This window comes from Coregonus clupeaformis, chromosome 34 (genome assembly GCF_020615455.1).
Source record: "Coregonus clupeaformis isolate EN_2021a chromosome 34, ASM2061545v1, whole genome shotgun sequence".
Classification (NCBI taxonomy): domain Eukaryota; kingdom Metazoa; phylum Chordata; class Actinopteri; order Salmoniformes; family Salmonidae; genus Coregonus; species Coregonus clupeaformis.
Genome location: NC_059225.1, coordinates 7,745,574 through 7,889,752, shown reverse-complemented (window position 1 = coordinate 7,889,752; position 144,179 = coordinate 7,745,574). Strand labels below are relative to the sequence as shown.

The 144,179-nt window shown below is 45.0% G+C and overlaps 1 protein-coding gene across 2 annotated transcripts; it reads left to right on the top strand.

Moving 5' to 3' along the window:
- The first annotated feature begins 23,193 nt into the window (after window positions 1–23,193).
- LOC121549724 (TGF-beta receptor type-1) lies at window positions 23,194–92,407 on the top strand. 2 transcript variants are annotated; one of them, XM_041861569.2, is made up of 9 exons: window positions 23,194–23,283; window positions 43,519–43,767; window positions 55,311–55,547; window positions 58,011–58,241; window positions 59,641–59,808; window positions 69,514–69,670; window positions 74,320–74,444; window positions 75,390–75,508; window positions 92,272–92,407. In XM_041861569.2, exons 1-9 carry the CDS (start codon window positions 23,214–23,216, stop codon window positions 92,395–92,397), a joined length of 1,482 nt encoding a protein of 493 aa, XP_041717503.2. In that variant the 5' UTR covers window positions 23,194–23,213; the 3' UTR covers window positions 92,398–92,407. The 2 variants fall into 2 exon arrangements, with proteins under 2 accessions (XP_041717503.2, XP_041717502.2); XM_041861568.2 differs by having other exon boundaries at window positions 75,378–75,508.
- The last annotated feature ends 51,772 nt before the right edge of the window (window positions 92,408–144,179 follow it).

Sequence of the window (144,179 nt, the reverse complement as noted above, 5' to 3'; positions counted from 1 at the left end):
CTTTTAACAAGGCACACCTGTTAATTGAAATCTGGTTGAGAGAATGCCAAAGATGTGCAAAGCTGTCATCAAGACAAAGGGTGGCTATTTGAAGAATCTCCAATATAAAATATATTTTGATTTGTTTAACACTTTTTTGGTTACGTCATGATTCCATATGTGTTATTTCATAGTTTTGATGTCTTCACTATTATTCTACAATGTAGAAAATAGTAAAAATAAAGAAAAACCCTTGAATGAGTAGGTGTGTCCAAACGTTTGACTGGTAGTGTGTATCCTAGATTCTGAAAGGAGATGGTGATGGTTTGTCTGATTAATGGAGAGGACATTTGTATGATGTGACAGCATGTAGACTAGCATACTGATGGCTCTCTAACGAACATGACCTAATGGTTCAGTCAGAGAGATGCCCCTGGGGTGTGTATTCAGTACGGTGAAATGTTTTGAATAGAGATACACGACTCCCTATTCTACATCACAGGGAATCCTATCTGTTCTACAACAATACAGCCATTGCTGTCTTAAGGTCCTGTAACGTTGAGCCCTCGTGAACAGGCCCAGGTGGGTCTTTATCGGGAAGGGCACAGGAGACATGGGGTGAAGTTCTGGACGGGTCAGTTTTTTTTGGAGCTGCACCCACCCACGCCAGACACATCAATTCCGAGCCCCACCCGATATCCGACATCAGGACCGATTTTTCTCGCCAACCTGACCCACCCGCATAGAATTGCTCTGATCCGTGACCCGCCAAATAACATCTATTTATTTAATTGTTTTTATGACTCCAGAATAGTAGGCTATTATGCCCTTCCCTGCATGAATTAATGTCTATTCAACATTTGGATAAAAGGAAACCCTGCCGTGAATGATAGGACCTTCTGACTAGCCTTCTTACCTAATGAAAGCATATACCCGACATTCGATATTGTTTAGATAATTAAATTAATTAATTAATTAAATCGTTTAACTGAAACTTAAATAAACAATTCCCAGAATCAAATATAGGCTGCAAAAAGACATTTATTTAGCCTCTTAGTTTCTCAAACTTTTACCAGCGCACCAGTTTTAAACTTGATATGGCCTGCGTATGGTCTAAATGAACGAAAGCCTGAATTAACATGAAAATGAACTGAAATAGCATATTGTAAACCAATACCTGCTTCCACTTTTTGCAGGCTGTGTATCCATCTACCGGGTTGTTGCCTTGCTCAAGGGCACATCGGCAGATTTTTCACCTAGTCGGCTCGGGGATTAGAACCAGCGACCTTTCAGTTATTGGCACAACGTTCTTAACCACTAAGCTAATTCTCCAGTTAGACCTACGTTAGCCGTTTTCACATGAGCTAGACTAGCCAGGGAAAGTACGCTTGGCAACGTATTCTCAAGTGGGGGTATGTACCGCAAGCCGATCTGCGGGTTGAAATAATGTTTTCATTCCACCCGCCAGGTGATTCTTTTGCGGGTCAACAGCGGGGAACCGTGGGTATCCAACCCGATGCAGGACTCTAGTCTAAGGTGGTGACTCCTATCAGAATCTAGATCCAGTCAATATTTACCTGTTATTTGTTCAACTGCCATCTCCAGTTTTCTCTAGAAAAATAGATTTCATCGAAATAGGACTAACCTGGATGAACAAAGGTTAAACTAAACACAAAGATTTTCAAAATGCCTCATGACACCAGAGACTCAGATTATGAGCGAGAGACTAATCTAACTCCTCTCAGAATCTCTCTCACTCCACTGGGACTAATAATCAGACTTTTCATCTCTGCCACCAGTTCTATCGCTTCGAAACTCCCAATTAAAGTTGTTGTTCACACCCTTTCCATGTCTTTTATTGCTATTTCTGCAAAAACAGAAAAAGCCCTGAGCGATAATGATCGATGCAAACAGGTGAAATGAAGGTTACAGCCGGCCTCCTGTCATTCTCTCAACGACTAGGAACTATTAGTCAACAATGTGTGCTTTTAGGTGGTTTCATACACAAACAAAGAGCCTGGTTTGTTACGTGGTTATACCAAAATAACACGTTTGGAACTGCTATTTCAGAAGGGAATAAAGACACACAAAAAACAATGCGTAACATCATGCATGTATGTGTGTGTGTGTGTGTGTGTGTGTGTGTGTGTGTGTGTGTGTATCCCATCTCAGATTGAAGCCTGCAGTATGGAGGCGGAAAAGATAGACTCGCTCATCAACTACGGCAGCCCCACACTGGTCTCCCATGTGCCCCTGTCTGCCTTCCTCACCTCCGAGGTCTTCATCTCCACCATCAGGTCCACGGGACACGCCAGCTCCATGCCCTCCTCCCTGCCCATCTTCCTCTGCCTCGCCTTGGGCCTCCTCCTCACTCTAGCCCCAGGCCTAGCCGAGGCCTAGCTAGTCTCCAATAGCCAGCCAGGCCCTGCTAGCACGAAGCCGGGTGTGTTGTGGAGTATTCTAAGTGACCCTCTCCCAGGTCATTGCATGACAGGAAGCATCAGCCTGTAAAAGCCTTTGACAATCAATCCTATTAACTCTACTGCACAAGCGTCAATCATGGACGAGAAGCTATGAGATTAATCCTAATCGATGATGAGATGAATCCTAATCAGACGACAGCGGAGACACAACCACATTCCAGCTTTGGTTCCACAGAATTCTATATATCGTTAGATTAGTTTTTATCACACAGTGTTTTGTATCCATTTCATTCTGCAACAGCAGCTCTCTCCTCTAAAGCTGTGGAGGGGTGTGTGTCTGTGTGTGTGTGTGTGTGTGTGTGTGTGTGTGTGTGTGTGTGTGTGTGTGTGTGTGTGTGTGTGTGTGTGTGTCGTGTGTGTGTGTGTGTGTGTGTTTGCGTGTAACACAGAGAGAGGAGCCAGGTGGTTGAGTCTCGGAGGGGTCAGGTCTAGATGTCAGGCAGGTGCGCTTCCAAACATTGACATTTGTCCCAGATAGTCTCAGAGGTCTAATTACCTACCCTGTCCTCCTTACCGTTTCCCTCCTCCGTCTCCTCCCCCGTCTCCTCGCCCGTCTCCTCGCCCACTCCCGTATCCAGGTTTTGCATTTTTACTATTGTAAATAGAGAGTGAGTTGGGAGGTGCAGACTGAGACATTCATCCTGGAACGTCAAACAGGTCGAAGACAAGCAAGCATCCCCGCTCTATAAACTAAAGCAACACAGAAAAAGGGATTCTTGTTGTTCCTTTAGTGTAGATAAGATTTAAAACAACAGGAACAACAGCCATGTTTTTAATGAAAATGACAATCATCACTTTACCCATGATGCACGTGGGTAAAAATTTTTTGGGACAATATGCCTTCCATATCGTTTCTATATGAAGTAAATGCAATGACTTTATTATGTTGATAAGAATTATTCTGGAAATATTATATATTTGATATGCATAAGACATGTATTGAGACTTGATTCACTATGTGCCATTTAAAAAAAAAAAATTTTTATTCTTGCATGATGACAATAATGAAGTGTTTTTTTTTCTCCAGAATGTATTGTACTATGTTTGTCCTGTCCGTTTGATTTGATGTTGTCTCTATGGCTACGCAACACGAAGTGTCCCTGTTGTTTTACAGTATTATCATACTAGGCAGCTTTGTAGCAGCAAAACCTTTTCAAGGGTCTTAGTAGGATTACACCTTCTCGGTTGTTTTATTCCGTGTTTTGTTTTTTTTATGATATCAAATGTGTTCATATTGCCAAGGTTTAGAAAGAGTAGAGATGTAAGCACTTAAGCATTACTTTAATCATCACTGTATTGCATCATTGTCTCCGTGGAGATGGCAGTACTTGCAATGTGTGTGTAAAATGCCAACAGAATGCATATTTTATGGAATATAAAATCCTCAGATCAAACAGAAGGTTGCTTTTTGTTGTACATTTCATCGTAACTCCTTAAGAATAACATTTTTTCTAGATTTCACAGGGAAGCAGAGTGCCATATGAATTATTACCAATCAGAAATATTGTATCAATCTAATCAAATATAATTTCACGTTACAATGCCATGCTCAAGAGAGAATGAGAACTGAAAGGTCACTCATAATGTTCAACTTTTCATCTTTTCATTATCTTCAGACTCTTTCACCTCATCCTCCTCTCAAATCTTCTCCTCCAATGGAGAGACGGCGAGGAATCAAAGGAAAGACCAAAGCCTTCACCTCCCATAGTCTCCTCTAACATGTAATGACAGACTATTACCACAAGGTGGTGTCTGGCTCTGGGAATGTAATGATGTGGTCCCCTCCCACGGGGCTGTTCGGGAGTAAAGGAGATGAGAGTGTCTGCTTCCTCAACACTTCCTAGGGCCCCTTGTCTGTAGTGCTCCAGAGAGGGGATGAGGAAGTGGAAGGCCCTGGTGTCTGATAAAGGCCTCGGCGGCTCCCCTTAACTATGATTTACATGATCCACTGTGTAATTAATTACCATGACAAGCACTGCCTCCATCGGTCCTCCTATCGCTCTCTCTCTCTCTCTCTCTCTCTCTCTCGACAGACAGATAGATAGATAGATAGATAGATAGATAGATAGATAGATAGATAGATAGATAGATAGATAGATAGATAGATAGATAGATAGATAGATAGATAGATAGATAGATAGATAGATAGATAGATAGATAGATAGATAGATAGATAGATAGATAGATAGATAGATAGATAGATAGATAGAGAGAGAGAGAGAGAGAGAGAGAATGTGTGTGTGACCTTGGGGATCTGGGCTGGTGTGTCTGTGTCTGCTTGAAATGTGTTAACCTTTTATTTATTGGGATGAACCCTCTCAGCTCTCCCCAAGAGCAGTAATGTATCCAGATGTATAATTGGTTCCTAGAACTGAACAGCAGTTTTTTTTTTCTGATCCACTGCTGACCTACCTCACCTCAACACTTGTAGGTAACAGCCAGTGCCCAATATAACCTACTGACCATACAGTAATGTACTAATGCCCATGTGCTGTGATGGGGTGTAATCATTAGTCCAAAACATTTTGCAACGAAAACCGTTTGCTCCAAACGGAAAGCATTTTCCAATGAAAACAATGGAAGAATTCAGGTAGGTCCCTCCCCATTTCGTTCCGTTTGGTTCCGTTTGGTTCCTAGTGAAGACACCCTTGGCTTGGGCAGTCATGTGATGGAGATTCCAGGGAGATTCTAGGGAGGAGCGGAGATTAATTGGCCTTTTCCAGGAATTTACAGTAATGTGAAATCCTATTGAAGAAGCCGGAGCACCGCCGCCTGAGAATGCCTTTGGTTAATCCCTCAACGTGAAAGAGCATGTGAACGTCTAACTAGCCAGCGCCCAAGACGCCAAAGGTCACATCTGGAGCCGCCTGGCTCTCTAACTTTAGGAACTGATCCGTAAGTCAGGTTCTGTAAAGCAGTGCGGCATGTTGTCCTGTAGTGCATGCTATTAGATTACAACTTCACAGTCACTTTTCTTTCCTTCGCGCTTCTGATCAATGAATGTACAGTATCTGCTTTCATTTACAGCTCTCCAAAGCTCTTTACATGGTGAGCTGAGTTATTTAGTGTAGATCACTCGTCACTGATATATCATTACCTATATTAACGCATGGCAGCCATTTTGTGCCAGATGGCTCCTTGTACATTAGCAGTAGCCGTGGAGAGATGAGAGATGACTATAGTCAATGCTGAGCTTCCTGACAGTGAACTCTATCGCTGAGCTCTTTGTCACAATCTCTTCAGAGTGGCTTATACAAGCGCTTGCTTGTCAATTTACTTACATTACAGTTTCTGCACAAAATCATCGCTCTTGAATACAAAACTGGTATCTCATTCTTCCTCAGCGCTGACCCGAAATATAATGGCAAATAGCATTGCTCAGTCTACCATAATAGATCCAAACAAAAGGTTGTAGGATTACATGAGGTCATAACTCTCCAAATAAGTAAATTACACAAACACATTCAATTTCATGGCAGAAATTCTCATTGTTCGAAGTTGAGAAAGAGAGCGAGAGAGAGAGAGCGAGAGAGAGAGAGAGAGAGAGAGAGAGAGAGAGAGAGCGAGAGAGAGAGAGCGAGAGAGAGAGCGAGAGAGAGAGAGCGAGAGAGAGAGAGAGAGTTTACGAGTGTTCTTTTAAAGGGCTCCTGTGATGTTCTTTTTCTCCAAATCAAATTGTATCGCCAACTGTCACGTACATAGTTTACAGCAGGTATAAAAGCTGCAGTGAAATGCTTACGCGCTAACTCCCTCAACATTACAGTACAATAACCAACATTAATAATAATCAAAAGTCAAATAAAAAATAACAGGTCATTGTGTGTAAGGGTTGAACGTGTAAGTCAGTGTGAATATTATCTACGGTGCAGATCTGTGCAGGGTAGCTTAGTGGGTAAGAGCGTTGTCTGTGCAAGGTTAGCTGTTCAGCAGTCTGATTGCCTGGTCGTAGAAGCTGTATTGGAGCCTGTTGGTCCGAGGCCCCGTGCTCTAATACCGCTTGCTAGTTGCCAGATGGTAACAGAGTGAACAGTCCGTGGCTCTGGTGACTGGAGTCCTTGACGATCTTCCGGGCCTTCCTCCGACACCGCCTGACGTAAATGGCGTCCCGGAGGGCAGGGAGCTCGCCCCCTGTGATGTATTGGGCCGTCCGCACCACCCTCTGTGGAGCCTTGCGGTTGAGGGCGGTGCAGTTGCCATACCAGGCGGTGATACAGCTGGTCAAGATGCTCTCGATGGTGCAAGTGTAGAACTTCTTGAGGGTCCGATGATTCCCATGCCAGATTTCTTCAGTCGCCTGAGGTTGTCAGTGTGATTGGACCACATTGTCGGTGTGATTGGACCATGTCAAGTCCTCTGTGATGTACACACCAAGGAACTTGGTAGTCCACGATCAGCTCCTTGGTTATGCTGATGTTGAGGGAGAGGCTTTTTTCCTGGCACCACTCTGCCAGGGCTCTAACCTCCTTTATCCACCCCGCAGAATCCCATAGTGTCTTTGGTTTACAGGTGACAGGTTGGGGACACGACACGGTGTTGGTGGCAGACCCCTCTTTATGTGGTAAATGGGACATCACCAGCTGTCCAGGCTGGTACATCCAGGATCCTGCTTGGGAGCCATCTGTGCGTGTAACCCGCATCATTAGTGGGGGAGAGAGAGAGGGCAACCCCATGAATATTCACACCTGTCACTCACTCCTGAAAGAAGCCCCCCCCACCCCCACCCCCACCACTACCACCACCACCTGGCCCCGTTTCTGCCTCTCCCTCTCTCTCACTCAAAAGTACGCCCCTTTTAGAAAATGTTGCATATTATCTGCACACATTACTACAGAAAGACACAGGCGCAGGCCATGTTTCCTTCCTTCCTTCTTTCCTTTCCTTCCTTCCTTTCCTTCCTTCCTTCCTTCCTTCCTTCCTTTCTTTCTTTCTTTCTTTCTTTTTCTTTCTTTCTTTCTTTCTTTCTTTCCTTCTTTCTTTCTTTCTTTCTTTGTTTCCTTCCTTCCTTCCTTCCTTCCTTCCTTCCTTCCTTCCTTCCTTCCTTCCTTCCTTCCTTCCTTCCGTCCGTCCGTCCGTCCGTCCATCCTTCCTTCCTTATTTCCTTCCTTCTTTCCTTCCTTCCTTCCTTCCGTCCTGCCTTCCTTCCTTCCTTCCTTCCTTCCTTCCTTCCTTCCTTATTTCCTTCCTTCCTTCCTTCTTTCCTTCTTTCCTTCTTTCCTTCCTTCCTTCCTTCCATCCTTCCTTCCTTCCTTCCTTCCTTCCTTCCTTTCTTCCTTCCTTTTGCCTTCCCTCGCTCAATGCCAGACCTAGTAAGACTGAACAAAGATATGTGTAGTATATCCCCACGTTACTGAGGAAATACAGAGGAAAGGGGATGACATCCCTGCCCAAGGCTAAGCTAACAGAACATAGCCTGATTATGATACGGTTCACAGTTCAACCTACAGTATGAGCGAGAGCAGAGGCGACGTGCCCCCTCTTGTTCTGTTTAAAATATATACAGCACCAGTCAAATGTTTGGACACACCAACTATTTCAAGTTTTTATTTTAATTTTAACTATTTTCTACATTGTAGAATAATAGTGAAGACATCACAACTATGAAATAACACAGAGCGCAACACATATGGAATCATGTAGTAAACAAAAAGTGTTAAACAAATCAAGATATATTTTATATTTGAGATTCTTCAAACTAGCCACCCTTTGCCTTGATGACAGCTTTGCGCACTCTTGGAATTCTCTCAACCAGCTTCATGAGGAATGCTTTTCCAACAGTCTTGAAGGAGTTCCCACATATGCTGAGAACTTGTTGGCTGCTTTTCCTTCACTCTGCGGTCCAACTCATCCCAAACCATCTCAATTGGGTTGAGGTCGGGTGATTGTGGAGGCCAGGTCATCTGATGCAGCACTCCATCACTCTCCTTCTTGGTCAAATAGCCCTTACACAGCCTGGAGGTGTGTTGGGTCATTGTCCTGTTGAAAAACAAATGATAGTCCCACTAAGCCCAAACCAGATGGGATGGCGAATCACTGCAGAATGCTGTGGTAGCCATGCTGGTTAAGTGTGCCTTGAATTCTAAATAGATCACAGAAAGTGTCACCAGCACAGCACCCCCACACCATCACACCTCTTCCTCCATGCTTCACGGTGGGAACTACACATGCGGAGATAATCCGTTCACCTACTCTGCGTCTCACTAAAACACGGCGGATGAAACTCCAGACCATAGGACAGATTTCCACCGGTCTAATGTCCATTGCTCATGTTTCTTGGCCCAAGCAAGTCTCTTCTTCTTATTGGTGTCCTTTAGTAGTGGTTTATTTGCAGTAATTCGACCATGAAGGCCTGATTCATGCAGTCTCCTCTGAACAGTTGATGTTGAGATGTGTCTGTTACTTGAACTGAAGCACTTATTTGGGCTGCAATTTCTGAGGCTGGTAACTCTAATGAACTTATCATTCTTGCCATAACATGGACTTGGTCTTTTACCAAATAGGGCTATCTTCTGTGAAATCCTTTAGTCATTATTCTTAAAATACAAATTCATCTATCACACATGCTTCGTAAAACAACAGGTGTAGACTAACAGTGAAATACTTACTTACGGGCCCTTCCCAACAATGCAGAGAGAAATTGAAAAATTATAGAAAAATAATAACACGAGGAATAAATACACAACGAGTAATGATAACTTGGCTATTTACACGGGGAACCAGTACTGAGTCTATGTGCAGGAGTACGAGATGTGCTGGAGTCCTTGACAATTTTTGGAGCCTTCCTCTGACACCGCCTGGATTGCAGGGAGCTCGGCCCCAGTGATGTACTGGGCCGTACGCATTACCCTCTGTAGCACCTTGCGGTCGGATGCCGAGCAGTTGCCATACCAGGCGGTGATGCAGCCAGTCAAGATGCTCTCAATGGTGCAGCTGTAGAACGTTTTGAGGATTATGGCTCTAGATTGCAGGAAAATGCTGTTTCAGGTGTTTGAAAAATACTAAATTCTCCAACCGACCCCCAGTCATCCTCATGTACCTTGTGCCCACTCAGACATTTGGGGTGTATGACACCCTGAGAGAGAGAGACTGTTATGGTGAGTCATGGTTTCAGTGCTCCACCAGCTGGACTCAGCACATGGCTAATTTGCCCCTCCACCTATCTGTTCCTCCCATTTGCATGGCCATGTGGTGCAGTTGGTTTCCTTTCAAAGAGGAGAGGCCACTTCAAACTGAACCAGATGCTAGATTCCCGAGACTATGGTGGAGGCCAGTGCACTTCTAATCAACCGTTACAAGGTTTCTTCTAATCAACTGTTACATGGTTTCTCAAGAGAAGCCAAAACAAAAGCATACCGTGGGAGCTGCTCAATGATAAGGGAGATGTTATCTACTCGGCTTAATTGCCATTGTGAGTCAAAAGTGTTGATGCAACCGTTTCCTGTGTCCTCGATAGAGAAGTAGACACAACAGAATGCTGCTGCCTTTGGTTACTTCCTCTGATAAAACATATTTATTTATTTCACCTTTATTTAACTAGGTGAAATACGAGTCAATTAAGAACAAATTCTTATTTACAATGACGGCCTACCAAAAGGAAAAAGGCCTCCTGTGGGGACGGGGGCTGTGGCTAAAAATAAAAATGTAGGACAAAACAAAACACAAAACACACATCACGACAAGAGAGACACCACAACACTACATAAAGAGAGACCTAAGACAACAACACAGCATGACAGCAACACAACATCACAACACAACATGGTAGCAGCACAACATGACAACACAACATGGTAGCAACACAACATGGCAGCAACACAACATCACAACACAACATGGTAGCAGCACAACATGACAACACAACATGGAAGAAACACAATATGACAACAACACAAAATGACAACACAACATGGCAGCAACACAACATGACACACAACATGATAGCAACACAACATGACAACAACACAACATGACAACAACACAGCATGGTAGCAACCCAACATGGTAGTAGCACAACATGACAACAACACAACATAGTAGCAACACAACATGGTAGCAGCACAACATGGTAGCAACACAGCATGGTAGCAACACAACATGGTAGCAACACAACATGGTAGCAACACAACATGGTAGCAGCACAACATGGTAGCAGCACAACATGGTAGCAACACAACATAGTAGCAACACAACATGGTAGCAACACAACATGGTAGCAACACAACATGGTAGCAACACAACATGGTAGCAACACAACACAATATGACAACAACACGACATGGTAGCAACACAACATGGTAGCAGCACAACATGGTAGCAACACAACATAGTAGCAACACAACATGGTAGCAACACAACACAATATGACAACAACACAACATGGTAGCAACACAACATGGTAGCAACACAACATGGTAGCAACACAACATAGTAGCAACACAACATGGTAGCAACACAACACAATATGACAACAACACAACATGGTAGCAACACAACATGGTAGCAACACAACATGGTAGCAACACAACATAGTAGCAACACAACATGGTAGCAACACAACATAGTAGCAACACAACATGGTAGCAACACAACATGGTAGCAACACAACATGGTAGCAACACAACATGGTAGCAACACAACACAATATGACAACAACACAATATGACAACAACACAACATAGTAGCAACACAACATGGCAGCAACACAACATGACAACAACACAACATGGCAGCAACACAACATGACAACAACACAACATGGAAGCAACACAACATGACAACAACACAACATAGTAGCAACACAACATGGTAGCAACACAACATGGCAGCAGCACAACATGACAACAACACAACATGGTAGCAGCACAACATGGCAGCAGCACAACATGACAACAACACAACATGGCAGCAGCACAACATGACAACAACACAACATGGCAGCAGCACAACATGGTAGCAACACAACATGGCAGCAGCACAACATGACAACAACACAACATGGTAGCAGCACAACATGGCAGCAGCACAACATGACAACAACACAACATGGCAGCAGCACAACATGGTAGGAGCACAATATGGTAGCAACACAACATGGCAGCAGCACAACATGACAACAACACAACATGGCAGCAGCACAACATGGTAGGAGCACAACATGGTAGCAACACAACATGGCAGCAGCACAACATGACAACAACACAACATGGCAGCAGCACAACATGGTAGGAGCACAACATGGTAGCAACACAACATGGCAGCAGCACAACATGGTAGCAGCACAACATGGCAGCAGCACACACGGTACAAACATTGTTAGGCACAGAGTTCAACTGATTCTAAACACGGGAGAAAAAGCCCGTCTGTCACTCTCGGCTGCAAAGGAATTGGAGGAGGAATATGCAAATTGGAAGAAGCAATCATTGTGGTGTGTAAAATAAGAATACTGAAATATACACCTCCAGAGCTTGTACTATAAGGCCTCACAACAAACGCTGTGTCATGAATAATACCAAAGTGTTTGTATTGATGTATCTGCGTTAGGGTTGGATGTTACATTTTACATTTTTTGTCATTTAGCAGACGCTCTTATCCAGAGCGACTTACAGTTAGTGAGTGCATAACATTTCAATACTGTCAGCAGATAAGCAAGGAACGTGGTTCCTCCTGAGGCGGACAACGAATGCACAACACTTTTCATCAAAGGCGAACATTTAATGATAAAGTATAAATCATTTTAGTGCCCCCTGTGCTCTTTCCAAAATGAATTCTGGAGAAAGTTGTAGTGTTCAACAATGTTCAACATGGACAACAAGACTTGGAGATATTCATGAGCTTCGACTTTTGTCGTGTTTTTTTGAATTAGTGCAGAAATGCTGTTATCTTTGCAGTACTGTGTAATTCACTGAACAAATGCACTCAAGAGCAAAGGCACTCCCTGAAGACAACACATTTATCACTTATACACTTTACATTTAAACAGAAACAGCCTGTTTTTGGAGTTGAACACACATTATGGAAATGACTACGGTTCAGTGGAGCTGACTGATTGTTGCTGCCATCGTTGCAGCCGCTAAAAGAGGTGTTTAGCATAATATACCATCTTCCCTTTGACGTAACATCAACGTTTTCGTCTGCAAGCTTTACTCATCCAGTTTTTCAAAGCCAAACCGGTTGGCTGAATATAAGTTACTGTAATACGATAGTCGAGCTCATTTTCCTGGCAAATAAGTTGTACCCTAAAAAGGTGCAAACTGTATTGGAAGGGAGCTGTTTCAGAACAATAAGAACTGAAACGTATAAGGTGACGGAATATACATAATTTGGCCATAAGTCCTGATCTAAGGTCAGATTGACTTTTTAAGCTCAGCCTTGCAGACAAGACAAGGTGGGAGGGGTAAACTGATTCAGGACCATCGGAAAGGGCCACACCCTCCAGAGTGAAACGACACAATTGTCAAAAGTCAACATTTTGTCTGGGGGGGCTGTCAAGGTAGTCAGACACGTAGCATAGCATCTGTAGACTCTCCTCAGCCTTCTGCTCTGTCCCGAAGGGGACAACAAGCCGCAGTGGCCAAGATCCAAATGGTGTTGTATGGGGGGCGGGGGGGATTTTTTTGGGACCAGGTCACCCCACCAAAAATAGGAATGGCAGATAAAGGACACCCAACCATTCCCGGCCTGCACTGGCACCCATCCATCGCCACCACCAGAGCCTGGGCTGTTTCAGAGTAGATGACTCCAGGAGGGGCATAGTCCACTCTACTCTCTCTCTGTTGGGCAAACACTGGCCTGCCGGCTGTCGCAATATCCAAAGCACAGCGTTTTTCACGTTGATTTCCCCCCTTTTTTTTAGGAGGTGATAAATGTCTGTGGGGGATGGGTGGCACTGCAGAGTGTGCAAACTGAATATTCAAGAAATTACACAGACGGAGATCAAACAATGGACCATCATCAATCTCTGTCACCAACCACAGGTATGGGAGGGGAGGTCAGGGGCTTTGTCCTGTTGAGGGTAGCAGAAGGGCAGAGTGTGTGTGTGTGTGTGTATGTGTGTGTGTGTGTGTGTGTGTGTGTGTGTGTGTGTGTGTGTGTGTGTGTGTGTGTGTGTGTGTGTGTGTGTGTGTGTGAAGGGTGTCCAGCCAGACCCAAAAACAGCCACTCACATCTGAGGCCAAAGCAAATGTCATTGTCTTTGAGGACAGCACCCTCAACATTGTCCCATTGTTCATGGCATAGGATAGCATATGTTTCCAGTGATGGTGTAACATGGTTTCTGAAATCACAAGGCTTATTTTCAGCATCCTCTTTCCATCTGTCCCAAGGAAGACAAATAAAGCCACAAAGTAACTGGTCTGTTCTGCATTTTTTCTTTTAGTATTTACTATTTTAGTATTTTATGCCAAGGCAGCATCCACTCTTCCCGGAGTCCAAACAGAAATAAAACATTGCATCATAAAGAAACATTGTACATCATACAAACGTAGATTGCTACATTATTACATCGACATTGCCCCATTATTACATGACAATTTCACAATACTACATTACTAAGAATAATGTGTGGGGGTGTGTGTCTCTTCACTATCCGTGTCTGTTTTTTAAATCTGATTTTATTGCTAGCTTGAGTTATCTGAGGTGGGAGAGAGTTCTATGTAGCCACGGCTCTGTATAGCACTGTGTGTTTCTTAGCCTCTGTTCTGAACTTAGGGACTGCGAAGAGACCCCTGGTGGCATGTCTTGTGGGGTATGTATGGGTGTCTGAGCTGTGTGATTGAACAGACAGTTTGGTGCTTTCAATATCTCTCACAAAGAACAGTGGCGATGCAGTCAGTCTCTCCTCTACTTTGAGCCAGGAGAGATTGACATGCATGTTGTTGATGTTAGCCCTCTGTGTACTTTTAAGGGCCAGACATGCTGCTCTGTTCTTTAACTGTAATTTGCCAATGTACTTCTTTACAGCACTTAACCAAATAACTGGGCAGTAGTCTAGGTGTGCAGACTGGTCTCATAGACTAGACGTCTAGCAACCCAAAGATTGCGAGTTCAAATCTCATCACCGACAACTTTAGCATTTTAGCACCTTTTCAACTACTTACTACTTTTTAGCTACTTTGCAACTACTTAGCATGTTAGTTAATCCTTCCCCTAAACCTAAACGTAACCATTTTAATTAACCCTTCCCCTAACCCTAACCTTAATCCTTTAATCTAACTCCTAACCTTAACCCTAACCTTATTAACCCCTAAACATAACCTCTAGACTAGCTAACATTAGCGTTAGCCACCTAGCTAAAGTTAGCCAAAACAAATTGGAATTCGTAACATTTCAAAGGTTTGCAAATTCGTAACATATTGTACGTTATGCAAATTCGTAACATATCATTCGAAATGGATGATGGACATCCACAAATTAATAGATATCATACGAAACGTAACATATCATACTAAATGGAGTCTCTCGGATTTACATACAGAATAATACAAAATGCTCTGAGACCAGGTTGCAGCAGGTGTGATAAAACTAAGGCCTATAGGACTTGTTTGGTCGATTGTGATGTCAAGAAAGCAGAGCAGCGCTTTTTTTCCTGGGCCCGGTTTCCTGATAGCGATGGAACTTAAGCTTATGAGTGTTTTAACAATGCACCAAGCAGTGCACTTCTTACAAAGTGAAACTGAACTGTGTCGTTACAGGAGCAGTCCCGTGCTGAAGATGATTCCTGAATATAGGATGAAGAGCTCGCTGTAGCTCTTAAATGATTTATGGCTATTCAAAGTCATATTTTTTACACAATACAGTTTTCCCATCAAGAGAAGTTCTGTAGTCTATTATGTATTTAAGTGTTTGTATTATGTTGGCCATGTGTTCTGTATTCTAAGTGTTTGTATTATGTTGGCCATGTGTTCTGTATTCTAAGTGTTTGTATTATGTTGGCCATGTGTTCTGTATTCTAAGTGTTTGTATTATGTTGGCCATGTGTTCTGTATTCTAAGTGTTTGTATTATGTTGGCCATGTGTTCTGTATTCTAAGTGTTTGTATTATGTTGGCCATGTGTTCTGTATTCTAAGTGTTTGTATTATGTTGGCCATGTGTTCTGTATTCTAAGTGTTTGTATTATGTTGGCCATGTGTTCTGTATTCTAAGTGTTTGTATTATGTTGGCCATGTGTTCTGTATTCTAAGTGTTTGTATTATGTTGGCCATGTGTTCTGTATTCTAAGTGTTTGTATTATGTTGGCCATGTGTTCTGTATTCTAAGTGTTTGTATTATGTTGGCCATGTGTTCTGTATTCTAAGTGTTTGTATTATGTTGGCCATGTGTTCTGTATTCTAAGTGTTTGTATTATGTTGGCCATGTGTTCTGTATTCTAAGTGTTTGTATTATGTTGGCCATGTGTTCTGTATTCTAAGTGTTTGTATTATGTTGGCCATGTGTTCTGTATTCTAAGTGTTTGTATTATGTTGGCCATGTGTTCTGTATTCTAAGTGTTTGTATTATGTTAGCCATGTGTTCTGTATTCTAAGTGTTTGTATTATGTTGGCCATGTGTTCTGTATTCTAAGTGTTTGTATTATGTTAACCATGTGTTCTGTATTCTAAGTGTTTGTATTATGTTGGCCATGTGTTCTGTATTTAAGTGTTTGTATTATGTTGGCCATGTGTTCTGTATTCTAAGTGTTTGTATTATGTTGGCCATGTGTTCTGTATTCTAAGTGTTTGTATTATGTTGGCCATGTGTTCTGTATTTAAGTGTTTGTATTATGTTAACCATGTGTTCTGTATTCTAAGTGTTTGTATGATGTTGGCCATGTGTTCTGTATTCTAAGTGTTTGTATTATGTTGGCCATGTGTTCTGTATTCTAAGTGTTTGTATTATGTTGGCCATGTGTTCTGTATTCTAAGTGTTTGTATTATGTTGGCCATGTGTTCTGTATTCTAAGTGTTTGTATGATGTTGGCCATGTGTTCTGTATTCTAAGTGTTTGTATTATGTTGGCCATGTGTTCTGTATTCTAAGTGTTTGTATTATGTTGGCCATGTGTTCTGTATTCTAAGTGTTTGTATTATGTTGGCCATGTGTTCTGTATTCTAAGTGTTTGTATTATGTTGGCCATGTGTTCTGTACTCTAAGTGTTTGTATGATGTTGGCCATGTGTTCTGTATTCTAAGTGTTTGTATTATGTTGGCCATGTGTTCTGTATTCTAAGTGTTTGTATTATGTTAGCCATGTGTTCTGTATTCTAAGTTTTTGTATTATGTTGGCCATGTGTTCTGTATTCTAAGTGTTTGTATTATGTTGGCCATGTGTTCTGTATTCTAAGTGTTTGTATGATGTTGGCCATGTGTTCTGTATTCTAAGTGTTTGTATTATGTTGGCCATGTGTTCTGTATTCTAAGTGTTTGTATGATGTTGGCCATGTGTTCTGTATTCTAAGTGTTTGTATTATGTTGGCCATGTGTTCTGTATTCTAAGTGTTTGTATTATGTTGGCCATGTGTTCTGTATTCTAAGTGTTTGTATTATGTTGGCCATGTGTTCTGTATTCTAAGTGTTTGTATTATGTTAGCCATGTGTTCTGTATTCTAAGTGTTTGTATTATGTTGGCCATGTGTTCTGTATTCTAAGTGTTTGTATTATGTTGGCCATGTGTTCTGTATTCTAAGTGTTTGTATTATGTTGGCCATGTGTTCTGTATTCTAAGTGTTTGTATTATGTTGGCCATGTGTTCTGTATTCTAAGTGTTTGTATTATGTTAACCATGTGTTCTGTATTCTAAGTGTTTGTATTATGTTAGCCATGTGTTCTGTATTCTAAGTGTTTGTATTATGTTGGCCATGTGTTCTGTATTCTAAGTGTTTGTATTATGTTGGCCATGTGTTCTGTATTCTAAGTGTTTGTATGATGTTGGCCATGTGTTCTGTATTCTAAGTGTTTGTATTATGTTGGCCATGTGTTCTGTATTCTAAGTGTTTGTATGATGTTGGCCATGTGTTCTGTATTCTAAGTGTTTGTATTATGTTGGCCATGTGTTCTGTATTCTAAGTGTTTGTATGATGTTGGCCATGTGTTCTGTATTCTAAGTGTTTGTATTATGTTGGCCATGTGTTCTGTATTCTAAGTGTTTGTATTATGTTGGCCATGTGTTCTGTATTCTAAGTGTTTGTATTATGTTGGCCATGTGTTCTGTATTCTAAGTGTTTGTATTATGTTGGCCATGTGTTCTGTACTCTAAGTGTTTGTATGATGTTGGCCATGTGTTCTGTATTCTAAGTGTTTGTATTATGTTGGCCATGTGTTCTGTATTCTAAGTGTTTGTATTATGTTAGCCATGTGTTCTGTATTCTAAGTTTTTGTATTATGTTGGCCATGTGTTCTGTATTCTAAGTGTTTGTATTATGTTGGCCATGTGTTCTGTATTCTAAGTGTTTGTATGATGTTGGCCATGTGTTCTGTATTCTAAGTGTTTGTATTATGTTGGCCATGTGTTCTGTATTCTAAGTGTTTGTATGATGTTGGCCATGTGTTCTGTATTCTAAGTGTTTGTATTATGTTGGCCATGTGTTCTGTATTCTAAGTGTTTGTATTATGTTGGCCATGTGTTCTGTATTCTAAGTGTTTGTATTATGTTGGCCATGTGTTCTGTATTCTAAGTGTTTGTATTATGTTAGCCATGTGTTCTGTATTCTAAGTGTTTGTATTATGTTGGCCATGTGTTCTGTATTCTAAGTGTTTGTATTATGTTGGCCATGTGTTCTGTATTCTAAGTGTTTGTATTATGTTGGCCATGTGTTCTGTATTCTAAGTGTTTGTATTATGTTGGCCATGTGTTCTGTATTCTAAGTGTTTGTATTATGTTAACCATGTGTTCTGTATTCTAAGTGTTTGTATTATGTTAGCCATGTGTTCTGTATTCTAAGTGTTTGTATTATGTTGGCCATGTGTTCTGTATTCTAAGTGTTTGTATTATGTTGGCCATGTGTTCTGTATTCTAAGTGTTTGTATGATGTTGGCCATGTGTTCTGTATTCTAAGTGTTTGTATTATGTTGGCCATGTGTTCTGTATTCTAAGTGTTTGTATGATGTTGGCCATGTGTTCTGTATTCTAAGTGTTTGTATTATGTTGGCCATGTGTTCTGTATTCTAAGTGTTTGTATTATGTTGGCCATGTGTTCTGTATTCTAAGTGTTTTCTTTTGCTATTTTTTATGCAATGTTTGACTATGTAAATTCTGCATTTCTTCAGTTTGGGTAAACTGTGAGCAAGAATAAATAAAGCCAAAGTCAAAGTTGCTCGTTCCTTCATTTGCTATAGAAAATATCAATGTGACCTAAAAATAGGATATAATGACAACGGTTTAATACATGTCCAAAAAAAATAACAAATGTTTCCTGATCTTTCTTATATCTCTCAGATATAGGACAGACACTTCAGAACAAATTCCTTTAGATTTTTGGGGGGGACTATCTGTTGTTCCATGTAGTGAATCTGTTATTCAATGTGTTTGTATGGGCTAATAGCAGTTAGGCCAAAAATATGTTTTTATCAAATATGTTTTTTTATATTTTTTTGATACTTCAAGGGGTCTTAAAATTCTAAATCAAATACCAAAATGATCCTTGGTATGACCTTCTTAAAACAATTCCATATACACTACATGACAAAAAGTATGTGGACACCTGCTCGTTGAACATCTCATTCCAAAATAATGGGCATTAATATTGAGTTGGTCCCCCACTTGCTGCTACAACAGCCTCCACTCTTCTGGGAAGGCTTTCCACTAGATGTTGGAACATTGCTGCGGGGACTTGCTTCCATTCAGCCACAAGAGCATTAGTGAGGTCGGGCACTGATGTTGGGCAATTAGGCCTGGCTCACAGTCGACGTTCCAATTCATCCCAATGGTGTTCGAGGGGGTTGAGGTCAGGGCTCTGTGCAGTCCAGTCAAGTTCTTCCACACTGATCTCGACAAACCATTTCTGTATGGATCTCGCTTTGTGCACGGGGGCATTGTAATCCTGATACAAACTATTGCCACAAAGTTGGAAGCACAGAATCGTCTAGAATGTAATTGTATTCTGTAGCGTTAAGATTTCCCTTCACTGGAACTAAGGGGCCTGGCCCGAACCATGAAAAACGATTTTATTCCTCCTCCATCAAACTTTACAGTTGGCACTATGCATTGGGGCAGGTAGCGTTCTCCTGGCATCCGCCAAACCAATTCATGAATATCCCGACGAACAGTTCTTGTGCTGAAGTTGCTTCCAGAGGCAGTTTGGAACTCGGTATTGCAACCGAGGACAGACAATTTTTATGCACTACGCGCTTCAGCACTCTGCAGTCCCGTTCTGTGAGCTTGTGTGGCCTACCACCTTGCGGCTGAGCCATTGTCGCTCCTAAACGTTTCCACTTCACAATAACAGCACTTACAGTGGACCGGGTTAGCTCTAGCAGGGCAAAATTTGGACGAACTGACTTGTTGGAAAGGTGGCATCCTATGACGGTGCAACGTTGAAAGTCACTGAGCGCTTCAGTAAGGCCATTCTCCTGCCAATATTTGTCTATGGAGATTGCATGGCTGTGCTCAATTTGATACACCTGTCAGCAACGGGTGTGGCTGAAATAGCCAAATCCACTAATTTGAAGGGGTGTCCACATACTTATGTGTATATAGTGTATTTGATATGGGGATGGTTCAATGCAATGTGTTGTGTGAGTTAAGCTACTCCAGCAGTAAGTTTATGTTTGTCCTGTTTCAGGTGATCAGTAGTGTGTGAGTTCTCACATGGCTTGTCCTGAGAACATATTTTTTTATTTATGTCAGGTGAGTCTCCCCCCCCCCCAAGCTTAGACAGGGCTTAGACTCTTATGGGATAATGTGAGTTATAATCTTTTCTCCGAAATCTGTCCCAATAGTTATTGTGTATCCTCACGACTAATTGGCCTCAAACTCATGGTTATAATGAGTGGATTGCAAGTGTTTTAGTTCTTCAAGTCAGTGTTTCAGATCTATATTTGGTTTATTCGACGAAGTCTTGGTCACATAACCCAGTTTATTAATGGCATGTTCATGCATACTCAAACGGACACAACAACCCTACAGCCTCATTGGCTGCATTTAGACAGGCAGCGCAATTCTGATATTTTTTCCGCTAATTAGTCTTTTGACCAATCAGATCAGCTCTGAAAAAGATCTCCCGCCAAGCACAATAAGTATGAATGCCCTGACTTCTGCAGAGGCCACATCACAGTAAATGCTGCACGGCCAATGCAGACGTCAGATTGACCATGCAGCGCCTTTTAGTAGAGGATGGCGCTTGCAACGCTAGGGTTGTGGGTTCGATACCCACGGGGGACCAGTACAAAAATGTATGCACTCACTACTGTAAGTTGTTCTGGATAAGAGCATCTGCTAAATGACTCAAATGTAAGTGTGTTTTGCCTATAAAGACAAGCAAGCTATAAAACTTAATTCAATAGGCTTGTAAAAGCTTAGTGGCGATTTTAGCATGCCAATCTTGGTGGGGCAAACTAAAAATACATGTTTTAGATGCATGCCAGAAAAGCCACTACACAACACAACACTAAACAATACATTAATTGCACTATAACGGTGACAAACGGTGCCCACAAACTGTTAGGGCCTACATAAAGCTGTCCCAACAGCAGTCCCAACACCTTACCACTGCTACACCTGGCTATCAGCAGAGCCTTGTCTGGCAGCGAAACAGTTCATTCAGCCTAATTTACTGTCTTAAAAAAAAAACATAGCTGATATGGCTGACTTGCTTAAACAAATGTGGTTTCTACTGACAATTGAGATGTACAAACTATGGCATAAGGGGACGACGAGCGGATAAGAGGCAATCCGTAATTTCTATTAAGGCATTAATGAGCGAGCTAGGACGGACGTAGTCAATATAACTATTTGTTCAGCACTTTTGAAATGTACAGCGACAGAATTCAGAACATGGGCCGTTCTTACAGTATTCTCCCTGTACACCAAGTCAGAACCGTAGGATAAATAAAGTGGGAAAGGGACCAAATTATTAGGTTGAGGCACATGGGCTACTAACAGCTTACTACACAACATACACTTAGTATTACTTTCTTAGCTACAGTATACATATCTCCCTGGCATATTACTTCATTTATGCGGCAGCGTACAATACATTCTTGGACTCACCTTGTTGTGCTCACTTGAACTGGAAGGTGGTGCGGCAGTCCTTCTTGTGGGCAAATTTTTAATCAAGGTTGAATCATGACGTCAGTGATCTTCAGGTCGGCGCTCTAGATAGAGGCCCGAGTTCCCGACTTGGAATTCCGAGTTGGATGACCGTTCAAAACGTATTTTCCCTTTTTTTTCCAGAGTTCCCAGTTGTCTTGAACTCAATGAAGTCTGAAATGTCCCAATTCCGAGTTTCCAGTTGTTTTGAACGCGGCAGCAGTCATGCTGGATTGACAGCATGGTCAATGTATTCAACCTTTTCTGGCCCATGGTGTTACATGTGAATGTTTATCATTCACATGTATGTGGTCCTCTGTAGCTCAGCTGGTAGAGCATGGCGCTTGTAACGCCAAGGTAGTGGGTTCGATCCCCGCGACCACCCATGAACAAAAATGTATGCACGCATGACTGTAAGTCGCTTTGGATAAAAGCGTCTGCTAAATGGCATATTATCATCATTTTAAGCAACCCTTAAACCCAGACTTGGACCACACACCCACTCCACTGAATAGCAGGCTAGTGATTGCTTTGCAACGTTTGCAGTTAGCCACTGATTCCTTCCAAATCCCTCATTGTTGAATTTGCAATTTCTAACTTGTTGTGTAATGTTTATGTCCAATGGCCGATGAACACTGATACGTTTTATCTATAATTTCTCTTCTTATGACAAAAATTGAAAAGGATTTGCCAGTAGATTGTCGACGTGATTCATGATGATGACTGCTTGTCTCGCTTGCTAGCTAGGATTTTGAAAGTATGACGTTGACATGATCAGTCCAATCAAAGCTACGGTAGATATAACGTGATTTTACGTAATTTTATCTGTGGCCAGTGACCTTGAGCCTTCTTGGATGGGCACTTCTAATGTAACTCTATGGCAGCACCCAAGGGGCTTGAATTTTCGAGCTCTCCCAGTAGATTTTGCAGTGATGTAGTGTCCCCACGAGTGACAGAACACTGAGCCAATCACAGCGCAACTAGAGAACATTACCAACCCCTACACTCCATATTTTCCGCTGGCTGCCCCATCACCACATAAAGTGCTGAGCTAGGCTGAAACACCTGCATTTTGGAGCTGCCTTACTCAAGAAATAAAAAAATAGGCTTTATTAACTCAATGAATTGTATTTTTTTTTTTTATTGTTTGCAAACTGATATGTGACACGTATTAATGCCAAAATAAAATGCAAAACAGGCAACATGTTTTATTAAATGTTTTTGCTAAACAGGTGGGGCTCAAAACTGGTGAGGCACTGCCCCACCTGCCCTGAATGACAGGTCGCCACTGTAAAAGCTACACCATATCGGTGCATTTAGTTAGTTTGAAACGATTCAATAAAACTCAGTTTAAAAAAAAGGTATCAAATTGGATAATTATGTGAACTGTCATTAAACGTTTCCCACTGCACGAGAAGGCTTGCTTGGTCTGGGCGGGGTGTGGTACCGGTCCCAGCCAATCAGAAGGTTTTTTTTCTCATCCACGGACTAGCGAGAGAAGTTGAGACATGCAGTCTGGAGTAAGTCTGAAACACGATGGATGCAGTACCCCGTTGTCTCGTGTTAATAGCCCTGTTTTTTGGGACTAGGATTCAAGAAAATGATGGTAAGTGAGCGAGGCTATGTCTGGGCAGTTTTTCTTTATTTCAATATGTTGTGGCCACGAAGTTTGATTTCGGGGCGTCCGTTGTTGCTCCTTGTTTCAAGAAGCGGCAGCCTAAATACTTTTCAAAGATGGCGCAGGTCAGACTTGGAGCAAGCCGCGCTGTCAGGGGGATGTTTATTGTTGAGGGAATGTCTTCGCGAAAAAAAAAAGAGCGAGAGAAAAGAGCTAAAAGTCACATGCACCTTTGAGGGTTTCGGCTTTAGTCCAGGATCAAAGCGCAATCCACTCTTGTCAAGTCATTTGCAACATGCTGTGCTCAGACTGATTAACTAGTATTCCTCAGTTGAGAAAAGATTAGTTGGCATCCCGCACAGCTGATGTTTGTTTTTATCCGCCTTAATCGTTCATTTCTCGTGTTGGACGCTGACGGAGTAGTGGACTGGGCGCTAAAGAAAGCCGTTGCCTGGACATTCCTGCCATGAGGCAAATGTTTTGCATTTGTGTCCGTGTAGTTAAATAGTCACTACTAATAAGATAGCTGTCTATTTTTTGAGGGAGGATTCCCGTTAGTTATCTAGCAAATACTTATTCAATCAAAAGAGATGGGTTTGGTTGAATTTGACACCGTAATAGTTATACTAGTATAGCTATACAGTTATAATTAATATTCTATTTCGCTAGTCTTTTGTTGTTGTTGCTACAGTATACATTTGCTAGTCGCTCGTGCTTTTCTTGTAAAACAGAAGGTTTCAACGCTGACAAAAGTTAAACGGCAAACTAACGTTAGCTAGCGATTGCTGGTAACATTGTGGCTCAATGGTTACTCGGACACAACCCCTAGATAGTGTAATGTAAACTAACCTGAGTTAGCTAATTGTCAGCCATTGACCAAGTAAGTCTATGCAACTAGCTACTCGTTTACTAGTTTGATGAATTTTGCTCGACATTGAGTGGAGCTACAACTAAAGGGAGCTGGGCAGCTAAAGTTATCTTGCAACATTTGTCAACCATGCAGCCAATTGAACATCGTGAGACAACCCCCAACAAAGACTTGGACCCTCCCTTTCTATGCTTTCTAATATACTAATGTCGATTATTGTACATTCCATGACAGCTATGTGGCTAACGATGTGCATTCATTCACACTTGACACGTTTCACGAGACTTGATTTCCTTCATCCGAAATGCCATTTTGTTTCATTTTCGTTTCTTTGTGTGAATGCGGTTAGCCTGTGATTTAGAACAAACCAACATGGTCATTAAAATGAGTAATTACTAGAATATAGAATCACTCTGCTGGTTTGGGACCTCACGACGATATTCCGTTGCGACGTTCCTTTGTGTGGACGGAAAGAGGGAGAGTCGATGGAAACATGATGAATACAGTCCCAGCTCACAGCGCTTGTATTTTGAAGACGTAAAGGGAAACGTTGATGTAATAATAGGTTCCCGTACGTTTAACCATTATCATTTTAAAGAATGTTATTAAAACTAAATTGTTACGTTGACCAGCAGAGGATTTTTTGTTGTTGTCTCTTTTTGAAATATGATTGACATGCTTCGGTGACGTGGGAGCTGAAACGAGGCTGGAGGATTTGTATCAGAATGTAAAGAAATCAATAACCTTGATGCGTATAATCCTACTGCTAAAGGAGCTGACCACTTACTCAGATTGAAGGCGCTGGACTTCAGTTTTTTTTACTTCTTCTACATCAATAAGAAGCTTACCATCTATGCTATCTGTCCATTTCTGGGAAGCTTTTGTGTGTAAGATGGGGGGGGATAAATCTGTACATCCTCAGTTTCCCCCACCCTAGAATATTTGATGCTATAACCGCTGTCATCAATAATGCACAGCTTCAAAATAGACCAGATATGAAATAGGTAATGTTCACACACACACACACACACACTTTATATGTCCTTATTTTAGCACGTTGGCGATTAGTAGTGCTCACCATGCAGTCGTTAACATGGATGACACTCTTCACTCTGAAATCGGTTAAATAATCAATCATCAGTTAGATTGGTCCTCCTACCCATTCTGTTTAGTCTACATCATGGCACCTCTCTAAACGTACTCGGTACAATTCCATCACCTTTAGCTGCATTGGATGGGACAATAGAAGTTAATTTCACATCATCTGTGGAGACAGCTGGTGTTTGACCTTTGCATCCTCCAGTGACCTTTTGCAAACCTCATTACTGTCCAGCACAGAGCTCCCATGGTGTTCAACAATCCTGTGTGGGATCTGCCTAAAACTTGCATCGCTTGCTCCCTGCAGACTGCAAGAAAACTGCGCATTTTCATCAGGGGGAAATTAAAAGATGTGCAGCTTAGTTTAATAGCTATCTCCATGTCACCAATAAGACCACATCAAAAGCTCTAAGTGCCTGTGCTGCCATGTCGACTTGGCATCAGAATATCAAAAGGGGGATCAACTCCAGGCCGCAGCGGCGCAGAGCAAGACTTTTGAACTCAGTCAAATCCATAACCCATCTCCACCTGGAGCGACCGCCAACTAGTCAAAATGGGGGTGTTTGCTATAGTCAATACAGTAACTCTGCCTTTGGGGTCAGAGGAATCCGAAAAACATCAGTGACCCCAAAACTGCCTGTTGTCCTGGAGTAAAGGACCACAACTAATTTGAGAAGTTGTATTTGTGCCAGCTGTGATTGGATTCAGGGGCAGTGATGCGTTCAAACGGCCCCGGCTTTTCGCCGGGATCGAGATTTCTGCTGCGGTTGTAGCTTTTTAAAGAAAGGAGAGACAGAACTTGATTCAACGACAAGGCCTATTCTCTGCCTGGCTTTTTTCTATCCCTCCAATTGCCTGTGTTTTTAGGTTTACAGGTTTTGAATCAATGCAGCGAGAGGGAGAGCTGTGAGAGCCGTTCTTTATCAGTTAAAAGTACGTCGAGCGTTCTCCTCTTCTATTCCATTGGAGATAGTCTAGGTCTACCTGTTTTTTGAAATCTGTTTTTTAATCAGTCGCTGCTTTTCTCTCCCTCTACAGACACTGGTATTAAGCGACTGCATGAATTGCTTTTGTCATTATCCATTTTTATCCGGAGAATATTTCCAGAAGCAATTTTGGCTACTTGCCTTTCTCAAGGGCAAAAAAAAAACCTGGACCTCTGCTCCTCTCCTTCTTCTATTAGCATGAACCTTATCGGTGACCTTATCTAGCCCATAAAACTCCTGCCCATCATGAAGGAATGTCGTGCTGTGTGCACATGCATACATACATCCATCCAGCCTGAACTACTTATCTGCCTGGAGGAGAAGTGAATGAGTGTGTGTTGGATCTCCCACTGAGATGACTGGAGGGAGAGGGGGGGGGGGTCAGTTTGAGTAACCGTATACAGCCCCCATTGAGTTGGTGCTTTTGAACACTCCCTGACAACAGTGCAATTTTGGTAACCGTCAACTGTTTGCGTAACCACAGGAGGCAGTAGCTCCACTGCACCGAGTAGTTCAATGCATATTGCATTTATCTGCCTCTGCGCTGATGAGAAAAAGCCCTATGACAAATAAATGTGCCGGTTATTGTCCCCCCCCCCCCACACCTAACAGTGTTGTAGCAGAAATTATTTAGTCTCAGGGTTTCTTCAACTTTCATCAGTCTTTCTGTTTATTTTATTTTTTTCCCCTGCAGTGACCTCTGTGTGAATGGTCCAGCTCCACTGGGGGAATGTTAGTCCAGTTCAGTGTTTTGTCAACATCTATTTGGTTAATGACCGAATGTGGATGCTAGGTTTGTTAGTTTTTTTACTGCTGCAGTCCACTCTCTTTGAGCGGGCTGCGTCAAACAGAAAATGTGCCCTCTCAGGGCTCACTCCAGCAGCAGAAAGGGAAGGTTTACGACTCGGTGTGCCTCTTGAGGCAGCTTGGTGCGCTGGGTATTTATAAAGAACACTCAGTCATGTGCTCTGACACGCCAGCAATTAGTAAGGCCTCTGCAAAGAGCGGGGCGAAAAAGTTGCACTTAAAGGGGCCATCTGCGATTGCTACATCCATTTTTTTTGGACTTTTTAAATGAATGATTCATAGCCATTGATTATTTTAACATAAATGCCTCATGAGCTTTAGTTCAACTGTCTAACCTAATCAGAACTCAAAATATATAAGCTTTTAAACAAACACTGTATAGCCTCAACATGGTTAACTGTAACGTTGATATCATGGATGGTCAGTCCTTGGATCCATAACCCTGTCTGTGAATTTGAGAGTGGTTACATTTCTCCAGCCCTATCCCTCAGCTGTTTACCAGAAACAGTAGCATGGTGGCCACTTTCCGCATTGACTGGTACTCGCCGTGCGATTTACTGCTCTCTCAAGTGTTATTAGCAGTTCAGGATAGTATGGCAAAAATCAGTAGACATGCCATGTGCAGGCCAGGCCATACACGGCTTATTCAAATGGCTGTGAAGTCTCCTTGCATATCTTGGAACACTGTAGTAGGCTGTTGTACAAAGATATGGTCTCCCACAAACCTATTGCAGTATTGATTAGTTGAAAGGTCGGCCCTGTTTTGACATTTTCTTCGGGTGAAATAATTGTTCAACCATTTTGGCAGGAGCTTTTTGTTATTTAAACACACGAAAGACATCGGCCAATTTTATGTTGATGAGACTAGATGGTGTTTTTCTGTACAATGTTATGGCTGCGATAGAGCCTTTTTAAGCTCCATGCTCAACAATTTCAGGTGGCAGGCAGGAGCAACAAACCCATCTAAACCTGAGCTCATTTTTAATAAAAGGCATTGTGTGTATGTATGTATTATTTATATATATATATATATATATATATATATATATATATATATCTTACTACCTTAAGCTATTTTGTGGGCTCTTTTGCGAAAACATCTGTTGCTAACCGACTGTCACATCCCAGTGAGTCAGTGGCGCATCTGCTCTGGTGGAGCTGAAGGTCTCAGCTGAACAGCTGGCATCAACGGGAGACTTTCTCTTAAATCAACCTGATGCATATTCATTAGAGGGCTCGTTCAGCCATCACCATGTTTATATTGAATGTCTGCTCGCTGGGAATTGGCCGTCAACAGTAGGGATGTACCTATATGGAATTTTGGGCCGATACAATATCCAATATTTTCCTTGCTTAAAAAAAAACCCGATAACCGATATTTAAAATTAAGCATTCTAGTACAGTTACAGTTGAAGTCGGAAGTTTACATACACCTTAGCCAAAATACATTTAAACTCAGTTTTTCACAATTCCTGACATTTAATCCTAGTAAAAAATTCCCTGTCTTAGGTCAGTTAGGATCACCACTTTTATTTTAAGAATGTGAAATGTCAGAGTAATAGTGGATTTATTTAAGCTTTTATTTATTTCATCACATTCCCAGTGGGTCAGAAGTTTACATACACTCAATTAGTATTTGGTAGCATTGCCTTTAAATTGTTTAACTTGGGTCAAACGTTTCGGGTATCCTTCCACAAGCTTCCCACAATAAGTTGGGTGAATTTTGGCCCATTCCTCCTGACAGAGTGAGTCAGGTTTGTAGGCCTCCTTGCTCGCACACACTTTTCAGTTCTGCCCACACATTTTCTATAGGATTGAGGTCAGGGCTTTGTGATGGCCACTCCAATACCTTGACTTTGTTGTCCTTAAGCCATTTTGCCACAACTTTGGAAGTATGCTTGGGGTCATTGTCCATTTGGAAAAATTTCATTTGCGACCAAGCTTTAACTTCCTGACTGATGTCTTGAGATGTTGCTTCAATATATCCACATAATTTTCCTTCCTCATGATGCCATCTATTTTGTGAAGTGCACCTGTCCCTCCTGCAGCAAAGCACCCCCACAGCATGAGGCTACCACCTCCGTGCTTCACGGTTGGGATGGTGTTCTTCGGCTTGCAAGCCTTCCCCCTTTTTCCTCCAAACATAACGATGGTCATTATGGCTAAACAGTTCTATTTTTGTTTCATCAGACCAGAGGACATTTCTCCAAAAAGTACAATCTTTGTCCCCATGTGCAGTTGCAAACCATAGTCTGGCTTTTTTATGGCGGTTTTGGAGCAGTGGCTTCTTCCTTGCTGAGCGGCCTTTCAGGTTATGTCGATATAGGACTCGTTTTACTGTGGATATAGATACTTTTGTACCTGTTTCCTCCAGCATCTTCACAAGGTCCTTTGCAGCTGTTCTGGGATTGATTTGCACTTTTCACACCAAAGTACGTTCATCTCTAGGAGACAGAACGCGTCTCCTTCCTGAGCGGTATGACAGCTGCGTGGTCCCATGGTGTTTATACTTGCGTACTATTGGTTGTACAGATGAACGTGGTACCTTCAGGAATTTGGAAATTGCTCCCAAGGATGAACCAGACTTGTGGAGGTCTACAATTCTTTTTCTGAGGTCTTGGCTGATTTCTTTTGATTTTCCCATGATGTCAAGCAAAGAGGCACTGAGTTTGAAGGTAGGCCTTGAAATACATCCACAGGTACACCTCCAATTGACTCAGATGATGTCAATTAGCCTATCAGAAGCTTCTAAAGCCATGACATCATTTTCTGGAATTTTCCAAGCTGTTTATAGGCACAGTCAACTTAGTTATACAGGTATGCACGTAAGCTTTGACATCGGTTTTGCACATCGGCGTTAAACTATACATAGAGCCGATGCCGATGTTGGCATTTTTGCTAATATCGTCCGATTTCGATATGCTTACCGATATATCGTGCATCCCTAGTCAACAGTATTTAAACTCACTGCTCCCTCAATGCACCTGTGAAGAACGACATTGGCCGCTTTTTATTTTGACTTTCCGTTTAAACCTACTAAGAATAGTATTCGTAATTTATCATAGCCAGTTAGTTGTGACACGTAGGCCAAATTGAGAGAGCTAACTGATGTGCTAAAATGCTTCCTTTTGCCACCAATTCCTTTTTGAGTCCTAAACTCTGAGCTTGCGCTTAGTTTCTGCTTGAGGTGCCAGACAGAGCAGTGTTTTGGCCGTGAGGTTCTGGTCTGAGAGGACGGTCCTCCTCGCCCGTCCCCACATCTGGAGTGGGCAAAAGCACTGCCATATTGGAGGGAATGGGGAGGGCCGGGGAGTGGGGCAGGCCCTGCCATAATGGAGGGGAGTGGGACAGGTCCTGCCATAATGGAGGGGAGTGGGACAGGTCCTGCCATAATGGAGGGGAGTGGGACAGGTCCTGCCATAATGGAGGGGAGTGGGACAGGTCCTGCCATAATGGAGGGGAGTGGGACAGGTCCTGCCATAATGGAGGGGGGAGGTCGTAACTAGGGATGTTAACGGTTAACCGTTAATCGGTTAGCAGCCAAAAATACATTTGACCCGTCATGCTTATCGGTCTATAGGGTAATATGCATAATTTTGTGGAATTAAATTGGCGTGTGTATTTTCGTTAGTCGTCATGCATCTTATTTATCACATGCACAGCATACAGAGCCTAGATTGAGGAGTGGGATGGCCTGCCACCTGTCAGACAGCATACAGAGCCTAGATTGAGGAGCGGGATAGCCTGCCGCCTGTCAGACAGCATACAGAGCCTAGATTGAGGAGCGGGATGGCCTGCCACCTGTCCGACAGCATACAGAGCCTAGATTGAGGAGCGGCATAGCCTGCCACCTGTCAGACAGCATACAGATAGCGCGAGAGTAGCTCCTCAAAAAGTCTGTAGGTGGCTGGAGTGAAACCTGCTTTTGTAAGCCCAGTCATTGCGCAACAAATGACAATTTCTAAATGCAATCACGTGTTAACTTTGGTGGCCATGATTTAAAACAAGCTATTTTTATTTCTCAATCTCAACTCATAATTAAAATGCGCCTCCCATGTGCCATTCGGGCCTATAGACTATAGCCTGCCTACTGTTGACTATCTGCGCATCACCCACCTCTTTGAAATGTGATCTTGAGGCAGTATAATGTAATGTGATCTTGAGACAGTATAATGTAATGTGATCTTGAGGCAGTATAATGTAATGTGAGCTTGAGGCAGTATAATTGTTTGAAACCTGAACGTTTTACTTTACTTCAAATAATGAGGCATGCCTTACCTTGCTTCAAAGTAGCCTAGCCACAATCCATCCGTAGAAACGTGAATGCAATTATTTTTATTAAGACTTCATGCCATTAACCAGCATTTCTCTCCTGTTCTATTGGTTTTCATATCAACTTTATTTCGTTGTCCAAAAGCCAAAGGCACAATCCTAGTCATATTAGCAACCCATCATAGTTGTTGATATTAGATTCCCCATCTTTCTACATTTTTAACAGAGATTTTAGTCTCTCTCACAACTGCTTGCATTAGTTTTAGAACTGTGTTTTCTGCTAATTGCATTTTGGCAAATGTTTGAAAATGACGTTTTTATTACCTGCTTCATTACAGGAGTTGCATGTTCAATAATAGGCTTTAGCCTCTTGAACTGTAAGACAATAGGCTTGCTATTGTTGCATGTTTCAATTAAGCTCTAAATAAAAAATGTCCGGTCCTTGCATGAATGCATGGTATCAGAGAGGAAGAGGCAAAGGTTTCAATCTGTCCAAAACAAGTAACAGACACATCTCAACATCAACTGTTCAGAAGAGACTGTGTGAATCAGGCCTTCATGGTCAAATTGCTGCAAAGAAACCACTACTAAGACGATGATGCTTGCTTGGGCCAAGAAACACGAGCAATTGACATTAGATCGGTGGAAATGTTTCCTTTGGTCTGGAGTCCAGATTTTAGATTTTTGGTTCCAACCGCCGTGTCTTTGTGAGACACGGTGTGGGTGAACGGATGATCTCTGCATGTGTATTTCCCACTGTAAAGCATGGAGGAGGAGGTGTTATGGTGTGGGGGTGCTTTGCTGGTGACACTGTCTGTGATTTATTTAGAATTCAAGGCACACTTAACCAGCATGGCTACCACAGCATTCTGCAGCGATATGCCATCCCATCTGGTTTGGGCTTAGTGGGACTATCATTTGTTTTTCAACAGGACAATGACCCAACACACCTCCAGGCTGTGTAGGGGCTATTTGACCAAGAAGGAGAGTGATGGAGTGCTGCATCAGATGACCTGGTCTCCACAATCCCCCGACCTCAACCCAGTTAAGATGGTTTGGGATGAGTCGGACGGCAGAGTGAAGGAAAAGCAGCCAACAAGTGCTCGGCATATGTGGGAACTCCTTCAAGATGGTTGGAAAAACATTCCAGGTGAAGCTAGTTGAGGGAATGCCAAGTGTGTGCAAAGCTGTCATCAAGGCAAAGGGTGGCTATTTGAAGAATCTCAACAATAAGATATATTTTGATTTGTTTAACACTTTTTTGGTTACTGCATGATTCCATATGTGTTATTTCATAGTTGTGATGTCTTCACTATTATTATACAATGGTGTTCTAAAACTTTTGACCGGTAGTGTATGTGATGGGGAATTGATAACAAATAAACCGTCAAGGGCAAACAATTCACACAATGAAACAATGAATGCACAAGAATTGGTGGGAGACAAAAATGTAGCCAATTACGACATGTTCACATTCCAATAGCACTTGCTTTACATGATATACTTAGTCAGTCAAGGAATCCTATTCCACGAGAACAAGGTGACTTTTTTTTCTAGAGGAAAGTCTATACTTTCTATACTTCTATAATTCGTTTTAGTCTCATGCCTGTAAAGATACAATTTAATGCAAGGACTCCTTTCTCTGCTCTCCGCTGTTGCTTAGCAATTGAACGGGCCGCTCTGCTATTGATAATTCAATTACCTCATTAGAGGTTGCAGCCACAGGCTCCAAAGATGTGAAATCCAATTGCCATTGATTTTCTGAAATCTGAGGCTGTTGTATTTTGCTTCTCTTTTTCGCAGTGAACCAGATTAAATTAAACGTTCTATTGTCCTTTTCATTTGCAGCCTCTCTGGGGGCTCGTCGTTGCAGCAGGCACTTGAAGCTTGGTCTTGGCAAACTCCCCTTCTCCTCTCCCCCTCTCCTCTCCCCCTCTCCTCTCCCCTTCTCCTCTCCCCCTCTCCTCTCCCCCTCTCCTCTCCCCCTCTCCTCTCCCCCTAACGCTGTTAGAAAATGGCTTATTTAGTCATAATCAGATTGTGCTCTATGGAATGAAGTTAATTGGAGGCATTAGAGGACTTGGCTCCAGGTGATATGGCTCCAGAATGCCAGTGTAAATCACAAAGGCCCTTTTGTTGCTGAAATTGATTATTGACGACCGCATGTTTCATTCGGATAAATGTGGCGTCGCCCCTCCGAAAACAAGTTAACCCTGTGAGGCTCGCTGCTTACAAGCATGGGACCCTTATCAGTGTGAAATCAGGTTGCCACATTCTCGGCTTTATATGGCATAATGTTTTGTCCGTTGTGTTGCATAGGGACAAATAGAGGAGAAATGTCTTGATTTGGTTCTGACCGTGAACTGAATGGACCTAGGCCAGCCCATCATCTAAACAGCCTTGCTGTCTGTCAGTCTCCTTTTGTACCTGGAGAGACCAGACTTTTCCTAAGTTCCTCCTAGTAGCAGTTTCCACCAGTATGAAAATGTATGCACTCACTAACTGTAAGTCGCTCTGGATAAGAGCGTCTACTAAATGACTAAAATGTAGATTGCCAAGCTGCTAAGTCAAATTCGGAAAGTATTCAGACCCCTTGACTTTTTCTGAATTTTGATACATTACAGCCTTATTCTAAAATTGATTAAAGTTTTTTTTTTTTCCCTCATCAATCTACACAGAATTACCCCATAATGTCAAAGCAAAAACAGGTTTTTGCAACAACATTATTTAAAAACGGAAATATCACATTTACATAAGTATTCAGACCCTTTACTCAGTACTTTGTTGAAGCACCTTTTGACAGCGATTACAGCCTCGAGTCTTCTTGGGTATGACACTACAAGCTTGGCACACCTGTATTTGGGGAGTTTCTCGCATTCTTCTTTGCAGATCTTCTCAAGCTCTGTCAGGTTAGATGGGGAGCGTCGCTCGCAGCTATTTTCACGTCTCTCCAGAGATGTTAGATCGGGCTCAAGTCCGGGCTCTGGCTGGGCCACTCAAGGACATTCAGAGACTTATCCCGAAGCCACTCCTGTGTTGTATTGTCTCTGTGCTTAGGGTCGTTGTCCTGTTGGAAAGTGAACCTTCGCCCCAGTCTGAGGTCCTGAGCGCTCTGGAGCAGGTTTTCATCAAGGATCTCTCTGTACTTTGCTCCGTTCATCTTTGCCTCGATCCTGACTAGTCTCTCAGTCCCTGCCGCTGAAAAACATCCCCACAGCATGATGATGCCACTACCATGCATCACTTTAGGGAGCGTGCCAGGTTTCCTCCAGACGTGACTCTTGGCATTCAGGCCAAAGAGTTCAATCATGTTCTTGGTCACCTCCCTGACCAAGGCGCTTCTCCCCCGATTGCTCAGTTTGGCCAGGCGGCCAACTCAGGGAAGAGTCTTTGGTTCCAAACTTCTTCCATTTAATAATGATGGAGGCCACTGTGTTCTTGGGGACTTTCAATGCAGCAGAAATGTTTTGGTACCCTTCCCCAGATCTGTGCCTCGACACAATCCTGTCTCGGAGCTCTACGGACAATTCCTTCGACCTCATGGCTTGGTTTTTGCTCTGACATGCACTGTCAACTGTGGGACCTTTTATATAGACAGGTGTTTGCCTTTCCAAATCATGTCCAATCAATTGAATTTACCACAGGTGGACTCCAATCTAGTTTTAGAAACATCTCAAGGATGATTAATGGAAGGAGGTTGCACCTGAGCTCAATTTCGAGTCTCTTTAGCAAAGGGTCTGAATACTTATGTAAATAAGGTATTTCTGTTTTTAAGATTTAATACATTTGCAAACATTTCTAAAAACCTGTTTTTGCTTTGTCATTATGGGGTCTTGTGTGTAGATTGAGAATTGTTTTATTTAATCCATTTTAGAATAAGGCTGTAACGTAACAATGTGGAAGAAGTCAAGGGGTCTGAATACGTTCCGAATTCACTGTGTTTGTTTATTCAGACCCCTTGACTTTTTCTATATTTTGTTATGTTACAGCCTTATTCTAAAATGGATTTAAGAGAGAGAGAGATCCTTGATGGAAACCTGCTCCAGAGCTCTCACATTAAAAAAAAATTATCTTGCTCTTTTGTTCATAATCTCATGTAGGCTATACTTGTTGTTTCTTTCCAATTAATGCTTTGGCCACATTCGAGTATAGGACGAGTCAACAACATTTTATTTGGGTATGAGTTAACAGGATATGAACTTTTTTAAAAGTGAGATTTTTCACTGGACAGCTACATTCATCTACTTTTAGTAGATGCTCTTTTTTTATTTCACTCTGTTTTTCATGTTTGCCATTTGTCAGTCGCTGTCTACCTATCCAGCCGACTGCTATTCCTTGCCTGTGGACCACTGTGCCCTTTTGAATGTTAATGTCATCTGTCCACTCCATTTGAGTGGCGGCACTCGGCAGTCTTCTCAGTCCAAAAAAAATGTGTTTTGGTCTTCTGGGCAGGCAGCAGTCCTACCCGAAACCAATTCGGCAATGCCCTCTGCACTGTGCTGTGACCATGCCAGCCTCCCCAAATAAATCCCCCGACACTCATTTATCGACTCTCTCGCTCGCCCCCCGCGTCTCCCTAATGTCCCAGGCAGCCTGCAGCCAGCCACTGGCTCTCTCTGGGTCAAGGCCAGCATTCTTTTTAGCCTCAAGTCTCTTACAGAGTCCACCTGCCTATGGTCTGGCCTAGTCGCCTTAGCAGCTTAGCGGGTTTAAGGCATGGTGAATGACAGTTATTCCCTCTACCTAGTAGTTACAGAGCTGAGACCGTGAGCTGTCCCCTGTGTGCCAGCAGCCTCTCTCTTAAGTGTTAGTGTTAGGTATGCTGCTGATAGATTCACTTTTTTTTTTCTCCACCGAGGACCAGAGTCTGTCTCCCTCTCTTGGGATGGAGGATGTGAGCCCCCCGCTGCCTTATTGGAATGCAAAACTACATTTCCGCTAGACAAAATATCCTCCGCTGGAGCCATCAATGAGAGATTAAGGTGTTATTTGCCTGGGCTGGTACACAGTGTCCCTGATCTGGAGGGCAGGCGGTGGGATGAATCGTAAAGCAACGCACCACCACGCCCCAATGCTACTACTCTAGCCTAGCGTACCTAGCGAATCCTTAACGATCAAGGTTGTGTAATGCCCCCCAGTGCTTCTGAGCACATTATTTTGTTGTATCCACAGTAATGGAATTACGCTTTGACTCAGATTTTGTATGACAAACAAAAAACACCATGGGAATTACACCATGGGTCCCTGATGGATAGGGCGACAGGAAGCCTAGCGGTTAGAGCGTCGGGCCAGTAACCGAAAGGTTCCCGGTTCGAATACCCGAGCCGACAAGGTGATAATCTATCAGTGCCCTTGAGCAAGGCACTTAACACTGATTTGCTCCAGGGGTGCTGTACTACTATGGATGACCCTGTAAAACAAATTTCACTGCACCTATCTGGTGTATGTCACAATATGTTTGTATTTTATTAAATTTTTTAAAATCTGTACTATACAGAAATGCATAATTATGGATATATCATTCTCCATGGTAATGTATCCTCAATAGGTACACGAAGGTAAAAAATATGCAGTATCCTTCTTTTGCATATTTTGATATTATTCTACACATTGGCTATCATTGTAATGAGCTCTGCCCCCAAACAAGACCACATTTGGTTGGACCGGACCAAATCTGAAATAATCATTAATCTATGTTTCACAAGTTTGGAGATCACAGTACAGTACAGTAAAGTAGACATGTTCAGTAGGGTTGGGCAGTATCCAGATTTTCATACCGTCATATCGTTTCGGTACCATACCGGGGTATACAGTATTACATGAAGTGCACACACAAGTGCCGCTATTTTTTGATGCACAAAACAATTTGGGAAACGGCGATCTTTTATCCAGGAAGGGGATTGAATGTCTCTGCTGTAAACCAAGAAGCTTCCTCTACCTTATTTCTCAGAATGAGAACGAGTTGCCAGTTCCTTTATATAAGTGTGTTTTTATGCTTATTGCACATTTTATAAAAGACTGTACTGCTAGTATAACAGGCTAAAATGCTAAAATGCTGCTAGCGGTACGTGGTGTGCTACGGCAAACTGCATGAATGTTCCGGAATCAATGTTCATTTGATACTCCAGTTTTAGTAGTGTCTGCTCCGCGCACATTTTTGAGGAGTTGAGACATAAAAAGGGTATCGTTAGAAAAGGTAAGTTCTCCTCTAGTACAGTAAAATAATGTCTCAATGTGTTTCGGGGTCCATATGACCGATTTTATTTCTGTTGGAATAAACCTCAAATGCAAATAGTGAGTTGAAAACGCTTGTCAGAGAGTAAGAAGTGATCTCATCTTTGTTATGAGTGGCAGGGGAAGGGGGCTTGGTGTCTTGTGTAATGGGAAGGTGCAGAAGGTGTTGTGAGGGGCTTGGTGTCTGTGTAATGGGAAGGTGCAGAAGGTGTTGTGAGGGGCTTGGTGTCTTGTGTAATGGGAAGGTGCAGAAGGTGTTGTGAGGGGCTTGGTGTCTTGTGTAATGGGAAGGTGCAGAAGGTGTTGTGAGGGGCTTGGTGTCTGTGTAATGGGAAGGTGCAGAAGGTGTTGTGAGGGGGCTTGGTGTCTGTGTAATGGGAAGGTGCAGAAGGTGTTGTGAGGGGCTTGGTGTCTGTGTAATGGGAAGGTGCAGAAGGTGTTGTGAGGGGCTTGGTGTCTGTGTGTAATGGGAAGGTGCAGAAGGTGTTGTGAGGGGCTTGGTGTCTGTGTAATGGGAAGGTGCAGAAGGTGTTGTGAGGGGCTTGGTGTCTGTGTGTAATGGGAAGGTGCAGAAGGTGTTGTGAGGGGCTTGGTGTCTGTGTGTAATGGGAAGGTGCAGAAGGTGTTGTGAGGGGCTTGGTGTCTGTGTAATGGGAAGGTGCAGAAGGTGTTGTGAGGGGCTTGGTGTCTGTGTGTAACTGGGAAGGTGCAGAAGGATACAAAACCAAAAAGAGAACAAATTTAACTTGTTTCTTGCGATACAGGCATTTGGAATATCGTGCCAAAACGTGCATTCAAATGAATTTGATATGTCGCCCAGCCGTAATAACAGTATGCCAGTGGACGGGAGGACCGTGGCAGGTGACCCAACTGTGGTTTGTGACTGCTATGATTTCCCATTGCTGTAATTCCGTTACAGATTTCTGGGTAATTCGTTACTGATTTGGTAACAGAATTAAGAGTTTTTTTAATCACTTAATAATTCATAAACTTTATCAGTAAAAACGGCAACTCATTGGTTAGTCTGCTTTACTTGTTACTTTTGTGAACTTTCATTATCCTCACGAGGGACAGAAATTAGAAAATATCTTAAAGATATGTGGGTTTTTGGTAACTGAATTACAAGGCACAAGGGAATGTTTCTTAAACTTACAGAAGGCAAATAATTTCTCAAACTAAATATGAGTGTTTGATATTAGTTGGCAGGAGTCTTTTACATTTACGACATTTAGCAGACGCTCTTATCCAGAGCGACTTACAAATGGGTGCATTCACCTTATAGCCAGTGGGATAACCACTTTACAATATGATTATTATTATTTATTATTTTTTCTTTGGGGTGGGGTAAGGGGGGGTAGAAGGATTACTTTATCCTATCCCACTTACTTATTCATTATTTTATTTTTTTGATACCTTAAGACTTTTTCTGGTAAATGTTGTCAAAGAGCCTTTTTTCCATAGGTTTGACCATAAATCAAAGCCTTTGTAAAATGTATCTACGGGGCTCTACAGTGTGACCATTTTGCTTGCATTTGCACCAAAAAATGGATTTATGAGAACCGCAAAAGTCAAGTAGGAGCACGTTGCGAGTAAAATGTGTAGGAAAATAAATTAATTGCTGCTGTAGCTATTTTGAAAGCATTTCTTCAGTTTTCTTTCATTCCCTGATGATCGCACTAGGAAATACGAAACCCATATCCAACCCCGGGGGCTGTGCGCACTGAAGTGAAGGGCTGAAATAATAAAACAATTTAGAACCCCACAGCACAGGCATAGAAGTTGGTCGAATTTACCCAGTCTACTAAAATGTGACTGTCCTCGTGTTTCTTGGCTATTTACATCTTCTGTTCACACACTAGGTTGTTGTTCAATGTTAGTTTGAGTTTGCTTCTAGTGCTAGGGAAGAGACCTGTGATTCAGTGACAGTCACAGACATGCGATTTTCACTGTTACCACGGCAACCTCCTGCCCATGAAGGGGCAGCTGAAAATGTTTGTCTCACCTAAGTGACTCAAATATTTGAGGGTACAATGTGCTTGATTGAGCATAGAACACCCCAAAATGTTTTATTCATGAACTTTTTTGTAATTTCTTATCATTCAAACACTCTTCCTCAAATACTTTTCATTGTGCTCCTACATTTATTTTTGTGCGCCAAAGTTGTTCAATTTAGGCCTTGCAAAAAATGTCTGCATAAAGCCCTGATAGAGTTGTTCTTGATTTTTTTGTATTTTCTACATTGTAGAATAATAGTAAAGACATCAAAACTATGAAATAACACATATGGAATCATGTAGTAACCAAAAAAGTGTTAAACATATCAAAATATATTTTATATTTGAGATTCTTCAAAGTAGCCACCCTTTGCCTTGATGACAGCTTTGCACACTTTTGGCATTATCTCAACCAGCTTCACCTTAAATGCTTTTCCAACAGTTTTGAAGGAGTTCCCACATATGCTGAACACTTGTTGGCTGCTTTTCCTTCACTCTGTGGTCCGACTCATACCAAACCATCTCAATTGGATTGAGGTCGGGGGATTGTGGAGGCCAGGTAATCTGATGCAGCACTCATCACTCTCCTTGGTCAAAAAGCCCTTACACAGCCTTGGAGGTGTGTTGGGTCATTGTCCTGTTGAAAAACAAATGATAGTCCCACTAAGCCCAAACCAGATGGGATGGCATATCGCTGCAGAATGCTGTGGTAGCCATGCTGGTTAAGTGTGCCTTGAATTCTAAATAAATCAGACGGTGTCACAAGCAAAGCACCATCACATCTCCTCCTCCATGCTTTACGGTGGGAAATACACATGCGGAGATCATCCGGAAGAGGGAGATGGTGAAAGGAGGAGAGGCCAAGAGGCCGCCACGACTGAGGGAGAAGAGAGGATCAAGACGGAAGAGGGGGATAGAGAAAGGAGGAGAGGAGGATATCAGTAGAAGGTATTGCTGCCTGCCAGGCGGTGCGTCGAGCGGGGCTCAGTCGGGCATGAATGAGTCCCTTTCTGGCAGGCCTAAGCTCTTCTCTGTCAGTGCAGCCAAGGACTCACTAGAGTGGTGCTGTAGTGGAAGAATGAGAGGTGGTTGGCTAGTGTGGGAGCCTGCTGTGTTGATTCAATTTGGCATTGTCCGGATGGATGGCTGTATATTTGCATCCCACAGGAGAGGGTTACACCTTCGCCGTGGCAATCTCCAGGTTGAGACATTCTCACGGAAGTCCTGGTGTCACTGACGCCAGGAGAGGTGTGACGACTGATTGAAACTTGAATTGACTAAATGTAACGTTAGTGTGAAATTAAATTGTCATGTTTGGATTGTTTCAAAAAGTTTTTATAAAGAGCTATGAATTTGTATATGTTTCATTGTATTGTAAGTTCTATGGATTTATTGTTACGGAGAAACTGTGTTATTCTGTTCGTCGGACATTGCTTGAATTATTATTTGGTGAAATGTCTAATGGTAAATGTTATTCACAATATACAAAGCATATATGCTCGGTCTCTAACTGTGCATCTCTGAGCTAAGGTTAACTTAATTTAATGTTGACATTGATCGCAAGATATTAGCTCCTTATTCCTTAGCCTCTTTAATAATTGCATAACGGTAAACCTAGACACGTGCATCTTCTAGTATTCATAGTGGTGATGCAAGGCTAGCTACCATGGCTATACCCACTGGATACGACTATGGACCTATAGCATTAGAATAATAATGGAGTCAGATTGATCAATGTCGTTTATTATTATTATTATTATTATTATTCAACATCATTTTTACACGTCTACAGTCGATGGGGATTTCCACCAACCTACGTAATGGTTGGATCATTTCGTGATCAGAAAACATAAATGATCATGTAATTTCAGTTGCGCAGGGTAGCCTCACGATATCTCTCAATATATTGGGCACCATTAATTGTATATTTGAGTGATTTTATAAAATAAATGTGAACTATACCTGACAAGTATGAGTGGTTTTGGTAAATTTCCCATCTTTTGTGGGCTCTGCCTGTCAAGCAGCAGAATGGCGGATTTGCTGTGGTACTGTTAGCTGATAATGTTTACTTTGCATGCTGCGGTAGAAACCTTGTACAGTTGGCTAAACATATAGTGGGAAGTAGACCTAATGTACTTTTTTCTCCAACCAATGTAGGCCTACCTAGCGAAGTTAGCTAACATGATTCCCTTTTCAACATTGTTTTTAAGAGTGTTTTTAATTACGATTGCTGCTGACAGACATATAGGCTACATTGATTGATGGACCACGTCAAATTGGCTAGCTAGCTAATAACAGATCATGTCAATGTGGCTAGCTACAAGCTAACTACAGATCACTTCAATGTGGCTAGTTAACAAGCAGACTTTCAGGGGATAAACTAGATGACTATATAGAAATATTTTTTGATTTGCTTTCCATCTATATTGGTGATGACGGTAGTCCGACTGACAACTTTACCAGGACGAGGACTTGCCGATGTCGAGCTATTTTCCCAAAGCCTAATCTATGATGAAGCAAGCTAAATGATGTTGTTTGCTTAGCTAGCTACATGCCAAATGGATTGGTACCTTCACGTATCTGAAATTTACATGATCGTTGATGTTTACTGATCATGAAACACATGCAGTTACTTGCTGTATGACTCTGATGATGATAGAGCTAAATGTGCGCAGTTGTTTTGCATAGAATAATTGGAAATGTGTAGGTCTCACTATGCTCAATAGATTATGATATTAAAACCAAATAGTAATAACTTATCAAACAATCCCTTGAAAACGGCACATAGTTGTAAAACACAAACACATTAAGGCACTTGCATTACACATAAAACAAAAGATAAAACAGTACATCATATAACATGATTACACCACTACATATCTACAGTACAAGATATGTGATTATACTCAGATTTGTACCTCAACATAGTGTGAAATGCACATCTTAATGCACATTTTTTGCTGGAGGGCACATCTGCACTGTCAGTGAAACATTAGGAACACTTGCTCTTTCCATGACATAGAACTGACCATGTGAATCCAGGTCAAAAGCCATGATCCCTTATTGATGTCACCTGTTAAATCCACTTCACTTCAATCAAGTTTTTAATGTCGCATGCACAAGTACAGTAAAATGCCTTTCTTGCATTAAGTGTAGATGAAGGGGAGGAGACCGGTTAAAGAACTGTAGATGATTCCCCCCCCAATACCATTAGACTAAACCTTTAGCTGATGTAGAGAGAGAAAGAAGTGAAAGGATGGAGATGAGAGGTAGCCTGAAAAGAAAAATAGCTTCTCTCTTACCCCCCTCTCTCTATCTGAGAAGCAACTGAAACTATCCCAGACGGGCTCATAGGAAATCTGTTGGCCTAAAACCAACACCAAGCTGTTAGTGCTTGTGTTGTGAGTAGGACAAAGTCTGGCTCGCTCTTGACGACGACGACGACGTCTCCCGTTTTCATCCATCTGCGAGTGTCCTGGCTGCAAACGGGCTGAGCAAGAAGGAAGCTGGCTTAGAGGAAGTGAGACCACGGGTGGTGAGGTGGATCACCACAGATCACAACACCTCGGAGCGGGCTAGCGCTGTTGTTGACGTGTTGTTGTTGAGTTTTTCTGTGTTGCACTGTAGCTATTCATCTGTTGCTTTTAGCCTAGCTGTAGATGCACTCAGAACATGCATCGTACACACACACACACACACACACACACACACACACTACACACACACACACACACACACACACACACTGTTATGTGAAATATCGCTCTGGTATTTTATCATATGCTTTGTTCAGTTCCTTTTGTGGGGAAGAAATCCTTCAGAAGTCATTTATTTTGTTGGTATTAATCGCTTTCCTTTGTCCTCTCTCTCTCTCTTGTTCCCTCCCCTATATTCTCTCTCTCTCTCTACCTCTCTCTTTCTTTCTACCTGAATCTCCTATGTTCCATCACTCTTCTCCCCCCAGCCCTGCAGTGCTACTGCCAGCGCTGTCTCAATTCCACGTGCACCACGGACGGCCTGTGCTTCGTGACGGTCATGAAGTCCGGCAGCCGGCTCACCGCCGAGCGCAGCATGTGCGTGCACGAGAGCGAGCTGATCCCGCGCGACCGCCCCTTCATCTGCGCGCCCTCCGCCAAGGACGACACGGGCATCTACCCGTTGTGCTGCGTCACCGACTGGTGCAACAAGAACCCCGACCTCAGCGTCTTCCCAGGTACGTCCCCGTCTGTCTCACTGTCAGTCAGTCCCTTCCCTCATGGGTGCATCTCAATAGAGCAGAGAGCTATCCCCTAATAAGTACACATCTGATAGCAAACTTAGTGCAGTTAGCTAGCCCCAATACAAACCTAGTGCAGTTAGCCAGCCCCAATATAAACTTAGTGCAGTTAGCCAGCCCCAATACAAACGTAGTGCAGTTAGCCAGCCCCAATACAAACCTAGTGCAGTTAGCCAGCCCCAATACAAACCTAGTGCAGTTAGCCAGCCCCAATACAAACCTAGTGCAGTTAGCCAGCCCCAATACAAACGTAGTGCAGTTAGCCAGCCCCAATACAAACGTAGTGCAGTTAGCCAGCCCCAATACAAACGTAGTGCAGTTAGCCAGCCCCAATACAAACGTAGTGCAGTTAGCCAGCCCCAATACAAACGTAGTGCAGTTAGCCAGCCCCAATACAAACGTGGTGCGTTAGCCAGCCCCAATACAAACGTAGTGCAGTTAGCCAGCCCCAATACAAACGTAGTGCAGTTAGCCAGCCCCAATACAAACGTAGTGCAGTTAGCCAGCCCCAATACAAACGTAGTGCAGTTAGCCAGCCCCAATACAAACGTAGTGCAGTTAGCCAGCCCCAATACAAACGTAGTGCAGTTAGCCAGCCCCAATACAAACGTAGTGCAGTTAGCCAGCCCCAATACAAACGTAGTGCAGTTAGCCAGCCCCAATACAAACGTGAGTGCAGTTAGCCAGCCCCAATACAAACGTAGTGCAGTTAGCCAGCCCCAATACAAACGTGAGTGCAGTTAGCCAGCCCCAATACAAACGTAGTGCAGTTAGCCAGCCCCAATACAAACGTAGTGCAGTTAGCCAGCCCCAATACAAACGTAGTGCAGTTAGCCAGCCCCAATACAAACGAGTGCAGTTAGCCAGCCCCAATACAAACGTAGTGCAGTTAGCCAGCCCCAATACAAACGTGAGTGCAGTTAGCCAGCCCCAATACAAACGTAGTGCAGTTAGCCAGCCCCAATACAAACGTAGTGCAGTTAGCCAGCCCCAATACAAACGTAGTGCAGTTAGCCAGCCCCAATACAAACGTAGTGCAGTTAGCCAGCCCCAATACAAACGTAGTGCAGTTAGCCAGCCCCAATACAAACGTAGTGCAGTTAGCCAGCCCCAATACAAACGTGAGTGCAGTTAGCCAGCCCCAATACAAACGTGGTGCAGTTAGCCAGCCCCAATACAAACGTAGTGCAGTTAGCCAGCCCCAATACAAACGTAGTGCAGTTAGCCAGCCCCAATACAAACGTAGTGCAGTTAGCCAGCCCCAATACAAACGTAGTGCAGTTAGCCAGCCCCAATACAAACGTAGTGCAGTTAGCCAGCCCCAATACAAACGTAGTGCAGTTAGCCAGCCCCAATACAAACGTAGTGCAGTTAGCCAGCCCCAATACAAACGTAGTGCAGTTAGCCAGCCCCAATACAAACGTAGTGCAGTTAGCCGTTGTTTTTTTTATTGTGGTCCAGCTAAATTGTTGCAGTTATCAGGAGTGGACTGCCATCTGTGGCAATTCAACGAGGATAGAAAACAGATTTAGATTGGATTCATATTCATTGCACTTTGAGAGTAGTTTGAGTGAGGTGCTGTGTGCTTACCTAACATTTTACAATTTAGTCATTTAGCAGACGCTCTTTTCCAGAGCGATAAGAACGTCTGCTAAATGATTAGGGTTAAGTGCCTTGCTCAAGGGCACATCGACAGATTTTTCACCTAGTCGGCTCGGGGATTAGAACCAGCGACCTTTCGCTTACTGGCACAACGCTCTTAACCACTAAGCTACCTACCGACTAACGGCTCCATTACTGGACTTATTTGTGCCTCTGCATCCTTATTCCTGATTTGGTATATCTATAAATATTGAGATCACTTCATCAACAAATGTTCATGTATTTTAGATGCGCTATTTATTCAAGCCACACGTCAATTGTGTCGTTCAGTCGCACACACCTCTTATTATGCCTGTGTGCTATTACCAGTGTTGAGTAGCCTTACCTATCAATTATAATAATCATAGCTGCCTGCTGTCTGGCCGTTCCGAACTACCGGCACGACGACGACGACTCCATCAAAACACATCATTCCACACTGCCATCAGCACAGAAATCAAGAGTAATAATAGAATTATGACAGAAATAACCGTCTGAGAATTTGAGATGTGCATGGTTATTTGTATAGCCGAATGGACATTAGTATTCAAATACTTGTGTGAGTATTTATTTTTGTTTATTTTGACACTGAAAAGTTTTTAAAAATTGTTCGATTCTAGTTATTTTAACTTTATTGAAGCAGGGAGTCACCATTGAGACCAGGGTCTCTTTCACAAGGGAGCCCTACATATATAATTTAATATTAAATACCATATAAAACAAGTAAAATACAGCACAACACAAATGTTCAAGAAAAACAATGACATTCCTCAATTAGAAGGTCCCCAATCAATATTTAAAATTGCCCGAGCTGTACCAGATCATCCAGTTGTAATGTATTTTGTGGTTGGTTCCAGCAATGAGGTGTTTAAAAAATGTTTAAAGCACATTTACCTAGTTCGGTGGAGACCCAAGGAACCTCAAGCGTTGTGAACGGGTTTGGTATCTCATGTTTTTATATTTTAACAGCAAAGTTAGGTAAGACGGAAACTTCTGTATGAGATTTTTGTAAACAAAAAGGGAATAGTGAAGTGATCGAAGGGACTTTAATAGTCCAACTCGACGTGTCCCCCCCCAAAAAAAATGGTCGGTGTGCAGTTTGGATGCTGGAATTACAGTGCCTTCGGAAAGTTTTCAGACACCTTGACTTTTTTCACATTTTGTTACGTTACAGCCTTATTCTAAAATTGATTTATTTTATTTTTATATCCTCAACAGTCTGCACACAATACCCCATAATGACAAAGCGAAAACAGGTTTTTAGAAATGTTTGCACATTTTATAAAAAATTGGAAAATGAAATGTCACATTTACATAAATATTCAGACCCTTTGCTATGAGACTAGAAATTGAGCTCAGGTGCATCTTGTTTTCATTGATCATCCTTGAGATGTTTCTACAACTTGATTGGAGTCCACATGTGGTAAATTCAATTGATTGGACATGATTTGGAAAGGCACACACATGTCTAAATAGGGTCCAACAGTAGACAGTGCATGTCAGAGCAAAAACCAAGCCATGAGGTAGAAGGAATTGTCCGTAGAGCTCAGAGACGGGATTGTGTCGAGGCACAGATCTGGGGTAGGGTACCAAAAAATGTCTGCAGCATTGAAGGTCCCCAAGATCACAGTGGCCGCCATCATTCTTAAATGGAAGAAGTTTGGAACCACCAAGACTCATCCCTGAGTTGGCCGCCCGGTCAATCTGAGCAATCAGGGGAGAAGGGCCTTGGTCAGGGAGGTGATCACTCTGACTGAGTTTCAAGCTGACAGAGCTTGAGAGGATCTGCAGAGAAGAATGGGAGAAACTCCCCAAATACATGTGTGCCAAGCTTGTAGCGTCATACCCAAGAAGACTCGAGGCTGTAATTGCTGCCAAAGGTGCTTCAACAAAGTACCGAGTAAAGGGTCTGAATACTTACGTAAATGTAATTGCATTTTTATTTATTGTATTTTTTTAGCAAATGTTTTTTGCTTTGTCATTAGGAGGTATTGTGTGTAGATTGATTGGGAAAAAAACTAACAATTTAATCCATTTTAGAATAAGGTTGTAACCTAACAATAATATTAATATAATAACATGCCATTTAGCAGACGCTTTTATCCAAAGCGATTTACAGTCATGTGTGCATACATTTTTGTGCATGGGTGGTCCCGGGGATCGAACCCACTACCCTGGCGTTACAAGCGCCGTGCTCTACCAGCTGAGCTACAGAGGACCACAAAATGTGGAAAAAGTCTGAATGCTTTCCGAAAGCGCTGTGTAGTGGATGAACATGCCTACAGGAGACTTTTGAAGTAGCCTTTAATCAGATTAAAACATTGTGACTGGTCGTGTTTATGCCACACATAAAAGGTAATACATTAAAAAAGTTAAATCACAAATATTTAGGGTTATATTGACGTTTCGAGGTCGAGGAATCGCCACTTGGATAGGAAAGGAGGCGTGTTAAGAAGCTTTCCTGAATAACTGGGCCTGCTTGGAGCATAGGACTATGGGAGAATGATGATCCGTATCAGAAGTAAAAATACAGCCAGACCGTCCTATACTGTACCTTTTTCTAGACTTTATAATCTGTCTAAAGTAGATCCCCAACTGACCCAAATGGAATGAAACATTCAAATAACAGGGCTTTTGCGCCATTATTCAAATGCCATTTTTACTGCAGTTTACAGCCTAGAGTAGAATTGTACTCAATTGTACTCACTTGAAACAATAATGCAATATTCATTGCATTGTGGTGTTGTAGGCTAGTTAGTCTAGGTAGTACTCACTTGAAACAATAATGCAATATTCATTGCATTGTGGTGTTGTAGGCTAGTCTAGGTAGTACTCACTTGAAACAATAATGCAATATTCATTGCATTGTGGTGTTGTAGGCTAGTCTAGGTAGGATAATTGTATTGTCCCCAAGGCCATACAAATGTAATTACCTGTATAACAAATAACACCTTAAAGTGTACAAAACCTAGTGACCTCACCAAGAGATTTTAGCCTTTTGGTATTCCCACTTCTGACACCAATGTAGCAGGACCAGGAAGTGAGACCGGGTCACTGGCGTGAAAGGCAAACACCCTATGCATCGTGCCAATAGGGTTAACCCACTTGGTAGGAATTGTATCATGGCTCATATAGCGATGATTGTGACAGTATATAATGGTTTAGGAATGACAGTCACAGGGACTAGGGTTTGATGCCCACTCCTAATGACAGTCACAGGGACTAGGGTTTGATGCCCACTCCTAATGACAGTCACAGGGACTAGGGTTTGATGCCCACTCCTAATGACAGTCACAGGGACTAGGGTTTGATGCCCACTCCTAATGACAGTCACAGGGACTAGGGTTTGATGCCCACTCCTAATGACAGTCACAGGGACTAGGGTTTGATGCCCACTCCTAATGACAGTCCACAGGGACTAGGGTTTGATGCCCACTCCTAATGACAGTCCACAGGGACTAGGGTTTGATGCCCACTCCTAATGACAGTCACAGGGACTAGGGTTTGATGCCCACTCCTAATGACAGTCCACAGGGACTAGGGTTTGATGCCCACTCTAATGACAGTCCACAGGGACTAGGGTTTGATGCCCACTCCTAATGACAGTCACCGGGACTAGGGTTTGATGCCCACTCCTAATGACAGTCACAGGGACTAGGGTTTGATGCCCACTCCTAATGACAGTCACAGGGACTAGGGTTTGATGCCCACTCCTAATGACAGTCACAGGGACTAGGGTTTGATGCCCACTCCTAATGACAGTCACAGGGACTAGGGTTTGATGCCCACTCCTAATGACAGTCACAGGGACTAGGGTTTGATGCCCACTCCTAATGACAGTCCACAGGGACTAGGGTTTGATGCCCACTCCCTAATGACAGTCACAGGGACTAGGGTTTGATGCCCACTCCTAATGACAGTCACAGGGACTAGGGTTTGATGCCCACTCCTAATGACAGTCCACAGGGACTAGGGTTTGATGCCCACTCTAATGACAGTCCACAGGGACTAGGGTTTGATGCCCACTCCTAATGACAGTCCACAGGGACTAGGGTTTGATGCCCACTCCCTAATGACAGTCACAGGGACTAGGGTTTGATGCCCACTCCTAATGACAGTCACAGGGACTAGGGTTTGATGCCCACTCCTAATGACAGTCACAGGGACTAGGGTTTGATGCCCACTCCTAATGACAGTCACAGGGACTAGGGTTTGATGCCCACTCCTAATGACAGTCACAGGGACTAGGGTTTGATGCCCACTCCTAATGACAGTCACAGGGACTAGGGTTTGATGCCCACTCCTAATGACAGTCCACAGGGACTAGGGTTTGATGCCCACTCCTAATGACAGTCACAGGGACTAGGGTTTGATGCCCACTCCTAATGACAGTCACAGGGACTAGGGTTTGATGCCCACTCCTAATGACAGTCCACAGGGACTAGGGTTTGATGCCCACTCCTAATGACAGTCCACAGGGACTAGGGTTTGATGCCCACTCCTAATGACAGTCCACAGGGACTAGGGTTTGATGCCCACTCCTAATGACAGTCACAGGGACTAGGGTTTGATGCCCACTCCTAATGACAGTCACAGGGACTAGGGTTTGATGCCCACTCCTAATGACAGTCCACAGGGACTAGGGTTTGATGCCCACTCCTAATGACAGTCCACAGGGACTAGGGTTTGATGCCCACTCCTAATGACAGTCACAGGGACTAGGGTTTGATGCCCACTCCTAATGACAGTCACAGGGACTAGGGTTTGATGCCCACTCCTAATGACAGTCACAGGGACTAGGGTTTGATGCCCACTCCTAATGACAGTCACAGGGACTAGGGTTTGATGCCCACTCCTAATGACAGTCACAGGGACTAGGGTTTGATGCCCACTCCTAATGACAGTCCACAGGGACTAGGGTTTGATGCCCACTCCTAATCCACTACATTGGTGTCAGGTGTTGAAGAGCACCATTTTGAAAGCATGTCCCAGCTGAGTTTTAGTCCCAGTTCATTTGTTTTAGGCTAGCGGTGCTCCTGTCAGGTTTCTGTACTGCACATATGATGGCAGAGTATGCTAAACAAAGGTGCACCTGATTTGATACAAATCATCATGATGTCATTCTGCCAGGTAGGCCTACTTTGCTGTCAACATTTTAATTGGAAAAGTTTTTTGTGGAAAAACTTTTGAAAATGATTTTCAGCATGCATCGCAGATTTTATAGAGCCGATAGGCTATAAACAGTGAGGGGGGAAAAAGTATTTGATCCCCTGCTGATTTTGTACGTTTGCCCACTGACACAGAAATGATCAGTCTATACTTTTAATGGTAGGTTTATTTGAACAGTGAGAGACAGAATAACAACAACAAAATCCAGAAAAACGCATGTCAAAAATGTTATAAATTGATTTGCATTTTAATGAGGGAAATAAGTATTTGACCCCCTCTCAATCAGAAAGATTTCTGGCTCCCAGGTGTCTTTTATACAGGTAACGAGCTGAGATTAGTAGCACACTCTTAAAGGGAGTGCTCCTAATCTCAGTTTGTTACCTGTATAAAAGACACCTGTCCACAGAAGCAATCAATCAATCAATCAGATTGCAAACTCTCCACCATGGCCAAGACCAAAGAGCTCTCCAAGGATGTCAGGGACAAGATTATAGACCTACACAAGGCTTGAATGGGCTACAAGACCATCGCCAAGCAGCTTGGTGAGAAGGTGACAACAGTTGGTGCGATTTTATTCGCGAATGGAAGAAACACAAAAGAACTGTCAATCTCCCTCGGCCTGGGGCTCCATGCAAGATCTCACCTCGTGGAGTTGCAATGATCATGAGAACGGTGAGGAATCAGCCCAGAACTACACAGGAGGATCTTGTCAATGATCTCAAGGCAGCTGGGACCATAGTCACCAAGAAAACAATTGGTAAAACACAACGCCATGAAGGACTGAAATCCTGCAGCACCCGCAAGGTCCCCCTGCTCAAGAAAGCACATATACAGGGCCGTCTGAAGTTTGCCAATGAACATCTGAATAATTCAGAGGAGAACTGGGTGAAAGTGTTGTGGTCAGATGAGACCAAAATCGAGCTCTTTGGCATCAACTCAACTCGCCGTGTTTGTAGGAGGAGGAATGCTGCCTATGACCCCAAGAACACTATCTCCACCGTCAAACATGGAGGTGGAAACATTATGCTTTGGGGGTGTTTTTCTGCTAAGGGGGCAACTTCACAGCATCAAAGGGACGATGGACGGGGCCATGTACCGTCAAATCTTGTGTGAGAACCTCCTTCCCTCAGCCAAGGCATTGAAAATGGGTCGTGGATGGTTTTCCAGTATGACAATGACCCAAAACACACGGCCAAGGCAACAAAGGAGTGGCTCAAGAAGAAGCACATTAAGGTCCTGGAGTGGCCTAGCCAGTCCCAGACCTTAATCCCATAGAAAATCTGTGGAGGGAGCTGAAGGTTCGAGTTGCCAAATGTCAGCCTCGAAACCTTAATGACTTGGAGAAGATCTGTAAAGAGGAGTGGACAAAATCCCTCCTGAGATGTGTGCAAACCTGGTGGCCATCTACAAGACACATCTGACCTCTGTGATTGCCAACAAGGGTTTTGCCACCAAGTACTAATTCATGTTTTGCAGAGGGGTCAAATACTTATTTCCCTCATTTAAAATGCAAATCAATTAATAACATGTTTGACATGCGTTTTTCTTGATTTTTGTTGTTGTTATTCTGTCTCTCACTGTTCAAATAGACCTACGATTAAAATGATAGACTGATCATGTCTTTGTCAGTGGGCAAACGTACAAAATCAGCAGGGGATCAAATACTTTTTTCCCTCACTGTATGCACATAGCAACATGGTCTAGGTAAATGCGTCAATTCAACAGAGCACTGATGTTTCAGAACCATGGCCAGCGACCACTATCCAACGCGGGAGAAAGAGCATTTGTTATAAAATAGTAGTTTCATTTGTGTTGCACCATTGTTCTTACATAATATAACCATATACAATTTCAGTAGAAACTGCCATCCCCACGGCCTCCACAATGGATCAGTCCACTCGCAGGCACAAATCAGATTTTTTATTTCTTATTTTTTTGCTACTGCTTGACTAAAGCAATCTTGGTCGACCAACAGCCTATCGACCAAACAATCGACCAGTCGACTAAATTGAGTCAGCCCTAGTTATTACACAGGTGCACCTTGTGCTGGGGACAATAAAAGGCCACTCTAAAATGTACTGTTTTCACAATGCCACAAATGTCTCAAGTTTTGAGGGAGCGTGCAATTGTCATGCTGACTGCAGTAATGTTCACCAGAGAATTGAATGTTAATTTCTCTACCATCGTTTTATAGAATTTGGCAGTACGTCCAAACGGCCTCACAACCGCAGACCATGTGTAACCACGCCAGCCCAGGACCTCCACATCCGGCTTCTTAACCTGCGGTATCGTCTGAGACCAGCCACCCGGACAGCTGAATTAACTGGGTTTGTGCAGAAATTCTTCCGTTGTGCAAACTGTCAGAAACCGTCTATGGGAAGCTCATCTGCGTGCTCGTCATCCTTACCAGGGTCTTGACCTGACTGCAGTTTGGCGTCGTAACCGACTTCTTAAGTGGGCAACTGCTGACCTTCGATGGTCACTGGCACGCTGGAGAAGTGTGCTCTTCACGGATGAATCCCGGTTTCAACTGTACCGGGCAGATGGCGTTGTGTGGGCGAGCGGTTTGCTGATTCAATGTTGTGAACAGAGTGCCGCATGGTGGCGGTGGGGTTATGGCATGGGCAGGTATAAGCTACGGACAACGAACACAATTGCATTTGATCGATGGTAATTTGAATTCAGAGATGCCGTGACGAGATCCTGAGGCCCATTGTCGTTCCATTCATCCGCCACCATCACCTCATGATTCAGCATGATAATGCACGGCCTCATGTCGCAAGGATCTGCACACAATGTCCCAGTTCTTCCATTCCCTGCATACTCCCCAGACATGTCACCCGTTGAGCATGTTTGGGATGCTCTGGATCGACGTGTACGGCAGCGTGTTCCAGTTCCCGCCAATATCCAGCAACTTCGCACAGCCATTGAAAAGGAGTGGGACAACATTCCACAGGCCACAATCGACAGCCCGATCAACTCTATGCGAAGGAGATGTCACGCTGCATGAGGCAAATGGTTTTCTGATCCATGCCCCTACTTTCTGTTACCAACAGATGCATATCTGTATTCCCAGTAATGTGAAATCCATAGATTAGGGCCTAATGAATGTATTTCAATTGACTGATTTCCTTTATATATGAACTGTTGCTCATAAAATTCTTAGAAATTGTTGCATGTTAAGTATATGTTATCTGGATATTCATTTAAAAAAATGGATGATACTATTCGAATAGTGAAATTATTTCAAACCCCCCATCCCTACTGAGAATGCACTATAGGTGGAGGAGCCCCAGAATCCTGTTTAAAGGATCAGCCTAGGTTAGCCGATAGCGGTTTTAGCGGAGGTGTTTGAATGGACGTATTCCAGCTACACTAAGTGTTTTGGTTCTGGCATTGCTGTCTGTATAGTGAAATGTATGTGTTGTACACAACAGATGGCTTCTGCCCACACAGTGTAGTGGCCCTGTTTTCTCCAACTCTGCCGTTGCACAACGTAAGCCCACCTCTGACCTTTTTTTTTAAAAAAGTGTTTGCCGAAAGCCTTGGACTAGGGAGCACGCTGTGCCAGGACATTAATACAAGGCAGTGGTTCTCAAATCGTCTCCTTGAGGACCCCCCAGATGTTTCGCAATTTTGTTGTAGCCCTGAACTAGCTCACCTTATTGACCTAGTCAAAGGCTTGATGATTAGTTGACAAGTTGAATCGGGTGTGCAACCTCTCAAAACACATGGCGTGGCTGGGGGTCCCAGAGGAGAGGTTTAAGAACCACTGGACCAGTGAGCGTGCCGTTCTAGGACTTTAATACACTTCTTCACCCCAAACTTGACCCTTTTTTGATTATTTTTCCTAGCTTCCCCAAGCGATGTTTACAAAGATTGCTGCCCATAGTGAGTCATGGAAAGAGCACTTTTCTGCTCTCTTTCTGCTTGTTTCCTCACTGTTAGAGATAAAATAAAGGCTATTGAGTAGCCAACACAGCCTTTATCATAGTCTTGTGATCAAAACAACATTTTCCAGCAGCTTTCGGGTTTGAGAAGCTTATCTTCCGTCACTATTGATACAGCTAGAGCCTCGAGTCAACATGGGTCATCCTTTAGGCACGTGCTATAACGACCTGTGAATAACTAGTGACTTGGTGAAGAAACTCATGACACAGACATACTCATATGATAAAGCGTATGAGCCATGCTATTCCGTTGGTCATAGCTTTCATATATTGGATGCCTTTTCGACGACAAGGACCAAGGAACCAAGACCAGGTCAATGGAGCACTGGTGTGTGGGTATTCTGGGTATTGTAGGCACTGGTGTGTGGGTATTCTGGGTATTGTAGTTTACCTGTCCTTTTGTACCCAGCACTGTGGTCAAATGGGTGTACTATTAGTCTCATCATGCTATCTCAACCAAAGGCCCATTCACCCGGAACCTTCTCCACATACAGCTGGTTTGGAATGATCTGATATTTACACATTCAGATGGAACAATTGTAAAGAATATGTTGATATGTTGATAGTTGCCAAGTAGATGAACTCCTATGCTTTATGAATAGTTCATGTCTACTGTGGCGTGTCCAACCAGAGAAGATGGGCCAGAGCTGATTTTTGTGTCGAACTCTTTAAAATCCTTTAACTCATTTAACTCTCTCCCCTCCCTTTCTCCCCCCGCAGTGCCGACGGTGAAGCCGGTTACCCTGGGGCCTGTGGCGCTGGCGGAAGTGATCGCTGGGCCTGTGTGCGTGCTGTGCTTCGTGCTGGTGCTGGTCTTCTACATCTGCCACAGCCGGGTGGGTGTGCATCACCGTGTGCCCAACGAGGAGGACCCCACCATGGATCACCCCTTCCTCACTGTGGGCTCCACCCTCAAAGACCTCATCTACGACATGACCACCTCTGGCTCCGGTTCTGGTAGGTTAGGTAGCCGTGGGGTTGGGGGGCTCTGCTCGTGCAGGACCGCTAATGTTTTATATTAAGTTTCTGTTTGTCTGTTTTGTATGTGCTGTATTAGTAACATAGCCTAAAGGTGTGTCTTATCTGCTAAGGCGTGGCTTCTTGTGTTGTGTTGCTTCTTTGTTTTATCTTTTTTGTGTGTGCAATTGTATCAGAGTGTACTAATTTTCAGTGCGTGCGCTTACCAGCATGCGTCTCTGTGTGAATGTGTGAATAACTCTGCCAGAGAGTGTAGCTACAGCACAGTGCTTAGAGATACCCAGCTGTGACATGATGGGGCAGATAGAGCTAGTGACTCCCTCCCTCAGTGAGTGTGTAGTGAAAGCAGCAGTTATCTTATCGGTCCATCTCTGGCTCAGATGGGCTCAGCCTCTGCCATGGTACAATGGGAGCAGAGCTGTGCGGGCGTCTAATGACAGGGTGGCGTTATCAGAGCGGGGCTCTAATGACAGGATGGCGTTATTGCCGCTGTGCAGGGCTCTAATGACAGGGTGGTGTTATCAGAGCTGGGCTCTAATGACGGTGGTGTTATCAGAGCTGGGCTCTAATGACAGGGTGGTGTTATCGGAGCGGGGCTCTAATGACAGGTTGGCGTTATTGGAGCGGTTCGTGGCTGTATTGACAGGGTGGCGTTATTGGAGCGGTTCGTGGCTGTATTGACAGGGTGGCGTTATTGGAGCGGTTCGTGGCTGTATTGACAGGGTGGCGTTATTGGAGCGGTTCGTGGCTGTATTCACAGGGTGGCGTTATTGGAGCGGTTCGTGGCTGTATTGACAGGGTGGCGTTATTGGAGCGGTTCGTGGCTGTATTGACAGGGTGGCGTTATTGGAGCGGTTCGTGGCTGTATTGACAGGGTGGCGTTATTGGAGCGGTTCGTGGCTGTATTGACAGGGTGGCGTTATTGGAGCGGTTCGTGGCTGTATTGACAGGGTGGCGTTATTGGAGCGGTTCGTGGCTGTATTGACAGGGTGGCGTTATTGGAGCGGTTCGTGGCTGTATTGACAGGGTGGCGTTATTGGAGCGGTTCGTGGCTGTATTGACAGGGTGGCGTTATTGGAGCGGTTCGTGGCTGTATTGACAGGGTGGCGTTATTGGAGCGGTTCGTGGCTGTATTGACAGGGTGGCGTTATTGGAGCGGTTCGTGGCTGTATTGACAGGGGTGGCGTTATTGGAGCGGTTCGTGGCTGTATTGACAGGGTGGCGTTATTGGAGCGGTTCGTGGCTGTATTGACAGGGTGGCGTTATTGGAGCGGCGTGGCTGTATTGACAGGGTGGCGTTATTGGAGCGGTTCGTGGCTGTATTGACAGGGTGGCGTTATTGGAGTGGTTCGTGGCTGTATTGACAGGGTGGCGCTGACAGAGCTGCTGTAAAACTTCTCTCACCCCCAGGCGCCAGCCCTGCCAGCCAGGAGACGTGGTGTGAGAACTGGCACACGGAAAGGACACAGTGTCATCTCGTTCCGACCAGAAATGAACAGCTCACCATCAGGACTGGCATGTAAACCCACACCTCTAGGCTACCTGGTTTTTAATTCAGAATCATCTTCCTGGGAATGTTTAGTGGGGAAAAGTGTGAATAAATATTTGGATGATTTTCCAGTATGGGGCAAAGTGGATTTCTGCGCGGTATCAAGAGATGTCCGATCTGGTGGTATCAAGAGATGTCAGATCTGGTGGTATCAAGAGATGTCAGATCTGGTGGTATCAAGAGATGTCAGATCTGGTGGTATCAAGAGATGTCAGATCTGGTGTATCGAGTGTCATCTTGTATCAAGAGATGTCAGATCTGGTGGTATCAAGAGATGTCAGATCTGGTGGTATCAAGAGATGTCAGATCTGGTGGTATCAAGAGATGTCAGATCTGGTGGTATCAAGAGATGTCAGATCTGGTGGTATCAAGAGATGTCAGATCTGGTGGTATCAAGAGATGTCAGATCTGGTGGTATCAAGAGATGTCAGATCTGGCAGACTGGCTAAGTCCACACCAACCCTATCAATGTTTCCTTGTTTCGGGCTTTTAGATTTGGATTTCATTGTGACAGTAGGATCATAAAGGTTGACCCAGCTCAATGTTTTGCTCTTTATCGAGGCAGGTAGATCAATCCACAGACTGCCTGGATTTTGTCGACATTAAGGTGGAGAGGGAGAGTGAGTGGGTTTAAGGTTTAAATGTCTTTATATTGTCTGAAAAGACGTAGCACAGCCATTTACTTTGATAACTTTTTAAACTGCCGTTTGTTCCAGGTAATTTTCATGTCTTCCTTTGGATTGAGTCTTTGCTGGTGTTTCTATGAACTGTACATTGCAGAGCAAGACCAGTTTTTCTAAAACACCTTCCTCTTCCTCCACCTCCTCTTCCTTCTCTTTATCTTCCCCTCTTCTTCCTCCTCTTCCTCACCTTCCTCCTCCTCTTCCTCCCAGGTCTGCCCTTGCTGGTACAGAGGACCATAGCCCGGACCATCATCCTCCAGGAGAGCATCGGGAAGGGCCGCTTCGGCGAGGTGTGGCGGGGCAAGTGGCGAGGCGAGGAGGTGGCAGTCAAGATATTCTCCTCCCGTGAGGAGCGTTCGTGGTTCCGCGAGGCCGAGATCTACCAGACGGTCATGCTGCGTCACGAAAACATTCTGGGCTTCATCGCCGCCGACAACAAAGGTGCAACCAATCACAGCTCACCTCTAAAGCGTCAAATCACTTTTGTAGGGGTGCATTTATTGGCTAGGACCTCTTTTTCCTTAAGGTCTGTCGTACCCCTCTATCAGTGATCTAGGTGAGGGCTCTGGTCTGTCGTACCCCTCTTATCAGTGATCTAGGTGAGGGCTCTGGTCTGTCCTACCCCTCTATCAGTGATCTAGTGAGGGCTCTGGTCTGTTCCCCTCTTCAGTGATCTAGGTGAGGGCTCTGGTCTGTCCTACCCCTCTATCAGTGATCTAGGTGAGGGCTCTGGTCTGTCCTACCCCTCTATCAGTGATCTAGGTGAGGGCTCTGGTCTGTCCTACCCCTCTATCAGTGATCTAGGTGAGGGCTCTGGTCTGTCCTACCTTTTCTGTCTGTCCGCTCTGGTCTCTTCAGTGATCTACCCCTCTATCAGTGATCTAGGTGAGGACTTGGGTCAATCACTGACATTGGACCTCCAGGTTTAGATAGGAGTACCCCTGATGGATTGAGTTGGCACACCTGATTACCCTGAGAGACATCACAGCCTCTGGTTAAAAAAAAAACAAGAAGGAAAAGTAGCAAGATTTGCACGGCTGCAATGTATTGCTTGGCTGAACCTGATGTAGTTTATCGGACAGTTCAACATTTTCATGCTTAACATGTGAACTGTTTGAATTGACAGTTACATAAACATGCCCTAGCGACGCATATTAATCAGACTTTTTTCCCTTTATCTGACTTTTATTAGTTTACAGCATTCAAACCGGTTTTTTCAGTTTATATCAGACACAAGGTCTCTTCTTACTGAGCCATACTTGTGTGTCAGTAAGGTGGACTGGACTGGTGCGTCAGTAAGGTGGACTGGACTGGTGTAGGCTTGTAAGGGTTTGATAACCATGAGAAGAGTCATAACAGCATATTTGGATGCAGTTTAGTGATCTCCGTGCAGAAACCCTGCTAGAGAGCCGGGGTAATAGTTGTCCAGCTGTTCTGAGCTCTCTCTGGCCATCTGGAGGTAACATCACATTGCTCTGAGGAGAACCAACTCACTGTGTTCATTAACCTCTCTCTCCTCTCTCTCTCTCGCTCTGTTTTTCTCTCCATCACTCCAATTACTCAACTTTTTGTCTTTGTACAAATCTCACCCTTTGCTCCGCTCCGCGCTCTCTCTTTCTCTTTCATTCTTTCTCTCTCTCTCTCTCTCTCTCTCTCTCTCTCTCTCTCTCTCTCTCTCTCTCTCTCTCTCTCTCTCTCTCTCTCTCTCTCTCTCCCTCCCCTCCCCCCCTCTCTCTCTCTCTCTCTCTCTCTCTCTCTCCCTCTCTCTCTCTCTCTCTCTCTCTTTCTCTCTCTCTCTTTCTCTCCCTCTCTGTCTTTCTCTCTAACCCCCTCCCCCCAGATAACGGGACATGGACCCAGCTGTGGCTGGTGTCAGACTTCCACGAGCATGGCTCTCTGTTTGACTACCTGAACCGCTACACGGTCACTGTGGAGGGCATGATCAAATTGTCACTGTCCACCGCCAGCGGCCTGGCCCACCTCCACATGGAGATCGTTGGCACGCAAGGTGAGTGACAGTCGCGTTGACCAATCATTCAGTGGGGACAGCAACGCCCACCAATCAGTGCCTGAGGACTTTGTTTGTTGAGAGATGGATTATTCCTTTTGATTTCATGTATAATTGTCATGTTTTAAAATCCTATGTTATAAACTATGTGGGTGACATGCATACAATGCATACAGTTAACTGCTAACATTTTTAGCCCATAGATGTCAGCTAATGTTTTTTAGCCCATAGATTTTGCAGTAATGTTCGTGTCACTCAAATATCACATGAATGCACATTAGACATTAGACAAAATGTATAGAATTGCAATAAAATGTGCTTTAAAACTGCAAAATGATCTCTGCACCCCATGACAAAATGTGTAGAATTGCAGGAAATAAACGTTAAACCTGCAAAATGTTCTCTCCACTAACGTATACGTAGGCCTAGGCTACCTGGAATGCTTGCTAATGTTGGCCTATAAATGTGCCCATTTGGGGATCTGATACTATTTCTGATTGGCTTTAAGCTCCATTACTGTGGACCTTCTCAAAGTAATTTTTTCTTCGCCTCAAACAGCAAGTAAACAAAGTCTGCCGGACCAAGTTATTTGTTGATTAAATGTTTCAAGTTCCTCGCAGACAGGCTATGCGTAGCCAATGTGATTTATAGGATATTTATCCGGATATTTTCTACCTGCAGGCTTCAATGTTTTTATTTGATGGCTTTATGTAGGCTATTTTTACATATTGGCAACGGCAATAGAAGTTACTTTTAGATTTGTATTATTTTCATTTAAATAGAATTTAGATTAAACACATGACAATGATTTTGAGGTATGAAGACTTTATTATAAATGAAATGAAACAGTTCCGTGAAAATGTGCATATGAAAACCATAACTGGCAACGCAACGCAGATCAGTAGAAATGATACGGTAACTTGGCACACCAAATGGAAAAGGTTGCCGACCGCTGGTGGAGACATGAGGAGCTTAACGGCAGAATCTGCGAAGGTCAGCAGCAGGTCTGGTTAGTCTATATTGATCTCTGGCTCACTCTAGTAATTTGTGTGTCTTCATTTTTAATCGCAGTGCTTAAAGCATCAGACAAGCTCAATAGCCTACATATAATTGATTTTATTCAAACATACGGTGTCTATATATGGAAAAAAATACACTGTTAAAATTGTTAACCAATCGATTGGTCGAAAGAACATGACACTCGGTCAACCAGGATTTATTTTGGTCGCAGACAGCCCTGGTCATATTTATGTATAGAGGCAGAACGAGACAGGAAAGGGAAAGAGGAACTTGGCAGTATGACTAATTCAACTAGGTCACATGTCTAGTCCACTCTCCACACACAGTTCCTCCACAGAAGAGTAGGGAAACTTATACAGGAGTCTAGACTGTGATGGAATCTACTTTCCTCATTGTACCGTTCTGTTCATTGGATTTTGCCCTCTTGCTCAGGACACGCACGCACGCCACGTACACTAGGCAGTGGTGGTACAGTATTTGAGGAATAAACTAAACGGTTTATTTAGCTGGTTGAGCCTCCGAGCATTTTCTCAGTAAAGCAAAGTGCTCCGTAGAGACTGTTTGTGAACGGTGTGTGAAATCCCCCTGCTGTATCTGTAAATAGATGTTAAATCATCCCTGTCAGGCCTCTGTAGTTCCCTCTTCTGACTGGACCTAGTTATTATCCCCTACCTGCCAAGTTATTATCCCCTACCTGCCTAGTTATTATCCCCTACCTGCCAAGTTATTATCCCCTACCTGCCTAGTTATTATCCCCTACCTGCCTAGTTATTATCCCCTACCTGCCAAGTTATTATCCCCTACCTGCCTAGTTATTATCCCCTACCTGCCAGTTATTATCCCCCTACCTGCCAAGTTATTATCCCCCTACCTGCCAAGTTATTATCCCCTACCTGCCTAGTTATTATCCCCTACCTGCCAAGTTATTATCCCCTACCTGCCAAGTTATTATCCCCTACCTGCCTAGTTATTATCCCCTACCTGCCAAGTTATTATCCCCTACCTGCCAAGTTATTATCCCCTACCTGCCAAGTTATTATCCCCTACCTGCCTAGTTATTATCCCCTACCTGCCTAGTTATTATCCCCTACCTGCCTAGTTATTATCCCCTACCCAGTTATTATCCCCTACCTGCCAAGTTATTATCCCCTACCTGCCTAGTTATTATCCCCTACCTGCCTAGTTATTATCCCCTACCTGCCTAGTTATTATCCCCTACCTGCCTAGTTATTATCCCCTACCTGCCAAGTTATTATCCCCTACCTGCCAAGTTATTATCCCCTACCTGCCTAGTTATTATCCCCTACCTGCCAAGTTATTATCCCCTACCTGCCTAGTTATTATCCCCTACCTGCCTAGTTATTATCCCCTACCTGCCAAGTTATTATCCCCTACCTGCCTAGTAATTATCCCCTACCTGCCAAGTTATTATCCCCTACCTGCCTAGTTATTATCCCCTACCTGCCAAGTTATTATCCCCTACCTGCCAAGTTATTATCCCCTACCTGCCTAGTTATTATCCCCTACAGTGGCTTGCGAAAGTATTCACCCCCATTGGCATTTTTCCTATTTTGTTGCCTTGCAACCTGGAATTAAAATGGATTTTTTGGGGGGTTTGTATCATTTGATTTACACAACATGCCTACCACTTTGAAGTTGAGCGTGCATAACTATTCACCACCCGCCCCCCCTTTGCAGCAATTACAGCTGCAGGTCTCTTGGGGTATGTCTCTATAAGCTTGGCACATCTAGCCACTGGGATTTTTGCCCATTTCTAAAGGCAAAACTACTTCAGCTCCTTCAAGTTGGATGGGTTCCGCTGGTGTACAGCAATCTTTAAGTCATACCACAGATTCTCAATTGGATTGAGGTCTGGGCTTTGACAAGGCCATTCCAAGATATTTAAATGTTTCCCCTTAAATCAAATCAAATCAAGTCAAATCTAAACCACTCGAGTGTTGCTTTAGCAGTATGCTTAGGGTCATTGTCCTGCTGGAAGGTGAACCTCTGGCCCAGTCTCAAATCTCTGGAAGACTGAAACAGGTTTCCCTCAAGAATTTCCCAGTATTTAGCGCCATCCATCATTCCTTCAATTCTGACCAGTTTTCCAGTCATGATGCTGCCACCACCATGCTTCACTGTAGGGATGGTGATCTCGGGGTGATGAGAGGTGTTGGGTTTGCGCCAGAGATAGTGTTTTCCTTGAAGGCCAAAAAGCTCAATTTTAGTCTAATCTGACCAGAGTACCTTCTTCCATATGTTTGGGGAGTCTCCCACATGCCTTTTGGCGAACACCATACGTGTTTGCTTATTTTTTTCTTTAAGCAATGGTTTTTTTCTGGCCACTCTTCCATAAAGCCCAGCTCTGTGGAGTGTACGGCTTAAAGTGGTCCTATGGACAGATACTCCAATCTCCGCTGTGGAGCTTTGCAGCTCCTTCAGGGTTATCTTTGGTCTCTTTGTTGCCTCTCTGATTAATGCCCTCCTTGCCTGGTCCGTGAGTTTTGGTGGGCGGCCCTCTCTTTGTAGGTTTGTTGTGGTGCCATATTCTTTCAATTTTTTAATAATGGATTTAATGGTGCTCCGTGGGATGTTCAACGTTTTGGATATTTTTTTTATAACCCAACCCTGATCTGTACTCCACATCTTTGTCCCTGACCTGTTTGGAGAGCTCCTTGGGCTTCATGGTGCCGCTTGCTTGGTGGTGCCTCTTGCTTAGTGGTGTAGCAGACTCTGGGGCCTTTCAGAACAGGTGTGTATGTCTGTGTGTATGTATATGTATGTATGTATGTATGTATGTATGTATGTATGTATGTATGTATATGTATGTATGTATGTATGTATATGTATGTATGTATATATATATATATATATATATGTGTATATATATATATATATATATATACTGCTCAAAACAATAAAGGGAACACTTAAACAACAATGTAACTCCAAGTCAATCACACTTCTGTGAAATCAAACTGTCCACTTAGGAAGCAACACTGATTGACAATACATTTCACATGCTGTTGTGCAAATGGAATAGACAACAGGTGGAAATTATAGGCAATTAGCAAGACACCCCCAATAAAGGACTGGTTTTGCAGGTGGTGACCACAGACCACTTCTCAGTTCCTATGCTTCCTGGCTGATGTTTTGGTCACTTTTGAATGCTGGCGGTGCTTTCACTCTAGTGGTAGCATGAGACGGAGTCTATAACCCACACAAGTGGCTCAGGTAGTGCAGCTCATCCAGGATGGCACATCAATGCGAGCTGTGGCAAGAAGGTTTGCTGTGTCTGTCAGCGTAGTGTCCAGAGCATGGAGGCGCTACCAGGAGACAGGCCAGTACATCAGGAGACGTGGAGGAGGCTGTAGGAGGGCAACAACCCAGCAGCAGGACTGCTACCGCCGCCTTTGTGCAAGGAGGAGCAGGAGAAGCACTGCCAGAGCCCTGCAAAATGACCTCCAGCAGGCCACAAATGTGTATGTGTCTGCTCAAACGGTCAGAAACAGACTCCATGAGGGTGGTATTAGGGCCCGACGTCCACAGGTGGGGGTTGTGCTTACAGCCCAACACCGTGCAGGACGTTTGGCATTTGCCAGAGAACACCAAGATTGGCAAATTCGCCACTGGCGCCCTGTGCTCTTCACAGATGAAAGCAGGTTCACACTGAGCACATGTGACAGACGTGACAGAGTCTGGAGACGCCGTGGTGAACGTTCTGCTGCCTGCAACATCCTCCAGCATGACCGGTTTGGCGGTGGGTCAGTCATGGTGTGGGGTGGCATTTCTATGGGGGGCCGCACAGCCCTCCATGTGCTCGCCAGAGGTAGCCTGACTGCCATTAGGTACCGAGATGAGATCCTCAGACCCCTTGTGAGACCATATGCTGGTGCGGTTGGCCCTGGGTTCCTCCTAATGCAAGACAATGCTAGACCTCATGTGGCTGGAGTGTGTCAGCAGTTCCTGCAAGAGGAAGGCATTGATGCTATGGACTGGCCCACCCGTTCCCCAGACCTGAATCCAATTGAGCACATCTGGGACATCATGTCTCACTCCATCCACCAACGCCACGTTGCACCACAGACTGTCCAGGAGTTGGCGGATGCTTTAGTCCAGGTCTGGGAGGAGATCCCTCAAGAGACCATCCACCACCTCATCAGGAGCATGCCCAGGCGTTGTAGGGAGGTCCTACAGGCACGTGGAGGCCACACACACTACTGAGCCTCATTTTGACTTGTTTTAAGGACATTACATCAAAGTTGGATCAGCCTGTAGTGTGGTTTTCCACTTTAATTTTGAGGGTGACTCCAAATCCAGACCTCCATGGGTTGATAAATTTGATTTCCATTGATAATTGTTGTGTGATTTTGTTGTCAGCACATTCAACTATGTAAAGAAAAAAGTATTTAATAAGATTATTTCATTCATTCAGATCTAGGATGTGTTATTTTAGTGTTCCCTTTATTTTTTTGAGCTGTGTGTATGTATATGTATATATATATATATATGTATATATATATCTACTGAGATCATGTGACACTTAGATTGTGACGGATCATGTGACACAGGTGGACTTATGTGAATTCTGAAGGTAATTGGTTGCACCAGATCTTATTTAGGGGCTTCATAGCTGTTATGATGAGTTTCTCATCTATCAAGTAATTCAATATGCAAGAAGATGGTTAACACTTGGAGAGTTGATACATGTATTTAATATTACGGTACCGGGTTCAACATGACAAGCTGCACGTGAGTGGCCTATTGTCATTTGGACTCCCCACCGGATTCAACATAGCAAGATGCACGTGGGTTGCGTCTCACTATTCGAATGAATTACATAGAAAACCTCTCAGTTTATATACTGCTTTGCAAGCTAATTCCATCCAACAGTTGTCAACCATTATTGAGTGTCACTCCTAACCACAATAGTATCACCCTATATGGTATCGTCTTGCACCCTAGTCAGGATATTCCATCACGTACTCCTCCTAAGATTAGCACCAGTGGCCCCCCAGTCTTCCTGGGCACGCATACCTTCTGGCACCCACCAGTGACAGAAATAAATAAATTAAATATAAATAAATATGTAATGTCCTCATCCTCAAAATCCTATGCAACACAATATCAAAGACATTAACAAATCCTGTGTAAAAGACGTCATATCAATAGCAAAGGGGGGTGAATACATATGCACGCACCACTTTTCCGTTATTTATTTAAAAAATATTTTTTAAATAAGTAATTTTTTTCATTTCACTTCACCAATTTGGACTATTTTGTGTATGTCCATTACATGAAATCCAAATGAAAATCCATTTAAATTACAGGTTGTAATGCAACAAAATAGGAAAAACGCCAAGGGGGATGTATACTTTTGCAAGGCACTGTACCTGCCTAGTTATTGTCCCCTAACCCCCTGTATGTATTTACCTCTCTTGAGTCCTACAGACTTTAGCCCTATTCGGATGGTATACTTCCACTGGGGGAGGTCGAGTAATGTAATTATGTGCACGAGCACAAAACACCACATCTGTAATTTTAGTCCCGTCCAAATCTGCCATGGCAGTAATTTTTACATGGCAGGAGAGCCATACGTAAAAATGTATGCGCGCATGACTGTAAGTCGCTTTGGATAAAAGCATCTGCTAAATGGCTTATTATTATTATTATTAACAATTCCAGCCAGAATAACCTACTGTTTTTTTGGCAAACTTCAAGGTCCTCTGATAATACTAGTCCCGTGCGAATTGACGTCCCTGTGTTTTGAGAGAAATGTCTGAGTTTGACAGGTGTTGCTTGCGGTTTGAGAAAGAAAACAATAACTGATTTAATAAATTGAACAAAGCGCATCAGCTATACAGTGCATTCGGAAAGTATTCAGACCCCTTGACCTTTTCCACATTCTGTTACGTTACAGCCTTATTCTAAAATGAATTAAATTGTTTTTTCCCCTCCATTAATCCACACACAATACCCATAATGACAAAGCAAAACAGATTTTTAGAAGTCTTTGCAAATGTATAAAAATGTTGAAAATGAAATATCACATTTACATAAGTATTCAGACCCTTTACTCAGTACTTTGTTGAAGCACCTTTGGCAGCGATTACAGCCTCAAGTCTTATTGGGTATGACGCTACAAGCTTGGCACACCTGTATTTGGGGAGTTTCTCCCATTCTTCTCTGCAGATCCTCTCAAGCTCTGTCCGGTTGGATGGGGAGCGTCGCTGCACAGCTATTTTCAGGTCTCTCCAGAGATGTTTGATTGGGTTGAAGTCCGGGCTCTGCCTGGGCCACTCAAGGACATTCAGGGACTTGTCCTGAAGCCACTCCAGCGTTGTCTTGGCTGTGTGCTTAGGGTCGTTGTCCTGTTGGAAAGTGAACCTTCGCCATAGTCTGAGGTCCTGAGCGCTCTGGAGCAGGTTTTCATCAAGGATCTCTCTGTACTTTGCTCCGTTCAACTTTCCCTCGATCCTGACTAGTCTTCCGGTCCCTGCCACTGAAAAACATCCCCACAGCATGATGCTGCCACCACCATGCTTCACCGTAGGGATGGGGCCAGGTTTTCTCCAGATGTGACGCTTGGCATTCAGGCCAAAGAGTGCAATCTTGGTTTGATCAGACCAGAGAATCTTGTTTCTCATGGTTTGAGAGTCCTTTAGGTGCCTTTTGGCAAACTCCAAGAGGGCTGTCATGTGCCTTTTACTGAGGAGTGGCTTCCGTCTGGCCACTACCATAAAGGTCTGATTAGTGGGGTGCTGCAGAGATGGTTGTCCTTCTGGAATGTTCTCCCATCTCCCCAGAAGAACTCTGGAGCTCTGTCAAAGTGACCATCGGGTTGTTGGTCACCTCCCTGACCAAGGCCCTTCTCCCCCAATTTCTCAGTTTGGCCAGGTGGCTAGCTCTAGGAAGAATCTTGGTGGTTCCAAATTTCTTCCATTTAACAATGATAGAGGCCACTGTGTTCTTGGACCTTCAATGCTGCAGAAATGTTTTGGTTCCCTTCCCCAGATCTGTGCCTCGCCCAGATCTGTGCCTCGACACAATCCTGTCTCGGAGCTCTATGGACAATTCCTTCGACCTCATGGCTTGGTTTTCGCTCTGAAATGCACTGTCAACTGTGGGACCTTATATAGACAGGTATGTGCCTTTCCAAATCATGTCTTATCAATTGGATTTACCACAGATGGACTCCAATCAAGTTGTAGAAACATCTCAAGGATGATCAATGGAAACAGGTTGCACCTGAGCTCAATTTCGAGTCTCATGGCAAAGGGTCTGAATACTTAAATAAGGTACTTTCCGAATGCACTGTATATGAATGGCCTGCATGTATCAACTTTCACAGTGAATGCTTTTGTTTAGTAAAATAATATTGCTCCTGTTTAATGCAACCCTTGCTGTTAATAGATCGCAAAGCAGCAGCATACAACTGACCTAAACGTTTTGGCAATGATACGTTTACTTTCTCGTACATAGCCTTAAATCGCATTTCGGGTGCAAGTGCACGGTTTAGCTCACATCTGAAGGCTGGGGTGCATTTAGGACATGCTGCGGATCGCTATAATATTCGAATGATTATGATCACACTTTCTCAATTCAAATATTAAGGCGACGCTATACCGAAGATGGTTTGGTATGGTTTAGAAACTTGGCAACCTAGCTGGAGTTATCAGTGTGGCCCTGTTATCACCTGGACATGTTGAAATATCTTCACACCTAGAATAAAAACCTCCAGGCTTCTGTCATAGCTGTCCATTTATTTTAAGAATTACGGGGGGCAGTTTGGAAAAAAACGAATCCCGTCCGAATCATCCTCTGGAATAACGGACATTCTGGAGTAATAATTATATACCCAACGTCTCTAGTAATACTAGTACCGTGCGAATAGGGCATATGATATGTAGAACCATACACTGAGTGTACAAACCATTATGAACACCTGCTCTTTCCATGACATGGACTGACCAGGTGAATCCAGGTGAAAGCTATGATCCCTTATTGATGTCACTTGTTAAATCCACTTCAATCAGTGTAGATGAAGGGGAGGAGACAGGTTAAAGAAGGATTTTTAAGCCTTGAGACAATTGAGATATGGATTGTGTATGTGTGCCATTCAGAGGGTGAATGGGCAAGACAAAACATTTAAGTGCCTTTTGAACGGGGTATGGTAGTAGGTGCCAGGCTTGTGTCAAGAACTGTAACGCTGCTGGGTTTTTCAAGCTCAACAGTTTTTCCAGTGTGTATCAAAAATGGTCCACCACCCAAAGGACATCCAGCCAACTTGACACAACTGTGGGCGCATTGGGGTCAACATGGGCCAGCATTCCTGTGGAACTCTTTCGACGCCTTGTAGAGTCCGTGCCCTGACGAATTGAAGCTGTTCTGAGGGCAATGTTTGATATGCAGGTCCATATTATGGAGTCCATTTTTTCTTTTCATATGAGATGAAGCAGCATAAATAAAAGCTACAAATGTGCTTATAGCTGTCCAGTTCTTTCACATCGGTGTGGATGGAAGGAGAAAGGAGAGACACCACTTAAGACTGCTGAGACCCTGCCCCCCCCTCCCTCTCCAACATGTCAAATACAATCACGTTCTTTGCGTCAGTGAGCTCTCAATCTTAAGGCTTTTCTTCTCTCTCCTCTCGCTCTTCCTCTCCCCTTATGTCATAAATTCCAGGGAAGCCGGCCATCGCCCACAGGGATCTGAAATCTAAGAACATCCTGGTGAAGAAGAACGGGACGTGCTGCATCGCCGACCTGGGCCTGGCCGTGCGTCACGACTCCGCCACCGACACCATCGACATCGCCCCCAACCACAGGGTGGGGACCAAAAGGTAACCGGATCCCCCCCATTCAGGCTTTATTAGGCCTATTATTTGGGCTGGCAATTTGATATGAGAGTGAGCTGCCATGCCGGCTCTTTTGATAAGGTTAGTGGCGACTTCAAACGTCTCCCCTCGACCATGGAGCAGGAATCAAAAGGCAACAGGAGGGGGTCATACCTGCTCCGCGAGCTGTCATTCGCTTTAACGATGTGATGAGAGATGCCATTCCGGCTCCCACAGCTCGTTGTAATGGCAGAGGTTGGAGGTGCCTTGAAACAGGTTGTCCATTCTGGCTCCATAGTGCTGTCGAGCCCCCAACCACAGAGTGGGGAAACTCAAAGGTAACTGAAGCCCCCCAGGGTGGCGGTCATTTTGTAGTGAGCGTGAGCAGCCAATCCTGGCTCTCACAGCTGCCACTCACCATCATAGGTGAGAAGGTGAACGTGCAGCGAAACTGGTCATGTTGTCCGACTCCAGTAGGGAACGGACGAGGAGCGCACGGCGTGGCGTGAGTCATCGCGTGGAAACACGCCGCTCATACCAATGTTCCATCTCTTCCCCCCCTGCAGCAGCATCGATGACATTTCCCCCTTTTCCTCCAGACAAGCCGTTGTTCACGGAAAACACACAGGAGGTGATTGCACACAGACACAGCTGTTCCTACCATCTGAGGCCAGACGGGTTACTAGCAACGCGCGTCGGCACTTCTATAATTCATCTCATCAGGAGAGAGAAAATTGTCTGACCAACATATCACCTGATTTGCGTTCTTGGATAACACCCTCTTCTGCTGTATAAATCGAGCCTATCAAGCATCCCACCAATCCACAATGTAGATTCTATCTGGCTGCTGTTATTGGCTGGCCGGCTGCAACATGGAGCAGCTGTGTTAAAACAGTGTGCCGACTACGGAGCATGATGTCTGTATTAAAACGGTGTGCTGACTACGGAGCATGATGTCTGTGTTAAAACAGTGTGCTGACTACGGAGCATGATGTCTGTGTTAAAACAGTGTGCTGACTACGGAGCATGATGTCTGTGTTAAAACAGTGTGCTGACTACGGAGCATGATGTCTGTGTTAAAACAGTGTGCTGACTACGGAGCATGATGTCTGTGTTAAAACAGTGTGCTGACTACGGAGCATGATGTCTGTGTTAAAACAGTGTGCTGACTACGGAGCATGATGTCTGTGTTAAAACAGTGTGCTGACTACGGAGCATGATGTCTGTGTTAAAACAGTGTGCTGACTACGGAGCATGATGTCTGTGTTAAAACAGTGTGCTGACTACGGAGCATGATGTCTGTGTTAAAACAGTGTGCCGACTACGGAGCATGATGTCTGTATTAAAACAGTGTGCTGACTACGGAGCATGATGTCTGTGTTAAAACAGTGTGCTGACTACGGAGCATGATGTCTGTGTTAAAACAGTGTGCTGACTACGGAGCATGATGTCTGTGTTAAAACAGTGTGCTGACTACGGAGCATGATGTTGTTGTTTATTCCAGCTGAATAGAACTGAGCCCAGCTCATGAATATCTCATGGTATTCATAGCTCAATTCATATCAGTTGTTGTTGCACTTGTTGGTATTGTGGTCGGCTCAAGGACACGCTCTAAAACAACACACTGAAATGGTAGAAGGTTGGATCCTGCCTCTTATTGACAGACCCCTACTGAAGAAACAAGTGTTTCTGGTCTAACTGCCCTTTACTTGGCCTTTTCTCAGCCGTGGACAAGCATGTGGGAACCTGCTAGCCATTAGGCTAGAGGTGGAACCCTGTGTGACGAGCCTTCTCTGACATGTCCCCTCTTCCCTTGCTCTCCTCACCCCCCCTCACCCTCTCCTTCTCTGACATGTCCCCTCTTCCCTTGCTCTCCTCACCCCCCCTCACCCTCTCCTTCTCTCTCTTGCTCTCCTCCTCCTCTCCCTCACCTCCTCTCCTTCTCTCTCTTGCTCTCCTCCTCCTCTCCTCACCTCCTCTCCTTCTCTCTCTTGCTCTCCTCCTCCTCTCCCTCACCTCCTCTCCTTCTCTCTCTTGCTCTCCTCCTCCTCTCCCTCACCTCCTCTCCTTCTTTCTCTTGCTCTCCTCCTCCTCTCCCTCACCTCCTCTCCTTCTCTCTCTTGCTCTCCTCCTCCTCTCCCTCACCTCCTCTCCTTCTCTCTTGCTCTCCTCCTCCTCTCCCTCACCTCCTCTCCTTCTCTCTCTTGCTCTCCTCCTCCTCTCCCTCACCTCCTCTCCTTCTCTCTCTTGCTCTCCTCCTCCTCTCCCTCACCTCCTCTCCTTCTCTCTCTTGCTCTCCTCCTCCTCTCCCTCACATCCTCTCCTTCTCTCTCTTGCTCTCCTCCTCCTCCCCCCCCTCACCACCTCTCTTTCTCTCTCTTGTTCTCCACCTCCTCTCCCTCACCTCCTCTCCTTCTCTCTCTTGCTCTCCTCCTCCTCCCCCCTCACCTCCTCCTTCTCTCTCTTGCTCTCCTCCTCCTCTCCCTCACCTCCTCTCCTTCTCTCTCTTGCTCTCCTCCTCCTCTCCCCTCTCTTGCTCTCCTCCTCCTTTCCCTCACCACCTCTCCTTCTCTCTCTTGCTCTCCTCCTCCTCCCCCCATCCCCTCCTCCTTCTCTCTCTTGCTCTCCTCCTCCTCTCCCCTCACCTCCTCTCCTTCTCTCTCTTGCTCTCCTCCTCCTCTCCCTCACTTCCTCTCCTTCTCTCTCTTGCTCTCCTCTTCCTCCCCCCTCACCTCCTCTCCTTCTCTCTCTTGCTCTCCTCCTCCTCTCCCTCACCTCCTCTCCTTCTCTCTTGCTCTCCTCCTCCTCCCCCTCACCTCCTCTCCTTCTCTCTCTTGCTCTCCCCCTCCTCTCCCTCACCTCCTCTCCTTCTCTCTCTTGCTCTCCTCTTCCTCCCCCCTCCTCTCTCTCTCCCTCTCTCCATTAATTATATTCAAAGGGCTTTATTGGCATGGGAATCATATGTTTACATTGGCAAAGCAAATGGAATAGACAATCAATAAAAGGGAAATGAACAAGGGAAACATCAGTAAACATTACACTCATTAAACAAACCTTTTAAAATAATATAGACGTTTCAAATGTTATAATATTGTCTGTTTACAGTGTTGTAACAGGTAGTTGAAGTATGAAAGAGAGAAAAAACAGATAAATCTAGGTTGTATTTACAATTTCGTTTGTGCTTCACTGGTTGCCCTTTTCTCATGGCAACGGGCCATAAATCTTGCTGCTGGGATTGCACACTGCGGTATTTCGCCTAACAGATATGGGAGTTCATCAATGTTTGATTTGTTTTCAAATTCTTTGTTGGTCTGTGTTGATCTGTGGGAATTATGTCTCTCTAATGTGGCCATAAATTAGGACGTGTAGTTTAGTTTCCACCTCATTTTGTGGGCAGTAGGCACATAGCCTGTCATCTCTCGAGAGCCAGGTCTGCCTATGGCTGCCTCTCCATAGCAAGGCTATGCTCGATGTCTGTAATGTCTTTTTCGTTATGTGTCGGACCCCAGTAAGACTAGCTGTCGCCATTGCCGTCGGCTAATGGGGATCCTCCTAATAAATCAAATCGCATGTCGTCTAATATGTTTTATTTAATCATAATCATGTCTCTCCTTTTCTGACACAACTGGTTTAAATTATTCCTGCTACACAACAAATACTAGACTACCATTTATCAATCGCTCACTAAATAGCCAAAACAAATACTAGACTACCATTTATCAATCGCTTATTAAATAGCCAAAACATGTTCAAAAGTATATAGCCTTGACAGTAGGTAGGCTACGGTATTGCCTTGCAGTAGGATTAGGAGCGTGACATCATAGCCTGACCTATTTATTCTCAGAGCCTATACCAAGGCAGGAGATGGAAACACAATCATGCATTAATAAACAAAATATTGAACAACAATTCGTCTTTTGCATAGAAGGGACCTGAATAGGGCTGTAGCATTTAAATTGCTCCAAATAAAATAAATAAAAATCTTGCAGAATGCTCGGCCAGTGTTTGGTGCTCGCTATAGGCGGCATATGAATCACTGCGAACAATTAAAACGTTCTGCCCACACCTCTACAGAAATGTGATCAACTTTGCCATCGCAATTTCTTTTAGAAACTATCATGGCCCAGTTCCAACATCTCCAAATAATACAGAAAATTTTGGCGTTTTTGTTACCATAAAAGGTGAATGGAGGGCTTTTTTCAGGCCGGTTGTAGCGTTCACGGCCACACATATAATATGGCTCTGATTTTTATCAATGAAAACATGCGTATATGTTGCGTGCGACAGTTTGATAAATCCCAATAATTTGTGGTGCCGCAAATCCTAGAATCTCCACATATGGCAGAATTTCATAACAAATGTATGTTGATAAATGAGGCCCCAGGATTCCTCACAAGAATAGTAAAACAAGGGAAATACAGGCAAGGGGACATTTTACCGGTCCCCAGACTTCCCACAAGGATAAAGGCTATTTTAGGCTTACGGTTAGGGGTTACAATTAGGGTTAGATTAAGAGTTAGGGGTTAGGGTTAGGTTAAGGGCAAATACGATTTTGAATTGGAATCAAATGTTTGGTCCCCACAAGGATAGTAAAACAAGTGTGTGTGTGTGTCTACTGTAGTATCTAACCAACCTTACGGTCTCTCTCTCTCCAGGTATATGGCACCGGAGGTGCTAGACGACTCGATAAACATGAAGCATTTTGAGTCGTTTAAGAGGGCAGATATCTACGCCATGGGCTTGGTGTTCTGGGAGATAGCCAGTAGATGCTCTCTGGCAGGTACGTGTGTTGGTCCCCCGATAGTCACTCAGTTATCAACGTCCCTTAATTTAATAACTTCAGCAGTGGTAATGAATTATTGATTGTTGCCTCCGATAACAACAGTTGGTGAGTAATATGATAATGGCACATAGCAAGTTGTATTCGTTCATTAGCTAATTCTCTGGCTGTGTTGAACAAAAATATAAACGCTACATGCAACAATTTCAAGGATTTTTACTGAGTTACAGTACATAGAAGGAAATCAGTCAATTGAAATAAGTTCATTAGGTCATAATCTATGGATTTCACATGACTGGGCAGGGGCACAGCCATGGATAGGCCTTGGAGGGCATAGGCCCACCCACTTGGGAGCCAGGTCCACCCACTGGGGAGCCAGGCCCAGCCAATCAGAATGAGTTTTTCCCCACAAAAGGGCTTTATTACAGACAGAAATCCCCCCCCCCCATCTGTAGCATTGTGTTGTGTGACAAAAGTGCACATTTTAGAGTGGCCTTTTATTTTCCCCAGCACAAGGTGCACCTGTGTAATGATAATGCTGTTTAATCATCTTCTTGATATGCCACACCTGTCAGGTGGTTGGATTACCTTGGCAAAGGAGAAATGCTCACTAACAGGGATGTAAACAAATTTGTGCACGCAATTTGAGAGAAATAAGCTTTTTGTGCGTATGGAACATTTTCTAGGATCTTTTATTTCAGCTCATGAAACATGGGACCAACACTTTACATGTTTCGTTTATATTTCTGTTCAGTATAATATAAAAATCACACACAATTCATTTCGTGAGAAGTACGTGACCTACTTTTGATGTGTGTTGTGCAGAGGGCAAAACACACATTTCCCTTGAGGATTAATACCATTTTCTTTGTACTTGCGCTCTGTCAGCTATTGTGATGTATTTTTAACGCGTCTGACGTGTTTTTGCGTCAGGCATCGTTGAAGACTACCAGCTGCCGTACCATGACCTGGTGCAGTCAGACCCCTCTGTGGAGGAGATGAGGAGGGTGGTGTGTGAACAGAAGCTACGGCCCAACATTCCAAACCGGTGGCAGAGCTGTGAGGTAGGTAACGCACACATGCATATATATATATATATATATATTACACAACCTTCATACCATTAAATGCTTTCCTTTTGATTGCTTTGGTTTTTAAAACCTTTCACATTCCTAGTTCTGAAGCGCGAATCACCTCGAGAAACGTGTAGCGTCTTCTCTTTGCTGCGGCTTATTATAACGTGCCGATTTCATCAACTGGAAAAATCCACGTGAGAGGATTCTCTCCAGATAGTCTTTCTGAACTACTGTCTGCCTGTCTGTCTCACGGTGCGTTTTAAAACCAAGAAAGATCACAGCCCACAAACCTGAAACTCCCATGTGTCCCATCTATCTCCAATAAGAGTCACGTGTCACACACAAGCTACTGATTCCCTCTCTCCCCAGTGAGTAACCATCCACAGGAGAGCGTGAAGGAGGGAAGAAAGTGTGTTGCATCTCTCCCTCTCCCGCCGTCTCAAGTTTCCCTCCTTCACTCCATCACGCTCTCCTTTTACCAGACACCCTTTCTCTCTCTTTCTGTCTTTCGCTCTCCCCCCCATCCGTTTATTGGTACCCCTGTTTTATTGACTGGAAAACTGGTAAATTATATTAGCGCCAATCCACAGTAATAAAAATCCTGTAATCTAATCTGGCAGCTGTGACCAGGCCTCAATGGCTGCCAAGATGTTTGGACTGAGCTGAATCTGTTATCAACACAGCACTGTGACAAGACACAGAACTCTGTCCCTGATACCAAAATGACAGTCTAACTGGCATAAATATTATTAAGATATATTTATGGCTTGGCCATACAGAAAATTTGTTTGTAGATTTTTGTGTTGTTGTTGATGAACAATGAACACACAACGTAACACAAATATTAAGCATTGTAACAAATCATGATCACACTCATACAATACAACTAACACAACATGTGAAGGAATTCAACCTCCGAGATAGGATTGTGTCGAGGCACAGATCTGGGGAAGGGTACCAAAACATTTCTGTCAAAAAAGGGTTTTTCTTTTCTTTTTACTATTTTCTACATTGTAGAATAATAGTGAAGACATCAAAACTATGAAATTATACATATGGAATCATGTAGTAACCAAAAAAGTGTTAAACAAATATATTTTAGGTTTGTGATTCTTCAAAGTAGCCACCCTTTGCCTTGATGACAGCTTTGCACACTCTTGGCATTCCCTCAACCAGCTTCATGAGGAATGCTTTTCCAACAGTCTTGAAGGAGTTCCCACGTATGCTAAGCATTTGTTGGCTGCTTTTCATTCATTCTGCGGTCCAACTCATCCCAAACCATCTCAATTGGTTGAGGTCGGGTGATGCAGCACTCCATCACTCTCCTTGGTCAAATAGCCCTTGCAAATCAAATCATATTTTATTGGTCACATAAACATATTTAGCAGATGTAATTGTGGGTGTAGCGAAATGCTTGTGTTCCTAGCTCCAACAGTGCAGTAGTATTCACAACAATACACACAACTCTAAAAGTAAAATAATGGAATTAAGAAATTTTAGATCGAGCAATGTCGTAGTGGCATTGACTAAAATACAGTAGAATAGAATTCAGTATATACATATGAGATGATTAACGCAATATGTAAACATTATTAAAGTGACTAGTGTTCCATTATTAAAGTGGCCTGTGATTCCAAGTCTATGTACAGTGAGGGAAAAAGTATTTGATCCCCTGCTGATTTTGTATGTTTGCCCACTGACCAAGAAATGATCAGTCTATAATTTTAATGGTAGGTTTATTTGAACAGTGAGAGACAGAATAACAACAAAAAAATCCAGAAAAACCCATGTCATGAATGTTATAAATTGATTTGCATTTTAATGGAGTGAAATAAGTATTTGACTCTTAAAGGGAGTGCTCCTAATCTCAGTTTGTTACCTGTATAAAAGACACCTGTCCACAGAAGCAATCAATCAATCCTATTCCAAACTCTCCACCATGGCCAAGACCAAAGAGCTCTCCAAGGATGTCAGGGACTAGATTGTAGACCTACACAAGGCTGGAATTGGCTACAAGACCATCGCCAAGCAGCTTGGTGAGAAGGTGACAACAGTTGGTGCGATTATTCGCAAATGGAAGAAACACAAAATAACTGTCAATCTCCCTCGGCCTGGGGCTCCATGCAAGATCTCACCTCGTGGAGTTGCAATGATCATAAGAACGGTGAGGAATCAGCCCAGAACTACACGGGAGGATCTTGTCAATGATCTCAAGGCAGTTGGGACCATAGTCACCAAGAAAACAATTGGTAACACACTACGCTGTGAAGGACTGAAATCCTGCAGCTCCCGCAACCTCCCCCTGCTCAAGAAAGCACATATACAGTGCCGTCTGAAGTTTGCCAATGAACATCTGAATGATGGAGCTCTTTGGCATCAACTCAACTCGCCGTGTTTGGAGGAGGAGGAATGCTGCCTATGACCCCAAGAACACTATCCCCACCGTCAAACATGGAGGTGGAAACACTATGCTTTGGGGGTGTTTTTCTGCTAAGGGGACAGGACAACTTCACTGCATCAAAGGGATGATGGACGGGGCCATGTACCGTCAATTCTTGGGTGAGAACCTCCTTCCCTCAGCCAGGGCATTGAAAATGGGTCGTGGATGGGTATTCCAGCATGACAATGACCCAAAACACACGGCCAAGGCAACAAAGGAGTGGCTCAAGAAGAAGCACATTAAGGTCCTGGAGTGGCCTAGCCAGTCTCCAGACCTTAATCCCATAGAAAATCTGTGGAGGGTGCTGAAGGTTCGAGTTGCCAAACGTCAGCCTCGAAACCTTAATGACTTGGAGAAGATCTGCAAAGAGGAGTGGAACAAAATCCCTCATGAGATGTGTGCAATCTTGGTGGTCATCTACAAGAAATGTCTGACCTCTGTGATTGCCAACAAGGGTTTTGCCACCAAGTACTAAGTCATGTTTTGCAGAGGGGTCAAATACTTATTTCCGTCATTAAAATGCTAATCAATTTATAACATTTTTGACATGTGTTTTCCTGGTTTTTTTTTTGTAATTCTGTCTCTCACTGTTCAAATAAACCTACCATTTAAAATTATGTCTTTGTCAGTGGGCAAACGTACAAAATCAGCAGGGGATCAAATACGTTTTTCCCTTACTGTAGGTAGCTAGCTAGCTAAACAATGAACCGGCTAACCCCAACATATACTACTACCAATACAAACATTGTCATAGCTGTAGTATGAATCTGCAGGTAGCAAAAGCTAACAAACTATGTTTAATGTTAGTTAGCTAACATTAGGCTATAACTAGCAATGCAAATGGTTTCTAAATTCATATAATATTACTACACAGGTCATATACGTAACGTTAGCTAGCGAGCCAGCAAGCTAACGTTTGCAAGCTAACTAATAGTATGCTTTAACTTGCAATAAAAATGACTTTCTGACCAAATTGGAAACTTATAGCTAGACTCTTACCAGTGTACATGGATGAACGCTTCACGGCAAACTGGAACCATTTAACTCTGTTTTGTTTGTAGCTACATCATGTTTGGCCAGCTTTGTGTCACTCCGGTTCATACTGACCGTGGCATGTGCAGACAGTAGCCCATCACTTTTTTTCATACTGATCTGTCGATGGCGCCCGCTAAATTCAGGTCATCAATGTTGTGAAAAGTAGCACAACTTTTGTAGTTCTCGATGGCTAACGTTAGATCTTTCAAAAACGGCGCGGTAGAAAGGACTGTCAACACATACTGAACAGCTCACGTTACAGACAGAAGCGCGCTACATGGCAGACCAATCCAAACTCATCTCCTGGCATGTCCAGCCCATCCATTATCTCAGCCAATCATGGCTAGTGGGAAGGTTCCTGTCTTTTTCCATGGTTAAACCAACTAGGCTTGCAATTTTTAACAATTGTATTCGTATTTATGGATGGAATACAAGTTTGATAATAAGTTCACATGTTCCAGAATGCATTTCTGTCAAAAAACACATTTTGATACAAAATAAATGTTTACGTTCAAATGCTGCTCCTGTGAAGTAGTGAGGTGCGACATATGCCTAGTTTCCTGAAACAAGTCACATATGTCAGAGAGGCCTACTTGTCAGAAGGCTATGGAGGGGTGTTTGTCAGAGTTAGTTCAAGTGAGTGCACTCTGTCTTAATAAGCACTGGTGGAAATCCCCAAGATGATGTCCTCGACAGGCTTCTGAGAGATGTAGACAAATGATGGCCAGAAAACAGATGCTGTTTACAAGGCTGGCAGAAAAATGATTCTGCATCTCATTCCAGCTCCCAAAAAAACAAACTGTTACCTTCTTAAACAAGCTTTAGAGGAATCAGCAGTTGAGAGGTCCTGGTTTTTAATTTAGAAGAGCGAAGCAGGGCCATTGAGGAGGTAGGTATTGGGTAACCTTGTATGCCCAATGGCCACAGCCTCTCGGGAGTCTAAAAGTGGAAACGATTAAAAAAAGCCCTGGCCCTTCCGCATTTGATCGGGGGGGGGGGGGACACGACGACTTGCATTTCACAGCGGCGTCCCCTTTGTGGCCATAATGCATCCTAAAAAAATCCATGCCTTTTGTGGCCCGGAGTGTTGTGTTGTGCCCTTCTCCCTGAGTGTGCTGCGCAATCCAGAGCGTCTGATCGGGTCTTTCTCACATCGGGGACGCAACTGCACGCGTCCTTATCCAATTCCGAGGTACATATTGAAGATACTGTCCACATTTACTTTTCATCAGCCAACAAGATGAGTAGGCCTAACGAACAGCAAAAGCTCTACTCTATGTCAATCTACTATCCCCCATAGTACAAAAGTCGACCTATTCTATTCTGTGCGAGAAATAAATATTCCAAACAGTCTGGGACAGTTGGGTGCAATAGATCCCAAATTAATACAACCACTGGCATCAAAAAACCTTTTTTATGCAATGTGGCTGACGCAACAGATCAGAACGTTTAGCTTAAAATGTTGATAAACTATTAGGCTATTTCTTCACATTATAAGGGCAGCAATGCGCACATGGTAGTAGGCTATAAGCGCGAATGTTCCATTAGCGGGAAAACACCATTATCAAAAGTGACCGCAAATGCAATTACGCATGTAATGCTTTTATTATAAAAGGTGCAGTTTTATGGTGAAAATGATCTTCCCCAAACTTGAAACTCACGTGCTGCTTATATATGCCAATTAGGCTCTACACCCGTTGTAAAGCGGATTAATGTGCTTAATTTTAAGAAGTTATTTGGCCGCTTTAGTTGTGATACAAACCTTATTAAAACATATAGGCCTATGGGCAAGGCTACATGAGGTGTGCGACTATGATTCGAACATGTTACAAAAAAAAGGCATTGTTTCTTATGCTGGGCATCATTCACAAGTGAAAATATATAATTCACAAGCGATAGGCTAATATTGTCACCCATCAGACTGTTCTTGATTTAATCTTGTCTTTACATATACTAAATAATATATGTGTGAAATTTGTTTTGATTTAGAATGGACCATTATCATGCACCTGTCTCGAAACAGGGGCAGCGGGGAAAAAATACATGTCATCTATGCACTTAAATAGCGAATGGAGGACGCTATTCCTGTGGTTCCTTTTAATGCCAGCCAGGTAGGCTATACTCCTGTTGTAAAGATAAACAATGTGCTTAATATTAGGAAAGTTGAGAAATAAATATAGTAGGCCTAGCCTATAGAAAGCTGATGGGATCCTCTTTTTATTAGTGGCCGTCACTCTCCCGTAGTTTTCTCCCGCAATTGAATGCCTATAGAAATGTTGCGCAACATGAGCTCATAGCCTCCCATGAAGGGTTTGATTTAGATTTTCGAATACATTTGCATTGATGTCAGAGTGATTAGAGGGACAATAGAGTGCTGAGTACCAGGCAGTTAGCAAGTTTGGTAGGCTACTAATGACCAGCAGCAGCATCAGAGCTTGGAGAAGCCTAATTACTGTGACCGACTGCCTTCGTGACTCGTGACCACCGGTGTGGCGGTAATACAGTCACCGCAACAGCCCTAATCATACCTCAGTGTTTACTAATATCATACCTCAGTGTTTACTAATATCATACCTCATAGGTTAAACACATTTTTGTCAAAATTTGCTCAATCTTGCATGCTTTCTCAAACAGCTGTAACTGTATATGCATTCGTAAATTAGGGACTTTCTTGAGTTGGGCTCTGGGATGTAACAACCGTTGAGCATCTGAGCTTTATGGTTGATTGTGAGGAAAAGGGGTTGAGTGTGTGTTTGTGTGTTTATCCCACATCTGTTGCAAGGGGGTAAGGATGTTAAGGAGAATATAGGATGAACCGCAATAATTGTTTGCTAAAATAATAATTGCTTGATAAAAATGCAATGCAATGGCAATCCGGGTTATAGGTAACAATCCTTTAAATTAACTGCTGACATTATTACGCATATTAATTGATAATGATGGAAATGAAGATGTGCAAGACATTTCAATAGATATTTTAAAAAATCAGCCGTTTCCAAAATTAACAATGTCTACACTGTATTTCTGATCAATTTGATGTTATTCTCATTGACACATTTTTTTATTTTATTTTGAAAACAAGGACATTTCTAAGTGACCACAAACTTTTGAACGGTAGTGTATATACAGTTGAAGTCGGAATTTTACATACACCTTAGCCAAATACATTTCAACTCAGTTTTTCACAATTCCTGACATTTAATCCTAGTAAATATTCCCTGTCTTCGGTCAGTTAGGATCACCACTTTATTTTAAGAATGTAAAATGTCAGAATAATAGTAGAGAGAATGATTTATTTCAGCTTTTATTTTTTTCATCACATTCCCAGTGGGTCAGAAGTTTACATACACTCAATTAGTATTTGGTAGCATTGCCTTTAAATTGTCTAACTTGGGTCAAATGTTTCGGGTAGCCTTCCACAAGCTTCCCACAATAAGTTGGGTGAATTTTGGCCCATTCCTCCTGACAGAGCTAGTGTAACTGAGTCAGGTTTGTAGGCCTCCTTGCTCGCACACGCTTTATCAGTTCTGCCCACAAATGTTCTATAGGATTGAGGTCAGGGCTTTGTGATGGCCACTCCAATACCTTAACTTTGTTGTCCTTAAGCCATTTTGCCACAACTTTGGAAGTATGCTTGGGGTCATTGTCCATTTGGAAGACCCATTTGCGACCAAGCTTTAACTTCCTGACTGATGTCTTGAGATGTTGCTTCAATATATCTACCTAATTTTCCTTCCTCATGATGCCATCTATTTTGTGAAGTGCACCAGTCCCCCTGCAGCAAAGCACCCCCACAGCATGATGCTGCCACCCCCGTGCTTCACGGTTGGGATGGTGTTCTTTGGCTTGTAAGCAAACCCCTTTTTCCTCCAAAGATAACGATGGTCATTATGGCCAAACAGTTCTATTTTGTTTCATCAGACCAGAGGACATTTCTCCAAAAGGTACAATCTTTTTCCCCATGTGCAGTTGCAAACCATAGTCTGGCTATTTTATGGCGGTTTTGGAGCAGTGGCTTCTTCCTTGCTGAGTGGCCTTTCAGGTTATGTCGATATAGGACTCGTTTTACTGTGGATATAAATACCTTTGTACCTGTTTCCTCCAGCATCTTCACAAGGTCCTTTGCTGTTGTTCTGGGATTGATTTGCACTTTTCACACCAAAGTACGTTCATCTCTAGGACTTCCTGAGCATAATGAAGGCTGCGTGGTCCCATGGTATATATACTTGTGTATAGATGAACGTGGTACCTTCGGGCGCTTGGAAATTGCTCCGAAGGATGAACCCGACTTGTGGAGGTCTACAATTTCTTTTGATTTTCCCATGATGTCAAGCAAAGAGTCACTGAGGTTGAAGATAGGCCTTGAAATACATCCACAGGTACATCTTCAATTGACTCAAATGATGTCAATTAGCCTATCAGAAGCTTCTAAAGCCATGACATCATTTTCTGGAATTTTCCAAGCTGTTTAAAGGCACAGTCAACTTAGTGTATGTAAACTTCTGACCCACTGGAATTGTGATACAATTAATTATAAGTGAAATAATCTGTCTGTAACCAATTGTTGGAAAAATTACTTGTGTCATGCACAAAGTAGATGTCCTAACCGACTTGCCAAAACTATAGTTTGTTAACAAGAAATTTGTGGAGTGGTTGAAAAACGATTTTTAATGACTCCAACCTAAATGTATGTAAACTTCCGACTTCAAATGTATATAAAGCAAATTGAGGTGAGGTTGGAAATGCTTTTGGCGGTTGACCTGCTTCTATTTTGTGGTGACACTGTGTGCTGTTTTCAATGGATGGTGTCCTGTCCTCTCGGGGGGCCTAGGGATCCGGGGGGACGGGGGTGGTGTGCTGATCACTGGCATGACGGCCCAACTTGGGATGGGGAGGGGCTTTAGCTGGGGGAATTGTGGAGAACAATTGTAGGGTTACTTAGTAGCAATGCAAATATCATGGTACAGCTGTAAGGACACTCAATCACTATGGTACTTTTTAATGGTAAATTTACAAACATATATTATGATAAATAGATTTGAAACTTGTATCTCATTATGGTGAAATAAGTATAGTTAAATTTTTGTAATGGCTTAGCAGATAATAAGAGAACAACTATTTACCTGGCACAAAGAGAAAGAATATCTATTGTTTACAGGAAACTCATTCAACAATTCTAGATGAAGTTGTGTGGAAAAAGGACTGGGGGGCGAAATATACTTCACCCATGGGCAAAGAAACTCAAAAGGGGTGATGATATTAATTAACAGTAATTTTGATCCGAATGTGCAAATTGTCCAAACAGATACACAAGCTACATGGATGATTTTAAATATGTTATTGAACCATAAACAGATATGGCTCATTAACCTTTACGGACCAAATAATGATAATCCACGCTTCATTCACAATAAATATATATAAATCAACCCTGCAAGCAATTCAAGACAATATTATTATGGTGGGTGATTATAATACTGTTTTAAATAGCTCAATGGACCGTAAAAGAAATCACACCACAAACAATCACCCACATGCTCTTAAGGAAATCATGTATGTCATGGATACATTAGAACTAATGGATATATGGAGGCTTAAATATACTGATCTAGTTAGATATACATGGCGGAGACTCAATCAAGCTAGTCGTCTTGACTTCTTTCTTATGTCATTCTCGTTGGCACCAAAAGTTTAAAAAGTGTTGATAGGGGACAGAATGCGGTCGGACATCATATAATTGGCATATACATTACTCTTACAGAATTTCCCTGTGGGCGAGGATATTGGACATTTAATCAAAGCCTATTGGATGATAATTTGTTTTTAACTAGGACAGAGGAATTTATAACTGAATTTTTCCGACATAACATAGGTACAGCCAATCCCCTTATTGTATGGGACCCCTTTAAATGTGCCTTTAGAGGCCATGCAATTCAGTACTCATCTCGAAAACAAAAGCAATTTAGGTCTAAAGAGTCCATACTAACAAAGGAAATGAAGGTCTAACAAAACAGATAGATAGCAATAAAAACTGTAACATAGAGGCTCAGAATAAATTAGAGGAAAAACAAAAAGAAATGGAGTAACTTATTCAATAAAGATCAAGTGTAATATATTATAAAAATAAGCAAACTGGATGGAATATGGGGAAAAATGCATCAAATTATTTTTTTTACCTTCAACGTAGAAATGCTACCAAAAATAATTTACTGAAACTGGCTACAAATGACAGTCACCCATGATTAACCAAATTATATTTTGAAGGAGGAACCAAAGTACTTTTAAGCATATGTTTTCGTTTCAGTCGCATCCGTCTCCTCTATCTGAAGCTAATTGTATGGATTTATTTTCTATTGATAATGTAAAATTAACAGCCATACAAAAAGACTCATGTGAATGTGAAATTACAGAAGAGGAACTTCTGGATGGAATTAAAGACTTTACGTCCGGGAAAACTCCAGGGTTGGATGGCATACCAGTTGAGGTATACCAAACCTTTTTTGATATACTCAGAGGACCGTTATTAGCATTTTTTAACCACTCTTATGTAAATGGTAGATTATCATTATTACTGAAACAGGATACAAGTGGGAAATATAAAGATCCAGTCCATTAAAAAAATGTGGATGCCCCTTACACTTCAGTGTTGTGATTCAAAAATTCTAGCAAAATGTATAGCGCATAGAATAAAAAAGTTATTGTCGGACATTTTTCATTCTAATCAGACAGGTTTTTTACATGGACAATACATTGGAGATAATATAAGGCAAGGACTGGAAACAATAGAACACTATGAAACATCTGGGAAACCAGGCCTGCTATTCGTGGTCCTCTGTAGCTCAGCTGGTAGAGCACGGCGCTTGTAACGCCAAGGTAGTGGGTTCGATCCCCGGGACCACCCATACACAAAAATGTATGCACGCATGACTGTAAGTCGCTTTGGATAAAAGCGTCTGCTAAATGGCATATTATTATTATATTATTATTCATAGAAGAGTTTGAAAAGGCTTTTCATAAAGTACGACTGGAGTTTATATATAAATGCCTGGAGCATTTCAATTTTGGAGAGTCTCATAAAATGGGTTAAAATAATGTATAGTAACCCTAGGTGTAAAATAGTAAATAATGGCTATTTCTCAGAAAGTTTTTAACTGTCAAGAAGAGTAAAACAAGGTTGTCCACTATCGGCATATCTATTTATTATGGCCATCAAAATGTTAGCTATTAAAATCAGATCCAACAATAATATCAAGGGATTAGAAATCCAGGGCTTTTTTATGCTGACGATTCATGTTTTCTTTTAAATCCACAACATGAATCCTTCCACAGCCTCATAGAGGATCTAGATAGCCTACATTTTCTAACCTCTCTGGATTACAACCAAATTATGATAAATGTACTATTACCTATTAGATCACTAAAAAATACAATTTTTACATTACCGTGTAGTTTACCAATAAAATGGTCTGATGGTGATGTGGAGATGCTCAGAATACATATCCCAAATGAAATAAATGATCTCCCTCCAATAAATGTTAATAGAAAGTTAGCAAAAATAGATAAGATCTTGCTCCATGGAAAGGTAAATACCTGTCTATTTGTGGAAAAATCCATTAGTAAGATTGTCTCACCCCATGTTCAAGAATGGCCTTTATCCCTTTATTCAGATTACAACCTCTCACTTTCAGTTATTTGAAAATGAAATGATCTCCCAAATATCACTATTTCTAAAACAAGCCATAGAAAGTTGGTTGCAATTGCAATTTAATCCTCCAGAAACGACAGAACAAATAATGCAACAAATATTGTGGTTAAAATCAAATCTACAATTTTTTTTTTTTGAAAAATGTTTAAAAAATGTAGAATCTTAGTAAATTATATCATCGGTAGGACTGGTGGAGTTATATCGCACATGCAGCTAACAAAAACATATGGAAATGTCTGCTCTACCCAAAATTACATCCAAATAATTGCAGCATTACCGCAAAAATGGAAGAGGAAAGTGGAAGGGGGAAAAAGTAAGGAACTTGTTTGTCGGCCCTGCGTTAAAGAACTTATTTAGTTAAAGAAAATTGTGATAAATAAAAAAGTATACCAGTTTCATTTAAGGACCAAAGGATTGACAGCCGTCCCATGTAGATTGCAAAATAGTTGGGAAGAGATTTTTGACGTACCGATTCCATGGCAAATTGTTTATGAACTGATACGCAGTTAGAGTTAGAGTGCATACATTTTCATACTGGCCCCCCGTGGGAAACGAACCCACAACCCTGGCGTTGTAAGCGCCATGCTCTACCATCTAAGCTACAGGGGACTATGGCTGAAGGATTGCAATATTTACATGGAGCTAACCCTGCAGATAGCACTACTGGTGATCTGAAAAGGCATAGTCAATCGATTAATAATACTTTTAGCAAAAATGTTTATTTTCAATTTACAATCTGTAGAAACAATGAGAATAGAAGGGTTCAGAACTTTTGTGAAACATCACAGTACAGTTGAAAAATATATGGCAAATAGAAATCCAATATGGATGGTGTTAAGAGATAGATGGGAGGTGTTGAATGGAGTTGAAGTTTGGGACTAATAACAACTAGTAACAACAAGATAACTAATGTAAAACATACTGTGTCCATAATAAGTATATATAGGTTGAGAACTTTTGTGAAGGAGCACAGTTTAAAAGATATGGCATATAGAAGCAAACCGGATGGACATCATGAAAATGATCGGAGAGGTAGAGGGTAGAGGAAGTTCAGGAGAAAAAACAAACAAAATATAATTATTGTAAAATTGACTGTGTCCATAATATATATATATATAGGGCCTTGCAAAAGTATTCATCCCACTTGGCGTTTTTTCCTATTTTGTTGCATTACAACCTGTAATTTAAATGGATTTTTATTTTTATTTCATTTTTTTATTTTTACATTTTAGTAATTTTAGCAGACACTCTTATCCAGAGCGAGTTAGAGTGCATGCATTTTTCATACTGGCCCCCCGTGGGAATCAAACCCACAACCCTGGCGTTGCAAGCGCCATGCTCTACCAACTGAGCTACAGGACATGCACAATATAGTCAAAATTGGTGAAGTGAAATGAAAAAACTAACTTGTTTCAAAGAATTCTAAAAAAAGAAATAATGGAAAAGTGGTGCGTGCATATGTATTCACCCCCTTTGCTATGAAGCCCCTAAATAAGATCTGGTGCAACCAATTACCTTCAGAAGTCACATAATTAGTTAGATTGCACACAGGTGGACTTTATTTAAGTGTCACATGATCTCAGTATATGTACACCTGTTCTGAAAGGCTCCAGAGTCTGCAACACCACTAAGCAAGGGGCACCACCAAGCAAGCAGCACCATGAAGACCAAGGAGCTCTCCAAACAGGTCAGGGACAAAGTTATGGAGAAGTATAAAACAATATCTGAAACTTTGAACATCGCACTTAGCAACATTAAATCCATTATTAAAAAATTGAAATAATATGGCACCACAACAAACCTGCCAAGAGAGGGCCGCCCACCAAAACTCACGGACCAGGAAAGGAAGGCATTAATCAGAGGCAAGAAAGAGACCAAAGATAACCCTGAAGGAGCTGCAAAGCTCCACAGCGGCGATTGGAGTATCTGTCCATTGGACCACTTTAAGCCATATACTCCACAGAGCTGGGCTTTACGGAAGAGTGGCCAGAAAAAAGCCATTGCTTAAAGAAAAAAAATAAGCAAACACGTTTGGTGTTCGCCAAAAGGCATGTGGGAGACTCCTCAAACATATGGAAGAAGGTACTCTGGTCAGATGACACTAAAATTTAGCTTTTTGGCCATCAAGGAAAACGCTATGTCTGGCACAAACCCAACACCTCTCATCACCCGAGAACACCTTCCCCACAGTGAAGCATGGTGGTGGCAGCATCATGCTGTGGTGATGTTTTTCATCGGCAGGGACTGGGAAACTGGTCAGAATTGAAGGAATGATGGATGGCGCTAAATACAGGGAAATTCTTGAGGGAAACCTGTTTCAGTCTTCCAGAGATTTGAGACTGGGACAGAGGATCACCTTCCAGCAGGACAATGACCCTAAGCATACTGCTAAAGCAACACTCGTGGTTTAAGGGGAAACATTTAAATGTCTGGGAATGGCCTAGTCAAAGCCCAGACCTCAATCCAATTGAGAATCTGTGGTATGACTTAAAGATTGCTGTACACCAGCGGAACCCATCCAACTTGAAGGAGCTGGAGCAGTTTTGCCTTGAAGAATGGCCAAAAATCCCAGTGGCTAGATGAGCCAAGCTTATAGAGACATACCCCAAGAGACTTGTAGCTGCTGTAATTGCTGCAAAGGGGGGGGTGTGAATTTGTATATTTGTATTTATTAAGAATCCCCATTAGCTGCTGCCAAGGCAGCAGCTACTCTTCCTGGGGTCCTGCAACATTAAGGCAGTTAATTCATAATTATGAATGCTCAAGTTCTGTTTTTTTGTCTTATTTCTTTTTTGTTTCACAATAAAAAATATTTTGCATCTTCAAAGTGGTAGGCATGTTGTGTAAATCAAATGATACAAACCCCCCCAAAAATCAATTTTAATTCCAGGTTTTAAGGCAACAAAATAGGAATAATGCCCAGGGGGGTGAGTACTTTCGCAAGCCACTGTATTTTGCTGGAAGTCGATGCCTAGGCGTTGTTGCTTACTCCAATTAGGGGAAGGGTGGTGGATTTGGAATGTAATAAAGGGAAGTATATTTAAAAAAAAGGTTATGTGTATATACACTACTATTCAAAAGTTGGGGTCACTTAGAAATGTCATTTTCCCCCCCATAAAAACATACATGAAATGAGTTTGAATAGGAAGTATAGCAAATGTAGTCATTGACAAGGTTAGAAATAATGATTTTTAATTGAAATAATAATTGTGTCCTTCAAACTTTGCTTTCGTCAATGAATCCTCCATTTGCAGCAATTACAGCCTTGCAGACCTTTGGCATTCTAGTTGTCAATTTGTTGAGGTAATCTGAAGAGATTTCACCCCATGCTTCCTGAAGCACTTCCCACAAGTTGGATTGGCTTGATGGGCACTTCTTACGTACCATATGGTCAAGCTGCTCCCACAACAGCTCAATAGGGTTGAGATCCAGTGACTGTGCTGGCCACTCCATTATAGACAGAATACCAGCTGACTGCTTCTTCCCTAAATAGTTCTTGCATAGTTTGGAGCTGTGCTTTGGGTCATTGTCCCGTTGTAGGAGGAAATTGGCTCCAATCAAGCGCCGTCCACAGGGTATGGCTTGGCATTGCAAAATGGAGTGATAGCCTTCCTCCTTCAAGATCCCCTTTACCCTGTACAAATCTCCCACTTTACCACAACCAAAGCACCCCCAGACATCACATTGCCTCCACCATGCTTGACAGATGGCATCAAGCACTCCTCCAGCATCTTTTCATTTGGTCTGCGTATCACAAATGTTCTTCTTTGTGATCCGAACACCTCAAACTTCGATGTGTCTGTCCATAACACTTTTTTCCAATCTTCCTCTGTCCAGTGTCTGTGTTCTTTTGCTCATATTAATATGTTACTTTTATAGGCCAATCTGAGATATGGCTTTTTCTTTGCAACTCTGCCTAGAAGGTCCCGGAGACGCCTCTTCACTGTTGACGTTGAGACAGGTGTTTTGCGGGTACTATTTAATGAAGCTGCCTGTTGAGGACCTGTGAGGCGTCTGTTTCTCAAACTAGACACTAATGTATTTGTCCTCTTGCTCAGTTGTTCACCAGGGCCTCCCACTCCTCTTTCTATTCTGGTTAGAGCCAGTTTGCTCTGTTCTGTGAAGGGAGTAGTACACAGCTTTGTATGAGATCTTCAGTTTCTTGGCAATTTCTCGCATGGAATTGCTGTTATTTCTCAGAACAAGAATAGACTGACGAGTTTCAGAAGAAAGTTCTTTGTTTCTGGCCATTTTGAGCCTGTAATCGAACCCACAATTAGTGATGCTCCAGATACTCAACTAGTCTCAAGAAGGCCAGCTTTATTGCTTCTTTAATCAGCACAACAGTTTTCAGCTGTGCTAACATAATTGCAAAAGGGTTTTCTAATGATCAATTAGCCTTTTAAAATGATAAACTTGGATTAGCAAACACAACGTGCCATTGGAACACAGGACTGATGGTTGCTGATAATGGGCCTCTGTACGCCTATGTAGATATTCCATTAAAAAATCTGCCGTTTCCAGCTACAATAGCCATTTACAACATTAACAATGTCTACACTGTATTTCCGATCAATTTGATGTTATTTTAATGGACAATAACTTTTCCGTTATTTAAAAACAAGGACATTTCTAAGTGACCCCAAACTTTTGAACGGTACTGTATATGTGTGTGTATATTTATTTATTTATTTATTTGCGGGAAAGAAACATGGGGGATTGGAAGTGATGCAGACAATTACATTGATGGAAGTTACAATCTATCTGCAATATTAAAGCTGATCTACCCCCTAAAAAATATCATAAAATAAATATCATACTTCACTGTTTACTAATATCATACTTCACTGTTTACTAATATCATACCTCACTGTTTACTAATATCATACCTCACTGTTTACTAATATCATACCTCACTGTTTACTAATATTTTACATTTTTAGTCATTTAGCAGACACTTTTTTCCAGAGCGACTTATAGTTAGTGAGTGCATAAATTTTTCATACTGGCCCCCTGTGGGAATCGAACCCACAACCATGGCGTTGCAAATGCCATGCTCTACCAACTGAGCTACACGGGGCCCTCACTGTCATACCTCACTGTCATACCTCACTGTTTGCTAATATCATACCTCACTGTTTACTAATATCATACCTCACTGTTAACTAATATCATACCTCACTGTTTACTAATATCATACCTCACTGTTAACTAATATCATACCTCACTGTTTGCTAATATCATACCTCACTGTTAACTAATATCATACCTCACTGTTAACTAATATCATACCTCACTGTTTACTAATATCATACCTCACTGTTAACTAATATCATACCTCACTGTTTACTAATATCATACCTCACTGTTAACTAATATCATACCTCACTGTTTACTAATATCATACCTCACTGTTTATTAATATCATACCTCACTGTTAACTAATATCATACCTCACTGTTTGCTAAATCATATCCATGAGGAAAAACGACTCGTACACATTACCTCTGCTCTACATATTGATTTAGTCAACCTTTCTTAACTCCTCCATTTCTCTCTCCTCTCCTCCAGGCTCTGCGGGTGATGGCTAAGATCATGAGGGAGTGCTGGTACGCCAACGGAGCCGCCCGCCTCACAGCGCTGCGCATCAAGAAGACCCTGTCCCAGCTCAGCCAATCAGAGGGCATCAAGATGTAGACTCTTCCCTAGTCTTATTATACTACTCAGAATATTATTATTTTCGTTATTACCATCATTAGTTCTCTTCACACTGCTCCTCCTCTTGATTTGAAAGGGGAGGCGACGCGGCATGGTGAAGTTTTACTCTGATACCCCCCCCCCCCGACCCCTCTCTAAATGCGGTCATCCTTATATTTGGCGCCCTGCCGACCAGCGCTTGGATCTATTTTCTGTCTCACTGAGGTGGATTGATCTGGTGGAGGGATGTTGTCAGAGGGTGTAGGGAGAGAAGTGGTGCGGTTGGGTGCTAAAGCTGTCCCCACTGCCTCCCCCCACTACCACCACCAACCTGTGCCAGTTCAAACCCCACCCGCTGTCCTCATGGTTGGTGGGATCTCCTCACCCAGTGCTGGTGAAGGACCTATCAGGGTGATTACAGACAGCTGTAGTCCCGCCCTGCCACAGACCCATCTGCCAATGCGGTTTAGTGCAAACCGGAGGAAAGGAAACAGAATAAAAAATACACCTAGAAAAAAAACCCATGACTGCTGGTCATAACATTCAGGTGTCAATGCCTCCATTCAAACAGCAAGTGTTACATTCTGTCACTGGCTGCGGTGGCTCAGACTCATCTTAATTGAGTTATTTGTGTGTGTTTCCATGGAGAGATGCTGGTGTACTGTGGACTCGTCTCCAGAACATGTCACACTGGGTTTCTCCCTCTTTTCTCTATGTATCACTGTACAGGGGGACTACAGGTCTGTGTAACTTATTTGTTTAGATTTGTTTGTTTTTATGCAAACCAACTGGACATGACCTCATTCAGTCTCCAACCAACTGGACATGACCTCATTCAGTCTCCAACCAACTGGACAGACCCATTCGTCTCCAACCTGCTTCTCTATTCAGTCTCCAACCAACTGGACATGACCTCATTCAGTCTCCAACCAACTGGACATGACCTCATTCAGTCTCCAACCAACTGGACATGACCTCATTCAGTCTCCAACCAACTGGACATGACCTCATTCAGTCTCCAACCAACTGGACATGACCTCATTCAGTCTCCAACCAACTGGACATGCCACAGCCACGACTCATTCAGTCTCCAACCAACTGGACATGACCTCATTCAGTCTCCAACCAACTGGACATGACCTCATTCAGTCTCCAACCAACTGGACATGACCTCATTCAGTCTCCAACCAACTGGACATATGCAATATAGATAGTGTATCTATTTGATATTCTCTGCTACGACAATAAAGTCAACAACAACAGCTGCCACCATGCCTTCCAAGCCAGGTGTTAACTGGTGCCACTGCTTTAAACCAACCCCTTCAACCCTCGTGTGTGTGTGTGTGAGATCGTATGGAGTGTTGACAGAAGCCCTCTCAGAGCTGAAGGAGCAGCATGGAGTAAACCCTCTCAGAGCTGAAGGAGCAGCATGGAGTAAACCCTCTCAGAGCTGAAGGAGCAGCGTGGAGTAAACCCTCTCAGAGCTGAAGGAGCAGCGTGGAGTAAACCCTCTCAGAGCTGAAGGAGCAGCATGGAGTAAACCCTCTCAGAGCTGAAGGAGCAGCGTGGAGTAAACCCTCTCAGAGCTGAAGGAGCAGCGTGGAGTAAACCCTCTCAGAGCTGAAGGAGCAGCATGGAGTAAACCCTCTCAGAGCTGAAGGAGCAGCATGGAGTAAACCCTCTCAGAGCTGAAGGAGCAGCGTGGAGTAAACCCTCTCAGAGCTGAAGGAGCAGCGTGGAGTAAACCCTCTCAGAGCTGAAGGAGCAGCGTGGAGTAAACCCTCTCAGAGCTGAAGGAGCAGCGTGGAGTAAACCCTCTCAGAGCTGAAGGAGCAGCGTGGAGTAAACCCTCTCAGAGCTGAAGGAGCAGCATGGAGTAAACCCTCTCATAGCTGAAGGAGCAGCATGGAGTAAACCCTCTCAGAGCTGAAGGAGCAGCATGGAGTAAACCCTCTCAGAGCTGAAGGAGCAGCATGGAGTAAACCCTCTCAGAGCTGAAGGAGCAGCATGGAGTAAACCCTCTCAGAGCTGAAGGAGCAGCGTGGAGTAAACCCTCTCAGAGCTGAAGGAGCAGCATGGAGTAAACCCTCTCAGAGCTGAAGGAGCAGCGTGGAGTAAACCCTCTCAGAGCTGAAGGAGCAGCGTGGAGTAAACCCTCTCAGAGCTGAAGGAGCAGCGTGGAGTAAACCCTCTCAGAGCTGAAGGAGCAGCGTGGAGTAAACCCTCTCAGAGCTGAAGGAGCAGCATGGAGTAAACCCTCTCAGAGCTGAAGGAGCAGCATGGAGTAAACCCTCCTATGCAAATGTGGGGACGTGACCTCGCCACACTGCCAGGGGCAGCCACAGCACCAATCTACTCACCCCCCCCCTTCATCAAAACAGCAACAAGGGATGTCTCTCTCCCTTTCCGTCTTCTCTCTGTCTCTCTCTCTACGCTGCATGGGAGAGCTCTGATGACGATGTACACTGGATATCAGACTGATAGTTGTGTTAGTACCCACTGGACTACACTAAGGTTACCTCGCAGCATTACTGATAGTTGTGTTAGTACCCACTGGACTACACTAAGGTTACCTCCCAGCATTACTGAAGTTGCTCTATAAGCATGCATTGTTGGATTTCATTTTTTTGTTGTTGTGGGGGGGGTGTTTCAAAGTGTGTGACGGCACACATGTTTTAAATGCATCTTCAAAGACAAAACAAGGTGAGGTACATTTCATTTTAAATATAGCAAATTAAGATTTACTAAGCCATAGTTTCCAATGTTTTTTTTGTGGCAACTTTTTCTACTACTAGAAGAATGTAGATTTACAGAGAAAAACAACATAGTAACACTGTGTGAACTGCTTGACCTTTCAACTTAGCAAGCCTTAAGGGACCAATGGAGAGCGTCAGGATCTTTATGTAAAAAGTACGATTATAAATAATGGCTATTATAAAGTAGGGTCAATATTCTATATAAAGGAAAACAAGAAAATGTAGCAGAACATTTAACAATGTTTTGGTTTGTATTTGTACGTTCTCCCGTTGCCACACGCCTAAACCTGCAAGCTGCATATTTATACCAATTTGGATTGCTCTTTTTGGTATGTTCACAGTCTTGATGTCACTGCAGTTTCTTGCTCTATTTCAGCATACTAAGCAAAACCTCATATTGGAGCATGCATGTATTTGAAATATGGTACCGCAATCAGTCACTAAAAAAAAGACATGGGACCCCAAAAGATATCTGATTGTTTGGTAACAAGTGCACTTCTGACCTATCTGCAGGTTTACCTGTGTGTCAGTAAGGATTTTTTATTTTATTATTTGTATTGTATTATTCCTTTTGAATGCCTCTTGAACAGTCCGCTGTTTGGATGCATTATATTTATCGATCTGTGCTACTACAAAAATGTCTGCCTCTGTTCTGAAACCAGAGGAGGTCAGAGACACTGTGTTCTGAAACCAGAGGAGGTCAGAGACACTGTGTTCTGAAACCAGAGGAGGTCAGAGACCCTCTGTTCTGAAACCAGAGGAGTTCAGAGACACTGTTCTGAAACCAGAGGAGGTCAGAGACACTGTTCTGAAACCAGAGGAGGTCAGAGACACTGTTCTGAAACCAGAGGAGGTCAGAGACACTCTGTTCTGAAACCAGAGGAGGTCAGAGACACTTCTGTTCTGAAACCAGAGGAGGTCAGAGACACTCTGTTCTGAAACCAGAGGAAGTCAGAGACACTTCTGTTCTGAAACCAGAGGAGGTCAGAGACACACTGTTCTGTTCTGAAACCAGAGGAGGTCGGAGGTGTTTTGTTCTGAAACCAAGAGTTCAGAGACACTGAGCGAGAGCCACGGTTGGATGTACATAACATGTCACATGCCTCTTATTAGATCTGTGCCACGATGCTCTTGTCACACGACTATTCAGCGTTGGTGTCCTCTCCTCTCCTCTCCTCTCCTCTCCTCTCCTCTCCTCTCCTCTCCTCTCCTCTCCTCTCCTCTCCTCTCCTCTCCTCTCCTCTCCTCTCCTCTCCTCTCCTCTCCTCTCCTCTCTGATGCATCAGGCCAGTCTTCATCTAGAATGCTGGTAACCCTCCTCTTCTAGATAAGTGCAGAAGTAGCCCTTTAAGCATTTCCTTGTTATATTTGATTAGCGTCAGGAACAGAAGAGCATCTTTACATTGTGTTGAACAGAAAGAAAACCGCTTGTTTTGATACTGATTTGATTGTATGCTGTCCCATACACTGATGTGAATGGTTCCTTGGTACATGCTGAAAATGTAAATATCTAAATATATCTCTTGTATTATAGGCTGGAAGCTCTGTCTTGCACAGTTGGTCAGCAAAACTAGTTTGAACAAAGAAATGTGAAATATTAAGAGAGATTAACGGATATCGCTGCTATGATACATGGTGAACAAAAGCAGAAAGACAAATAGCAGAAATGTCATCATGCTGAATTTGGTTTGTGTGTAGATATAATGTGTGTGTGTGTGTGTATATAGATAGATCAAATTGTATTTGTCACATACACGTGTTTAGCAGATGTTATTGCGGGTGTAGCGAAATGCTTGTGCTTCTAGCTCCGACAGTGCAGTAATATCTAACAATTTCACAACATATACCCAATACACACAAATCTAAGTAAGGAATGGAATTAACCATATATACATATATGGACGAGCAATGACATAATGTGTGCGCGCGCGTAGATAGTGTGTGTGTGTGTGGATAATGTGTGTGTAGATAGTGTGTGTGTGTGTGTGTAGATAGTGTGTGTGTGTGTGTGTGTAGATAATGTGTGTAGATAATGTGTGTGTAGATAGTGTGTGTGTGTGTGGATAGTGTGTAGATAGTGTGTGTGTGGATAGTGTGTGTGTGTGTGTAGATAATGTGTGTGTGTGTGGATAGTGTGTGTGTGTGTGTGTGTAGATATTGTGTGCGATCTCGGACATTGTGCTAGTGGTAAGGTCATTCTCTGGGACATAACAACACTCGGCAACAGCAGCAGTTCAGCTGACTACTTCTCTATCTATGCCTCTGTCGTCAACACTGGGACAAAGTTCATTCTGTGTCAGACAACATTTCCGTCTTAAAATCACCAGCAGCCTTTCTTTTGGTTTCCAAAATCAAAGGTGACTTCTTCTTGCAGTGACTGTAAAAAAAACATTACACATCCAGGTATTCCTCTTTCTCAGTGATATGCAGTAGTGATGGGTCATGCGCACAAGCATCGGCTCTGAGAGCCGGCTCTTTGTAGTGAATCAGAAGAGCCGGCTCGCATCGAGTGAGAGCCGGCTCCCAGTTTTTTGCCCATTCGCTGCTTAGGTTTCACTTTCACAGAGGTCTGTTATGATTGGCCAGCATGGCGACCAGCATGCGGCATTCACGTGAGAATTAAGGATGTGTAAACAGAGAGGGGGCGGGGCAGACACACCACTTGACTCCACTGCAAGTGAAGAGAGAGACAGAGCGGACTGAGGAGCGTGTGTGCGTCTTGCATTGTCGTGTCGTTTAACTATGAGTGACACTAGAAAGCGAAGCAGCATCTGGCTGCAGTTTAAAGATATTGGGAACAAGAAAGCAGAGTGCCTTCACTGCAAAACGAAGGTCACTATAAGAGCAGGTTCCACCACAAACCTGCATAGACATACAAGAACTGTCCATCCTACAGTGCAGTTAGAGGAGAGAGGGCAAGCCAGCTCACCATCTACTGATCCTGGTGTGTCTCATACCAGAACAACAGCTGCTGTAACGTCTACTGCCATCCCCATGCGTGCAAGTATAACCTCTCCTACTGCAACTGATGTGATGGAGGGGAGACTATGTATTGTTGCCACATCAGTTCCTTCTGAGAGAATCTTCTCCAAAACAGGGCAGATACTCACGGAGAGGCGAAATCGTATCAGGCCTATCAGCCCATCCAAGCTGAGGCATCTGATCTTCCTGAATGCCAACCTGCCCTGAGGACTAATGCTGTTTGCTGGAGTTTGGTTCTGGTTTTGATTCTGTTCTGTGGATTTGTTTGAAGTTTATTGTTAATTTGTGCAATAAAAAAGTTTAATTGAAATAAACAAATGTAAGAGTGGTTTTGTCACAGAATAAATGCACAGAATTAGGCATTATAAGGTCTCTCATAAAAACACTGAAAGCAAAAGGGTTTTCAACACATAAACCATGATTTTTTTTCAAAGTTAAGGTAAAATATAGGCTACAAAAGATCCTAAATAAAGAGCCGTTCGGGAGTCGAAAGAGCCGGCTCTTCTTTGGGAGCCGAGTCAAAAGAGCCGGCTCTCAGAAAAGAGCCGAACTTCCCATCATTAATATGCAGGTAATTATCCCCCTGGCAACAAAGTCCACGCGAGCTACAGGTTAGAAGAAAAAAACCGAACATACCTTTGCACCTCTGGTTTCATCAAAATGGGTCGACACAGTTAGTCGCGACTTTCCAAACCTTTCTGTGCCTCCTTTCTGCTCAAGTTCCACCCAGACATGGTAAAGGAAACACTAGCCAGGAGGTCCCAGGCAGCCGACAGCCAGCAGGTCCCAGGCAGCTGACAGCCAGGAGGTCCCAGGCAGCCGACAGCCAGCAGGTCCCAGGCAGCCGACAGCCAGGAGGTCCCAGGCAGCCGACAGCCAGGAGGTCCCAGGCAGCCGACAGCCAGGAGGTCCCAGGCAGCCGACAGCCAGGAGGTCCCAGGCAGCCGACAGCCAGCAGGTCCCAGGCAGCCGACAGCCAGGAGGTCCCAGGCAGCCGACAGCCAGGAGGTCCCAGGCAGCCGACAGCCAGCAGGTCCCAGGCAGCCGACAGCCAGGAGGTCCCAGGCAGCCGACAGCCAGGAGGTCCCAGGCAGCCGACAGCCAGCAGGTCCCAGGCAGCCAGCAGGTCCCAGGCAGCCAGGAGGTCCCAGACAACCAACAGCCAGGAGTTCCCAGACAGCCAGGAGGTCCCAGACAGCCGACAGCCAGCGGCCATCTCTGTTTCACCAGTTACCAGGAGGTAAAGTGTGGGGGGTTAGGGAGGGAGGGAGGGAGGGAGGGAGGGAGGGAGGGAGGGTTGTTGGCTGTACATGCCCTTTTGTGGCCCAAACCAACGCTATGATCTGGCAATTCTATAACTAGCAGGCGAATGGTGTTGAGGGCACTGCTGGATATGCGGTCTGCTCAGACAAAAAAACTCAGTACTGTTGCACCGAGCGAGGATCAACACTAATTAACCAAGCTGAGGTTGCTAATTGAGGCCAGGGAGATATGCCAAGCTTTTTTTAAAGCATTGAAACTAAACTCAGATTCCCCAAGAGGCTGCAAACCAGAGCACAATTTGCATAATTTCTTCAAAGGTTATGCATATGCCCAGTTGGTAAAACTGCAACACACTGGTTCCTATTCTTATATTAATAATAATAATAATAATAATATGCCATTTAGCAGACGCTTTTATCCAAAGCGACTTACAGTCATGCATGCATACATTTTTGTGTATGGGTGGTCCCGGGGATCGAACCCACTACCTTGGCGTTACAAGCGCCGTGCTCTACCAGCTGAGCTACAGAGGACCACATATTGATGTAAATAAAATGTTGTGGTCCCTGGGCTTTCCATTTTTCACCTGTCCTATTGGGTCACAGTTTTACTAATCTTTCTATCTATGCTAATATCCAGACAGGAAGTGATGAAGACCCAGTAGAGTCTGAAAGAGCAGGAATTAACTTTACAGAGATACTTTGAAGACTGCCGGTGAATGACCAGAGGAAGGGAAGTGATGGTTTGTGTCATGAAAGGGTCCTGCTTGCTAAAAGGACAGCCAACTGCTCTACTCTCGTTCTGTGTGTCTGCTGTAGTGAGATCATTGTGCGAAAGGTAGCGGAAAGCGTTATTTATCGTGTTTTTATTTGGTGCCTGCAGTTAGTTGGACTGTACTCTCTGGGTTATTTTCCACCAAGGATGACAAGCTGCATGTGCTTGTGTTCCAATGTCGGCATCACTTTCTTTTATAAAATAATAAAATATAAAAAAAGAAACAGTGTAATTAAATGGATATAAAAAGGTCATAACATAAGGAAAATACCTCCTCTGAAGAACAATGTGTTTTTACCTCGGTGTATATAGTCGATTTGTTTACTCAAAGTTTGTAATTTTTGTGTCTTGTCTGTGAAATGCTTTTATTTTTTATTTTTATATATATACACATTATTTGTCAATTTGTGGTTTCCCAAGCAGTATATTCCTCTGTTTACCATTATCTGTATTTGGCTTGTTATGGTCTGTCCCAAAATGTAAATGCTTTACCAACGTCAAAAACCTTCAGTCTTTTCTCCAGGACCCCTCTGAGCTGTGTTTGAAAATGCCTTGTTCTTTTTTTTGGTGGTCAAAAAGCAGGAGGCTACGAGGAGAGACTTTGGAGACCCTCAAATTTGTTTCACAATCGCACAATTTTTTTATATAATAATGTGTACAGGAGAATGAATGTTCAACATAGGAAAGTAGCTGATTTCACGCTTCTGTTAAGTTATAACATAATTGGAGTAGAACGTGGTGTGAATAAAATAAAGTTTCTGTAAGATCCATGGTCTTGTCTGGTTTTTTTGGCTTGTGGAGTTGGATTCACATTCACAGCCGGTGAATGAACCGTCCATTTCATTTCTGCTCGGCGGTTCCGTGTGTGCCCAGTACACGGGCCTGAGACCTTGCTATCAAAGAGAAGGGAATAGATGTTTTTGTTTTGGCTGTAGTCTTGTGTAACCCTGACAACAACGGCCCTACAGCAGCATGCTTGTCTACAGACATGGGCCCTACATGGTCTAAAATAGGTTTCCTCATCTCTTTTTGCTTAATTTTACATCTATGTGGATTAACTGGATTTCTGTAGCATTCTCTACTAATATTTTGGGTGATTTGTTTCCTCTGGTATTAATACCATGGTATTTAAATTGAGATTATGTGCTGTCAATGAGTACTTTCTGGTACTTCAAATAATTCAACACAATAGAAAGGGCAGCCATCTTTATGCACCTCTAAGGTGACCATTTTACCGCCACACCGGCTGTCACGAGTCGTGACCGCAGTAAATGCAGTCACGGTAATCTCCTGTTATGCACTCTGGGACATGCTTTGGTAGTACCCAACTAGCTAACGACCATCAGGTCCTAATGGCCTGGTACTCAGGGCTCTATTGTCCCTCTAACCACTCTGACATCCAATGCAATTGATATCGAAAATCACATCAAACGCATCATCAAAACAGTCGGCCTATAGTGCTTTTAAAACTCACCTCACTGTGATGATCAATTTGAAAAAATAAGTTCAACAGCAGGTTGAAACAGTGTAAAACACGGTTGTTGTGGATGTTGTTTCAAAGCCTAACACAACGAAATGGACAGCGCTTTCTAAGGTGGTGATTAATTAAAAATTAATTAGAGCTTATGCATAGGCTTAAGAGCCCAAGACCCCCAAAAAAGCCTGAATTAAAATCATAATTGTGCCGTTATACAATACATAGCCTACCGCATATTACTCATGGCAGAAAAACATGAAACAAAACTGATTTGCATTTACGTTTTACATTTACATCATTTAGCAGACGCTCTTATCCAGAGAGACTTACAAATTGGTGCATTCACCTTACGATAGCCAGTGGGACAAACACTTTAAAACATTTTTTTTACAATTGTGGGGGTAGAAGGATTACTTTTATACTATTCCAGGTATTCCTTAAAGAGGTAGGGTTTCAAGTGTCTCCGGAAGGTTGTTTGTAGATTTGTCAAAAGCTTTTGACACTGTAGACCATGCTATCCTTTTGAGTAAGCTGTCATCTATAGGACTGGGCACTGATGCCTGTCGATGGTTTTATGACTATCTTAAAGATAGAACTCAGGCCGTCATGGTCGACGGGGTCAAGTCTGACCCCTTACAGTTACTTAAAGGGGTCCCTCAGGGTTCAATAATTGGCCCACTATTGTTCTCACTTTATATAAACAACATTGGTGATGTCGGATATTGTAAATTCCATTTATATGCAGATGACACAGTGATGTACTCTATTGCTCCAACAGCGGACCAAGCTTTAATGCAGTTGGAGTCTGATTTTAGGATACTATAGGGGTCTCTTTTACAGCTTAAACTTGTTTTAAACGCTAAGAAAACAAATGTCATGTATTTTTCTAGGTCTAAACTCTCAATTAGAAACACTTTTGTAATCACTAGCTTGGATGGTACTCAAATCAAACAGATCTCTGCATATAAATACTTAGGGGTATGGTTAGATGATAGTCTTTTAAAAAACATGTTACTGAATTGGGGAAAAAAGCTCAAATTCAAGATAGGGTTCCTTTACAGAAACAGGGCTTGTCTGTCCTCCGTAAATAGAAAACAAATTGTGCAGGCTACTTTTATGTCCGTTTTAGATTATGGTGATATTATCTATATGCATGCATCGGCAAACACATTAAAACCACTGGATGCTATTTACCATTGTGCACTCAGGTTTATCATGGGTATTAGTTACAAAACTCATCACTGTATCCTATATCAACATGTGGGTTGGGCCTCTCTATCTGTGAGGCGAGAGCAACATGCTCTCTTGTTTATTTATAAAGCACTTCTTTTAAAATTACCTCCATATATATCATCATTAATGTCCACTAGATATACTAATTTTAAAACCAGATCACAGATGTGGATTACATTAGAGACTTATGTGGTCTCCACAGAGTTGGGTAGGTCTGCCTTCAGTTCCTTTGCACCTTATTTATGGAACAAACTGCAGATCCAACTTAAGTTAGACACTCTGGTGTCCCTTGCCCATTTTAAAAATGTTATGGAGGATCAATATGATGTTGTCTGTGATTGTTTCTGTTGAATTGTGTTTTTCGTTTTGTATGTTTGAAATGTTCTTGTCTGTATGTCTAAAACTGTACATGTCAACATGTTTACACAGGTCACAGCCGTAAAAGAGATCCAGGTCTCAGTCTGTTTTTCCCTGTTAAAATAAAGATTTAAAAAAAAGAAAAAAAAAAAGAAAAAAGGTGGTCAGTGACTCCGCTGTCCTGGCGTCGTGGGGGAGCTTGTTCCACCATTGGGGTGCCAGAGCAGCGAATAGCTTTGACTGGGCTGAGCGGGAACTGTGCTTCCGTAGAGGTAGAGGGGCTAGCAGACCAGAGGTGGATGAACGTAGTGCCCTCGTTTGGGTCTACGTAGGCAAGCACCATGGTCTTGTAGTAGATGCGAGCTTCAACTGGAAGCCAGTGGAGTGTGCGGAGGAGCAGGGTGACATGAGAGAATTTGGGAAGGTTGAACACCAGATGGGCTGCAGCGTTCTGGATAAGTTGTAGGGGTTTAATGGCACAGGCAGGGAGCCCAGCCAACAGCGAGTTGCACTAATCCAGACGGGAGATGACAAGTGCCTGGATTAGGACCTGTGCCGCTTTCTGTGTAAGGTAGGGTCGTACTCTGCGAATGTTGTAGAGCATGAACCTACAAGATCGGGTCACCGCTTTGATGTTAGCGGAGAACGACAGGGTGTTGTCCAGGGTCACGCCAAGGTTCTTTGCACTCTGGGAGGAGGACACAATGGAGTTGTAAACCGTGATGGCGAGATCATGGAGCGGGCAGTCCTTCCCCAGGAGGAAGAGCAGCTCCGTCTTGCCGAGGTTCAGCTTGAGGTGGTGATCCAACATCCACACTGATATGTCTGCCAGACATGCAGAGATGCGATTCGCCACCTGGTTATCAGAAGGGGGAAAGGAGAAAATTGATTGTGTGTCGTCTGCGTAGCAATGATAGGAGAGACCATGTGAAGATATGACAGAGCCAAGTGACTTGGTGTATAGAGATAATAGGAGAGGGCCTAGAACTGAGCCCTGGGGGACACCAGTGGTGAGAGCACGTGGTGCGGAGACAGATTCTCGCCACACCACCTGGTAGGAGCGACCTGTCAGGTAGGACGCAATCCAAGAGTGAGCAGTGCCGGAGATGCCCAACTCGGAGAGGGTGGAGAGGAGGATCTGATGGTCACAGTATCAAAGGCAGCAGATAGGTCTAGAAGGATAAGAGCAGAGGAGAGAGAGTTAGCTTTAGCAGTGCGGAGAGCCTCCGTGACACAGAGAAGAGCAGTCTCAGTTGAATGACCAGCCTTGAAACCTGACTGGTTTGGATCAAGAAGGTCATTCTGAGAGGGATAGCAGGAGAGTTGGCTAGAGACGGCACGCTCAAGTTTTGGAGAGAAAAGAAAGAAGGGATACTGGTCTGTAGTTGTTGACATCGGAGGGATCGAGTGTAGGTTTTTTGAGGAGGGGTGCAACTCTCGCTCTCTTGAAGACGGAAGGGACATGGCCAGCGGTCAAGGATGAGTTGATGAGCGAGATGAGGTAAGGGAGAAGGTCTCCGGAAATGGTCTGGAGAAGAGAGGATGGGATAGGGTCAAGCGGGCAGGTTGTTGGGCGGCCGGCCGTCACAAGTCACAAGATTTAATCTGGAGAGAGAGGGGAGAAAGAAGTCAAAGCATAGGGTAGGGCAGTGTGAGCAGGACCAGCGGTGTCATTTGACTTAATATATGAGGATCAGATGTCATCAACCTTCTTTTCAAAATGGTTGACGAAGTCATCCACAGAGAGGGAGGGGGAGGAGGAGGATTCAGCAAGGAGGAGAAGGTGGCAAAGAGCTTCCTAGGGTTAGAGGCAGAGGCTTGAAATTTAGAGTGGTAGAAAGTGGCTTTAGCAGCAGAAACAGAGGAAGAGAATGTAGAGAGGAGGGAGTGAAAAGATGACAGGTCCGCAGGGAGTCTAGTTTTCCTCCATTTCCGCTCGGCTGCCCGGAGCCCTGTTCTGTGAGCTCACAATGAGTCGTCAAGCCACGGAGCAGGAGGGGAGGACCGAACCGGCCGGGAGGATAGGGGACATAGAGAGTCAAAAGATGCAGAAAGGGAGGAGAGGAGGGTTGAGGAGGCAGAATCAGGAGATCGGAGGGAGAAGGATTTAGCAGAGGGAAGAGATGATAGGATGGAAGAGGAGAGAGTAGCGGGAGAGAGAGAGAGCGAAGGTTGCAACGGCACATTACCATCTGAGTAGGGGCAGAGTGAGTAGTGTTGGAGGAGAGCGAGAGAGAAAAGGATACAAAGTAGTGGTCGGAGACTTGGAGGGGAGTTGCAGTGAGATTAGTAGAAGAACAGCATCTAGTAAAGATGAGGTCAAGCGTATTGCCTGCCTTGTGAGTAGGGGGGGATGGTGAGAGGGTGAGGTCAAAAGAGGAGAGGAGTGGAAAGAAGGAGGCAGGCAATATTATTATTATTATTATTATTATTATTATTATTATTATGTCTTTGGTACATAATTGGTCTAGCCTATACTCCAAAATTAAACAGATTTGAGTAATCCCTTTTGAGTGTAGACTGTATTATTATGCATGCTGGATGGACTGGTTGGCTACCTTATGCTACGCTCCAAAATGTCTATCCATGAGTCTGGGAGAGAACGTATAGCCCTTTAGCGACGTATAGTGATGCTGTTGGTTCATGATTGTGCAGGGAGGCTTACAGTTAGCCTAATTTTAGTGAATTTGTATTTGATTTTGAATCAATTTTTGTGACACTGACAATTATGGGCACCTACTCACGGTAGAAAAGAAAGCAAGAGGCTAAACTGACTGGAAATGTCCTATTGTCTTTTTTTCCAATACTCAGGTTGCTGCCACATCCTAGTTTAGTGGAGTGGATAGTTCAGATCCTTTCTTTTCGCTCTCTCTCTGTCTCTGTATCTCTCTGTATCTCTGTCTCTCTCTCTCTCTCTGTCTCTCTCTCTCTCTCTCACCCCCCCCCTCTCGCCTCTCTCTCTCTCTCTGATAGAAAAATACTCTTAATTCCAGCACTGATTATTCATGGTTTAAGAAATGTGAAGGTCGATGTTCTGTAATGTTACACACGGCTGTACAGTATCTCAATGCTGTTGCCATTTGGATCTATATGTTGCGTTATTTGCAAGAGGGTTTACAACGTGTGCATGTATTTTACTATACAGCGTATTGATATACTGGATATAGAACATGTACATAACGTGTTTCCTATGCATAATACCTATTGTGCCTGTGAAAGATGCAGTACAACAGTTCCTTTGTATGTAGGTCCACGTTCTCCCTGTTCATTGCAGGATAACTATTGCACTCTGAAAGTCTCTGCTGAAGGAATCCCTGGTGTTTTACGATAGCTGATGATGTGTACACCGCTCTGTCCTCTGGTTTTAATGTGGGGGGAGACGCCGGGGAGCTGCCAAGGCCTCCGAGCGGAAGGCTCAATAGCAAAATGAGGAAATCGATGGGCCGACTCATAAACTATGCTTCCAACACCCTCGCGCCACAGTCTCTCTCCGCTATGCAGACATTTCACTGTGGTGCCACAGCAGAAGCTTCAAGGACCAAGATGAAGGCGTGTCGATGCAGAACGGATTAGGAGAGGCCTGAGTAATAGTATACCAACTACAGTAGGACGTTTTCCTACAGATGGGCTGTCTAAATAGTCTGAAATATACAGTACCAATCTCTTCAGGGCTGCATGCTGGGAATGGAAAATGACTCAGTAGCGGCATATGTTACAGCATACATAATACATATGTGCAAGATACTTCATTTATAATGTAACTGCAATAATTGACACACACACACAATATGCAGCCCATTCTAAAAGTAAAAAAATAGTCTGAATAACTAAAAAAAAGACACAAAGGGAGAAAGAAATGGGTTATTGTCAAAGGGGCTCTCCAACCTAGCAGGTCTAATTGACAATGCTAATCACGTCTTTCTGAGTTTCTGTGGTGTCTAGTATCCGGTCTCAGTACATCAGAAACGACTCACCTGGATGGCATTCTAACAGTAGAATAGGGTGCCATCCTGGATGGCATTCTAACAGTAGAATAGGGTGCCATTTGGGAAGTAGCCAAACGTCTGTGTATTGGTCATTGTGCTCTGCAGTGTCTAAAAATAGTCAGAGCCAGTATCCAGACAGTGATTTATTTTCTCTGTTCTCTCTGTTTAGTAGCCTACGTACAATGCAGGAGCTGGTGGCGCAGGGAAGAATATGAACAGCAAGGCAAGAGTCAGATTGCATGTATACTGAACAAAAACATAAACGCAACAATTTCAACGATTTTACTGAGTTATAGTTTATATAAGGAAATCAGTCAATTGCAATAAATTCATTAGGCCCTAATCTATGGATTTCAAATCAAATCAAATTGTATTTGCCACATGCGCCGAATACAACAGGTGTAGACATTACCGTGAAATGCTTACTTACAGCCCTTAACCAACAATGCATTAATTTTTTTTATGAAAAATTACAACGACAACAACAAAAAAGTGTTGAGAAAAAAAGAGCAGAAGTAAAATAAAATAACAGTAGGGAGGCTATATACAGGGAGGTACCGGTGCAGAGTCAATGTGCGGGGGCACCGGCTAGTTGAGGTAATATGTACATGTGGGTAGAGTTAAAGTGACTATGCATAAATAATTAACAGAGTAGCAGCAGCGTAAAAAGATGGGGTGGGGGTGGGGGTGGGGGGGGCAGTGCAAATAGTCCGGGTAGCCATGATTAGCTGTTCAGCAGTCTAATGTTTTGGGGGTAGAAGCTGTTGAGTCTTTTGGACCTAGACTTGGCACTCCGGTACCGCTTGCCGTGCGGTAGCAGAGAGAACAGTCTATGACTAGGGTGGCTGGAGTCTTTGAAAATGTTGAGGGCTTTCCTCTGATACCGCCTGGTATAGAGGTCCTGGATGGCAGGAAGCTTGGCCCCAATTTGTAAGTTGCGCTGGATAAGAGCGTCTGCTAAATGATGTAAATGTAAAATGTGATGTACTGGGCCGTACGCACTACCCTCTGTAGTGCCTTGCGGTCGGAGGCCGAGCAGTTTCCATACCAGGCGGTGATGTAACCAGTCAGTATAATTTTTTGAGGATCTGAGGACCCATGCCAAATGTTCAGTCTCCTGAGGGGGAATAGGCTTTGTCGTGCCCTCTTCACGACTGTCTTGGTGTGTTTGGACGATGATAGTTTGTTGGTGATGTGGACACCAAGGAACTTGAAGCTCTCAACCTGTTCCACTACAGCCCCGTCGATGAGAATGGGGGCGTGCTCAGTCCTCTTTTTTTCCCTGTAGTCCACAATCATCTCCTTTGTCTTGATCACGTTGAGGGAGAGGTTGTTATCCTGGCACCACACGGCCAGGTCTCTGACCTCCTCCCTATAGGCTGTCTCATCGTTGTCGGTGATCAGGCCTACCACTGTTGTGTCGTCGGCAAATGTAATGATGGTGTTGGAGTCGTGCCTGGCCATGCAGTCATGGGTGAACAAGGAGTACAGGAGGGGAATGAGCACGCACCCCTGAGGGGCCCCCGTGTTGAGGATCAACATGGCAGATGTGTTGTTACCTACCCTTATCACTTGGAGGGCGGCCCGTCAGGAAGTCCAGGATCCAGTTGCAAAGGGAGGTGTTTAGTCCCAGGATCCTTAGCTTAGTGATGAGCTTTGAGGGCACTATGGTGTTGAACACAACACTTTCACCCAGTTCTCCTCTGAATCATTCAGATGTTCATTGGAAAACTTCATACGGCCCTGTATATGTGCTTTCTTGAGCAGGGGAACCTTGCAGGATTTCAGTCCTTCACGGCGTAGTGTGTTACCAATTGTTTTCTTGGTGACTATGGTCCCAGCTGCCTTGAGATCATTGACAAGATCCTCCCGTGTAGTTCTGGGCTGATTCCTCACCGTTCTCATGATTATTGCAACTCCACGAGGTGAGATCTTGCATGGAGCCCCAGGCCGAGGGAGATTGACAGTTATTTTGTGTTTCTTCCATTTGCGAATAATCGCACCAACTGTTGTCACCTTCTCACCAAGCTGCTTGGCGATGGTCTTGTAGCCCATTCCAGCCTTGTGTAGGTCTACAATCTTGTCCCTGACATCCTTAGAGAGCTCTTTGGTCTTGGCCATGGTGGAGAGTTTGATATCTGATTGCTTCTGTGGACAGGTGTCTTTTATACAGGTAACAAGCTGAGATTAGGAGCACTCCCTTTAAGAGTGTGCTCCTAATCTCAACTCGTTACCTGTATAAAAGACACCTGGGAGCCAGAAATCTTTCTGATTGAGAGGGGGTCAAATACTTATTTCCCTCATTAAAATGCAAATCAATTAATAACATTTTTGACATGTGTTTTTCTGGATTTTGTTGTTGTTATTCTGTCTCTCACGGTTCAAATAAACCTACCATTAAAATTATAGACTGATCATTTCTTTGTCAGTGGGTAAACGTACAAAATCAGCAGGGGATCAAATACTTTTTTCCCTCACTGTATGTCCACGATATCTCCGTCTCTTTCTCATGCGAATGACAGGGATTTGGGCCTTGTTGGGTGTCTGTAAGGTATCCTTTGCGTGCGACGCGTTGAAGAAAAAATCTTTGTCCAATACGAGGTGAGTAATCGCTGTCCTGATATCCAGAAGCTCTTTTTGGTCATAACAGACAGTGGCAGAAACATTATGGACAGAATAAATTACAAATAACGTCAATAAACACACAAAATAGTAGAATTGGTTAGAGGGCTGTAAAACGGCAGCCATCTTCTCCGGACCTACAGAGGCCCACCCACTTGGGAGCCAGGCCCACCAACTGGGGAGCCAGGCCCAGCCAATCAAAAATAGTTTTTGCCTACAAAAGGGCTTTATTACAGACAGAAATACTCCTCAGTTTCATCAGCTGTCCAGGTGGCTGGTCTCAGACGATCCTGCAGGTGAAGAAGCCAGATGTGTAGGTCCTGGGCTGGCGGGTTTACACGTGGTCTGTAGTTGTGAGGCTGGTTGGACGAACTGCCAAATTCTCTAAAACAATGTTTGAGGCGGCTTATGGTAGAGAAATCAACATGGTAGAGAAATGTTCTGGCAACCTCTCTGGTGGACATTCCTGCAGTCAGCATGCAAATTGCACGCTCCCTCAAAACATGATACATCTGTGGCATTGTGTTGTGACCAAACTGCACATTTTTAGAGTGGCCTTTTATTGTCCCCAGCACAAGGTGCACCTGTGTAATGATCATGCTGTTTAATCAGCTTCTTGATATGCCACACCTGTCAGGTGGATGGATTATCTTGGCAAATGAGAAATGCTCACTAAGAGGGCTGTAAACACATCAGAGAATTCTACAGGAGAACATCAGACCATCCGTCTGTGAGCTGAAGCTGAAGCGCAGCTGGGTCATGCAGCAAGACAATGATCCAAAACACACAATCAAGTCTACATGAAAATTGCTAAAAAGCAACAAATTTGAAGTTTTGGAATGGCCTAGTCAAAGTCCAGACCTAATCCCAATTGAGATGTTGTGGCAGGACTTGAAACAAGCAGTTCATGCTTGAAAACCCACACGTCACTGAGTTAAAGCAGTTCTGCATGGAAGAGTGGGCCAAAATTCCTCCACAGCGATGTGAGAGACTGATCAACAACTACAGGAAGCATTTGGTTGGAGTCATTGCAGCTAAAGGTGGCACAACCAGTTATTGAGTGTAAGGGGGCAATTACTTTTTCACACAGGGGAATTGGGTGTTGCATAACTTTGTTTACGAAATAAATGAAATAAATATGTAATTGTTGTGTTATTTGTTCACTTATGTTCCCTTTATCTAACATTAGGTTTTGGTTGAAGATCTGATAACATTCAGTATCACAAATATGCAAAAGTAGAGAAAATTAGAAAGGGGGCAAATACTTTTTCATAGCACTGTAAATTAGGTTACTTACATTGTGTCTTCCAACGCCCCTAGGATAATGTACATTTGCTGAAGCATTATGACAACTCGGCGACACAATGGTAGGGATTAAATTAGTGGACTTGGGTCATTGATAAGTCATTGTCTCAACGCAGCCTTATAATGCTGTGAAAGGATCCAGGAACCCAAATGATTTGGGTGGATCCCATCCTCATTATAATACAAGCTTTGTTTCCAGAAGGTATCAAAATTGTCAATAAATGTTACACCTACAGAGCTGCAATAGTCTCATAGCCAGTTATGGATGGCTAAAAGTCTGCTGAACCGTTCAATGCCACAATTTAGGGAGGTCAGAGGGCCAGATATTATGGGGCATTTGTTGGTGTCAAGTAGAGACCCAATGAGTTCTTTAAAATCCGTCTTCAGCTGTTCTGAGATGCCCTTCATAATGTAATTGGACCCCACATGAACCATGACAGTATCAGCCCCTGGTGACTGACTCACAGCCTCGGGAAGCAACCTGGTGATATCCTGAACTTTTGCCCCAGGAAAACACAAAGTCTTTGCCCCATGTACAGATCTATGCCTCATCATCGAACTCCCTATCACAATCGCAGGAATGATCCGGCCTCTGCAGTGTCTCGAAGCAGATTGCGAGGCCAGAGCCACAGAACTCACCTGAGAAGAGGGCTGCTGAGACGCCGGCTGTGTACAGGCCACAACAGCCAAAGGGACAGAGCTCTGATCCAGAGAGCCGCGGTGGTCCAGGCTGTGCCCAGGCAGTTGATTGACTAGGACAGAGAGGTAGCTGGAGGGTCATCCACAGCCATGGAGGGACACCCAAGCCCCTGGCAGAAGACAGCTTGTACAGGGGCTCTAAGTGATTTGAAAGTATTAAGTCTGGATGCGGGGGAAGAAGGCAGGTGCGCCGAGAAAGATTATTCGCCGCCTTTCTTGTTCCGACACGCATCCATTTACGCTCACCTGGAGTCGAGCAATGAGCAGCCATTTTCTGGTTCAAGCTAGTAGAGGGGTGCAGTGGCGGAAATTGATCATAGTCCAGGAAGGTCCCATTATGATCCTCTTGGATGTTTTGATACGAAGCATTTAAAGATGCCGATAGTCTCATAGAATCCTTATTCAGTTGAAGGCGCTTGGTCAAATTATGTATTTCTTCATGAAGAGTAATAATCCTTTCTTTAGCTGCATCAAGTTCAATACATTTTTAACAAATGAAGGTATCCATCGGATTGTTATGTAATCTTATTGTGTTACTTTCTATTTTATTTTTTACTTTAGTTTATTTAGCAAATATTTTCTTAACTCTATTTCTTGAACTGCATTGTTGGTTAAGGGCTTGTAAGTATTCTGTCTGGCTTCCGTCTGGCCACTCTACGATAAAGGCCTGATTTGGTGTAGTGCTGCAGAGATGGTTGTCCTTCTGGAAGGTTCTCCCATCTCCACAGAGGAACTCTAAAGCTCTGTCAGAGTGACCATATGGTTCTTGGTCACCTCCCTGACCAAGGCCCTTCTCCCCCGATTGCTCAGTTTGGCCGGGCGGCCAGTTCTAGGAAAGAGTCTTGGTGGTTCCAAACTTCTTCCATTTAAGAATGATGGAGGCCACTGTGTTCTTGGGGACCTTCAATGCTGCAGAATTATTTTGGTACCCTTCCCCAGATCTGTGACTCGACACAATCCTCTTGGAGCTCTACAGACAATTCCTTCGACCTCTTTGCTTGGTTTTTGCTCTGACATGCACTGTCAACTGTGGGACCTTATATAGACAAGTGTGTGCCTTTCCAAATCATGTCCAATCAATTGAATTTACCACAGGTGGACTCCAATCAAGTTGTAGAAACATCTCAAGGATGATCAATGGAAACAGGATGCACCTGAGCTAAGTTTCGAGTCTCATAGCAAAGGGTCTGAATAGTTATGTAAATAAAGTATTTCAGTTTTTTATTTTTAATACATTTGCAAACATTTCTAAAAACCTGTTTTCGCTTTGTCATTATGGGGTATTGTGTGTAGATTGCTGAGGACAAAAATAATCTTTCATACATTTTTGAATAAGGCTGTAACATAACAAATTGTGGAAAACGTCAAAGGGCCTGAATACTTTCTGAAGGCACTGTATGTTGTGTTTTATACAGGTAAAGCAGGTGTCACGTCTCACCATCAATGGAAACCACCAAAGGAGGGAGCTGTTGCCCACCAATTCAGCATCTGAGCCACTGCTGTGTACGATGAGTTTCTTTCTTGGTTCCCAATCTTCTGCATCATTCCCACTGAGATTCCTTCACACGTATCTTATCCATAATCCCCAGCTGATAAAACCACTGTTGGTTTTAAAAAGGGGAATCGAAATGGGTATTTTAACAGGAAAGGTTGTCTGGGGGGCCTACAAACTGAACCAGGGGTACAAACATCTGGTGGGCCTGCAAACTGAACCATGAATAACCCAGTGTATAAACATCTGGGGGGCCTACAAACTGAACCATGCATAACCCAGGGTATAAACATCTGGGGGACCTACAAACTGAACCATGCATAACCCAGGGTATAAACATCTGGGGGGCCTACAAACTGAACCATGCATAACCCAGGGTATAAACATCTGGGGGGCCTACAAACAGAACCATGCATAACCCAGGGTATAAACATCTGGGGGACCTACAAACCGAACCTGCATAACAGTGTACAAACATCTGGGGGGCCTACAAACTGAACCATGCATAACCCAGGGTATAAACATCTGGGGGCCTACAAACGGAACCATGCATAAACCCAGGGTATAAACATCTGGGGGACCTACAAACTGAACCATGCATAACCCAGGGTATAAACATCTGGGGGGCCTACAAACTGAACCATGCATAACCCAGGGTATAAACATCTGGGGGGCCTACAAACAGAACCATGCATAACCCAGGGTATAAACATCTGGGGGACCTACAAACTGAACCATGCATAACCCAGTGTATAAACATCTGGGGGGCCTACAAACTGAACCATGCATAACCCAGGGTATAAACATCTGGGGGGCCTACAAACGGAACCATGAGTAAACCCAGGGTATAAACATCTGGGGGACCTACAAACTGAACCATGCATAACCCAGTGTATAAACATCTGGGGGGCCTACAAACTGAACCATGCATAACCCAGGGTATAAACATCTGGGGGGCCTACAAACGGAACCATGCATAACCCAGGGTATAAACATCTGGGGGGCCTACAAACTGAACCATGCATAACCCAGGGTGTAAACATCTGAACCATGCATGACCCAGGGTGTAAACATTTGGATGGGTATGTTAGTACATATTGGAATGTTGTTCTGCCTGATCTGCCATGCAGTGGTGGAAAAAGTACCCAATTGTCATACTTAAGTAAAAGCAAATAGCTTAATAGAAAATGACTCAAGTGAAAGTCACCCAGTAAAATACTACTTGAGTAAAAATCTAAAAGTATTTGATTTTAAATATACTTAAGTATTAAAAGTAAAAGTATAAATAATTTCAAATTCCTTATATTAAGCAAACCAGACGGCATCATGTTATTTCTTTTTTTATGTACGGATAGCAAGGGGCACACTCCAACACATCGTTTACAAACAAAGCATTTGTGTTTAGTGAGTCTGCCAGATCAGAGGCAGTAGGGATGTTATCTTGATAAGTGCGTGAATTGGACCATTTTCCTGTCCTGTTAAGCATTCAAAATGTAACGAGTACTTTTGGGTGTCAGGGAAAATGTATGGAGTAAAAAGGACATTATTTTCTTTAGGAATTTAGAGAAGTAAAAGTTGTAAAAAAAATATAAATAGTGAAGTACAGATACCCCCAAAAACTACTTAAGTAGTACTTTAAAGTATTTTTCCTTAAATCCTTTACACCACTGCTGCTAAACTTACCAAATAGCTTATTAATTGTAAACAGCAATAAGGGTGTCTGTCAGTGTCAGCACCTGTGCAGACTGGAGATGGAAAACAAATTAAAATGTTCGGATCAGAGGAGCACAAATATCAGTCAACAAGATGCAGACTGTCCTCGCTCTACTGTCTGACTGGATATATGATTGAGGACGGAGATGTTTTCAAAGTACATTTTTATTGGCTGCAGTTACATTGACTCATAATATTGTCTGGCTTCTTATCCACATAATAACACTACAGAACTTACGTTTGTATAAGACGATTTTGGTGATACAATTTCACGTTAAATCTATTTGGTCTGCCACGTGTTTTGCCTTCAGTAAAAGTATCCTTTTCAGGGCCCAATGTAGCCTACAGTTTTCTACAGTTTATGAATATTTAACATTAAGTCAACCATAGATGCGGCTCATTTCCCCTTGAATAAATAACTCGGGTGTGAAATATGTGCACAAAGGATAGTCAGTCAGATCTCCACAAATAGAATCTGGCATTAGCCCATCCTTCCTTCCTTCCTTTCTTTCTTCCTTCCGTCCAATCAATGACTGATCTGAAAGCACTGATCAGGTGAGAAGAATATGGACGATGTGGATGTGGGAGAAGAGATTCAATCACGTTTTGCTTTCATCCATTCAGCCTATTCAGATCAGTGCTGCTGAGCCTCAAATAGACAGGGAGGCTGGATAGGCATCGTAGGAGCAATAAGACAGGGCCTGTGTCAATTTGGTGTGGCCTAGAGAGAATTTTATTTTGTATTTTTATTTCACCTTTATTTAACCAGGTAAGCCAGTTGAGAACAAGTTCTCATTTACAACTGCGACCTGGCCAAGATAAAGCAAAGCAGTGCGATTAAAAACAACAACACAGAGTTACAAAAATACAATAGAAAATCTATATACTGTGTGTGCAAATCTAGTAAGTTATGGAGGTAAGGCAATAAATAGGCCATAGTGCAAAAATAATTACAATTTAGTATTAACACTGGAGTGATAGATGTGCAGAAGATGATGTGCAAATAGAGATACTGGGGTGCAAATGAGCAAAATAACTAACAATATAAATAACAATATGGGGATGAGGTAGTTGGGTGGGCTAATTACAGATGGGCTGTGTACAGGTGCAGAATGCCTGGCCTCCCTGGTGTTCCATTCATAGATCTACTCTGTAATCCACATCAAATGTTAGGCATTTCAGGGTATTTAAGGATTATTAATTTAACCTCTGTGCAACACGTTTCCATTTAGCAAGTTGGAATTAGCACCCATTTGTACACGTTCAGGATGGTACGAGGAATTAAACCTGCTAAGCTCTGTTACGATAATAGCACAACTCCCTGTTGTTAGCGTTCCTCCATTGCCAGGTTTTGATATTTCCCTAATTAAAGTGAGATCCACAAGAGACGAATGACTGGGTTTACCTCAGAGGAATGTTCAAATGAATATGATTATTTTTCTGTTGTTTACTGCTGAAAAAGAGATTCATTGAGACTATTTATTTATTTTTATTTCACCTTTATTTAACTAGGCAAGTCGGTTAAGAACAAATTCTTATTTACAATGACGGCCTACACCGGCCAAACCCGGATGACGCTGGGCCAATTGTTCGCCGCCCTATGGGACTCCCAATCACGGCCGGTTGTGATACAGCCTGGAATCGAACCAGGGGGTCTGTAGAGACGCCTCAAGCACTGAGATGCAGTACCTTTCTCTGGGCTCCCCCACTCGGGAGTGGTTTTAACACGTTATGACGAATTCCTTTCAAAAAGCTTAGTGCCGTCACATTTTAATTGCTCCTCAGATGTGTGTGTGTGTGTGTGTGTGTGTGCACAGTGTGTGTGCTTGCAATTATGTAACACTAATCAATTAAATCCAAGCAGAACACACTGGTACCAACCAATCAGGTAAAGCCTTCCAGACATGCACATCCTCTGTAGTGGTCGAACAGCCATGGCAGGCTTGTTACCACAGAGATATTCTACTCTATCTGTCGCCTTGGGCTGTTGGGGGTGCTGGAGGAGAGGAGTTGGGCTGTTGGGGGTACTGGAGGAGAGGAGTTGGGCTGTTGGGGGTGCTGGAGGAGTTGGGCTGTTGGGGGTACTGGAGGAGAGGAGTTGGGCTGTTGGGGGTACTGGAGGAGAGGAGTTGGGCTGTTGGGGGTACTGGAGGAAAGGAGTTGGGTTGTTGGGGGTGCTGGAGGAAAGGAGTTGGGCTGTTGGGGGTACTGGAGGAAAGGAGTTGGGTTGTTGGGGGTACTGGAGGACTGGAGTTGGGCTGTTGGGGGTACTGGAGGACCGGAGTTGGGCTTTTGGGGGTACTGGAGGACAGGAGTTGGGCTGTTGGGGGTACTGGAGGACAGGAGTTGGGCTGTTGGGGGGTACTGGAGGAGAGGAGTTGGGCTGTTGGGGGTACTGGAGGAGAGGAGTTGGGCTGTTGGGGGTGCTGGAGGACAGGAGTTGGGGGTGCCGGAGGACAGGAGTTGGGCTGTTGGGGGTGCTGGAGGAAAGGAGTTGGGCTGTTGGGGGTACTGGAGGAGAGGAGTTGGGCTGTTGGGGGTGCTGGAGGACAGGAGTTGGGGGTGCCGGAGGACAGGAGTTGGGCTGTTGGGGGTGCTGGAGGAAAGGAGTTGGGCTGTTGGGGGTACTGGAGGACTGGAGTTGGGCTGTTGGGGGTGCTGGAGGACTGGAGTTGGGCTGTTGGGGGTGCTGAAGGAGAGGAGTTGGGCTGTTGGGGGTACTGGAGGACCGGAGTTGGGCTGTTGGGGGTGCTGGAGGAGAGGAGTTGGGCTGTTGGGGGTGCTGGAGGAGAGGCGTTGGGCTGTTGGGGGTGCTGGAGGACAGGAGTTGGGGGTGCCGGAGGACTGGAGTTGGGCTGTTGGGGGTGCTGGAGGAAAGGAGTTGGGCTGTTGGGGTTACTGGAGGACTGGAGTTGGGCTGTTGGGGGTGCTGGAGGACTGGAGTTGGGCTGTTGGGGGTGCTGGAGGAGAGGAGTTGGGCTGTTGGGGGTACTGGAGGACCGGAGTTGGGCTGTTGGGGGTGCAGGAGGAGAGGAGTTGGGCTGTTGGGGGTGCTGGAGGACCGGAGTTGGGCTGTTGGGGGTGCTGGAGGACTGTAGTTGGGCTGGAGTTTTGCTGTTAGGGGTAGGAGTTGGGCTGTTGGGGGTGCTGGAGGACAGGAGTTGGGCTGTTGGGGGTGCTGGAAGAGAGGAGTTGGGCTGGAGTTTTGCTGTTAGGGGTAGGAGTTGGGCTGTTGGGGGTGCTGGAGGAGAGGAGTTGGGCTGTTGGGGGTGCTGGATGAGAGGAGTTGGGCTGTTGGGGGTACTGGAGGACAGGAGTTGGGGGTGCCGGAGGACAGGAGTTGGGCTGTTGGGGGTGCTGGAGGAAAGGAGTTGGGCTGTTGGGGGTACTGGAGGACTGGAGTTGGGCTGTTGGGGGTGCTGGAGGACTGGAGTTGGGCTGTTGGGGGTGCTGAAGGAGAGGAGTTGGGCTGTTGGGGGTACTGGAGGACCGGAGTTGGGCTGTTGGGGGTGCTGGAGGAGAGGAGTTGGGCTGTTGGGGGTGCTGGAGGAGAGGCGTTGGGCTGTTGGGGGTGCTGGAGGACAGGAGTTGGGGGTGCCGGAGGACTGGAGTTGGGCTGTTGGGGGTGCTGGAGGAAAGGAGTTGGGCTGTTGGGGTTACTGGAGGACTGGAGTTGGGCTGTTGGGGGTGCTGGAGGACTGGAGTTGGGCTGTTGGGGGTGCTGGAGGAGAGGAGTTGGGCTGTTGGGGGTACTGGAGGACCGGAGTTGGGCTGTTGGGGGTGCAGGAGGAGAGGAGTTGGGCTGTTGGGGGTGCTGGAGGACCGGAGTTGGGCTGTTGGGGGTGCTGGAGGACTGTAGTTGGGCTGGAGTTTTGCTGTTAGGGGTAGGAGTTGGGCTGTTGGGGGTGCTGGAGGACAGGAGTTGGGCTGTTGGGGTGCTGGAAGAGAGGAGTTGGGCTGGAGTTTTGCTGTTAGGGGTAGGAGTTGGGCTGTTGGGGGTGCTGGAGGAGAGGAGTTGGGCTGTTGGGGGTGCTGGATGAGAGGAGTTGGGCTGTTGGGGGTACTGGAGGACAGGAGTTGGGCTGTTGGGGGTGATGGAGGAAAGGAGTTGGGCTGTTGGGGGTGCTGGAGGAGAGGAATTGGGCTGTTGGGGGTGCTGGAGGAGTAGAGTTGGGCTGTTGGGGGTTACTGGAAGACAGGAGTTGGGGGTGCTGGAGGAGATGAGTTGGGCTGTTGGGGGTACTGGAGGACAGGAGTTGGGCTGTTGGGGGTGCTGGAGGAAAGGAGTTGCGTTGTTGGGGGTACTGGAGGACTGGGGTTGGGCTGTTGGGTGTACTGGAGGACAGGAGTTGGGCTGTTGGGGGTACTGGAGGACCGGAGTTGGGCTGTTGGGGGTGCTGGAGGAGAGGAGTTGGGCTGTTGGGGGTGCTGGAGGACCGGAGTTGGGCTGCTGGGGGTGCTGGAGGAGAGGATTTGGTCTGTTGGGGGTGCTGGAGGAAAGGAGTTGGGCTTTTGGGGTTACTGGAGGACTGGAGTTGGGCTGTTGGGGGTGCTGGAGGACTGGAGTTGGGCTGTTGGGGGTGCTGGAGGAGAGGAGTTGGGCTGTTGGGGGTACTGGAGGACCGGAGTTGGGCTGTTGGGGGTGCAGGAGGAGAGGAGTTGGGCTGTTGGGGGTGCTGGAGGAGAGGCGTTGGGCTGTTGGGGGTGCTGGAGGACCGGAGTTGGGCTGTTGGGGGTGCTGGAGGACTGTAGTTGGGCTGGAGTTTTGCTGTTAGGGGTAGGAGTTGGGCTGTTGGGGGTGCTGGAGGACAGGAGTTGGGCTGTTGGGGGTGCTGGAAGAGAGGAGTTGGGGGTGCCGGAGGACTGGAGTTGGGCTGTTGGGGGTGCTGGAGGAAAGGAGTTGGGCTGTTGGGGTTACTGGAGGACTGGAGTTGGGCTGTTTGGGGTGCTGGAGGACTGGAGTTGGGCTGTTGGGGGTGCTGGAGGAGAGGAGTTGGGCTGTTGGGGGTACTGGAGGAGAGGAGTTGGGCTGTTGAGGGTACTGGAGGAGAGGAGTTGGGCTGTTGGGGGTACTGGAGGAAAGGAGGTGGGTTGTTGGGGGTGCTGGAGGAAAGGAGTTGGGCTGTTGGGGGTACTGGAGGAAAGGAGTTGGGTTGTTGGGGGTACTGGAGGACTGGAGTTGGGCTGTTGGGGGTACTGGAGGACAGGAGTTGGGCTGTTGGGGGTACTGGAGGAGAGGAGTTGGGCTGTTGGGGGTACTGGAGGAGAAGAGTTGGGCTGTTGGGGGTGCTGGAGGACAGGAGTTGGGGGTGCCGGAGGACAGGAGTTGGGCTGTTGGGGGTGCTGGAGGAAAGGAGTTGGGCTGTTGGGGGTACTGGAGGACTGGAGTTGGGCTGTTGGGGGTGCTGGAGGACTGGAGTTGGGCTGTTGGGGGTGCTGGAGGAGAGGAGTTGGGCTGTTGGGGGTACTGGAGGACCGGAGTTGGGCTGTTGGGGGTGCTGGAGGAGAGGAGTTGGGCTGTTGGGGGTGCTGGAGGAGAGGCGTTGGGGGGTGCTGGAGGACAGGAGTTGGGGGTGCCGGAGGACTGGAGTTGGGCTGTTGGGGGTGCTGGAGGAAAGGAGTTGGGCTGTTGGGGTTACTGGAGGACTGGAGTTGGGCTGTTGGGGGTGCTGGAGGACTGGAGTTGGGCTGTTGGGGGTGCTGGAGGAGAGGAGTTGGGCTGTTGGGGGTACTGGAGGACAGGAGTTGGGCTGTTGGGGGTGCAGGAGGAGAGGAGTTGGGCTGTTGGGGGTGCTGGAGGACCGGAGTTGGGCTGTTGGGGGTGCTGGAGGACTGTAGTTGGGCTGGAGTTTTGCTGTTAGGGGTAGGAGTTGGGCTGTTGGGGGTGCTGGAGGACAGGAGTTGGGCTGTTGGGGGTGCTGGAAGAGAGGAGTTGGGCTGGAGTTTTGCTGTTAGGGGTAGGAGTTGGGCTGTTGGGGGTGCTGGAGGAGAGGAGTTGGGCTGTTGGGGGTGCTGGATGAGAGGAGTTGGGCTGTTGGGGGTACTGGAGGACAGGAGTTGGGCTGTTGGGGGTGATGGAGGAAAGGAGTTGGGCTGTTGGGGGTGCTGGAGGAGAGGAATTGGGCTGTTGGGGGTGCTGGAGGAGAAGAGTTGGGCTGTTGGGGGTTACTGGAAGACAGGAGTTGGGGGTGCTGGAGGAGATGAGTTGGGCTGTTGGGGGTGCTGGAGGAAAGGAGTTGCGTTGTTGGGGGTACTGGAGGACTGGGGTTGGGCTGTTGGGTGTACTGGAGGACAGGAGTTGGGCTGTTGGGGGTACTGGAAGACCGGAGTTGGGCTGTTGGGGGTGCTGGAGGAGAGGAGTTGGGCTGTTGGGGGTGCTGGAGGACCGGAGTTGGGCTGCTGGGGGTGCTGGAGGAGAGGATTTTGTTCTGTTGGGGGTGCTGGAGGAAAGGAGTTGGGCTGTTGGGGTTACTGGAGGACTGGAGTTGGGCTGTTGGGGGTGCTGGAGGACTGGAGTTGGGCTGTTGGGGGTGCTGGAGGAGAGGAGTTGGGTTGTTGGGGGTACTGGAGGACCGGAGTTGGGCTGTTGGGGGGTGCAGGAGGAGAGGAGTTGGGCTGTTGGGGGTGCTGGAGGAGAGGCGTTGGGCTGTTGGGGGTGCTGGAGGACCGGAGTTGGGCTGTTGGGGGTGCTGGAGGACTGTAGTTGGGCTGGAGTTTTGCTGTTAGGGGTAGGAGTTGGGCTGTTGGGGGTGCTGGAGGACAGGAGTTGGGCTGTTGGGGGTGCTGGAGGAAAGGAGTTGGGCTGTTGGGGGTGCTGGAGGAGAGGAATTGGGCTGTTGGGGGTGCTGGAGGAGTAGAGTTGGGCTGTTGGGGGTTACTGGAAGACAGGAGTTGGGGGTGCTGGAGGAGATGAGTTGGGCTGTTGGGGGTACTGGAGGACAGGAGTTGGGCTGTTGGGGGTGCTGGAGGAAAGGAGTTGCGTTGTTGGGGGTACTGGAGGACTGGGGTTGGGCTGTTGGGTGTACTGGAGGACAGGAGTTGGGCTGTTGGGGGTACTGGAGGACCGGAGTTGGGCTGTTGGGGGTGCTGGAGGAGAGGAGTTGGGCTGTTGGGGGGTGCTGGAGGACCGGAGTTGGGCTGCTGGGGGTGCTGGAGGAGAGGATTTGGTCTGTTGGGGGTGCTGGAGGAAAGGAGTTGGGCTTTTGGGGTTACTGGAGGACTGGAGTTGGGCTGTTGGGGGTGCTGGAGGACTGGAGTTGGGCTGTTGGGGGTGCTGGAGGAGAGGAGTTGGGCTGTTGGGGGTACTGGAGGACCGGAGTTGGGCTGTTGGGGGTGCAGGAGGAGAGGAGTTGGGCTGTTGGGGGTGCTGGAGGAGAGGCGTTGGGCTGTTGGGGGTGCTGGAGGACCGGAGTTGGGCTGTTGGGGGTGCTGGAGGACTGTAGTTGGGCTGGAGTTTTGCTGTTAGGGGTAGGAGTTGGGCTGTTGGGGGTGCTGGAGGACAGGAGTTGGGCTGTTGGGGGTGCTGGAAGAGAGGAGTTGGGGGTGCCGGAGGACTGGAGTTGGGCTGTTGGGGGTGCTGGAGGAAAGGAGTTGGGCTGTTGGGGTTACTGGAGGACTGGAGTTGGGCTGTTTGGGGTGCTGGAGGACTGGAGTTGGGCTGTTGGGGGTGCTGGAGGAGAGGAGTTGGGCTGTTGGGGGTACTGGAGGAGAGGAGTTGGGCTGTTGAGGGTACTGGAGGAGAGGAGTTGGGCTGTTGGGGGTACTGGAGGAAAGGAGTTGGGTTGTTGGGGGTGCTGGAGGAAAGGAGTTGGGCTGTTGGGGGTACTGGAGGAAAGGAGTTGGGTTGTTGGGGGTACTGGAGGACTGGAGTTGGGCTGTTGGGGGTACTGGAGGACAGGAGTTGGGCTGTTGGGGGTACTGGAGGAGAGGAGTTGGGCTGTTGGGGGTACTGGAGGAGAGGAGTTGGGCTGTTGGGGGTGCTGGAGGACAGGAGTTGGGGGTGCCGGAGGACAGGAGTTGGGCTGTTGGGGGTGCTGGAGGAAAGGAGTTGGGCTGTTGGGGGTACTGGAGGACTGGAGTTGGGCTGTTGGGGGTGCTGGAGGACTGGAGTTGGGCTGTTGGGGGTGCTGGAGGAGAGGAGTTGGGCTGTTGGGGGTACTGGAGGACCGGAGTTGGGCTGTTGGGGGTGCTGGAGGAGAGGAGTTGGGCTGTTGGGGGTGCTGGAGGAGAGGCGTTGGGCTGTTGGGGGTGCTGGAGGACAGGAGTTGGGGGTGCCGGAGGACTGGAGTTGGGCTGTTGGGGGTGCTGGAGGAAAGGAGTTGGGCTGTTGGGGTTACTGGAGGACTGGAGTTGGGCTGTTGGGGGTGCTGGAGGACTGGAGTTGGGCTGTTGGGGGTGCTGGAGGAGAGGAGTTGGGCTGTTGGGGGTACTGGAGGACAGGAGTTGGGCTGTTGGGGGTGCAGGAGGAGAGGAGTTGGGCTGTTGGGGGTGCTGGAGGACCGGAGTTGGGCTGTTGGGGGTGCTGGAGGACTGTAGTTGGGCTGGAGTTTTGCTGTTAGGGGTAGGAGTTGGGCTGTTGGGGGTGCTGGAGGACAGGAGTTGGGCTGTTGGGGGTGCTGGAAGAGAGGAGTTGGGCTGTTGGGGGTACTGGAGGACAGGAGTTGGGCTGTTGGGGGTGATGGAGGAAAGGAGTTGGGCTGTTGGGGGTGCTGGAGGAGAGGAATTGGGCTGTTGGGGGTGCTGGAGGAGAAGAGTTGGGCTGTTGGGGGTTACTGGAAGACAGGAGTTGGGGGTGCTGGAGGAGATGAGTTGGGCTGTTGGGGGTGCTGGAGGAAAGGAGTTGCGTTGTTGGGGGTACTGGAGGACTGGGGTTGGGCTGTTGGGTGTACTGGAGGACAGGAGTTGGGCTGTTGGGGGTACTGGAAGACCGGAGTTGGGCTGTTGGGGGTGCTGGAGGAGAGGAGTTGGGCTGTTGGGGGTGCTGGAGGAACGGAGTTGGGCTGCTGGGGGTGCTGGAGGAGAGGATTTGGTCTGTTGGGGGTGCTGGAGGAAAGGAGTTGGGCTGTTGGGGTTACTGGAGGACTGGAGTTGGGTTGTTGGGGGTGCTGGAGGACTGGAGTTGGGCTGTTGGGGGTGCTGGAGGAGAGGAGTTGGGTTGTTGGGGGTACTGGAGGACCGGAGTTGGGCTGTTGGGGGTGCAGGAGGAGAGGAGTTGGGCTGTTGGGGGTGCTGGAGGAGAGGCGTTGGGCTGTTGGGGGTGCTGGAGGACCGGAGTTGGGCTGTTGGGGGTGCTGGAGGACTGGAGTTGGGCTGGAGTTTTGCTGTTAGGGGGTAGGAGTTGGGCTGTTGGGGGTGCTGGAGGACAGGAGTTGGGCTGTTGGGGGTGCTGGAAGAGAGGAGTTGGGGTGCCGGAGGACTGGAGTTGGGCTGTTGGGGGTGCTGGAGGAAAGGAGTTGGGCTGTTGGGGTTACTGGAGGACTGGAGTTGGGCTGTTTGGGGTGCTGGAGGACTGGAGTTGGGCTGTTGGGGGTGCTGGAGGAGAGGAGTTGGGCTGTTGGGGGTACTGGAGGACCGGAGTTGGGCTGTTGGGGGTGCAGGAGGAGAGGAGTTGGGCTGTTGGGGGTGCTGGAGGAGAGGCGTTGGGCTGTTGGGGGTGCTGGAGGACCGGAGTTGGGCTGTTGGGGGTGCTGGAGGACTGTAGTAGGGCTGGAGTTTTGCTCTTAGGAGTAGGAGTTGGGCTGTTGGGGGTGCTGGAGGACAGGAGTTGGGCTGTTGGGGGTGCTGGAAAAGAGGAGTTGGGCTGGAGTTTTGCTGTTAGGGGTAGGAGTTGGGCTGTTGGGGGTGCTGGAGGAGAGGATTTGGTCTGTTGGGGGTGCTGGAGGAGAGGATTTGGGCTGTTGGGGGTGCTGGAGGACTGTAGTTGGGCTGGAGTTTTGCTGTTAGGGGTAGGAGTTGGGCTGTTGGGGGTGCTGGAGGAGAGGACTTGGGCTGTTGGGGGTGCTGGAAGAGAGGAGTTGGGCTGGAGTTTTGCTGTTAGGGGTAGGAGTTGGGCTGTTGGGGGTGCTGGAGGAGAGGAGTTGGGCTGTTGGGGGTGCTGGAGGAAAGGAGTTGGGCTGTTGGGGGTGCTGGAGGAGAGGAGTTGGGCTGTTGGGGGTGCTGGAGGAAAGGAGTTGGGGTGTTGGGGGTACTGGAGGACCGGAGTTGGGCTGTTGGGGGTGCTGGAGGAGAGGAGTTGGGCTGTTGGGGGTTACTGGAGGACAGGAGTTGGGGGTGCTGGAGGAGATGAGTTGGGCTGTTGGGGGTACTGGAGGAAAGGAGTTGGGCTGTTGGGGGTACTGGAGGACAGGAGTTGGGCTGTTGGGGGTACTGGAGGACAGGAGTTGGGCTGTTGGGGGTACTGGAGGAGAGGAGTTGGGCTGTTGGGGGTGCTGGAGGAGAGGAGTTGGGCTGTTGGGGGTTACTGGAGGACAGGAGTTGGGGGTGCTGGAGGAGATGAGTTGGGCTGTTTGGGGGTACTGGAGGACCGGAGTTGGGCTGTTGGGGGTGCTGGAGGAAAGGAGTTGGGCTGTTGGGGGTGCTGGAGGAGAGGAGTTGGGCTGTTGGGGGTGCTGGATGAGAGGAGTTGGGCTGTTGGGGGTACTGGAGGACAGGAGTTGGGCTGTTGGGGGTGATGGAGGAAAGGAGTTGGGCTGTTGGGGGTGCTGGAGGAGAGGAATTGGGCTGTTGGGGGTGCTGGAGGAGAAGAGTTGGGCTGTTGGGGGTTACTGGAAGACAGGAGTTGGGGGTGCTGGAGGAGATGAGTTGGGCTGTTGGGGGTGCTGGAGGAAAGGAGTTGCGTTGTTGGGGGTACTGGAGGACTGGGGTTGGGCTGTTGGGGGTACTGGAGGACCGGAGTTGGGCTGTTGGGGGTGCTGGAGGACCGGAGTTGGGCTGTTGGGGGTGCTGGAGGATAGGAGTTGGGCTGTTGGGGGTACTGGAGGACAGGAGTTGGGCTGTTGGGGGTACTGGAGGACCGGAGTTGGGCTGTTGGTGGTGCTGGAGGAGAGGAGTTGGGCTGTTGGGGGTGCTGGAGGAGAGGCGTTGGGCTGCTGGGGGTGCTGGAGGAGAGGATTTGGTCTGTTGGGGGTGCTGGAGGAGAGGAGTTGGGCTGTTGGGGTTACTGGAGGACTGGAGTTGGGCTGTTGGGGGTGCTGGAGGACTGGAGTTGGGCTGTTGGGGGTGCTGGAGGAGAGGAGTTGGGCTGTTGGGGGTACTGGAGGACCGGAGTTGGGCTGTTGGGGGTGCAGGAGGAGAGGAGTTGGGCTGTTGGGGGTGCTGGAGGAGAGGCGTTGGGCTGTTGGGGGTGCTGGAGGACCGGAGTTGGGCTGTTGGGGGTGCTGGAGGACTGTAGTTGGGCTGGAGTTTTGCTGTTAGGGGTAGGAGTTGGGCTGTTGGGGGTGCTGGAGGACAGGAGTTGGGCTGTTGAGGTTACTGGAGGACTGGAGTTGGGCTGTTGGGGGTGCTGGAGGACTGGAGTTGGGCTGTTGGGGGTGCTGGAGGAAAGGAGTTGGGCTGTTGGGGTTACTGGAGGACTGGAGTTGGGCTGTTGGGGGTGCTGGAGGACTGGAGTTGGGCTGTTGGGGGTGCTGGAGGAGAGGAGTTGGGCTGTTGGGGGTACTGGAGGACCGGAGTTGGGCTGTTGGGGGTGCAGGAGGAGAGGAGTTGGGCTGTTGGGGGTGCTGGAGGAGAGGCGTTGGGCTGTTGGGGGTGCTGGAGGACCGGAGTTGGGCTGTTGGGGGTGCTGGAGGAAAGGAGTTGGGCTGTTGGGGTTACTGGAGGACTGGAGTTGGGCTGTTGGGGGTGCTGGAGGACTGGAGTTGGGCTGTTGGGGGTGCTGGAGGAGAGGAGTTGGGCTGTTGGGGGTACTGGAGGACCGGAGTTGGGCTGTTGGGGGTGCAGGAGGAGAGGAGTTGGGCTGTTGGGGGTGCTGGAGGAGAGGCGTTGGGCTGTTGGGGGTGCTGGAGGACCGGAGTTGGGCTGTTGGGGGTGCTGGAGGACTGTAGTAGGGCTGGAGTTTTGCTCTTAGGGGTAGGAGTTGGGCTGTTGGGGGTGCTGGAGGACAGGAGTTGGGCTGTTGGGGGTGTTGGAAGAGAGGAGTTGGGCTGGAGTTTTGCTGTTAGGGGTAGGAGTTGGGCTGTTGGGGGTGCTGGAGGAGAGGATTTGGTCTGTTGGGGGTGCTGGAGGAGAGGATTTGGGCTGTTGGGGTGCTGGAGGACTGTAGTTGGGCTGGAGTTTTGCTGTTAGGGGTAGGAGTTGGGCTGTTGGGGGTGCTGGAGGAGAGGACTTGGGCTGTTGGGGGTGCTGGAAGAGAGGAGTTGGGCTGGAGTTTTGCTGTTAGGGGTAGGAGTTGGGCTGTTGGGGGTGCTGGAGGAGAGGAGTTGGGCTGTTGGGGGTGCTGGAGGAAAGGAGTTGGGCTGTTGGGGGTGCTGGAGGAGAGGAGTTGGGCTGTTGGGGGTGCTGGAGGAAAGGAGTTGGGGTGTTGGGGGTACTGGAGGACCGGAGTTGGGGTGTTGGGGGAACTGGAGGAGAGGAGTTGGGCTGTTGGGGGTACTGGAGGAGAGGAGTTGGGCTGTTGGGGGTTACTGGAGGACAGGAGTTGGGGGTGCTGGAGGAGATGAGTTGGGCTGTTGGGGGTACTGGAGGAAAGGAGTTGGGCTGTTGGGGGTACTGGAGGACAGGAGTTGGGCTGTTGGGGGTACTGGAGGACAGGAGTTGGGCTGTTGGGGGAACTGGAGGAGAGGAGTTGGGCTGTTGGGGGTGCTGGAGGAGAGGAGTTGGGCTGTTGGGGTTTACTGGAGGACAGGAGTTGGGGGTGCTGGAGGAAAGGAGTTGGGCTGTTGGGGGTACTGGAGGACCGGAGTTGGGCTGTTGGGGGTGCTGGAGGAGAAGAGTTGGGCTGTTGGGGGTGCTGGAAGAGAGGAGTTGGGCTGTTGGGGGTGCTGGAGGACAGGAGTTGGGCTGTTGGGGGGTACTGGAGGAGAGGAGTTGGGCTGTTGGGGGTACTGGAGGACAGGAGTTGGGCTGTTGGGGGTGCTGGAAGAGAGGAGTTGGGCTGTTGGGGGTACTGGAGGAGAGGAGTTGGGCTGTTGGGGGTGCTGGAGGAGAGGAGTTGGGAACCATTGCTGTAGAGGGTTACAATGGCAGAATTATCCCATCTGCACTGAGACTGATACACCATTAGGGAGCGGTAGAGATGAGTTGGTGACTTGGTGCCTTGTGGTTATACAGTAGGCCAAGGGGTGGATTGGAAAGGGTAGTCTTAGGCTAGCAAGGGTGGGTGGTGGTGGTAGCAGTACCTCACAATGTCTAACCTTGTCAGTGAGAGCCATGGTAATGTCTAACCTTGTCAGAGAGAGCCATGGTAATGTCTAACCTTGTCAGAGAGAGCCATGGTAATGTCTACCCTGGGACCAACTGTGGCTCTACCGTCAGGCTGTGTCCCTTTCTCTAACCAGATGTATTATTACTTATTGCCCTGGACTAGATCTTTAATAACACTTAATTATATAATGTCTCTGGCAACCACAGGATGCCCCTGGTTGTTTATGGGAAATGATTAGACTCCATATTGGATTTATACAACTGCAGTCGCCTATGGAGACAGACGCTTCAGTGTTACAAATCAGTTGGGTTTACCACAACAACCCCTCGGCCCTCCATGCGACATTGTTTTAAAAAGAGGGCTGATGGGACTCCAAATATGAAAGACGCAATTCCACGGTGTGTGTGACTAAGAGCTCAAACAAGGGTGTGCTGGCTTGTGTAAGAGGCTAAAAGAAATGTGTCTGAAATGAACCGGGGTAATGAGCAAATTTAAGAGCAGCCATATTTGTTGGCGGCTGCCATTTGCAAATTGCAGAGGGCACGATTTGTTGATCGAATTACGAATTTGTCACAGGCTCACGAAGTGCAATAATAACCTGAAAAAGCACCTTTCTATGCAGTGCAACATCATCCTATCATTTTCACCCTGAAATATGAGAACATGGTTTATTTAAAAGTGGGGAGATAGGCCCTGCCCGGTTCAGAGAGCTTGCATTAATAGCATTCCCCCGCGGAAACATCTCTCATGTAAATCTAAGGCAAATTCAGTCCGTTTAAAAACAGTGACGTCCCAACGCTCCAACTGAGTTGATAACTTTGAACTTTGGGGTGGTAGAGAATTGACATACTGATTCCCCCAAAGAGTTCAATTTAAAAACCTATTTTCGCTTTGTCATTATGGGGTATTGTGTGTAGATTGAGGGGGGAGGGGGGACAACAATTGAATCCATTTTAGAATAAGGCTGTAATGTAACAAAATGTGGAAAAGGTCAAGGGGTCTGAATACTTTCCGAAGGCGCTGTGTTATGAAGGGGTCTGAATACTTTCCGAAGGCGCTGTGTTATGAAGGGGTCTGAATACTTTCCGAAGGCGCTGTGTTATGAAGGGGTCTGAATACTTTCCGAAGGCGCTGTGTTATGAAGGGGTCTGAATACTTTTCCGAAGGCGCTGTGTTATGAAGGGGTCTGAATACTTTCCGAAGGCGCTGTGTTATGAAGGAGGTCTGAATACTTTCCGAAGGCGCTGTGTTATGAAGGAGGTCTGAATACTTTTCGAAGGCGCTGTGTTATGAAGGGGTCTGAATACTTTCCGAAGGCGCTGTGTTATGAAGGAGGTCTGAATACTTTCTGAAGGCGCTGTGTTATGAAGGGGTCTGAATACTTTCCGAAGGCGCTGTGTTATGAAGGGGTCTGAATACTTTCCGAAGGCGCTGTGTTATGAAGGGGTCTGAATACTTTCCGAAGGCGCTGTGTTATGAAGGGGTCTGAATACTTTCCGAAGGCGCTGTGTTATGAAGGGGTCTGAATACTTTCCCGAAGGCGCTGTGTTATGAAGGGGTCTGATTACTTTCCGAAGGCGCTGTGTTATGAAGGGGTCTGAATACTTTCCCGAAGGCGCTGTGTTATGAAGGGGTCTGAATACTTTCCGAAGGCGCTGTGTTATGAAGGGGTCTGAATACTTTCCGAAGGCGCTGTGTTATGAAGGGGTCTGAATACTTTCCGAAGGCGCTGTGTTATGAAGGGGTCTGAATACTTTCCGAAGGCGCTGTGTTATGAAGGGGTCTGAATACATTCCGAAGGCGCTGTGTTATGAAGGAGGTCTGAATACTTTCCGAGGGCGCTGTGTTATGAAGGGGTCTGAATACTTTCCGAAGGCGCTGTGTTATGAAGGGGTCTGAATACTTTCCGAAGGCGCTGTGTTATGAAGGGGTCTGAATACTTTCCGAAGGCGCTGTGTTATGAAGGGGTCTGAATACTTTCCGAAGGCGCTGTGTTATGAAGGGGTCTGAATACTTTCCGAAGGCGCTGTGTTATGAAGGGGACTGAATACATTCCGAAGGCGCTGTGTTATGAAGGGGTCTGAATACATTCCGAAGGCGCTGTGTTATGAAGGGGTCTGAATACTTTCCGAAGGCGCTGTGTTATGAAGGGGTCTGAATACTTTCCGAAGGCGCTGTGTTATGAAGGAGGTCTGAATACTTTCCGAAGGCGCTGTGTTATGAAGGGGTCTGAATACTTTCCGAAGGCGCTGTGTTATGAAGGGGTCTGAATACTTTCCGAAGGCGCTGTGTTATGAAGGGGTCTGAATACTTTCCGAAGGCGCTGTGTTATGAAGGGGTCTGAATACATTCCGAAGGCGCTGTGTTATGAAGGGGTCTGAATACTTTCCGAAGGCGCTGTGTTATGAAGGGGTCTGAATACTTTCCGAAGGCGCTGTGTTATGAAGGGGTCTGAATACTTTCCGAAGGCGCTGTGTTATGAAGGGGTCTGAGTACTTTCCGAAGGCGCTGTGTTATGAAGGGGTCTGAGTACTTTCCGAAGGCGCTGTGTTATGAAGGGGTCTGAGTACTTTCCGAAGGCGCTGTGTTATGAAGGGGTCTGAATACTTTCCGAAGGCGCTGTGTTATGAAGGGGTCTGAGTACTTTCCGAAGGCGCTGTGTTATGAAGGGGTCTGAATACTTTCCGAAGGCGCTGTGTTATGAAGGGGTCTGAATACTTTCCGAAGGCGCTGTGTTATGAAGGGGTCTGAATACTTTTCCGAAGGCGCTGTGTTATGAAGGGGTCTGAATACTTTCCGAAGGCGCTGTGTTATGAAGGAGGTCTGAATACTTTCCGAAGGCGCTGTGTTATGAAGGAGGTCTGAATACTTTCCGAAGGCGCTGTGTTATGAAGGAGGTCTGAATACTTTTCGAAGGCGCTGTGTTATGAAGGGGTCTGAATACTTTCCGAAGGCGCTGTGTTATGAAGGGGTCTGAATACTTTCCGAAGGCGCTGTGTTATGAAGGGGTCTGAATACTTTCCGAAGGCGCTGTGTTATGAAGGGGTCTGAATACTTTCCGAAGGCGCTGTGTTATGAAGGGGTCTGAATACTTTCCGAAGGCGCTGTGTTATGAAGGGGTCTGAATACTTTCCGAAGGCGCTGTGTTATGAAGGGGTCTGAATACTTTCCGAAGGCGCTGTGTTATGAAGGGGTCTGAATACTTTCCGAAGGCGCTGTGTTATGAAGGGGTCTGAATACTTTCCGAAGGCGCTGTGTTATGAAGGGGTCTGAATACTTTCCGAAGGCGCTGTGTTATGAAGGGGTCTGAATACTTTCCGAAGGCGCTGTGTTATGAAGGGGTCTGAATACTTTCCGAAGGCGCTGTGTTATGAAGGAGGCCTGAATACTTTCCGAAGGCGCTGTGTTATGAAGGGGTCTGAATACTTTCCGAAGGCGCTTTGTTATGAAGGGGTCTGAATACTTTCCGAAGGCGCTGTGTTATGAAGGGGTCTGAATACATTCCGAAGGCGCTGTGTTATGAAAGGGTCTGAATACATTCCGAAGGCGCTGTGTTATGAAGGAGGTCTGAATACTTTCCGAAGGCGCTGTGTTATGAAGGGGTCTGAATACTTTCCGAAGGCGCTGTGTTATGAAGGGGTCTGAATACTTTCCGAAGGCGCTGTGTTATGAAGGGGGTCTGAATACTTTCCGAAGGCGCTGTGTTATGAAGGGGTCTGAATACTTTCCGAAGGCGCTGTGTTATGAAGGGGTCTGAATACTTTCCGAAGGCGCTGTGTTATGAAGGGGGTCTGAATACTTTCCGAAGGCGCTGTGTTATGAAGGGGTCTGAATACTTTCCGAAGGCGCTGTGTTATGAAGGGGTCTGAATACTTTCCGAAGGCGCTGTGTTATGAAGGGGTCTGAATACTTTCCGAAGGCGCTGTGTTATGAAGGGGTCTGAATACTTTCCGAAGGCGCTGTGTTATGAAGGGGTCTGAATACTTTCCGAAGGCGCTGTGTTATGAAGGAGGTCTGAATACTTTCCGAAGGCGCTGTGTTATGAAGGGGTCTGAATACTTTCCGAAGGCGCTGTGTTATGAAGGGGTCTGAATACTTTCCGAAGGCGCTGTGTTATGAAGGGGTCTGAATACTTTCCGAAGGCGCTGTGTTATGAAGGGGTCTGAATACTTTCCGAAGGCGCTGTGTTATGAAGGGGTCTGAATACTTTCCGAAGGCGCTGTGTTATGGAGGTCTGAATACTTTCCGAAGGCGCTGTGTTATGAAGGGGTCTGAATACTTTCCGAAGGCGCTGTGTTATGAAGGGGTCTGAATACTTTCCGAAGGCGCTGTGTTATGAAGGGGTCTGAATACTTTCCGAAGGCGCTGTGTTATGAAGGGGTCTGAATACTTTCCGAAGGCGCTGTGTTATGAAGGGGTCTGAATACATTCCGAAGGCGCTGTGTTATGAAGGGGTCTGAATACTTTCCGAAGGCGCTGTGTTATGAAGGGGTTTGAGTACTTTCCGAAGGCGCTGTGTTATGAAGGGGTCTGAGTACTTTCCGAAGGCGCTGTGTTATGAAGGGGTCTGAGTACTTTCCGAAGGCGCTGTGTTATGAAGGGGTCTGAGTACTTTCCGAAGGCGCTGTGTTATGAAGGGGTCTGAATACTTTCCGAAGGCGCTGTGTTATGAAGGGGTCTGAATACTTTCCGAAGGCGCTGTGTTATGAAGGGGTCTGAATACTTTCCGAAGGCGCTGTGTTATGAAGGGGTCTGAATACTTTTCCGAAGGCGCTGTGTTATGAAGGGGTCTGAATACTTTCCGAAGGCGCTGTGTTATGGAGGTCTGAATACTTTCCGAAGGCGCTGTGTTATGAAGGAGGTTTGAATACTTTCCGAAGGCGCTGTGTTATGAAGGAGGTCTGAATACTTTTCGAAGGCGCTGTGTTATGAAGGGGTCTGAATACTTTCCGAAGGCGCTGTGTTATGAAGGGGTCTGAATACTTTCCGAAGGCGCTGTGTTATGAAGGGGTCTGAATACTTTCCGAAGGCGCTGTGTTATGAAGGGGTCTGAATACTTTCCGAAGGCGCTGTGTTATGAAGGGGTCTGAATACATTCCGAAGGCGCTGTGTTATGAAAGGGTCTGAATACATTCCGAAGGCGCTGTGTTATGAAGGAGGTCTGAATACTTTCCGAAGGCGCTGTGTTATGAAGGGGTCTGAATACTTTCCGAAGGCGCTGTGTTATGAAGGGGTCTGAATACTTTCCGAAGGCGCTGTGTTATGAAGGGGTCTGAATACTTTCCGAAGGCGCTGTGTTATGAAGGGGTCTGAATACTTTCCGAAGGCGCTGTGTTATGAAGGGGTCTGAATACTTTCCGAAGGCGCTGTGTTATGAAGGGGTCTGAATACTTTCAGAAGGCGCTGTGTTATGAAGGGGTCTGAATACTTTCCGAAGGCGCTGTGTTATGAAGGGGTCTGAATACTTTCCGAAGGCGCTGTGTTATGAAGGGGTCTGAATACTTTCCGAAGGCGCTGTGTTATGAAGGGGTCTGAATACTTTCCGAAGGCGCTGTGTTATGAAGGGGTCTGAATACTTTCCGAAGGCGCTGTGTTATGAAGGAGGTCTGAATACTTTCCGAAGGCGCTGTGTTATGAAGGGGTCTGAATACTTTCCGAAGGCGCTGTGTTATGAAGGGGTCTGAATACTTTCCGAAGGCGCTGTGTTATGAAGGGGTCTGAATACATTCCGAAGGCGCTGTGTTATGAAGGGGTCTGAATACTTTCCGAAGGCGCTGTGTTATGAAGGGGTCTGAATACTTTCCGAAGGCGCTGTGTTATGAAGGAGGTCTGAATACTTTCCGAAGGCGCTGTGTTATGAAGGGGTCTGAATACTTTCCGAAGGCGCTGTGTTATGAAGGGGTCTGAATACTTTCCGAAGGCGCTGTGTTATGAAGGGGTCTGAATACTTTCCGAAGGCGCTGTGTTATGAAGGGGTCTGAATACATTCCGAAGGCGCTGTGTTATGAAGGGGTCTGAATACTTTCCGAAGGCGCTGTGTTATGAAGGGGTCTGAATACTTTCCGAAGGCGCTGTTATGAAGGGGTCTGAATACTTTCCGAAGGCGCTGTGTTATGAAGGGGTCTGAATACATTCCCAAGGCGCTGTGTTATGAAGGGGTCTGAATACTTTCCGAAGGCGCTGTGTTATGAAGGGGTCTGAATACTTTCCGAAGGCGCTGTGTTATGAAGGGGTCTGAATACATTCCCAAGGCGCTGTGTTATGAAGAACCCGTTTTTCAATGTGTTTATTTTTCCTTTACCCTTCTTAACGTCCTATTGGTCCCCAGCTTTGGCGCTTGCAACGCCAGGATAGTGGGTTCGATTCCTGGGACCACTCGCACGTAAACGTATGCACGCATAACTAAGTCGCTTTGGATAAAAGCTTCTGCTAAATAGCATATCATATTATTATTATTATTATTATTATTATTATTATTATTATTAATATTATAATAAATACCCAGACATTTTTGGTTATGGGTCTCTGCTAGCCTACAATCCAAACTGATATGCTCCGTTTGTATTCCAGGCTAGGTACATCTACCTTTACTAATCCAACAGGACAGTGTGAAGGAGCTGGCACGGTGTGATATGAGCACTCTGTGTGTTTGTCACATCTGAGGTTTAACTGTCAGTTTAGTTGCTAACAGAGGAAGACGAAAGGCTTGGATTTATGCAAATGCTCTTATTCATGGAAAGTAGAATTTTCTGTCCTCGAAATGGTACTCTGTTATTCTGACGTTTATGCAATAGGAACATTTTCAAGGACATTGGAACTGTGTCTTGGAAGGAAGATCAAGATTGTGAAGGCCTAGCTCAGGGATGGGTAACTTTGATAGGGGTGGGGGCCAACAAAAATCTTAACTCCTCATGAGGGGCTGCAGTTGCGGCGCCAGAGTTAATTTCATGCAATTCTACACGTTTTTCCATGGGTTGTAGAGAGATGTTTGCATTTATATTTTATATTTTTTTGAGTTTTGTGTTTTCATAGTCCCGCACTGCAACGACATCAAAATGTTTTATGTTGAATAGTACCATTAGCTACATTAATTGCTAGAACAGAAATAGGCAATGCAAAATGCATCGTCATTAACGTCAGGGAACTGTGTATTACGTAATGCACATGACTCATGACCAAGTTGGCGTTCCAGCTGACACGTCATATTGTCATCGTAATGACGATAATGCTCACACGTGTGAGCGAGTGGTCTGCCAAGAGATTGGACTCGTGCCAGAGCTGCCCATCATGATTAATTCAACAACGTCCCATTGCACCGAGCGAGCAGGAGATTGAGCAGAAAATAAAAACCACTCAAAGGTAATCAAAGCTATAACCACCCACCCCTCAGACCCACAGTGTGGAGAACAGGGAAACTGGAAATGTGAGCTAAATGTTGGACAGCACCCCTGTGAGCTGAGACTGACCAAGACCATGAATGGGAGATGCTGACACAGAAAATGAACCAGTACTACTAGTCACTACAACTCATGAACCAGTACTACTAGTCACCACAACTCATGAACCAGTACTACTAGTCACTACAACTCATGAACCAGTACTACTAGTCACCACAACTCATGAACCAGTACTACTAGTCACCACAACTCATGAACCAGTACTACTAGTCACTACAACTCATGAACCAGTACTACTAGTCACCACAACTCATGAACCAGTACTACTAGTCACCACAACTCATGAACCAGTACTACTAGTCACCACAACTCATGAACCAGTACTACTAGTCACTACAACTCATGAACCAGTACTACTAGTCACCACAACTCATGAACCAGTACTACTAGTCACCACAACTCATGAACCAGTACTACTAGTCACCACAACTCATGAACCAGTACTACTAGTCACCACAACTCATGAACCAGTACTACTAGTCACCACAACTCATGAACCAGTACTACTAGTCACTACAACACATGAACCAGTACTACTAGTCACCACAACTCATGAACCAGTACTATTAGTCACCATAACTCATGAACCAGTACTACTAGTCACCATAACTCATGAACCAGTACTAGTCACTACTTGGCCAAGCTATAGAGGACAGAAGCACCGCTCTATTCTAACAGAGTATTTAAGCATTGTATTTTCGTGGTACCGTCCATTTGGTGCTCGCCTCTGCACCGTAGGAGCTATGGTTCGAGTCCCTGTTGCATCTCCCCTTCTCTCTCTTGCCTCAATGGTGGCTGTAGTGGGCTCATCCCTGTGATCCCCAGTGTTGTTGAAGTGTTGCCTGTGGGACTTGAAGCACAATACGGTTTCTTGAGAGAAGGGGTACAGGCCTACTGTAACATGCCATATGTGAGCATTGTTCTGCCTACCCAGGGGTGCTTGCCTCTGCACCATATGAGCTAAATACCTGATGTAACATCAGTTAGTAGGGGAGCATTTGAGCCTTCCCTTTCCAGACTTCTTGCTTCCTGGATAGGCCTACTCCCATTTATCTTCAGAGATTCCCGTCAGTGATGTGATGTCGCTGTCCAATACCCAGGTGCTGAACATCAAAAGTATGTCGCTGTCCAATACCCAGGTGCTGAACATCAGAAGGATGCCGCTGTCCAATACCCAGGTGCTGAACGTCAAAATGATGTCGCTGTCCAATACCCAGGTGCTGAACTTCAAAATGATGTTGCTGTCCGCTTCAGCAGTGCTGAATTGTTTGCTATTAGCATCTTTGTTTGTTGCATTGGTTGTTAAAGCAAAATACACATCTTGGTGCTCTTAAAGGAACAATAAAGTCTAGATTCTTTCGTTTTTCTTCTCTAGAGTGGCTGTCTAAACTAACATGTTGACCTTGTTGGCATTGAATTCTCCGTTTCAATTTGTCTTGTGTTGCCCCTTTAATCCAGAAATGCTATTTCTGGCCACAAACATGACATTTTCCTATACATATAAGACACCCACCCACACAGACCAACTGTATCATGTTTAGTATTCAGACCCCTTGACTTTTTCCACATTTTGTTATGTTACAGCCTTATTCTAAAATAGATAAAATTATTTTTCCCCCTCATCAATCTACACACAATACCCCATAATGACAAAACAAAGACAGGTTTTTAGAAATCTTTGCAAATTTATAAAAAATTTAAAACTTAAATATGACATTTACATAAGTATTCAGACCCTTTCCTCAGTACTTTGTTAAAGCACCTTTTGGCAGTGATTAGAGCCTCGAGTCTTCTTGGGTATGACGCTACAAGCTTGGCACACCTGTATTTGGGGAGTTTCTCCCATTCTTCTCTGCAGATCCTCTCCAGCTCTGTCAGGTTGGATGGGGAGCGTCGCTGCACAGTTAATTTTCAGGTCTCTCTGGAGATGTTCGATCTGGTTAAAGTCCGTACTCTGGCTGGGCCACTCAAGGACATTCAGAGACTTGTCCCGAAGCCACTCCTGCGTTGTCTTGGCTGTGTGCTTAGGGTCATTGTCCTGTTGGAAGGTGAACCTTCGCCCCAGTCTGAGGTCCTGAGCGCTCTGGAGTAGGTTTTCATCAAGGATCTCTCTGTACTTTGCTCCATTCATCTTTTGCTCAATCCTGACTAGTCTCAGAGTCCCTGCCGCTGAAAAACATCCCCACAGCATGATGCTGCCACCACCATGCTTTACTGTAGGGATAGTGCCAGGTTTCTTCCAGACGTGACGCTTGCCATTCAGGCAAAATAGTTAAATCTTGGTTTCAATAGTCCAGAGAATCTTGTTTCTCATGGTCTGAGAGTCCTTTAGGTGCCTTTTGGCAAACTCCAAGCGGGCTTTAGTGTGTTCACTATTAATTCGTTTGATGCAATGGCTTTGGTGATGACATAATAAACTAAAGAGGTGAAGCCTCTGTAGCTCAGCTGGTAGAGCACGGCGCTTGTAACGCCAAGGTAGTGGGTTCGATCCCCGGGACTACCCATACACAAAAAAAAAAATATGTATGCACGCATGACTGTAAGTCGCTTTGGATAAAAGCGTCTGCTAAATGGCATATTATATTATTATTATATAAGCCGAGCCTACTCGGTCCTCACAGAGAATAACCTGACCCATAAGGAAGTTGATTTAATTGTTTGGTCATTATTTGATATCAAACATTGGTGAGACTGAAGAGGTTTTTATGTAGGCTATTTGTGTTGAATTGTAGGTTAGGTTTTTTGTCCATTGAGAATGCACTTTGCCGCAGTAACGGAGAGAATCACCTAGTGACATTGTTACATTTAGGATGAAGTAGGCTATAGCTTAATGTAACCGTTCATGTCTGATCACTTTGCATTTAGGCATACATGCCTTTCATGTTTGCTTTAGTCATTAGCCTAATTCTCTGCCATTTTTATGATTTCATTAAACGTTTTGCAAATGATTTTTTTGTTGTTGTTGAAAATAATAAAGCTATTAGTTGTCCTGATTCAAATTAACTTTACTTTTTTGATTGAGGAACTGCATTTTATTGCTATTTGAGGTCTGAGAATAAATTCCTTATCATTAACTGATAGCCACCATTCATTCATTTTTGTAGCCTCCAAATCTGTTTTTCTAATCTCACTACTTGTAGGCTATTGACAAACTAGACAGATTTATTCAGAGACACGTTCCACAAGCGAAATCTATTTGGAATCTATTTCCTCATTTTAAAACTTTCCTGTATACCAACAAGGGCGTCCGTATACATTTTGACGAGCTGCCGTTGAAATGGGAGACAACATGTCCAAAAGATTGAAATCGGCTACGGAAGCAGAGATGGAGGAAAGATCTTTTATCACCCCGACTGGGACTAAACAGTCTAAACATCTTCCAGCTCAGGAACGGACAGTGAACGGCAACGAGCCGTTCGATGGAAAATGGAAAGGTAAGACCGCCACTGTTATGATTCACTTGCCATAATCTTACCTTCGTCATTTTAATGTACAGTTTAGCCCCAAAGTAAAGACTGCTATTAGTCAGTAGATAGACAGTATTAATTGGTACTAGCAGCCATTCCTGAACAGAGCCTACACAACTAGACTGACACAGGTGTGCTGAATCTTCTGAATGCCAGCTGGGAGGTGGGTACGGTGCTGTTCAGTGGCCGTGGCGCTCTCGCTGACCGTGGTGCTGTCCATGGTTCTGAAAAATTGTTGACTTGTGTGCAACTTGGAATTGGCACAGGTTCCTTCAGGTCGTCTTTATTTTACCTGCAGCCTTTCCCATATAACAGATGGCCTCATGGTAGCGCCATCCCACTTCTGACACCAATGCAGCAAATTCGTCCCTGGCCCCGTAGTGGAGAGAGCGGTCTGGAGGAAACCGTTTTTGGAGACTGCGAGGACTTATGGCCCTTATCCAATGAGGGATTGAAGTTGTGACTTTTGGAACTGCAGCCCCCCTAGGAAAAGTAATTGAATCTAGCTGCTAATAAGGCCCTTTGTGTGGATCGGTCTTGCCAAGCCATCACTAATGGCACTGGGGCACAATTGTGAATCAAGAAACTGTTGTAACGGCCGGCTCTAAACAGTCTCATCAGCATTGTGTAATCATTTTAATGCCCTCTCAGCCTTTATTATAGGGCTATAAATAACCTCTCGCCCCAAAGCTATGACATGATGGTCGTCGCACATCATGCAGTCACGAGACATTGCCTTAGAGGCTACAATTGCTGACCCTCCTCCTGAGACTGCATGTCATTTTGATGTCTTTCTCTTTGGTACTTTAATCAATACCCAGTCCAGTGGGTTCCCTAACCATTTTGAGTTGTGACCCCTCCCCCTAAAGCCTTTTAGATTACCCTGTGGCCCCCTGTAAACAAATAAAATAAAATGTTATTGGTCACATACACATATTTAGCAGATGTAATTGCGGGTGTAGCGAAATGCTTGTGTTCCTAGCTCCAACAGTGCAGTAGTATCTAACAATTCACAATAATACACACAAATCTAAAAGTAAAATAATGGAGTTAAGAAATGTATAAATATTAGGACGAGCAATGTCAGAGTGGCATAGACTAAAATACAGTAGAGCACAGTATATACATATGAAATGAGTAAAGCAGTATGTAAACATTATTAAAGTAACCAGTGATTCCATGTCTATGTATATAGGTCAGCAGCCTCTAAGGTGCAGGGTTGCGTAACCGGGTGGTAGCCGGCTAGTGATGGCTATTTAACAGTCTGATGGCCTTGAGATAGAAGCTGCTTTGATGCACCTGTACTGACCTCGCCTTCTGGATGATACCGGGGTGAACAGGCCGTGGCTCGGGTGGTTGATGTTCTTGATTATCTTTTTGGCCTTCCTGTGACATCGGGTGCTGTAGGTGTCCTGGAGGGCAGGCAGTGTGCCCCCGGTAATGCATTGGGCAGACCGCACCACCCTCTGGAGAGCCCTGCGGTTGTGGGCAGTGCGGTTGCCGTACCAGGTGGTGATACAGCCCGACAGGATGCTCTCAATGGTGCATCTGTAAAAGTTTGTGAGGGTCTTAGGGGCCAAGCCGAATTTCTTCAGCCTCCTGAGTTTGAAGAGGCACTGTTGCACCTTCTTCACCACACTGTCTGTGTGAGTGGACCATTTCAGATTGTCAGGGATGTGTACTCCGAGGAACTTGAAGGTTTCCACCTTCTCCACTGCGGTCCTGTCGATGTGGATAGGGGCGTGCTCCCTCTGCTGTCTCCTGATGCCCACGATCAGCTCCTTCGTTTTGTTGACATTGAGGGAGAGGTTATTTTCCTGGCACCGCTCCGCCAGGGCCCTCACCTCCTCCCTGTAGGCTGTCTCGTCATTGTTGGTAATCAGGCCTCCTACGGTTGTGTCGTCTGCAAACTTGATTGAGTTGGAGGCGTGCGTGGCCATGCAGTCATGGGTGAACAGGGAGTTCAGGAGGGGGCTGAGCACGCACCCTTGTGGGGCCCCTGTGTTGAGGATCAGCATAGTGGAGGTGTTGTTTCCTACCTTCACCACTTGGGGGCGGCACGTCAGGAAGTCCAGGACCCAGTTGCAAAGGGCGGGGTTCAGACCCAGAGCCCCAAGTTTAATGATGAGCTTGGAGGGTACTATGGTGTTGAAGGCTGAGCTATTGTCAATGAACAGCATACTGACGTAGGTATTCCTCTTGTCCAGATTGGATAGGGCAGTGCGATGGTGATTGCATTGTGTCTGGATCTATTGGGGCGGTAAGAAAATTGATGTGGGTCTAGGGTGTCAGGTAAGGTGGAGGTGATATGATCCTTAACTAGCCCCCCAAAGCACTTCAAGGTGACATACAGGTGACAAAAGTAGTCATCCCCCTTGGCGTTTTTCCTATTTTGTTGCATTACAACCTATAATTTAAATTGATTTTTATTTGGATTTCATGTAATGGACATACACAATAGTCCAAAGTGGTGAAGTGAAATGAAAAAAATTACTTGTTTAAAAGAAAAAAGGAAAAGTGGTGCGTGCATATGTATTCACCCCCTTTACTATGAATCCCCTAAATAAGATCTGGTGCAACCAATTACCTTCAGAAGTCACATCATTAGTTAGAATGCACACAGGTGGACTTTATTTAAGTGTCACATGATCTGTCACATGATCTCAGTGTATATATACACCTGTTCTGAAAGGCCCCAGAGTCTGCAAAACCACTAAGCAAGGGGCACCATCAAGCAAGCAGCACCATGAAGACCAAGGAGCTCTCCAAACAGGTCAGGGACAAAGTTGTGGAGAAGTACAGATCCAAAACTTTTAACATCCCACGGAGCACCATTTAAATCCGTTATTAAAAATTAGAAAATAATATGGCACCTCAACAAACCTACCAAGAGAGGGCCGCCCACCAAAACTCACGGACCAGGCAAGGAGGGCATTCATTAGAGAGGCAACAAAGATACCAAAGATAACCCTGAAGGAGCTGCAAAGCTCCACAGCGGAGATTGGAGTATCTGTCCATAGGACCACTTTAAGCCGTACACTCCACAGAGCTGGGCTTTACGGAAGAGTGGCAAGAAAAAAGCCATTGCTTAAAGAAAAAAATAAGCAAACACGTTTGGTGTTCTCCAAAAGCCACGTGGGAGACTCCCCAAACATATGGAAGAAGGTACTCTGGTCAGTTGAGACTAAACATGAGCTTTTTAGCCATCAAGGAACACGCTATGTCTGGCACAAACCCAACACCTCTCATCACCCCGAGAACACCATCCCCACAGTGAAGAATGGTGGTGGCAGCATCATGCTGTGGGGATGTTTTTCATCGGCAGGGACTGGGAAACTGGTCAGAATTGAAGGAATGGTGGATGGCGCTAAATACAGGGAAATTCTTGAGGGAAACCTGTTTCAGTCATCCAGAGATTTGAGACTGGGACGGAGGTTCACCTTCCAGCAGGACAATGACCCTAAGCATACTGCTAAAGCAACACTCGAGTGGTTTAAGGGGAAACATTTAAATGTCTTGTAATGGCCTAGTCAAAGCCCAGACCTCAATCCAATTGAGAATCTGTGGTATGACTTAAAGATTGCTGTACACCAGCGGAACCCATCCAACTTGAAGGAGCTGGAGCAGTTTTGCCTTGAAGAATGGGCAAAAATCCCAGTGGCTAGATGTGCCAAGCTTATAGAGACATACCCCAAGAGACTTGCAGATGTAATTGCTGCGAAAGATGGCTCTACAAAGTATTGACTTTGGGGGGGGTGAATAGTTATGCACGCTCAAGTTTTCTGTTTTTTTGTCTTTTGTATTGTGCATCTTCAAAGTGGTAGGCATGTTGTGTAAATGAAATGATACAAACCCCCCCAAAAAACAATTTTAATTCCAGGTTGTAAGGCAACAAAATAGGAAAAATGCCAAGGGGGGTGAATACTTTCGAAAATGTCCGTAAACACTGCTGCCAGCTGGTCTGCGCATGCTCTGAAGACACGGCTACGGATGCCGTCTGGGCCGGCAGCCTTGCGAGGTTTAACATGCTTAAATGTCTTACTCACGTCGGCCACGGAGAACGAGAGCCCACAGTCTTTGGGAGCGGGCCGCTTTGGTGGCACTGTGTTATCCTCAAAGCTGGCGAAGAAGGTATTTAGCTTATCCGGGAGCAAGACATCAGAGTCCGTTGAATTGCGTCTCCACTTTGTCTCTCCACTGTAGTCCCATGTAGCTCAGTTGGTAGAGCATGGCGTTTGCAATGCCAGGGTTGTGGGTTCGTTTCCCATGGGGGGCCAGTATGAAAATGTATGCACTCACTAACTGTAAGTCGCTCTGGATAAGAGCGTCTGCTAAATGACTAAAATGTAAATGTCTCTGTACTGACATTTTGCCTGTTTGATTGCCTTACGGAGGGATTAACTACGCTGTTTGTATTCAGCCATATTCCTAGTCACCTTGCCGTAGTTAAATGCGGTGGTTCGCGCTTTCAGTTGTAATAGTCACAGTGGGAATAACATCCCCTATACACTTCCTGATGAACTCAGTCACTGTGTCCGTGTATACGTCAATGTTATTCTCAGAGGCTACCCGGAACATATCCCAGTCAGCGTGATCAAAACAATCTTGAAGCATGGATTCCGATTGGTCAGACCAGCGTTGAATAGACCTTAGCATGGGTACTTTCTGTTTGAGTTTCTGCCTATAGGAAGGGAGGAGCAGGATGGAGTCATGATCTGATTTGCCAAAGGGAGGGCGGTGGAGGGCCTTGTAGCCATCCCGGAAGGGGGAGTAACAACGGTCAAGAGTTTTTTATGCGCGAGTACTACAGGCAATGTGTTGATAGAACTTCGGTAGCAT

Excerpts from the sequence above, each read along its gene's own strand:
- LOC121549724 (XM_041861568.2), top strand. The coding sequence starts at position 23,214 with ATGGATGCAGTACCCCGTTGTCTCGTGTTAATAGCCCTGTTTTTTGGG. Across the intron at positions 43,768-55,310 it reads CGACCTCAGCGTCTTCCCAG|TGCCGACGGTGAAGCCGGTT; the intron begins GTACGTCCCCGT and ends CTCCCCCCGCAG. Across the intron at positions 75,509-92,271 it reads ACCGGTGGCAGAGCTGTGAG|GCTCTGCGGGTGATGGCTAA; the intron begins GTAGGTAACGCA and ends CCTCTCCTCCAG.